This window comes from Gymnogyps californianus, chromosome 8 (assembly GCF_018139145.2).
Source record: "Gymnogyps californianus isolate 813 chromosome 8, ASM1813914v2, whole genome shotgun sequence".
Lineage (NCBI taxonomy): Eukaryota > Metazoa > Chordata > Aves > Accipitriformes > Cathartidae > Gymnogyps > Gymnogyps californianus.
In genome coordinates this window covers 33,420,897-33,534,288 of record NC_059478.1, presented here as the reverse complement: position 1 = coordinate 33,534,288, position 113,392 = coordinate 33,420,897, and the positions used below count along the sequence as shown (strand labels likewise).

General features: G+C 42.6%; 2 protein-coding genes across 2 annotated transcripts; one reads left to right on the top strand and one right to left on the bottom strand.

The window, feature by feature from the left end:
- Positions 1 to 5,095: 5,095 nt before the first annotated feature.
- On the top strand, positions 5,096 to 113,147 carry DOCK7 (dedicator of cytokinesis 7). Its single transcript, XM_050901073.1, has 51 exons — positions 5,096 to 5,133; positions 15,208 to 15,313; positions 29,958 to 30,133; positions 30,330 to 30,398; positions 33,088 to 33,217; positions 33,324 to 33,536; positions 33,933 to 34,018; positions 36,255 to 36,321; positions 37,565 to 37,714; positions 39,681 to 39,761; positions 42,038 to 42,203; positions 42,871 to 43,013; positions 45,271 to 45,364; positions 46,937 to 47,099; positions 66,289 to 66,406; positions 66,999 to 67,069; positions 67,873 to 68,011; positions 68,211 to 68,312; positions 68,595 to 68,681; positions 69,429 to 69,660; positions 70,965 to 71,129; positions 72,066 to 72,235; positions 76,121 to 76,213; positions 77,417 to 77,506; positions 78,526 to 78,621; positions 78,725 to 78,865; positions 79,018 to 79,131; positions 80,156 to 80,326; positions 81,103 to 81,242; positions 84,850 to 85,019; positions 85,843 to 85,997; positions 86,908 to 87,090; positions 87,574 to 87,709; positions 88,902 to 88,998; positions 89,444 to 89,461; positions 91,408 to 91,504; positions 92,407 to 92,541; positions 93,247 to 93,399; positions 94,596 to 94,754; positions 95,028 to 95,128; positions 96,090 to 96,282; positions 96,860 to 97,003; positions 97,984 to 98,115; positions 99,138 to 99,152; positions 104,560 to 104,694; positions 106,095 to 106,184; positions 106,723 to 106,959; positions 108,533 to 108,676; positions 109,555 to 109,661; positions 110,707 to 110,874; positions 112,502 to 113,147. Exons 1-51 carry the CDS (start codon positions 5,096 to 5,098, stop codon positions 112,542 to 112,544), a joined length of 6,423 nt encoding a protein of 2,140 aa, XP_050757030.1. The 3' UTR covers positions 112,545 to 113,147.
- On the bottom strand, positions 49,269 to 58,118 carry ANGPTL3 (angiopoietin like 3). Its single transcript, XM_050900566.1, has 7 exons — positions 57,621 to 58,118; positions 56,481 to 56,591; positions 55,516 to 55,633; positions 54,626 to 54,739; positions 52,973 to 53,068; positions 50,813 to 51,085; positions 49,269 to 49,450 (listed from the first exon to the last, which is right to left on the bottom strand). The coding sequence occupies exons 1-7, from the start codon at positions 58,116 to 58,118 to the stop codon at positions 49,269 to 49,271; spliced, it is 1,392 nt and encodes a 463-aa protein (XP_050756523.1).
- Positions 113,148 to 113,392: the final 245 nt, after the last annotated feature.

Genomic DNA, 113,392 nt, shown 5'->3' with positions numbered 1-113,392 from the left:
AACAAGACACAGGATTGGTTCACGTTTTGCAAAATGTTTTATGGCTACAATCCAAAAGATTTTTCTTGTGCAGAACCTAATCTTATGATTATCAGGCTCAACGAGTTACATCTGTGTTCGCAGGGTGCATTTACCAAATTTGATTATAACCGAGTAAAATTCATTCTCAATAAAAGAAGCATTTTAGTCACGTGGTTTAAAGGATGCATGTGGTTTATGGACAGGTACCCTAGTGAATGGATTGAAATGCTTCTTCGTTCACACCCCTTCAGTGTGGGAGATGTTGTTTCACGGATACATGTGTGTAAATAGAGCACTGTGTCTAGGCCATGAACTTTAGATAGGTGCTTAGCCCAAATACAGCTTGCAGATGTAGACTCAGCTGTTCATTCCTCACCTTTTTGTTACATGGTTTATCAGAGAAGACTAAAAGGTGACTTTCAACATGATGGTCCATGTTTTGATAAATTGCTGGGCTTTTCTCCCAGCCCCCAAATTAGCAAGGTAACTAGAAGGGAAATGCAGCAGCTGCGGTGGAGACCCATCACCTTTCACAGCGTCCCTCAACTCCCAAGGTAGTATGTGCAGAGTCTTTGTCCTGGTGGAGTACTGATGCACCCAGGACAAGTGAAGATCACCCCCCAGCTTCTCAGAGACCACTTAACCCGGAGCAGCAGATTCTTATTGATGATGGCTGCATAAATGGACTAACTCCTTTTTGGAGGTAGTGATGTCTTTCAAAGGCTGATGCATTCTACCATGGGAATCCGATGTAGAATAAGCTAGGTTCCTTCTTTGCTTTCTAAAACATGATGAAGAATTACAATGTGTTAAGGCAGAGTAACTATTCAGTATCTTCATAATGCTGATAAAATTCCAGGTTGTGAATTGGTTACTAGAAATATGTAGCCTCTATCCAAACATTAATTTAATTAAGTTGAGCTGTATAGAGGTATTAATTGCAATGTACACAGGCCCTCCACTGACGTTAGCCTTGATTTGTCTTCACCCTCATTCTGAGATACCAGTCACCCTTGAGGACAATACATAGGCGCGAACAACTTTATGAAAAATAAGCAGCCTAACACTCCAAATATATCATCAATTGCATACAATTTCACCCTAATTTAAAAGAAAATAGTTCCATTTTCTACTGCAGGTAAAATTTGCCACACAACAGTTGGTTTTAAATCAGAGGAAGCTGCTAGTTCCTAAAGAGATGCCTGGAGAAATTTTTTTTGCAGACTGAAATTCCATGTAACAGGTCTCTGTGTCCAATTGGTCACATTCTCCTCTTTGCAAAGCATGAGTTTGTTTCTTCAGACAAAACGTTTCCTTCAACTAATTCACTTTTAAGACGAGAAAACAAGAGGCAGAAAGGTTATGTGACTCACAGTGCCTGTCAGTGGCAGCACTCACCTTAGTACTTGAAATACCACAGCGACGCCACAACATCAATCATACTGACTTGCCAGCGATATGGAGGCAGGATTTGTTGATACCATGAATTTTAGTGTTTGGCGTTACTGGATTTATAATGGTAAAAGACTGCATTTTTTTCCCCTTGTATTTCTTCACTTTTTCCTTGACTTCTTTTGGTTAATGCTCCACGCATTGCAAAATTTAGAGTCCATCTACAGAAGCTCTTGGTTCTTTTTACAAGGTCATGTGTACATTTCTACCCACCTCAGTGATCTCTTACTATTTAAAGTCATTGGCACCAACTTTGTAGACTTTGCTGGGCTGTTACTACCTGAAAAGTAATGAGGAATCTTTGTTATTTTTCTGAAATGCACTTGTTGATGTTGACTCTTAAATGAATTGAGGGATTTTGTTCATATTTAGACCAACTATATGGAAAAAGCCTATTTATCTGCAAAGCAATACCCTCCCATTGAGAGCACATAATATATAGTGTATTTGATAGAGATCTATTTTATATCCATTTTGTATCTTTGAATTGAAAATACATGTATTTTTAATTTTTGTGCATAGGCGTTCCACATTAGATAGGGTGGAGTTACGGGTTTTTTTCATCTCTGTTGATACTTCTGTACATTTATATGCTTCAACAAGATGAATAACAAATCATTCATAAAGAGGTGGGCTCCTGTCCCCTGCTCCATTTTACCTTTGTAGCCTACTGCAGTGATGATCTGCAATTAGTGCAAAGGCCCTTCACTGTCAAGGAGAGACTATTGCATTAGTTTAAAGCTTGATTGCTCCCAGTTATTGTCCTGCTCTTCCAGAGAGGCTGTGGCCTCTCTGGCGAGGGTGGCAGAGCAGGATGCGTGTCCCCACCTCAGCTAGCAGTTTCAAACTCCGGTATCCATGCATTTCCTTGCAGTTTCAGATGTCAGAGCACATCTGTCAGGCGCGGCTGAGGTGCAGGCATGTCTCATCCGACTGCCCTTCCGTCAGTCGCCTCCAGCACAGAGGTGGGTGGACGGCTCAAATCAAGTCTGCCAGAGCTCATCTGGCCAAGCTCTAAGCTGCAGAAAAAGTCAGTGAAGAGCAGGGCACTGACAGATGAGCAAAGGTGACATCAAAACTCAGCAACTGGTTACCTCAAGCCCTTGTGCTATAGACTTTGGAGATGTAGGAAGCAGCTGACATACGGCTCAGACGCCTGTTGCAGGGTGAGGCAGGCAGTATGGGTGGTGGGTGGCTGTTTCAAGCTAAGCCATTCCTGCTCATCAGAGACCTAAAGTCACCCGTGTCATTACTGCATTTTGAAGTGTACCCTTGGTCTTTAAAGAGCCCACGCTAACAAATCAGTTGTAGAAGGCTATTAAATAAGCTATACAAAGATTTTGGGGATGATACCGAGCTGACTTTATGTGTCCCGCAGCTTAATCAAGTTCTTCTGTCTGTGGTAGTAACTGACAGGAGGGGAAAATGAAACCTAAAATCCAAGCGGTCTCTTCATCGACCTTGGATACTCTGTGCTCTGTACCTCAGCGCTTCTGGGGCTGGACTGCTCTTTGCACCTTCTGGCAGCGATAAGAATTTCCCTTTTCAGAAATGCAGGATTCCCAGTTTCAGTATAAAAGAGTTAGGCAGTGATGTTTTCCCTTAAGGCAGGACTAAACTAGCCTTCCTGCATCTCAGACTGATGCCATTTTGGAAAGGAAGTTCCATACGGGATGGGGGATGGGAAAGAGGAAACATTTCTGGTGGTCCCTCATGCTTAGGTCTGTTCTTGTAAGCACACACACCACGTACGAGAATTTATTCATAGAATCATAGAACGGTTTGGGTTGGAAGGGACCTTTTAAAGATTATCTAGTCCAATTCCCTGCCAGGGGCAGCGACATCTATCACTAGGTCAGGTTGCTCAAAGCCCCATCCAACCTGACCTCGAACACTTCCAGTGATGGGGCATCCACAACTGATGTGGATGTATGAAGGTGAATATCTCATTGGCTTATCCTGTCCACTCTGTGTGATGGACTTATGCTGTGTGCAATTCTACATGCAGGCAGTAATTCAAGAGCAAAAGTCTTTGTCTTGGCAGACGTTTGTGGGATATTTTCTCCCCTCCCCCTTGGAGAAGAGCAGCCCTTTCTCAGTGGCATACAATAGGTCTTTGCTTTGCAGTGTCTCCATCTGTGTGCACGTGTGTGCGTGCATCTGTGTAACGCATGACAGCACATTTCTGTAGCGGGCCACAATCTTATCCACATGGGATTCGCTTTATATACGCACAGTGTCTGATTAACTCCAGTGGGATTACTCACATATGTATGTATTTGCAGATTTCGGGGCCTGACATTCCCTGTGTAAACACATACAAACAGAAAAGCAGAAAAATTATATGCAGCTGGAAATCAGTGGCTTCTGCTAGTGGAAAAATTGGTATACTCAGATTGCAGGCGCAATGTGCTAGAAACATTCACACAATGCAAACAGATGGAATCGGATGAATTAACACTCGCTACTTTTGGACACTTCCTGGATTACTATTAATAGTTCTCTGGTTTAGATTAATGCACAGCATATGTCGTGTAACATTGACTTTGAATTATCTGCTAGAATGTGTCCTAGGCTCAATCTTTTTTTGAAGTCCCAAAATAGTTTTTTTTTTAGCTCCCCACCCTCTACCTCCTTTTCCCGTTAGGGTGACCTCAAATACAACACATTTATGGAGAGACTGGTAGTAATGACCTGTTTGGATGGAAAGGTGGTTGTTACGCTATTCCAGCCATCTTCTAAATCACCGTTAGGGAGAATTTTTAGCCTTTCTGAAGGAAAAGTTGGTACCATACAGGATGTGATAGACCGAGAGCCCAGTCTTGTCCCTGCAGGCACATAGAGCATAGGGGAGCATGGTAATCGATGGCGTCCCTCGGTGCCGTGCTGGGTGGGGATATGGGTGGCCAAGGGACCCGGCCATGCCATGCAGACCCGTGACAGCCTGGAGCTGTGGAGCAGCCCCGGCGAGGTGCTTCCAAGGGTGAGCACACATGAGACCCCAGCAGCGGCTCTGAGCCCAGGCCGCCGCTGCCCACACCCTCCGGTTGAACTCCGCAGGTCTCGCTCGACACCGGGGTGAGATGTTGGGTGGTGTGAGCCGGGTGAAGAGCCATCTTCCCTAACCACGAGTGGATCTTCATTACTGCACGTAATAACCCCAACCCACTCCGTTTTTAAATGGGAATAAAGCGGCAGTGAGGGCGAGCTGAACCGAAGGCGCGCTCAGTCTGCACCACGGCAGTGACAGGACGCGCTGGGTTAAGCCTGTCCGAGCCCTGGGGGATGGAGGCCGGATCGCTGCCGGCTGCTGGTGCGGGTCCCGGACCGGCTGCCCCGGCCCGCCTCAAGGGCCGAGGGCCCGGCACCGGGGATGGGCAGGGGAACGGCGACGGTCACTCCTCGCCGCGCCGCGGCCGCCCGCCCCGCCGTATGTCTGTGAGGAGCGGCCCCTGCCCGGGAAGGGGGAGGAGGCGGGCGGGCGCGGCGAGCGCTGAGGGTGGGAGCTGGGCCGGCTGCGCCGCGCGGGTGCGCGCCTCCGCGGAGCATTACGGCGCCCATTCCCGGCTCCCCGGCTCCGCCAGCGCTGAGGAGCGGCCGCGCGGAGCCCCGCAGCGCGGCCATGGCCGAGCGCCGCGCCTTCGCCCAGAAGATCAGCAGGTAGCGCGGCCGCGGAGCGCAGCGGTGCGGGTGCGCCCGGTCCCGGCCCCCGGCGTGGGGAGGGGCGGGCTGCCGGGCCCGGCCGGCGGGGAGGGAGAGGGGGGGGACGCTGCCGCGCCCCTGGGGGGGCGAACGGGCCCGGCGCGGCCCGCCGCCGCCGCCGCCCTCCCGGCCTTCGAGCTGCTGGCAGGGCGCCCGCGCGGCGGCGGGCCGGGCCGAGCCGGAGCCGGGGCCGGGGCCGGGCCGTTGGGCCTGCCGTGAGCAGCCCCCGGCCGGGCCGCCGGGCAGGGTCCGCCCAGGCCGGCGCCGCGGGGCTGCGGTTCCCCTCGTCTGCAACAAAGGGGTGGGGGATGCGGCCGTGTGCGTGCGCGGTGTCCGCCTCGCGCGGTGCCGCTTCCCTGGGGAAGGCGGAGGGGGGTGGTGGGGGGGGAGAGAGAGAAAAAAAAAAAAAGGAGGAAAAGAGCTGTTTAATTCAGCTCCCTGTGAACAAAGGCCGGCCGGGCGCATTGTGCAGCCCCCTCTCGCCGCACAATGGGCGGCCCAGCGCTGCCGGCAGCGCGGCGAGTGTTTTCCTGCCGGTGCCGGGGTGCCGGACCCTGCCCCCCGGCCCTGCTCCCGGCCCCCGCTGCCCGCGGCGGCCTCGGCTGCTGGGCGCCGAGTTCGCCTTCCCTCCTCTACCTGCGGCGGGGAGCGCCGGGGACGGGCGGCCAGAGCCCTGTCCGGCCGCTGCACCCCGTACCTGGGAGCACCAAACCTGCCTGCTTGCTTCCTTGCTGCCTGCAAAATGGAGAAAATAGGTCCCTTCCTTTTGTGTGTGATAAGCAGCTGGTTCATGTTAGCACAGCTCCTTGGACGTGCAAAGCTATTTGAGAGTTGCAGTGTTAAACATCCTTGTATTTTACAAAGTTTTGTGGTTTTTTGGTTTTTTTGTTTGGGGTTTGTTTTTTTTTTTAATAGAGGAATATTTGTAGGAAATTGCCTCCTAATGCCAGGTTTCTGTAGATCTGTATTCCAAGTTAGGCATGTGGTTCCAGGTAGGAACCACAGTTTTTCTGTTTGCTGGTCTGACCAGATAGCCTTTTGTGATGGTGGTACCTCTCCTAGCTGTAACTAGCAGCAGACTGAAAGTGGGAACCATCAGTTTTGCTGGTGCTATTCAGGAGGCTGTGGACAGTAGTGAAAGGAGTATCGTTTTCATGCCATTGAACAAGAAAACTGTAGGTACAAATAGTTTCAGTTACAGAAGCTGTGATGGCGAAGGGTCGCGGACAAAGAAAAAGGAGGTCAAAGGAAAAAGCTAGGTAGGAGGTAGAGGAGTTGCATCAATCCCACCCTGCTCAGGATCTGAAGGCAGGGGTGAAAACATTGCTCCTCTCTCGTGGTTCTCTGCAAACTTTCACGTGCACCAGCCAGGGGTTAATGTGACAGATCAAGCTCTCGGGAATGGAGGGAGATGGATTTGCTGACAGACCATTTTTCCTGGTTCTTGATTGTAGTCATAGAAATAGTCACATGAGAGACAAGTACTAGAAGTAAGAGCGTAAGAGTTCTGCAGCCCCGGCAGGAAGTTAAATAAAATGGCCCTGGGGTGACCACAGTGGGTGCTCGCTGCCTGTGTCGGGCACTAGCTCGGTGCAGTAAGTTCATGAGGCAGTAGCACAGATGTGCCACCTTTGTGTACCTTTTGATCTAATCCGCTTGATGTGTTTTCAAACCAACCAAACGGCAGCATGCATGTGTGCAGGCAGAGGTGGGCTTTTCGACACGTCAGATTCATCTGTGGAGTTTACTGTTCGTGCAGGCCGTGCCTGCAGAAGGACCCAGGTAGTCTGCAATGAGGTCAGCTCCTCCTGGAGCAGGGCTGTTGCATCTCCAACTCTTTCTTTTACGCTTATTTATAAGACTGCTATATTTCTCTCTGGGATTTCCCATATTGTAGGGTTGTCTAAAGTTCCTGGTTCATGGGCTGCACATCCAGTGCACGTGAAGGCAAAAACTTGTGGGCAGAAGAGATGATGTACCCAGAGGTGCCCAGACTGGGCTGTAGCCCTTCTCGTGCTGACACAGAATATGCTGCTGTGAATGTTACTCTTTCAGAAGATGAGAGATTCAAGCAAACAGCATACGGAAGTTCCAAGAGCTGTGATGGTGGCTGCTGGAAGCCCTCCCCAGTTCCATTGTTTAAAGAAGAATAGATCCATCACATTTTCACACTCTGCCCTCCAGTTTGGCTTACTCATCGAGGTAGACATAGCATTTGTCTTATTCACAGGAAATAGCCATGCTGCTCTTGGTTTGTCTGATAGCGCGTAATTCAAATGGGATGTAATTCAGATCCACGAAGGTAAATTACTTTAAGACCTACCTACCAAACAGATGCAAGCCTCTAGGCTGGTTATTACAGTAGTGGTAGAAAAAGAAATATGGGATCGTCTGTTCTGTTTCTTAGAAAGACCACAGATGTGGTCTTCACAGCCCTGATTTACTGCCTGTGCTTTCTTCAACCAGTGCGGTGCACCTCAAGGGTATATACAGAACTCCAGTGCCATGCGGTGTCTGTTTATTACTACTAGATTCTTTAAATATTGGGCATAGCAGCTATCAGTGACTGCTGCAGCAGTTTCAAAATACCGTTTTAAGACTGTCTGTTACAAGGTATCTTTCTGACAAGGTCGTGCTGCATTTTTGTTGGAAGGCTTTAAACTAGAACAGATTTTTAGCCTGAACTTTGGCCATCACATGTACTTACTAATTCTTCTTGACTCCATCAGAAGAAACTCTTGAGTTAAACTTACTATAGTGGGTTAATAATACCTGAAATCTTGCCTGAAATTGTTAATTTTTAATTGGAAATATATTGGTAATAAATTTTTTATTAAACTGTATTGGAACATGTCCTTCTGCAGCATCATAATACTTCTGTAGCTGCATGTGCGCTATTAGTTTCTATCTCAGTGTAAGAACAGATGTACTTCTATTTAGTACCCCTGTTAGCTCATATGGTGTTTAGGGGACTAGAGGAGAGTTAATGGAAGGCAGGTTCCACACCGGCAGAGATAAAAGTTCACTCATTAAGATGTCTCAATAAAAAACAGTCAATAAGTTATTCTTGAGGAACCAGCTAAGCTGCCTGTTCACTCTCAGCAGGGCTGGGTGTTCAGTACCGACCAAGCCGAGTGCCATGTCTGGCCCCTCTGGGGTTGTGCTGCGCTGTCCCCACCGAGCACTCACCCCTTCACCTGTGTGCGCTTCAGATTCCCAGTTGCATTATCCCAGTACATTTTCTGGGTATGGGGCTGCTTGGCAGAGAAATGGGACGTGAAGCTCCCCCCCCCCCCCAAAGGTCAGTGCTGAGTTCCTGAATGTCCCAGTAATCGAACCGTGTTGTACCCCAGCACTCCAGTCTTTCCAGGGGCAGGCAGAGGAAAAGGTGTGCAAGTTTTTTAGAGTTCAAATACAGAAAAAGAAAAAATCACCCTTTAAACGTCACGCAACGTACACAGTTCAGGCAAACTCATGCAGCCTTTCACATGAACCCCTGTCTCAGTGCCTTGTCATTGCTCTTGGACCATCCTGAGATCGGGTTATCTAGGGAATCCAGAACTGCTTCTTTGGTCAGACCATCACCATTTTGAAAGTGTCTTTCCTTGGAAAGAGTTTTGCTCTTCCTTTACTGCTCCCACAGTTAAAGAGGATCCCTCTGACTTGGAATAACATACCTGCCTTACCCTCCATTTTGCTCTGCATTTCAGCCTCACACAAAGCTCAGAGTGTGATTTTTACCACTGGTCTTTATTCTCTTGCTGAGAATTTTCAGTTTTCCTGTCCCCAGCTCTCAATGGAGTCTGGAGAAAATTGTTTTCACCCTTGTGGGTCCAGTCTCTTCCGAGGTGCTTCCGTGTGAACGGGAACCTCACAGTGCCATGAGGCGCTGCTGTCTGGGGCTGGGGGGGATCTTCAGCAGAGCCCTGGCTGAAAGGGGGTGACCCTGCTCTCAGACATTCAGAGATTTGGAAATTCCCCGTCATCCAGGGCTCTTTCGTTGTATATGGACAGATTTCTGGAGTAATCACAGCTTGTTGTCTTTATGGTTTTGAATTGAGGGGAAAACACTTCTGTTCACTACATTCAGAGCTAGCATCTTATTTCTGCTGAAGCTCCCTTTACACTGATGGGGTACTATAAAAGGTGACTTGGGAAGACTAAATTTACATTTGTGTTCATTTAGAGCCCTTTTACATTGCCTGAATGATGTGTCAGGGAGACTGACAGCCGCCTTTGCCCTGCCTCAGGGTAAACAGGGATGATGTGAAACCTGCACTCACTGAAACCAATAGCAGAGCTGTCACTGGCTTCCACGAGCACTGAATCAGGCCAGAAATGTAGTGGTTGCAGCAGGATATTCATCGCAGTTTATTCTCTTCCCACATCCAGATGCCATTTGCATTGTCAAAACACTATCACAGATAATTGAAAGTATTTTTAACAGAAACTTCAGAGCAGCTTTTTCCCGTTCTCCAAAAGTCACATTGTCTTCCCCTGTTCAGCCGTTGTGGATGTCTCGTGTGGGAGCCAGCAGTGCTCTGGGAAGCCTAAGAAAATCTCTGACTGCTTAAAGCAAGTGAGAAGGCAGGGAGAACAGTTTATCTCTAGGGCTCCGCTACAAAGCTGCTTCTTTGTACAAGGCTTCCTTGTTTGGTTGGGTTTTTTTAACATGAGATGTGACTTTGATCTCTCCTGAAGAATCCAGTCCTGTGGTGATTTTCACAGTAAGGTATCTTGGGAGCTCATTCCCTTCGCTGCAGCCTAGGGGTGATGCTTTCAGCCTTAATAGTCAAATATTATCAGAAGAGCACCACAGGCAGTGCTGTATGGTGTTTTCTGTTTTAGGCAATGGTAAGGAAAAAGGGAACATGTTGTTGCTCATCTTCTCTGTTAATTTAAGAACCCACACTTACCCGCAGCAGTCAGGATCAGGCTGGGTGTTTCCTCAGCTTTGGGTTGTAAATCAAACCGATTTCACTCAAAGGGGAAGGAGTTCACTCCAAAGGAAACAGGACCTCGGATTTAGGAGGAAGGCTGCATCCAGGGCACAGCTGAACTGGCAGGGTAGCTCAAGGCCAGAGCTCTCCCTCAAGCAGGTTCCCTCATCCACTGCAACGCATACCTGGTGACTCGCACCATGGTTCAAGCCTGGATGGAGCAGGCCTGCAGGCAGGAGAGCCCAGACGGAGCACGTAGGGACAGAGGGACAGGTCATCTCAACTGCAGCGGCAAGACGGGTGCAACCGGCGAGTGCCATTTGGCTTTGGGGATTCAGACCCAAGTGTAGCGAGTATAGTAAGATAGATGCCTCCAGCCATGTGCAGAGTTGTACACAAGTGAGCTGGCTGAACAAAGGGGGATGCTTTTACTTTAAAAAGTAAACTATGTAAATACAGTTTTCTCTGCTGCTGAGAGAACAAGCAGCTTTGCTATCGATTGACGCTGATGCCTCACTGTACCAGGCTGTCTTTCTCGAGGCAAAGGCTCGCTGAGAGTAGAGTCACTGCACGTGACACACAAGATGAAGAACAGGCAGGAGTAACAGTTTTGCAATTAGCGGGATGGGGAGAAACAAACAATTTGCATTGCTCTTTCAAAATGGGGAGGGCTATGGAAAAGAGAGACTTCCTCAAATCACTGCAGCATATGATCTAGATGACTGTATTCTGACCCACCTTTTCTGTGAAAGGGAAGAGTTCTTAACCTTGCTTGGCTTAGCTGGACAGGTCTTGGTGAGCCTTTTCTTGGGAAGGCAAAATGGAAGAACTGATACTTCCAGTATGCTGCTTAAGGTTAAAAAAAAAAAAAAAAGGAACAATTTTTGGTTTTGACCGGGTAGGCTGCATAGAAACAGAAATGATTTTTGTGTGTAGTAAAGAAACATGGAAGTGCAAACAAATGGTTTCATTTTGTTATTTGCAGCTCAGAGTACTTTGAGAATGACCAGTCTTGTTTTGCTTTAGAAGCCAGTTCCAAGGGGAATTTTTTTCCTCTCCTTTGTCTTTTTTTTTTTTCTGTGTGAACCACATGCACACACAATAATTAACCAGTGAAGAAGGTCAGAAAGGAAGTGACTAGGGAAGATGTGCTTTAAACATAGACATTCATGAGGCTGTGGGCTGTGATTAACTGGAATGTTTGCCTAAGGATCCCAGGTTACATGTTGAATATAAGATAGTTATTAAAGAGGCAGTTTTTTATTTGTCCTTTTAATTATCAAGAGCTTTAATGGCTCTTCTGTTCTGCCAAATGGATTTTTTTTTTTTTTTTTCCATTTGGAGACTATTTTGAGATTTATTTCTCTTTTCTGGTTGGATTTGGTGTAATACACTTTTTAACCTAAGTTGGTTTAGGAAGCATAGCTTCTAGATAGAAACAGTGTTCAGGGTTATAATATAACATGAACTTAGTACTTAGTAGATGGCATTTGTCATGGACAAACCACTGTTGGAAATGGAGGAGGAGAAGGCAAGTGTATTATCAGTTTTAGGGAAACTGTGAACCTCTGTGATGAAGCAGTGAGAAAGCAGTCCTGAAAGTAGTCAGCTGAGGTGTTTTCTCAATAGGAAAATACTCATTTGGTTCTGCAAAGCCCTGATCAGGCCTTATCTGGAGTGAGTGATCAGGATGAAACACAGTGTGTTAAAAGGCGTGATTGCCAACTGGAAGAAAAGCGGAGAAGAGCCATCAGGGTGATCAAGGGAGCAGAAAGCCTGTTGCAGGATCTGACCTTGCTTAGCCTTGCAGAAGGAAGGCTGGGAGGGGATATGACTAATTTTTGTGAATACCTTGCAAGTAGGAAGGAGTGGGAGGAGGGCTATTGAACCTAACTGATGATGTTGGCACAAAACCACGTGGGTATAGATTACCCATAAATACACTTGGTGATCAGATTACATTAGAAGATGGTTTCTAAATGTCAGAATCATGATGCTTTCCAGTAGGGGAAATGGTGTTGAATACATTTGTGAATGCAGTGATACAAAAAGGTAGCCAACAAGAGCTGTGGATTAGACTGCAGGCTTGGAGTAAGTAGTAGTCAATCCTACAGTCTCCACTCAGGAATTTCGAGGTTTAGGCAGTAGCCAGTTTCTTCATGTGGGGAGAGGTTTGATTGGTAATTGCGAAAGCTAGAGAGGTAGGACCACTTAAGACATGAAAGTAATGATGATATCTTGGTCAAACCGATTGGAGGTTGTTCAGTTCTGACTTTCTGTGACCATGCTTCAGGGGAATTTTTAATATCCAGTGAGGTTATTAATGGGGCAGCAACATGGAGCAGCCTCTGATGTACAGCACATGGTCAGAAGCTGTGCTGATGAGTGCCACCCTTTTGTTTTACCATGTTTCTTCCCCTGTTGCATCAAATGACCTTTTCAGCGGGAATGATGTCGGGCAGTGTAATAGAATCCGTGCAAACTCACAGTGCCCCTAAGCAACGCTATAATTGCAGCTGAGCTTGCTTCTGCTTTAAGTTGGGGTGAAGCACAATTGTAGCTGGAGTTAAGGGTGTATTGACAGGCTGTGCTCCAAATACAGCACAGCTCCCAGCCCCTGCAGAGCCGCCCAGCTGAGGTCAACACGCAGAAGAAGAAAGGACTGAGAATCCCTCTGGAGTCTATCACAAAGCATGTCTCAGGTTCATAAGGAGCCGCCGCACGCAGGAGGAGCAGCGCTGAGTAACGTGGCTAGGCATCGGCTGTGGTTTCACAGCTGAGGACAGGTTTCCTCCTCTGGCTATACTTTCCATTGGAAACAATGTATATCTCTTGAAAATGGGGAAAGATTTTTAGTTTTTCCTGTGTTGTGCTGCACGGCGAAATGTGGGTTCTGGTTTTTCCTGCCAGCCATTTGGTGAAGGGCTCTCTTCTGTGTGTTGTCAGGAATTACACAAAACATGCACCGAGTAAGAGATCAGGTTTAAAGCAGAGATCGTCTGCAACCCGGGGGCAAGCTTTTAAATCTTGTCAGCCACAGATGCGTAGTGTTTTCCATGCCAAGCAGCCATTTTAATACATTCCAAATTTTCCTATAAATGCTAGCAGCATGTGTGGTTTGTTCTCATGTGTGCGTGTCTGTGAGTGTATGCGTGCACATGGTGGGAGCAGGGAAGATGGTTTTTCTGAGGGCAATCAGACAGCCTGAATGTTGTCCGTCCCCAGCAGGAGCTGTTTGGTCTGCTTTCAGAAGCCACCTTCCAGAAGTGAAAACATAGTCTCCTGTGGATAAAGGCAAACATGAAAGAAATGACTTCTTGCAGCCAGAATACGTAAAACTTTTTTTTTCCCTTCTGCAGTCCACTTTTTTAAAAGACAAAATAATGCTTCCTCTAGCTAATCTTACTCCCATCCTCTGGCCTGAGGAAACATCTGCTCTCCATGGTAGGCTCGGTTGTCCCAGCTAGTTCCCTTTTAGAGTTCCCTTCTCTTCCATTGACATCAGTTGCCTCCACCTGCACCCATTCCTGCCCACCAGCGTTCACTGCAACAGCAGTCCCGAAGCTGGGAGCCCACCCTGATGTCAAGGTTTTGCTCAGGGGAGGTTTAACCATCTTTACCTGACAGGATTTTAGCAGCTCATGCACCATGCTGATACACAGCACGTTCCCTTGAGTGAGATCAGGAGCGAGTCTGTTAGCCATGACGCCGTTCCCACAAAGATCGCTGATACAGCAGAAAAAAAATCACCCGTGTCCTTGCAGCCTCTTCATCTGTCTTATGCACTGGTTAGTGTCTTTTTGGAGCTGGGACTTTGTTCTGGGAGACAGAGCGGACTGCAGTGCTGCAATACGGTGAATGGCAGTTGGGAGCGGGTTTGTCACTAATAACTTGGTCATTGACTCCTAGAGAAGAGCACTGTTGTGTTGGTGAGGTCCTGTAGACCAGGGGTAGTCAGCAGCTTTTCAGCAAAACATTTTTTCGTGGAAAGAATCTGGGCTTTTGGTTTTCTTTTGAAACAAAACCATTTCCACCATACTCAAAAACTTGGCTGTCCCAGTTCTACTGCCGAGGTGAGCTGCAGCTTACTGCCAGGTTACGAGATGGAGCACTAGATGGTTGTGTTAGGGCTTGACCCATGGCTCTTTGTTAAGACAGTCTTTGACTATCGGCATTTCCCTCTCTGATGTGCTCTTCCTTTGCTGAGATGTTCTCTTTGGGGGTTTACCTAACTGTTGTGTTTTCAGGCTTACCAGTGACAATATGGCTTATTGGGGAAAAAAGAAAACCCCAGAGGGGCACGGTGTGGATTTTACCCTCCAGGCGTGGAAGGGTTGATCTGTGGTTTTCCTTCCTGGTGAGAAAAGTTGCCCAGTGGTGGGATTTCTCTCTGGCAGAGACCGTAAGGCATTGTGCCCTGCTAGCCAGTGCATTGTGTGTCCCCTCTGCTAGTCACCGTAGTCCCACTGCTACCTTTCCTATGCGAAAGGGGAAACAGTTTTTTGTTCTGACCCGGTTGGTTGTTTCTCGTGTGTTGTTCCCTAGACATTTCAACTCGCCCTGTGAGGGACTGCTTTTCTGCCCTGGGTGTTGAAGGGGTTGGATATTGGGTGGAAAGTGGCTGCCCGTCCTCATCTCTGTGACTGCAAAAACCAAAAATAGGCAAGGGATGAAAATGAGAGAGCAGAGCACAGGAGCAGATGTATGACCAGGCTTGGAACTGCTGAGGGGTGCGGAGAGCGCTGGAGGAGAGCTTTCCTTGGTAGGAACTGGAAAGAGCCTGCTGGGAACAAGTTTATTTGTGCTCAGTGTCACATGCATTTTATTGCCACAGATGTGCACAAAAGAGCAGTTCACAAAAGGAAAAAAAATGTAATTGCTGTTAAGAACGTGTATGTGCAGTCTTGCGAGAATTTTGTGATTCTCCGGGAATTTAATATACAAGGTCTGTTCTCACTGGCCGGTGACACTCTTATTCCAACCAGCGCCCTAAGTATTTGGTTTCCTTCCAACAGCGGTGTAAAGCGTGTTTGATATATCATCTTTGTTGTAATTCTTTTACAGAGATAATGTTGTCCCTGTCTCATTTCAGAACGGTAGCTGCTGAAGTCAGGAAGCAGATCTCAGGGCAGTATGGAGGGTCTCCCCAGCTTCTCAAAAACCTCAATATTGGAGGCAGCGTCTCTCATCATACAACTGTAAGTAATGCTTGGAACACGGAAGACTGAAGAAGGTGTGCATAGTTATTTTGTTTACCATTTGGAAAGAAATTGCAGTGCTGACAGTTGTTGACCTAAGCGGCCCTGATAACACTGAGGAAAATAATTCCATGCAAAACCCTCTAATTTTGGAGGTCTGTATCTTGCAAATCAGTTGGTGTGGCTGGGAATTTGTGTTTCTGGAGAATCTTTGTAGGACAGGGGGCTCCCTTGACCAGATGTTAGTTGTTTTATCCCAGAACAGCCTGGACTGGGCATTAAATTCCACGTGCATGTGTGGCTCTCTTCATGAAGAGCTCTTTGCAAGCTCATGCACTTCAGGTACCTATTTTCTTGTGTTTCTTGTCACTCTTGAGAGTGGGACCACTCTGCTCATCTACTCTTCAGAAGTATTTTAAATGTTAATGTGAAAGTTGAATGTGCTTAATTCCTCAGGAATGTATATTTATTTACAACAGTCCAGTTTCAGGAGCGGCTGAAATGTAGGCCACGTTGTCAGAATCACCGTTTCTGAAGTCAGATTTTCTTGCATGGCCTACCAGTAACCTTCAAAATTTATTCAGCATGATGGTAAAAATTTCAAGAGTTCAGCAAACTTTTTCAGGCTGGAACTGTATTTTTGGAAGTGTTCCTTTGATTTGGGTTGTTGCTTCGGGTCATAGCACTTTCTTTTGCAGCAGTCAACTTAGAAAACAAATATTATAGCATCTTGTTTTCTTCAAAGAGGGTAGATTAGGTCAGGCAGTACTGGAAATGTGCCCTGAATTTGATAGTCTGTACAAGTGTTCTGAGTTCACAAGAGTTCTTCTCTTGTTTTGGAGCAGGGTCCTGTAGAGTTTCCTCAGTTCATGTACTGCTCTGTGTCCAACATAATGCGTTAAAGCTTTCTCATACAGAGCACAAATGCGTCCTTGGAGCTAGTATCATCTCAAAAGGGATCTCCAAGACTAAGTTGACCCCTAGCTTAGAAGAATGACTTTGCTGCAGGCTGAAAGTTCATCTTTCAGGAGATCCAGCTACACCAGAGTCACTGGGGATTGAAGAGGGCTGGAATTCCTGTCTTTTCCCTCTGCATCAGCTGTGTGAGTACAAGGAGACCAGAAGGCTGGCTTTGTCAGCTGTGTGCCCAGCCTTAATGGTGAGTGAGCACGAAGGAGGAGGGGTTAATGAGAGCGGTGTGTCCAGGGCTAATGCTTTATCACAGCAATCTCTGTAGGAGTGTGGAATGATAATGCAAAGCCCTGAGTTGGCAGTTCTGTATGGTCTTTTGCATAATCCAGTATTAGGCAATAGGGAGGGACCCCTGCTATTAGCGGCGTATACTGGATGGAGCACTCAGGGTCATTGAATCCACTTCCCTGCAGCAATGGTTAGCTGAGGAATAGACACCTACTTTTGAAGGACCCGTTGGATGTCCATCCCACAAGATTCTGTGCCTCACTTGTGTCACATGTGGTTTCATCTTGGAACAAGTTGGCTTAATTGCCTTTCTACTCTCCATTGCTTTCATAAAGCAAGATCTCTTCTGTGTACCTCTCCAAGCTGTTCCTCAGCCAGCCATAGTTTTGATAACTGTTTTTCCTTCTATCACCTCCTTTTGCTCTGAATTGTCTCTTCCACTTTTTCTTCCTATTTCTAAGGTTTTTCCATTCTGCCATCATCAAAGTATGCAGGTTTAAAGCTTCAGTCCTGTTGGTCTTCACATGTAATTCTTAATGCAGGATCAGATTTGTTGGTCACAGTTTTGTCAGCCCTGTCTTCAGTTCTGGTGTCTCTAATTATCCTGTTGCTGTTCTGTTTTCTAGTAAATGTATGCAAGAATCTATAAAAATCCTGGAAAAGGTCATGCTAACTGAAGCAGGCTCTGAGCCTTTCCTATCAAACTGCATTGCGTGATGGTCGATGCGATAAGCTCCTAGTTTGTCATATTAAATTCTGTGCTGAGCAGAGATGCTCTTTAGAAGCATGACTAACATGGAGCGATAGTTTGTAGGAGATAGTCTGTAGGAAAAGTGTATTTGGTTAAGTCATGAGTCTGTATCCTGAGGCTGCATAATATGACAGAGGTTCGCTTGTACTGAATTTTGGGTTAATTTCTCTCCCTTAGGCATCTGTCAGAATCTACTGTGCCTGCCTCTCCTGGTTTGATAACAGACGTTATGCAGAGAGAAAGCATTACTGCTGTGAAGCTGAAATAGCTATTTGCTCTGGAAAAGTTCAGAAGTTTGTGTGTTGTTACACTTCTACAGAGAAGAAATAGAAGGCCCTGAATCTGCATGGCAGTTTTGTGTAGCCATACTGGTTTGAAAGCCTAGAGTAGGGTGCGTGGTATGGGTTTAAATAGGAAATTTATGCTAAAATGTATGGATATTTTAATAATGCCGTGTGATTGTGTTTCATGTGACTATCTCCACAATGGCAGGAAGTTGCACTGTTGACTGTGCAGCATGGAACTGGAGGACTTTTAATGGTAATGCAGATTTGGTCTCCTATCCAGCGCATCTTGCTCATCGTGTTGAGCACTTCCATAGATAGTTATGATCCAGATAAGGCCACAGCACTGATTCTCTGTTGGCAGTTGCCAACAGTAGCTGCTTATGGTAATTTGTCTGAGAGTCTTATCACACGCAGTCCAATGGAGACATTTTTATGGAGAAACGTATGCTTTTGTGAATGAAGGGCCCTCAGCACTGTGCTTGGTTGGGCCTTTTGTTTCTTATTGACTGAAGCCAGTGCAGGGACTCTTCACACTCAACAGACTCGCATGTGGTTGAACCTAGGATAAATGCAAAAACCTGACAGCTGAATTTTAGCAAGTCTCTTCGCTTTTGCTTCATGAGCAGCAGACAAAATGCTGCCAGAACTGTTTCTAATTTAGTATCTGGTAGAGATGGGGAGAAGACACTGCTTTCAAATGACTGTACAGGAGCTTGTGGTTTATTATTGTCAGCCTTCACCCTTCTGCCACTTTAGGAGCAGTTGATTTTAATTGCACATTCCTCAAACCACAGATACAGGTCCAAAGCCTTCAGAAGCTTTTCCTGTATAACCTAACGTGCTGAATTGGGACTCTTCGCAAGATGCAGTCCTTGCAGCACTGAGCTTTTATTTTTGAAATCCAGAACAGAAGGCACTGACAGTTTGTTACTGAGAAATAGGAGCTGGTAAGGTCTTAGAGTCAGATGAAGGAGATTTTATTTTTTGAAGTTACTTTTGCAAGTCTCTCTAAATCCACTGGTAAATCGAGTGTGTGTTTGCACCTTGCTGTTTGCGTTCTGGGTTGTAAGCCACGTGCTGTGCTCATCTTCAGTGCATCGAGAGGTTCTGTATTCCCTCGTGGGAGCTGGGGCTTCTCACCACCAAACTCACTGATTGAATGCACTGAAAGTGGAGAGCTTGCACTTCCTTTCAAAGAATTCCCCAGCATCTTGCAGGATAGAGTATTTGCTTTGTTTATTTGATGAACCGGACTGCTTACTATGGGCTATTATAATCTCTCGTGACTAACCACTTTCTTTTCTTTCCAAGTTTATTTTTTCTGTTGAGCAACTCCTTGTGCTATGGTGCTTGTTAACTGTCTGCTCACCCTCTGTTGCACCGGTCATTTCTGCTCATTGCTGCATGCTACAGTGTGTCAGAGGCCTGATTCTTCTTTCCAGATTTCTGCAGTAGTTTTACCTGGATGAAGCTGGATTGTGGATTATCAGAGATTAGCATGAGTTACTGTTGAAGCGACCCAAAGCTTTCTCTGAATCTTGGCGTGCATGCCTCGGCTTGCTGGTTAATGGCTGCTTGTTATGCTGCTTTGCTGTAGGAAGAGCAGAGTTTTGGTTTGTATCTGCAAATGGACTGTAGTCTGTTTTTTTTCCCTGTGTGTGCTGTCCTTTTTATGAGGGCAGATGATGTTGTCAAAGGACAGAAAATAATCACTCGGTATCTGGACCTCTCTTCAATTGTAGCCCAGCTGTCTGTGTCTTAGTCTACATTCAGCAACTTTTGTTGCTTAATGATATTTATATTTTTCAAATTAGATAAAGACTTATAAAATCTTCGATTTCTGAATACTTCATTTTTGAGTGCCAAAGATAGTCATTGAAATGTTTTTGGTTGTTGTCCAAAACTTGGGGTTTTTTTCCTAAAAAAAGAAAATTTTCTTCAATTTTTTTTTTTTAATCTTTAGAGGTATATTTTAATTAGAAGAGCAGCATTTTACAAAATTTGCAAGTAAGCAGAGTGAATGTATAATCAGTTGTTTTATAGAAAAATGACAGTTGTTTCCAAAGGATTAAGGGTAATATTTCCTGTCTGTTGGTGTATGTTACTGCATAGTTGAACGTTCGTATGAGGAGGAACACTGTTACAAGAGATGCTAATTAGTCTGGGAATAAAGGGGTCTGGATTCTTGGACATGATGTGATTTGACCACGTCTGCTCTCAGCGCTCCATTTTCTCCATGTAAAATAAAGATGCTGACATTTACATACCTTTGTAAAGCACTGCCGGGTTTATGGGCATTATCTGGGCTAATTGAAGCTTTGTCTTGGATTTATTGGATGTGTATTCAAAGATAGTATCTAATTATTCAATAAGAGAATATAGGTTCCTTTGTATATTTTCTTTGTTTATTTTAGCATCATTTAAGAGAAGAAGAAAAGATAATTTGTGCAAATGAATGGAAAACACTGCAAGGGAAAACATGACAGTATCCTATGTGGCATAGAAAAGGGCGTTTTGAAGCGTTCAGAGCCAAGTAGTTTTATCACCAAAATCACTAAAACGAAAAGGAAAACGAGCCAAGTCTTAATGCTCTCTCAAAGCTGATTAAGGCTTAATAGTGACTCCCATTATATGTGTTTCCTGGAGGTTTTGCCCTGCCTTGCTGAATGGTCTATCCTCATCAGACAGGGGAGGATGGGAGAGGCATCCACATCCTCTTCCCTGCCTCCTCCCATTAGGGATTACTCACAGTTAACTCTGCTCCGGTGCAGGCCCTTTCTTTAGTAAATGACAACTCCTACATACTATTTCTAAAGTCAGTAATGAGTCCTGTTGCAGAGGTCAGGAGATTTTATATGTTAAGTTGGCGAGTCTGGTATCCCTTGAAAGGTTGCTGAGTCTCATTTATCTGCAGTAACTTAAACAGTTTATATGTTAGCAGAGATAACTAATCTTAACTAAATGTTATTATACAAAGTAAATTCAGTTACTTAAACGAAGCATTCGTGACAGGCCTGTTAATAAATACTCAGAATCTAAAAATGCCATTAAATCCTACTCTTTGTTTATTAAAGTTAGTTGTGACACATCTTTTTCAGGAATAAAATGCAGAAACAAACTGATGGTCAGTGGAAATGCTGCTAATATCCTAAACTGCAAAAATTCTTAATATTGGATTCAAATTGCAATGGAAGAATTTTCAGTCTAAGTCCCTGTTGGTCTGCTTGTAGAGTCTGTCATGCTAATGCTGCCATGGCCCCAGCAAGCAGCAGTGGATTGGAAGGCCGCTGCTTCACGATGCTGAATTACAGCTGCTTTCTCCTCCTTGGCTGTCTCGCTGCCGCTTGCCGGTGAAGGCTCAGGAGAGCAGGTGGAGCGTGCTTTAGTACCGGCTGTGAGAGTGCATGAAGGAGTAAGCCTGTGTCACAGGACACATGAGCACGTAAGGTGTAGATGCACTGCTGCAACAGTTCCTTTGTATGTATGCACTCAAGGCAGCTTGAGTGCACTGTTAGCCTTTTTAGCGCTAAGGTAATTTGAATGAGACCCACGTCTCTGTTATCTGGGCTAACAGGGTTGGGTGGATGTGCCTAGGTTTTGCACCAGCGGCCAGTGCTGTCACTGTGCGGGGGCACTCAGGTGGCTCTGCGGAGCCAGCTCTGAACAGCAGGCAAGGAGACTCAAGGCTGGAGGTCCGCTGTGGTCCCCAGAGCTTCGGTCGACGGGCAGAGCCTTACTTCGTGATGGCTGTGCCGCTGCAGGGGTTAGCTGGGTGCTGAGGCTCGTTGCTGGCGTCTCCAGGCAGGGCTGCTCAGGTGCACAGAGGTGAGACATCGGGACTGTCTGTGCCCGAAGCTGGCTCGTACTTGCGTGGTTTCTTAGGTGAAGCTTTGCTCGCCGTGAATGTGGCAGATGCAGTAATTTCTTCACCTGGGCACATACCTAAACCACTTCAGCTGTCCTCTAGTGCTGCTCCTGAGCTAATAGCATAGGCAGCTCCATGCGACGCCAGCTCTGGCGTCTTCGTGTGTCTGGTGGTTAATCCATACCCTGGATAAATTGTCCACTGATAATTGAGATGTGACTGTGCCAAGTGTTTTCCACTCAGAAGAGCATGCACGTTCGTGGTTGCCACGGTTCAGCTTGCACAGTTCAGAGCCACCATGGTTTGCCTGTGTGAACCCTAAGGGTCTGGAGGGATCCATCTCTGCTGATCTGATGTAGTGTTTCTGCCAAAAGTGGGAAGTCTGTGATTTTTCTGCAGTCTCTGGTCAAACTGTTTGGCTTTTTCGTTTCTTTAATAATGGAGCTTTGATGTTTTCTTTGTCTCAGTCTCTGCGCTCTCAGTTTTGGCGCAGTTTATCAGAGGGTGGCTCTTTCAGATCAGTCTCAGCACTTGCGTTTTCTATATCAAAGTCTTTGTGTTCTTGAAATACTCTCTTGGTGAAATTACATGATTCTTAGTCATCAAAGAAGATATTGTCTGTCTTCTTACCCATCCTTGGAGGCATAACTCGTGTCTTTCTGGGTTTGGTAAGAAATTGCTTTAGTATTCCCAGATAACTAATTAATCTCTGATTAATATTAATATTTCTATACCCAAATGGCTTCTTACATTAGCAACCAGTTATAATAGCAAATAACCTAGCAATATTTGTACATAAAACATCTCACTGGTTTTGTGACTGGCTGTTACTTGTTATATGTAGGATCCTGCTTTAGGTAGGTATGTTTACAAATATCTCCTTTCATTAGAGGCTTTTTCCATTTCATGCATTGTGATATTACATGAATTTGACACACATTACAGATCATTGGGCTTGTCTGTAAAAAGAATCCAGAACTTAATACTAAATATTCTCAGATCTTAAAAATGGAGGCTTCAGACTATTTCTAAAACAATTTTTGTCTTAACAGAGAATGCTTACAGAAATTTTTAAGGCACGTTTACAATTTGAAATAAAGGACTTTTAGCAGCTATTCTCTATAGTAATTATGTCTTTCAAAACACCACGCAAAAGAATTAATAAGAGCCAGAGCAAAGCAGGAGATACGGAACTGCATTCCAGAGGCAGTACGCATGTATGTGGAGGTAATGACTGCACTTTATGGCTGGGGAGGTGTCATCTTTGTTGAAGGTTGGTAGCTGTCTGTGGTTGATGAAAAGCAGAGATTGCCTAGGAATCTCCTTGGTTTGTGTATTTCCATGTATTATAAATGCAGCCAAAAAATTAAATGCAGGAGTTCTCTGTGCTCACCAGTCATCAGGCTTATGAAATTAGGGGTATGGGTTTTCTGAAATGCAGTAATGGCAGTAGACCAATATGTGATTCTTAGGATTTGGATCCAGTGATTACCATTTTTGGAGTAAGTGTTTAGGTGAAAGAAAACGTAATTTATGCAGGTAGAACTTATTTTTTAATTACATGAGCAGTCAGTGGTTAATATTGCACTGCTCATGTTTCAAAACCTCTTAGAGTGACTATGGCCTGTAGTTTACACTTAAAAATGAATCTGATGCCTCTGTTTAGCAAATATATTTCTTTAAACCGTTACCTTCTTTAACTTGCCTGCAAATTTTATTTTTTTTTAAGTGTGTTACATTTCCTATATTCTCAGATGTACGTTGAGTCCTTCCTATGGTACATCAGATTTGACTCCTGTTGCAGTTCCCTGAGACACCAGTATCCCTTTAAGGGTGACGGGATTTTGCCACAGCAAGAACAGGCCATCTGCATTCCTGAATGCTCAACAAGGGAAGTGACTGTTTGCCCTGGAGACCTAGCAATAGCTAAGAGAAGGCTGGGGCTCAGCTTTGAAATGTTAATCATCATCATCTGTCCTTCCAATTTTGCCCAGGGAGGCGGTGGGTGGGAAGTTGATATTAATTTAGAATTCGAAGCTTTGGCGCAATCTATTACAGTTTTAGCACATAATAAATTGTTTAATATTTAAGGAGGTATTGAAGTTAAGATGGAACTTTGTCCTACTTTCAAAATTGGCAAGAAATATCCCCGTGATTTTTGAAGAAGTACCTAGCCGCCAAGTAAAAACAGTAGTCAGGATCCTCCCTGTGATGAGGAGCTCTGTAAGGTTAATTTTTCAATGTCCCTTATCATACCCTTGCAGGGAATTTTACTCCCGCACAGGAGGCAGGAGGTATAACCTTCCAGTCTTTGCCATTGTCATTTTTACAGGGCCCCAAATTGTACTGTGATCCTCACAGCGACTGGGTCTCTGCCCTTGGGAATTATGCATCTCATTTTAGATTAAAGGAAAATTGGTCTTGGATTGGGCCACGAGCAACTTGGGTTCAAATCCTTGTTCTGCCAGATGCATCCTGCCAAGCCAACACGTCATAACCATTTAAAATGCCATTGTGGCTCCCCGTGAGAACAAGCATCTTGGGAGGGCAGAGGTGAGGGAGGGAGAAGGCAATGCGAGGGACGCGGTGCTTTTCATGGCTGCACTGACATACGCTAGCTGGAAGAGCCTGCAAAATCATAGCTGGGATCAGTGTGTTGCTTAGAGCGTGTCCCACAAGACTACTCGTGATGCTCAGAACAACTCATGTGAGTTAGGCAACAAAATTCTGGAACAGGATCTAGAAATATGCCCTCTGCCCAGCTGTTTGTGTAGGGAAAGGATAGGTTAAAGTCCTTCAGGCAAAAATCTGAATGCCTGTGGACATCAGGGCACACAGCAATGATCTACACAGAACTTCTTCTGTGCTTCAGTCAGTATCTGTGAGATGGAGATGATAATTGTCCCTTTTTCTGCCCTAGTTGCTACTGTGATCCCTTACTGAGCTTCTGTACAGTGCCCAGGAGAGCAGACCTTTAGTCTTTAGGTACTAGCGTGGGTGTAATTGGTTCAGTAAGGCAGCAAACTGGAGAGGGATGCTGTTCAGGCAAGGGCATGTAATGATGGCTAATTAAATGGCATGCTAATTAAATACTTCCTTTGGTCATTTCTTGAGCGTGATGGAAAAGTGCATCTATGGCAAGTATCCCCATTGCCTTTGTTGGTGAGGCATCCCTGCTGCCTTTTGAATCACCTTGCCCTGCACACTTCTGCTTGCTGAGCTCCCTCTCAGCATGGCTGCTGCTGCCTTCCCTGTCAGTTGTACACAGCCAGCGCTGCCGCTCGGCAAACCCCTGGTCGCTGGGACACGTGGGAGGTCCTGCTTGTCAGAGGGGTCTGCTCTGTGCACGAGGGAGCTGGTTGCGGTCATCTGTTCTCAGGAACGCCACAACAGAGCAGGTCTAATACAGATCTGCCCTTTGCATTTTATTTTTTGCTTCCTTGGTGGAGTGGAATAAGCCATGGGCTTTGCATTGTGGTGCCCCGGGTGTAGCTTTTCCTCCGTGTTAGCCCTTTGCTCCTGTAGTCCTTGGGTGAGATGCTCGGCTAAAGTAAATGGGGGTTTGTGTTACCCTCCATGGAGTTATGCCATGTTCCCTAGCAGAGGCTTCTGCCCCTGTCGCCAGATTTGTGCAGCTGCTTCTTCTGTAAGTGATGATGATGATACAGGTAGGTGATCAAAAGAAGGACATAAATAGGACAGAGACATGTTTTGGCTAGCAGTGCACTAAAACTACAGGAAAATACAATGTTTGCTGTCTAGAGAAGGACAAAGTCGATAGGAAACGAAATTTTATTTTCAAGCTTTTAAGGGGATATAACAGTGAAGAATAACACAGCCTTAAAGAAGAAAGCTTGAGTGTCCCTGTTGCAGGAGAGTTGTAAACCTTTGAAATAGGGTTTCGAAATGCAACTTCTGAGAGCCATAACTGCAACAACGCAGATGCACCTATGGAACGTGTGCGTTAAATAGTTTATATAAGCCAAATCAATCAGACTGGTGTCTTAGTTAAGCTGACAGAGCGTGTGTCTACGGTCAGGTTAAGGACATACGCAGAATTGTTATTTGCAAGCGATGTGTTTCATCTGGGGTAATTGGGCTGTTTAAGTCTGAAAAAGAGAGAGTGCTGTTTGATTTCTTCTGTACTTTCAGTTTATCAGTATGTTGTATTTGGTGTTTACATTGGCAGGGAGCAGGTTATGCCCCTCTTACTCATACCGAGCAGCCCCTTTCTCCCTGCGTAGTCCTATTCATTTTAATAGCACCAGAATAGCACTTGCCCTGAGTGAGGTGGCAGTGTCTGATCCTGGGATAAAGACTGAGTGAAAACTGTGTTAAAGAATTGTCTGAAAGGTTGTCCAAAATTTGATCTGTAATTACAGCTCGCACAAAATCAAAGAGTATTTTTGAAAAGAGCAGCAATCATGATTGTGGGAGCATGCTTTCCTTTGCATATTTTTAGCGTGTATTTGCCATTAATTTAGACTATTCCATAGTCCTGGTTGGGAAGATGGTCAGAGATCCTGTACAGCTTCGGTTTCTGAAGGGCCTTAATAAACTCTGCTTGGAAGAAACGGACACCCTGTCAATGATTTCCTACAGTAATGCTCCAGTATTCCTCCATTAGGTTTATTAGTCAGTTGGTAGGTGGACTGCACGTTTGCAAATACTTGACTGAAATTGTCCCTCTGCCTTTGGAAGTCTGATGAAGAAAAACCAGCTGCATTTCATGGAGGAGGTGCCGACTGTTGCTTCCTAGGAGCTGTCAGGAGGAATTGAAAAGGCTTTTCCTGGAAGCGGGATGAACATTGCTTTGAACATTGCTGTCTGCAGCCTGCCAGCAAGCAGAGCTGTGGGAGAGGACAAATTTATAGCCCCTCAGCTGTTCCCCCATTTCTGCTGCAGCAGATTTCAAAACCTTTTAATATGCAGCTGAAAGCGGGACTTGCTATTCTTGTGATAATCCGGAGATCAGCTGTACATCAGAGTGGTGCACAAGGATAAGGGCAAAACGTTTGTGAACTAAGAAAGTATCACAATCCTAGTGGGCCAGGGGAGTTGGCTGTTGGGTGCCTCGCTATTTTTCCTGGGTGCCACAAGGAGGTAAGCTGGGCCTGGAGACTCAGAGGTGAGATGATAGAGCAGGTTCTGCTCCTTAGTCAGCGGTGAGGCTGGGATGATGAGGGTGGATAACTTGGTCTTTATCTGAACTCGTCTGACTCTTCCATTGTGCGCATTCGATCTGATGGGTTCGTATGACGATTTCAGGCGACTTTGGCCAGGTTGCAGATGACACAGGAATAGCCCCTTGTGTACTGTGTCTGTTCTTGGTCTCATCCACAACGACAGTGGGATGCGGGACAGAGGAAAGGTTAAGGCATCAGCAGTGAGAGCCATGAGAGGAGCTGCCATGGTTCGGTTCAGACACTGGGACACCATTTGAGTTCATTTTCCTTTTGGTGCATTTGTTCATCCTTATTTCCTCCTCCTCTTTCATCACTTCTTCCCCCACAAATACCTAAAGCTTAAAATAATGTGCTTGCCTTTTATCTGCCAATAGTCTGACACGAAGTAGTTCCTCTTCATAACCATGAATTTATGTTTGGCCTGTTTACTCAGGTGCTAGACAGTATTTCTGGCTGCACAGATGGTGAGTCTAATACTGGCTTCTGGGTTTGACTTTTATGTTTGTTTACATCTTCATGGTGCAATAGTTACCCGAAGAGACAAACTGGAAAATTGTGAAGTGCAACCTTGGGCCTAATCCTGAGACGTACGAAGGGCTTGGAAACCCCCGGAGCGCAGAGCCGGTACCTGGTGTTGGATAGCCCCCTAAGCACTGGCCGCTTTTCCAGATCAGGTGTTTTTTAACTAGCATAGCCATTTCATTCATCTTTTGTCCAATACATTACAATGCTCTTGTTGGACATGTGAAATTTGAGATGTAAAATGCCAGGAATGGGGAAACGTGGTGCATTTGGGGCAGTAGCAGTCTCTGCCCTGAGTCTGCTCGGTCCTGCACGTCCCCATCAACTCTGCGTTAATACAGAGTTTTTTCCTCATCTGTTTGTAATTTTCTTCTGTTTATCGGGATGAGTGGATTAGAGAGATCGGAGGGAATGAGGAAAAGGTCCCTCTTTGTTAGCCTGAGGAGATGCACAGGTAAATGAGTTTGTGGAGATTGAAACACAACACTTGCATGGTCAGCTCAGTTTTGCTGAGCAAGTGCACTGGAAGGTGCCTCAGCTTTGAAGGTGCCAGGGAGGTCAGCAGGAGGAGTACAAGTAAGTCTTAATGTGTTAGGGCTTAAAAATAGGGTCAGTTAGGCAGCTTTAAGTCACCCTCCGAGGCTACCTTAACCCTCTGGCCTTCTTCCAGTGAGGGTGCTTTCAGTGTGCAGCACAGAGCTGCGTCGCTGTGTGGATGGGGCTTTGGACTGGCAACGAGAGGACCTGAGGGAGGGCCTTTTCCCAGCACCTCTGCTACCCAGTGCTTCTGTGGTTTTTGCCCAGTGATTTTGTTATTTTTATCTTCATTTGCAAGGAGCCTCCGTTTCTGGGTTCTTACTCTTCTTTGGGCTTGAAGTTTATCAGTGGAAAGCATTATATGCACGCAAAGTAACAGTAGTATTATGCAGCAGCTCTTCTGAAAAAACATACACTTTTAGCAATTCCTCAACAATAAACTGTCACACTTCACTGCTGTATGTTTTGTCAGTTATCTAGTGCCAAATGGAGCTGGTCTATCTGTATGTAAGAAACAGATAGTGTGAGGTGATGACACGTTAACTGTAATGTGGGAAAGAGCAATGACAAGTTCTGCTCATTGTGAGTTTTGCAGTGAGGAAAACAGTTAAAAGTATCTGGTTTGTATTTTCAAAAATTCTCCAGATCACATACTTTAAGTTCATTTCCAGAGTTCAGGATTAGAAGGGGATAAAAGGTTGTGGGGTCAGAGATAAATAGATGATGATGATGGTGCATGTCTTTACACAGAAATTAATTTGTGTCTTTTACCTAAATTGTAGAACTTAATACTGAGTTTCTAGACATCATATTTTTTTATGGACCCAATTCTTATCCGGCATAAAGTCATCTAGTCCAACTCACCTGACTTTATTCGAGTCACGCCATTTTTCTGCTGAAGGGTTTGCCTTCTGTATTTTAAGAAAATTGCAGTATTCATTGAAGTTGGCTGTGGTAGGAGAGATTCTTTCAATACCCTCTGTGTTAGCCAATTTTTTTTTTTCTTGAATAAGACGTTGCTTCATTTCACAACTTTTTGGCAATAGAAGTCTAGAAACTGGAATTTGAGATTGGTATAGCAATTTTTTGAGAAGCATATTTAAAACTTAAGTACTAAATGTTCTTTTTAGAGTTATTGCCAACAGAAGACAAGCTACAGGATAGTTCCCTGTCCCACAGAAATCATGACAGGAAAGAAGAAGTAGTAGAGAAAAATTGCTGAATTTTGATGTGTTTTTTTGACTCATATTAAACCGCTCAGCCTCGCTGGGATGTGCCAGGGAATTCTAGGAAATCTTTCAGTTGCTGTAGAAACAGGTTCCTCAAAACTTGTTTTTAGTGTTTTGTTTTCTTAATGTCTATGTTTATGTGCAGCCTCATAGGATAATGATCTCATATCAGAAATATATATATGTATTTATATAATATACATATGTAAAACTACACAGCTATGCAATGTATGTATCCAGTTTATGCAATTTTTTTTTTATGTGCCTAAAAAAAGCTCACTTTTTTTCCACTATGGTGAGATCAGTACTGCCAGTGAAATCTCCTGTTTTCCTGCATGTGTTTGTTCAGTCATTCCTTGTGCTTTGGGTGCAAGCTTTGTGCCCAGTAAAGATGTTTTTTAAGCATCCATTTTATTTAGAGCAGTGTCCTGGTGTGGGCAGAGTCATCATGGGACTGAAGGTCCTAATACCAGGGAGAAGAGGTGGTTAAACTTGTACCTGTGGTGGATGAACATTGTGTTTTGTGTTCCCCAGAGAAGTGATTTAATTTGAAATAATGTTAGTCTTTAGAGTTCTGTGGCATTGTGAGTTCCTGGTAAATCAGCCTGTGCTCTGGATTCCTGTCTGGGGGCCGTGCCTGAGGGTGAAAGGGTTCTTGCATCTTGCATCAGGGTGAAGGTTCCCTTTGTGATCAGAGCAGCAGCATGGTAAAAAGAAATCCAAAGTCATATACATGGCAAATAAAGTGTAATGTTTTCTTTTGATGCAAACTAATGAATTTCTTGAAAATAGATGAATTTTTTTTTGAGATGGTGATGGTATGCATCATAGAAATATCCAGAGAAATATCAAGTAAAAGATAAGACATGAAAAATAACTATGTGATGTGTGTTAGCTAAGATTAACACCACTAGGGTTAATTGTCATCTGATGTTAGATCAAGTTTCCTCAACAAGGCAGAAGAGCTGGTTTAAAAACCAAAGTAGAATATGTGCATGTGATTTTTTTTTTTTTTTTTCTTTCTTTCTCTCTGTTTTAAGACCCTTCCGTTGCTTGTTTTTTCCCAGGTACCACTTACAGAAGCAGTGGACCCAGTTGAGTTGGAGGACTACCTTATTACACACCCGATTGCAGTGGAGTCCGGACCCCTGAGAGACTTGCTTGAGTTTCCTCCCGATGACATCGAGGTTGTGTACACTCCCCGAGAATGTCGAACGCTTGTGTCGGCTGTGCCTGAAGAGAGGTAGGAGGTGACAGGGTGACACCTCGCTCAAGGGAATTAGTTGTTCTGCGTTTGAGTACCTGCAAGGCTGAAGCGTGGAATTTTTGGCTGTAAATGCCTGGAAGAGTAAATACAAACCTAAGTGAAAGTATGTATGTTTAAGAAGTCATTATCATGTCTGTGATTTTGAAGGTGTTTGTTTTTATTCTTTTAACAGTGAGATGGACCCTCATGTGAGGGACTGTGTAAGAAGTTACACGGAAGACTGGGCGATCGTGAACAGAAAGTGAGTTCCCCTGTGGTACTTGTCAGCTTGGTTTCATATTTAAATTTTTGCAGGTTGGCTAGCTGGTACGAGGAGGCTCAAAAATTATTGTCCTGGCTACTGATTCCATGTGCCCTGGCTTTTAGTTGCCCAGCTCAGCTGAAATGATGCTTTGTGTTTAGCTGAAATGATGCTTTGTGTTTTGAAAATTAGATCTCAGATGTCAAAACCCCTTGAGGCATTTTTGAAAATCTAGGCCATTTTAGTCAGCAGTTGCTCCTTTAGAATGGTAGAGAAATTAGGGAACGCGAACAAGTAAAATTACTTTCAGCATTTGTTTCTTTTTTTGTTCCGTATGTTTTTAGCTCTTTTTAGAGAGAAGTTGCATTAATTTTGTAACGATGTAACATTTATGTGCAGTCACAACCACCTACTAGATAAGGTGCCCTCCGCAGCTTTCATTTGTTCCCAAAGAGACTTTGAGAAAGTACGTAATTTAAACAAATAATTGTTAATGTTTGAACTATCACAATGTTTACCTAATGAGTTAACACTTTAGAGAATGTGCATGCATTGATTAATTTATGGAGGTTAGCAGGAAGGTTTCCGAGTAGCTTTACTTGGAACATACACTTTCTTGGATGATTGAAAGTCTGATGACTCCAAGAGCTACTGTCAAGGAGTAAGTGATCCATGTGATGTGCATCACCTGCAAATGACTTGACTACAGCTACAGCTCTGCCCTTGTGGCAGTTGCTACAATTCACTGGTTTAATGTTGTCCTGAGAACCACTTCAGGGGATGCTGAAGATATGGTTTGCAGTGCTAAGATGACCTAATAAAAATGAGTTTTGTAATCTCATACCAAAAAAAAAAACCCACCCAGAAAGAAACCCAAGAGAGAGAGAGAGATGCTTTATTAACTCCCAGAGTTTGTGGGCTGAGTCTAGAATGCACAGTAGACTTGGACAATGTGACCCACCCAGCCAGCACACCTCTTGGTTTCTCAGTGACTTTCACTGATATCTGGAATACCTGGCTGTGATTCCTGCACTGAGGAGGTTTAGCTGGAGGCAGTAGAGCTTTCTGTCCTGTGCAGATCAGCTGCAGGTTGCGTTCTGTGTCAGGGAAGGCATGAAGTTAAAGACATCCAAGTTGCGTGAGTGGGTTGAAGGTGTGGTGAGTGATTGTTGAACTACAGTCAAAGGTTGTCTTGCTCCTTCAGAGGAGGAGAGGCAATTCCATAAACATTCACAGCAGTTTTTACTTGGATAAAATCGTGGCGGTGGACTGGGTAGAAACAGAAGGGTTACTGCTGCAGCAGGGGAAGAACCCAAAAGCCTGGCTGGGAAGGATTGAATTATTTTTCAAGTAAGGATGCTAACAGGTTTCTCTTAATCCATCCTATTGGATGGTTACAAGTGCTTTGGCTAGCTGTTGGGGGCACAAAGTCCAGCTCTTCTAGCTTTAGAAGAACATGACTTCTCATGTGCCATCCTTCTCTCTCCCCCACCCCCGGGGAAATAATCTTTATGTCAATCTCTGTCTACAGTTCTTTGTAACCAGAATGTTTTTGCGGGCAGGCAAATCCATCCATTCAGTGATTACTTTAATGGTATTGGAAAAGGTAATTAAGTTTTCTTCACTGGCCTGAAAAAAACAATAGCATATTCTTATTTCAACCTTATGGCATTATTTCTGTATGCTAGACTGATGGCAGCAATGATCACAAACACCTCTGAAGTTAGGTCTGATTTAGAATTAATTTACACTTCTTGGTGGAGCTGTGATTGAAATGCAGACATCCAGGTGAGGATTATACAGATCGTATTGCCCAGCTCTCAGGAATTATAACCTAGTGATGAAAATGCTTTCCTCCTTTTTCTCTTCCCTTTTGTTATTCACTGCTAGCACGTCCATGATTTTCACATGTCTGTGCATCCTTCTGTGGTAACTTAGTAACGGGGCAGGATAAGAACAATTAATTCTAGACATGACCCCAGCACTACTTTGGGAACTGACTTACAGTGTGTATTGTAAGGAGGCCGTGGCTCTGGCCATATGTGTGTGTAAATATAGATGTAGTGCCATTTGGTATCCAAAAATTTGTTAGTCAAAGAGATGCGATCTTGTCAGCAACAGTAGACAGACTGTTTACTAGCAAGCGCTCTTACACCCTGGAAAGCTCTGAAGGACCCGATTCTGCTTATAAAGATGTTATGGGAAGATGCTCATTTTAGTTGGGGTTGGAAAGTCATATGTTTTCCAGAGGTGCTCAGGACTTCTGCACTTCATGCAGTCTTACCTGAAGTTGGTGTTTCGGTTTTCAAGTTACTAATATTGTCTGCTCCAAGTCAGTTCTTGCTCCAGCAGAACCACTGGCCTTCAGTCCTCGTGTTCTTGGCATGTTTTAAGCTTGGCATCACAATCGCACATTTTATGATGACCTTAATTGGCCATTGATAATACTTCTTTTGACATCACTCAGGGTTGCTTTATAGTTGAACAGAGTCACATTGTAGTAGTGGAATACTGGTTGTTGGATTATTACCCAGCTACGGTGGAGGGTGACTGGAAATACTGTTTGCAGAGAGCAGTTTATGCTTTGAGAGGACCCACACTGATAATACTGGGTTTGTTCTGTAGTTCTGCTTCTGGGTTTGGGGTCAAAAAGGATGCTAAGAATGCATTTGAAATACTTTGTTTTCAGGTATCACAAGCTGGGAACTGGATTTAATCCCAACACCTTAGACAAACAGAAGGAGAGGCAAAAAGGGCTCCCCAAACAGATCTTTGAGTCTGACGAAGCTCCAGATGGCAACAGTTACCAGGATGAACAAGTAATGTACCTTTAAAACCTTGCTACATAAAATCTAATTTATAGTCGCATTTTAAAAGTGCAGTCCCTTTCCCATTATAAGTTGCTTTTAATTTGTTGAATCTCAGGATGACCTTAAACGACGTTCAATGTCGATTGACGATACTCCCCGGGGCAGCTGGGCATGCAGTATTTTTGATCTGAAGAACTCCCTTCCAGATGCCCTTCTCCCAAACCTACTAGACCGAACCCCAAATGAAGAGATTGACCACCACAATGAAGATCAGAGGAAGTCCAGTAGGCATAAGGAGCTTTTTGCACTGCATCCAGCACCAGATGAGGTATTTTTATATACATGTGGGTGAGACTAAAGAAGTGAAGGATATAGGGAATGTGAAAATTCTCAGTCTGCCACGAATTTAAAGGAGTAAAGATCACCTATGTTTAATATCCATGAGAACCTTAGTTATTTTGTGGGTCACATGTTTTTTAGCATATTGTCTTGCCATAGATATTACTTTCTGAAGATTGGTTTTCCTTCATGGTTATGCAATCCCCTATAATGTAGAAACATTAAAGGGATTTAATTTCACATATTTATAGCTGCTGATGAATGCAACATGCTGGTAAGCCTCGGATTAAATTGGTGCTAGTGTCTTAGAAGAAAAAAGTGATACATATGTTTGCTTCATAACGCTGTTAGTGGCTTGTACAAGTGTCGTCGTCTCTAATTTCAGGAGGAGCCTATAGAACGACTTAGTGTCCCTGAAGTACCCAAAGAACACTTTGGCCAAAGACTCCTGGTGAAGTGTTTGTCCCTTAAGTAAGTATCGCTCCAACAGACAGCTGTGTTACAGAAACTGAGAATTTAAATCTGCTGTTGTATCCATGTGCACCTGGAATAACTCTGCTGCCTTGTTTATTACCGTTGAAGGGATGTAACATTGTTTGGTTTGGTCATAGGCTTAAAGGTTAGTTCTATAATGGATAAGTTACACAGTACTGTGCATCAGACAGTTTTATCTTCAAGACTTTCTTCATATTGTGTGACATAGGAAATATTCACCTTCCTTGGCTTTTCTCTGTGTTGCTTTCCAGCCAGTCTGTAGCTATACCTGTTCCATGTTACTAGCATGCATGCTTCACTGCACTCGTTCAGGGCTCTGAAGCTGGCCAGTCATTGGTGTTCAGCTCTGTAACAGGGATGTTTAAGCAGGACAAATAAAAAAAAAAAGATTAAAAATGCTTAAGCCTTAAAACATAAGACAACCAAAGATTTGCCGAAGTTTAGGCTCAACAACCTTGACTGTGTCCCTTTAAGAGTGAAGACTTTATGTACTTAGCAAGCATTAACTGGAGGAATAGAAACCTGTTAAACAAGTTTAATGAAGTGGAGCTCCTGAATATAGGGTTACCTGCAGCTGGTTCATTGCCTATAACTCTTCTCTAATAACACAAGGTAAAATTTTACTGTTATTCCCTTGGAGAAATAAAGTACAAAACTGATTTTCCACACTGCTGTATTCATCTTCTGTGTCCTCAGTTAGGTCAACCCTTCTTATTAGAGAGCTCCAGTTAGACTACATTGCAGCTCATAACTGAGATATATATGTGGGACATATCTTCTGCTTGTAGAGTGCTCCAGGACCTAATATAGCCATAGAGATGAACTGATTTTGCAGCCTTTTATGAACTGGAACAACATAATATGCAGTAGCAGTGGAACTTCCTCTCGAAAGGATGGTGTCTTTAGCATAAATAAGTTAAATGCTAGATATTAATGATTTCTGCTATTTAAGCATCTCTTGCTGACTGTAAATTTATAGCAAATCTGGCCAAGTACATACTTGTTTGTGTACCACAGTAATGTCTGAAACTGGACTTACAGTTGTAATAGCTAGCATCCAAGATCATGCTATCCTAGTGACACAAGAAGTACATAGTCTCTTCCCCAGGAAGCTTTTCAGTCCAAGGAGAAATGCGGGTAAACCAGAAAGGTTACTATAGTGCTAAGATGACCTAAGCAGGTTCATCTTCAGGTTAATCTCACCTTTGTTGTAAAACTAAAGAAAATACCTGTTTGATGATGCAGTCCTGTACGTTGTTGTTCTCCTCGTTAGCAGAAAGAGTTCCAGGCTGAAAAGCTGAGAGCTCTGTGGGAGGCCTGGGTTCTGGGAGATCCCACCGTGGATTGGGCATTAATTGTGTGGGGAGGCTGTGCAGACAGGAGAATGGTGTTTCAGTCCGCTCTCACTTTGGTGTAGGGACAGGTTTTGAATGTTTTTTTCTTGACTTCCCAGGTGAGTTAACAATGAGTTTAGCTCTATTTGGTAGGTTAGTGTTTTCATTGGAAGTGCTTCAGTTAGCATGAGTACTTGATAACGGTTGCTCTGAAAAACTGACACCTTTTTGAGGGAGTTTTTGAGATATTGGTATTTTCTGACAGAAGTGAAATGTTGAAAAATGCCAGAATAGCTGTCCCCAGCTCTCCACAGCAAGGAGCTTTCTGGTCAGTAATGCTGAGAGGAGCAGTTGGCCATTTAGCCACATCAACAGGTTAGCATAGTAAATTAGCACACAGGACAACTTCTCAAGGTCATCAGAGGAGCTAAGTGGTCCAGCTACCCCAATTAATAATTCCTCTCCCTTTAAGGAAGCTATTAGGTTGCTTTGCTTAGCTTTCAAATGACACTTGAAGAAGATAAAAGCATTTCTAGAAGTATGCTTTATGTCCTGTGACCCTAATCCCAACCTTTCTGTTGGGTCAATGCGTTGAAATGGCTTTTAGAAGGTCCAGGGAGCACCAGTGTGCATCCTGGTGGAAGGGAGCAGAGGGATGCAGAGGAAGCAGGACAGGAGAGGAGTGTGGGGAGGGAAACTGGGGAGCAAGACCTCCCTTTTCAGCAGGAGCAAGCCCTTAGGTTAGCTCAGCTGTTCCTGACACCTTGGCTTAACAGTGGTCAGCCGTCACCTTACCGAGGAAGGATTTGGGGAGGGGGTAGGTTAGTCTTTTATACAAAATGCAAGTTAACTGATTTTATGTTTTTCTTTCTTTCAAGGTTTGAAATAGAAATTGAGCCCATTTTTGCAAGTTTGGCTTTGTATGATGTTAAAGAAAAGAAAAAGGTGGGTTTTTAATTACTTGAGTGATGACATTTCCACTGAAGCATTACAAACCTGTATTGAAAAAGAAAAGGGAGGAATTAATTCTGGAAACAAACCTTTATGAAGACAGTGACATACTAGTGGTGGGAAGAATGATGAAGGCATTTCATGAACCATCTTGTGTGTTCTTCTTGCTTGGTAAAACAGTTGAAGTATAACCACTTTTCTAAAAATATTATCTAATATGTGAGTGCCTGAAATCAGAATATGTATATTGTCCAATCTTGGCTTTCAAAAGTCTCTTCCCCAGAGAGAACTTAAGTAACCGAAACCTTTTATTTAGATTAAGTTTTTATGACTTTCTTAATCTCTTTTTCGTGATTCAGCATGGTATGTGTCCAAGTAACATTTTAATAATGCACAAGAAAGTCATACATGCTAAAATTGCTAGAATCAAAACAAAACTGAGGAGTCTTTTCACGATCTAAGTTGTAGGAAATGCAAAATACATTTATACCCCTATTTATGTTCTGTATTTAATATTTGAAGAGTCTCTTAGTTTTCCTAATTCAAGATATTAGCAGTAGTAGAGAGAAAAATGTTAAAAATATGCATTTTGACATTTATCTCTTTAAGACTTGAATTTAATGCATTGAGTTTTAAGTTATGTAGATGAGAGTATGTGGAATATTATGTGAACTTTGTTTAATATTTAAATCACATTTCATAAGCCAATTTTATCATCTCATTACTCCATTTTTTTTCTCTAACGTAGTAAGTTCTTTAGTGACCTCTGGTGTTGATAACCAGCTCACATTCGTTTTGGCTTTGAAGCCTTGATACAGTTGAGGATTTGGTGTTTCAGCGTAGAAAGCTCACTGTCTGTCTTTCAAGATGTGTTGTTTTTTCTTTTTCTGTGAATGATCTTAAAGATCATTTTCTATTTTGATACTTGGATATTTTCAATTCAGATAGCAATTGTAATTCCTGGTCCTGTGATGGAACTACATACCTTACAGGAGCTGGAGGAAATTTTATAGGTAGTGTGTATTGTTTGCTCCATTTCCTTTCTCCTTTCCCACTGTCCTGCCTTGATTTCTTAATGAAAAGGCCTTTTTGTTTTTCTTTTTATACATGGTTTGAAAGGAGGCACTGTTGTTAGTTTTTTTTACTTGTGTTTTGAAATTGTGTGTTGTGTTTATGAAGAGTTTACCAAAAATAAAAAGTATAACTAATACTTGAAGCTACCCGACTTCTTCCTTAGATTTCAGAAAATTTCTACTTTGATTTAAACTCTGAACAAATGAAGGGAATGCTTCGTCCGCATGTCCCTCCTGCTGCTATATCCACGCTGGCCAGATCTGCCATCTTTTCTATCACTTATCCCTCTCAAGATGTCTTTCTGGTAATAAAGGTAAGAAATGCCAGAGAAATTTAAATTATTATTGTCTCTTGTTTTCTATTTAAAATAAAATATAAACAAGTCTGGCTGACTAGTTGACTTCTTATTTATATTTGGAGAGCAGAATTCTATTCTCAAAAGCGTAAACACCAGCACCACAGAATTCTGTTTCATTTCAGATATTCTAACTTAGTACGTTAAGTTCCTTTGTAACAGAAACAGTTTGGTGGAGATATGCATTGTTGTATTATTGAAAAACTGAAAAGAGCACAAAGGTTTGCTTGATCTAGAGCAGCTTTCTAGGGCTTGACCTTGGTTTTCATATGAAACAATGTGCTGACAGATAAGTGAGTGATTTAAAAATATATATTGATCTGAATCTCATTTCAAAAATGATATATGCCCTTAAGCCAGATTTTCAAATGTCTTTAAGAACTGAAATTGTTATGACAGTGAGATCCATAACTGAAATAAAATGCCACATTGGTCACTCCTGGAATAAAGTATACAAAGATAAAAGTTATATTCTCTTATTTCATTTGATTCAATGAGCGCACAAATGTTACTAGTTCAGATTGGCATTTGAATCAGGTTTTTTGGCTGGTCTCTGCATGAAAATCATCCTGTTGTAAAAGGGGGAGTTCAATACACGCTTTCAGTTCACAGGCAGTGGTTACATTGCCTGCTAGCTAAGTGCTGTGTTTTGAGAACCCTGTTGACTGAGGTTTGTGCAAGTTCTTCATGAACTGCTTCTTACATGAGGAATAAGCTTTTGAAAATGAATTAAGGCTTTGTGGCATGACAAAACAGTCCCAGGTGAGAATAAGGCTTTCAGTAGTGTTGGAGCATATTCTGATCTCCAATTTTTGGTGCGATTCTCTGAGTTCCTTCTAAAAATCACGTTCTGGCTGTGCACACATAGTCACTCTTCTGAGTTTTACAAGATATGAGGAAGAGAGAACCCTGTATTTATGAGATGGGGATCTGTCCGAAAGAGCTTGTGACTGTACGTTAGTGCTTGTAAAACCAGTGATCCAAGAGGAGCTGGTGGCTTAGGTGATTTTTTGATTTGATGATGAAAAGGATATAGTCAGGGATAAATAAGACAGATGCATAGCGTGCCTTATCGCGTGAATTTTCACATGGGTCTTACTGGGAAACCACTTTTCAGACAGCTGATATTGCTAGCGTAAACTCACCAGGGAGTGCAAGATTTGATGGAAGGTAGTTTTGTTCTTTATATTGTGGTAGCCTCTTGCAGTTCCACTAATAGACAAGTATGAACGGTACTTTATAAACATGGGAGAAGTTTAAAGATACTCTAATCTAGTAACAGCGTGTGCACAGTAGCGGGCGTGGGAGGGAGGGCCAGGATGCTTCTGAAAGAAACAATCTTCATGCACGTGATAGGGAAGATATTTCCATCAGAAACTGAGTGTTAAGCAGTTTTGTGTTCAAGAGGCGTTGACTTACTTGGAGACTTCAGAAGCAAACATCTACTTTTTGACTAATTTTAATTATTTGATTATTTCATTATTTGATTTGAAAACACACTGATTTAAAATAGTGCTTTTTTTAGCTGAGTGCATCTGAGTCACCCTTTTGTGCTGCTGCAATAGGTCCTTAATATGGAGAACAGAAATAAGAACAGAATTCTGAAAATGATGTTGCTGAAGACAGTGTAAGCTGTCTTTAAGACCTTAAAAACGAGCTGAAAGTGGCTCTAGAACAGATCAAACCAAAGTGAAGTGGTATATGTTCCCTTTGAACCTATATTTTACACTTGTGATTCAGTTATAGCTTGAGATCTGGGAACTTAATGGTTCTAACGACTTGAGTGAAGTGCTTGTTCCCTGACTCGCAAAGGGAAGTCAAACTTTAACTCTTTTGAAAGAATGTTTTTGCTTCCTAGTGTTTGTTTAATTTAACAATCCTTGCTGGATACATGTCCTTACAATGGTTCATTTTTCCTTCTCAGCTGGAAAAAGTATTACAGCAGGGAGATATTGGGGAGTGTGCAGAGCCTTATATGATTTTTAAAGAATCTGATGCAGCAAAGGTAAGAATTTTTTTGATGTTTTGATTAAATTTGGCTACAAGCGCTTTAAGGCATTTTGTTACTAACAAATTAAACATACATTTATTTTCTTTCACCTTGGACTTAACAGCCATTGATACTGTTCCTGTCGTTAAAAGGATCCATTTTTAATTTAGAATCTAGTCAAATTCTAAAGGCCAAAAAAGAGTCAAAGACCCTTGAATCTTGATGCCTTATTGGGGTAGAGTAGTTAAAGGTCATCAGTTTTTGTAGCTGACAGGGGAGATGTGTGGTTACCATCAAGCTCAGTCATCTGTGATTCCCTGTCCCAAAGGATCAGCTGTGTGCTTATAGCTGGGTCAAGTGAAGGCAGCCTTTGATGTGAATTTGCAGTAAAATTTCAACTTTTCCATTGCTTCTGCAGCTTAACCCCATCACAGTACCTCTACCTTCCTCTAGAAGGGTTATCAAGCGGGTGAAGTACATTAACAGGAGATTCTTCATCAGGCCTGGTTTTGAATCGCAATGCATTTCTGGTTCTTTTCTTCTGCTATTTTCTGCTGATTTTTCTTTTTCCTAATATTGTAAAGAAGGGCCACACTCAACAGCAGGATGAAGCTGTCCTTTTTGCATATAGTGAGGGTGATTTTAAATTTTTACACTTTAGTGTTTGTTTCGTTTTTTTCATTAACAGTGTTCCTTTAAGTCCTGCCTTCAACAGTTTGGGCATTGTCCTGGGCATTTTAAAGTGCAGTGGATGGCATGGACCTGCCCCAATTTGACTGATTCTTTGTCTTTCCTTCACATGTTTAAATGCAGCCTGCCTCCTTGCAGGACTAAAAACAGAGGTTTCCCCACAGAGAAGAATGCCATCTTATTCCCTGCAGTTGGCAGCTGGTTGCTCATTGTAGTGTATTGGAGTCTGGGTGGGAATTGCAGGTTTGGTAGGTTCAGGAGCAAACAGGAATGCTGGTAGCACCTGCAGAATTCAGTGGCACCTGGACTATGGCCTTTCCTCGATCTTTTCACCCACAGGCTACTATTTGTTTTTCTGAAGTGCTTTCTTCAATACAACCGTGGTTATAGCATAGCGAATCTCTGATTTTACTAGCGGTCAGAAGGAGAAATCTCTAACTTGAGCTCAGCATGTTATTTTACTACTCCAGTTTGTAAGATGTGCAAGCGAGCTTGGAAAGGAAACCTTGGGTATGTAGAATGTGAAGCAGTGCTTACGAGTCTCTGAAATGGTTCCTAATTTCTTGTACAATTGGGTTGAGCCAAGTGAAGATCAAAGGGTAATAGTGAGGACTGGATGAAGAGCAGAACAGAGATGCTAGCCCTTCTTGTGATCAGAGGCTTTCCATTATGCTTTTTTCAAAGGAGCTGGGATGTTCATTCATTAGTTTCAATCAAACTCTACCAAAGTTTTGCCTTCCTCACGTTCTAATATATTTTTAGCTGAAGAAGTTCACATTTTTTGTCTATCTGTCTTTATATCACTACACGACAATATGAGAAATGGACGTTTTTCACCTCAGCTATATAGATAACAAAAGTAAAAAACTACATTTCCTGTGATCAATAAGTTGACATATGCCTAAGTGAAATTCTGGAATTGGATTTGCAGGATGCTTAGGCATGTAGGTGAAAAGGTGATTTTTCAAGATCTCCTTCCCAGCAAGGTGCATAAGCATGTCCTGAACTAGAAGAATGTGAGCAACAGTTGTTATCCAGCCCCCAGTCTGGAGACTTCTTAAAGGCCTGTAGGTAACAACCTTTCTAAAGCAAAAAATTGCTCTTTAATATGCAGAATTATGGAAAAATCCTCTCTTATTCCTTTTTTTCCTCAACAAAATGAGTATGATACTGCTTACTGTTTACTTTTTAAACCGAATGTTTTCGGTTTCCCATGCAACTCCAGATGATCTGAGCACCTGCTGCGTAAAATCACATTAAGAAAGGCCATTTCAGACTTCATAGAGTAAAATTCAGCTTTTCTTGAAAGGGCAGTGGGCATATGAGCTTACTGGGATTTGCCAGGCTATTCAGGAGGCTCAAGAGCATGAAGGCAGCTGCTCTGACTATCAGGCTGTCCTGTGTCTGGTACAGTTGGCCTGATGGCAATTTTGTGAAGCAGAAGTCCGTTTGCATAGCGCTTAGTGATCCTCCTCTAGAAGGTGCTATTGAAGCACAAAATCATTGCAAGTTAGAAAAGATACCGTTGTAACTTACTGATTTTGCTAAATGAACCTTTGTTCCTATTCCTTTATCTCTTGGATTGAATATTTTCTTCACAGAATAAGGAAAAGTTGGAAAAACTGAAATGCCAGGCAGAACAGTTTTGCCAAAGACTAGGCAAGTATCGAATGCCTTTTGCCTGGACAGCCATTCATTTAATGAACATTGTGAGCAGCGCTGGAAGTTTGGAAAGAGATTCCACAGAAGTAGAAGTTGGCACAGGAGGTACGGTATCTGACATCTGCATGAGGGAATGTGGACAAATCCACAGTTTACTGAAGTCTTGATTCATACCCTGTAGCTGCCATTGCTCCTTTTATCGCTTTCCTCCCCCTGCCCTAGGCCTTCTGATAGTCTTGGGTCATGGTTGAAATAAAACAGAAAAGTCCATGATAACAAATGGATTTATCTTTCAAGGATTTTACAAGCAAACCATCTGTTATATTATTTAAAACCAGGCTTCTAAGACTGAGAGAGCGTTACAGGCTGATGAACATTTTCCAAAGGAGTGGATTAATCTTTGTGAACCACATAGCTCATCTGAAACTGCTCTTCAGCATCCCCAAAACTGCCAACTTCATCATCTTTCAGAGCAAGAGAAATACATAAATCTCCACACGATAAAGACTTTTATAATAGCAGTAAGGCACTGGGGTGAGGTTGCTGTGAGAAGAGCAGAAGTAGTCAGCTGTGCTTCATAGCCTCCTGATGCCTCAGGAGTGTGATTGTCTTAGCATAACCACCTCTTCTATCACACTTATTGCATAATTTCCAAACGCAGCACCTATCTTCTTGTGTAGAAAATCCTGGTTGGAACAAAAGTAGGCTCTTGGACTATTGTTTTTCTTCTGTTTTTTTAATTCCTCCCCCCTTTGTTTTTTATTTTTTGAAGAACGTAAGGGATCGTGGTCGGAGAGGCGGAATTCCAGTATTGTCGGGAGGCGTTCATTAGAGAGAACCACAAGTGGGGATGAGGCTTGCAATTTGACCAGTTTTAGACCAGCTACTCTGACAGTGACAAACTTCTTTAAACAGGTATTGTATGAAGCTATCTAATTAAGGAGTTGTTCCTTGGACAAAGTAATTTGATCATGTGAAGTCAGTTTAGACCTGAATGAATAATTACATGCTTTCAATGCATGTAATGTCTGCTCCCTGATCACAGGATATCTTTGAAGAGCATGCAGTGGGTTTATTATATCATGTGCTTAATTCTGGCAGCAGTGGGTTCACAGTCGATTGGTGGATTCTTTCAGTAAGTTTACTGTGAATAGTTACGTTACAGAATTTGAAATTATTAGCTGGTTTTGACTTGAATGCTAAAGCATCATTATGGCATAGTGACTTAACCACTCCAGCTAATAGAACTGGGTCTCCCCAGAAGAACACCAGTTTATCTTGCTCCACATTTTTCCAACATGCATTGGAAAAATCACTGCCTGGCCTTTTGCTAAACGTATTTGGGAAAATGCTTATAGAAGCAAGTTCACAAAAAGTGAGGATAACTTCTTTGGGTTAGTATGTGCCAAAAAATATTCCAGATATTTGTCCTAGTCTAGGAGTTGCGTAGCCTTTATCGTGATGGTCAGTTGACTCCTTTGGTTTCGTTGGGTGATAGACAATCCCATTGAAACATCAGCAGGCTCAGAACCAGGTTCATCAATGTGATTTGAGGTTGGCATCAGTTCCCTGGACACATCCAGGGATGCCTGAGAAAACAAAGCATTTCACTTCTGATGTTGCTTTGCTGAGTGGCAGCTCTTCTTAGCCAGAGCTTGGGATTTTCCTGAGAAGCAGTAGAAAACATGATTAAACGGAATAAAATTTTTAGTTAAGCTTAGGAAATGGTTTCAGTTCATTAATTTTTGCTAAGATTTGCTTAATGCCACATCTGGTTAAGGAAAATTGTTATTTCAATGTCACCTTTGTGTATAAAAAAGGATTTAATATTGTACAGCCAGATATTTTTTGGACTGATTTCTCGATCTTTGGGAATACAAAGATTTAGATTCTATATATTGAAAGTTGGTTAAGCTCTTTTTTTTCTTCTGATTGTTTTGGTTACATGCCACTTTCACTGTGGGTAGCCATCCAAAGTCTGCTCTTAAATACAGTAGTGTAAATAAAGAGAAATGTCATCAAGGGCATCAAGTTATACTGGTGCAAACCATGTAAGTGGAGGGTGACTCATGCCTCTGGTGCTCTGTGCTTTCATGAAACTCAGTATGACTGAAACTGGGCTCTCTGAATGGTATCTCTGGGGTCTCAGTGACACAGAGCAGCACGGGAAGTTCCTTTTACTTGGGGTGTTAATAAAATCCAGTTCTGTAATGTATTCACCCAAAACATAGAAAGTCAGAAAAAAAAAAAGTATTACAGCATTGCTAATGCAGCCATTCCACTGACCGTGTTCTGCAGCCCTCTTTGTAATATACACCAGTTCAAACCTGGTCACTAAGTTAGTAATGATTTACAAAAGCATATATTTATTTACTTTGTCGAGGTTGTTTTCACTTGACAACTTTGAAACAGCTTGTTTTATTAATTTGTCATTTAAAAATTGCTGAACGTTGATTTAAGATTTTAAGTTTCTGATTCTTCTGTATCTTTTATTTTTTATCTTCCCTTCTTTTTCTCCTGTTGAGTACAATTAATTGAATACTACCCAGCATTTTTCTCCTTCCATTTGCTTCTTTTTTCATATTGTGATTTATTACCTTTATTATCAGGTATCTTCTGCTTTTGGATAGTTAGAGGGTGGCAGAGTCACATTTTCTATAATGTTTCCAAAATTAACAAAATTCTGAGCTACTAGAATGTGGCACAAGGAAGACTGACAGCAAACTACTTCTACTTCCCACCGTTTCTTAACACTTCTCCTGAAAAGTAAGGCCCTTTTAGACTCCTACCAAAGAAAAGGCAGAGGAGAAGGAATGAGGATCACTACCTGAATGACGGATACTTTTTCAAACTATTATACTTGCTAAAAATTGGATATTTTGGGGAAATCTTCTAACAGCCATTTTCAGTTTTGAAAAAGATAATATTGATGGGGAGAGAAAAGGTTTTCAATGAGAAGTTCCTGCAGCTGTCATGATGATTAATAAGGAAAAAAGGAAGGAAAAAGGATGGAGAAATGAACTGTAATTTAGCATGTTAATGTTAACACCTTGTTCTGGGAAGGTACATTTTGATATCAGAGGAAAGAGACTATAGTATTAGAGGGTTTATTCATTCTCTCGCAATCCTGAAGGGTTGTGTAGGTAACCATTTTCTTCCCAACATCCAACAGGAGGGTGATCGCCTGAGTGATGAAGATTTGTACAAGTTCCTTGCTGACATGAGACGGCCATCATCAGTGTTACGGAGATTGAGACCTATCACAGGTATTGAACGAGATCTTTTTGGCTCACATGTGTTAAGGTGTTTGGTTAGTCCTTCCCAATTGCCACCCAGTTCTTACAAGTGAGCGCATGAAAAAAACCCTAAGAAGTGATTGACAGCAATCCCTGGTAGACCATGAGCGCTAAAGATGGCATTTTGGTAGGTTTTTCATTGGTATATGTGCACATGCAGCTCCTGTCACACTGAGAGTAGTATCTGTGAGAAGAGGATGCAAACCCCAAAGCCCTAAACCCAGCAGGGGCAGAGGACCCTCTGTTTTCCTGAGTAAAATACCATTCTCTAGCTGAGAGGAGATCTCTCTGCTGGCTCCCACTTGGTTAATAGGATCAGACTCCACCTCTGTTTGAGAAAGGGAAAGAAAAACGCTGGCACACCAGCAGTGAAACATCACTGGTCCCTGACCTGTGCTATTCCTGACAATATTTACTTAACCTGGTCTTAAAAATCTCCAGTGACAGCAATCCTACCGCTTCCTTAGATCATGTCTCCCAGCACTCAGCTGTCCTTGTAGTGAGGTTAGGTATTAAGAAAACTTTGCAAAATTATCTTGCTGCAAATTAATCTGATTATGGTCTGTCATGCCCTCAGGGCGGTTATCACAACCTTTCAAGTACTTGAATACTATTATTAGTTCACTCTTATTCGCCTCTGTTTTGTAGCCTACCAATCTCGGGTTTTTTTCAACCCTTCCTCCAAGGTTGTGATTTTAAAATTGCCTGCTACTCTCTGCTAGAGTTTCTTTAATCTGCCCATGCTTGTCTTCAAGCACGATGCTCTAAACTGGTTATGCTGCTCTTCCTAAGACCTCATGCCAAGCAAAGCAGACAAATTTATCTCCAGTGTCTTACACATGACACTGCACTAATGTATCTTAGAATGGTTGTAGCTTTCTTCTGGACATTGGCTTATTGTCACTGCTGTCACCCGGCCCTTTTCTACAGAGTTGATCCATGCCAATTTTTTTTTTTTTTAATGTTTGTATGTTTGGCTTCTCCTTCTTAATGCAAGTCGTTCGCTCTTTCTTATGTCATTTGATGCCATTTTTCCAACTCTCCTGTCTTCCAAATTTTTACGATCATTCCAGCCTCAGTGCCATCCACCAACAGTAAGTGAGCTGTCAGTACTGTCAGCTGACTTGCTAAGGAAAATATTCAATAATCTTGGTGCAGATTAGCTTTCAGCAACTCCTGATGTATCCTTCCAGTTTGATAGGCAAGATTCCTGATGAGACTTTTGAGTATTGTTTTTAACAATAGTTGGGCCTCACAGTAGCATTATCTAGACTGTAGTTCCCCAACTTGCCTATGAGAACAGCATTTGGGACTTGTTAAGATACATCTTTTCTGTTGGTTCTTATTATCTGGTACCCCAATTGCCCTAGATATCAGTTTGATTCACTGTTATTTGTCAATTTGTGAATTTGCTGTAATTTATCATTTGTTTATTTATGAAATTAATATATAGAATATTAACCTGAAGAAACAAAGCATGAATATGCTTTTTGATTTAAATTAACTTCTATTTATTGTGATAAAATAATTTTCTTCTTACAGCTCAATTAAAGATAGATATATCTCCAGCTCCAGAGAATCCCCATTACTGTCTAACTCCAGAGTTGCTGCAAGTCAAACTTTACCCAGACAGCAGAGTTAGACCTACAAGAGAAATCCTGGAGTTTCCTGCCAGGGATGTCTACGTTCCAAATACCACATACAGGTTAGAGTTTTGAAATATGTTTCACATTTCAGGGCCTGAGACTGGCAAGTCTAGAAATTCCTACCTTATCATCTGGTTCGTTGCAAAACTTGCCGTATCAGTAGATCTGCTGTGCCAGAGGCACAAAAAGGGTCCAGACTGACACAGCAGAAAATACACGGTCGTGAAGGGACAAAGATATTTGCATAAAACTTGGCTGTGAACAAGAACATGAGAGAGGTTTCTCCATTTCCCAAAATTCACAGTGAAATTTAGTTGAATTCTTTTCAGTTTTATGTAGGTTTTTTTCTTTGTCTGTCTGATAAAGTCATCATTCTCGTACTGTTTTTATTACTTTCTGACACTTGCAGTGACATACTTTTTTTCTTTGAAGTGGGGGATAAAAATGAAGAAAATGCATAATCCCTTCGTTCATGTTTCCATTTTGATTTAAAAGCAATTTCTTTGTTTACAATGCTTGAAAAAAAATCTTCTGAAGATCTGGAACATAAGAAATTTTTCTAAAGTATCCTGGAAAACAATAACCTTTCTGTAACTAAGCCTAGGCAGGGAGCAGATTTCTTTTCCTTATGTACCACTATTCATTTAAAGCCTTTTCACGGTATCTTTGACAACATTACATGTCTGAGTGGAATTGTCGTTTTCAGCTGAGTAATTTCACCAACTTACTCCCCAAATCCGTTACTTCTTGCTGTAAAAGTTAGATAAATACAAACCAGTTTTTTATAAACCAAAGCTTACAAGAAGGAGTTTAGTCAAGTTCCATAGCTCATGTCTTTTCAAAAGTTTTATTTTATTTATTTATTTATTTATTTATTTATTTACTGAGGTTGGCCAGGTAATTAAACATTACAGTACACCAGTACAAATAAGCAGCACTGTGTGATCTCTTCTTTGTAATAAATCCATGAGAAGTAAAAGTATTTTTGCAGTTTTTCTGTAATTAGCACATTCCGTTCACAGTTGTTTCACTCTGACAAATTACAATTTAGAACCGATTTCTGTATGGTTGCAAATGTTGACATAAAAAATCCGTACTGTACAAGGGTTAGGTAAGATACACAAGTCAATATGACTCAATGTAACTGCAGAATTGGGGTCTTTGTCAGTCAACACTTCCACGGCCGGCCATCCACAAGCATGTCAATAGTCCTTCTGCCTTGTAGTATTCTGCAGCTGAAGTTAAACAAATGTGAATGTGTTCTCAGGAGCAGGACCAACACTGTCACGTAGGTTGTGCCTACAGGGTTTGTTGGTTGGTACCATTGACTCCATTGGAGTTGCCCCACAGGCAACTGTTCTCTATTTGAAAGGTGGTTTGTTTTGTGCTCACTTGGTCTTTCATTTAATTTCTCAGTTAGGTGTACTAAAAGGTCGCAAAGGGATGGCTCTGATTCCATGTCAAATGAGAAGAAAAGATCTCATTCATTTCAGTAAGCTTTGATGCTTAGCTCTTAACTTTCAATAAGGAAGCGTAGTTCTTAAGTTATTCTTCAAAGTGTGGTATCTGAAAGATTAGGCCTGTGCTCTGGCTTACTTGATGTGTGTTTAGACATCTATAGCTGTGTGAGTACAGTGCTTCAGTGAAGATTGTCCTGAGCTACACTGCTGAAAATTTGTCTGGAAATACACAGAACCCTAAAATGGGGGATTACCCATCCTTCATTTGCTCATAGAAACTTTCCACAACAATAACATGAACCAAACATCAAATTAGAAACTTTATGAAACAAAATTTCCTTTTTTCCCTATAGATTAATACCTAAATGTCTTCCATAGCATTTTGCCAGCCGTTCGTTTACTGAAACACTTTTTGTGTTCCCTACTGCACAACCCAGAAACGAATGCAACAGCCTGAAAACCCATTCCCCCAAGCAATATTATCTAATACATGAATAGGTGGTTGATTCCTAGGCATTAGAGTTTAATCCTGGGGAGGTAAAAGCTCCATGAAGGTTACAGCACATTGACATCGGGGCTAGAGGGAATGAGAATACTCACCAAACATACTGTAAGACCATCACAAATGCCACAGGTTTATGTATTGGAGAATACACCATACAGTGTATGGATTTAGACATGCATCTGTTATTAAACATAACATGAACTTCTTTGATGTAGTAATGTTCAGTGTATATGTTCTGAATTAAAATGCATCACGTTGAGCATTCAGTCAAAGCTTTTTAAATCTGTTGGGTGTATCATTATTTTGGTTGACCTGAGCAAGTAGTATCTTCCTTTCTTAGGCTTCCAGTATAAGCCTTTTCTTCTGTCTAGTCTTCCTCTTGACCTTGGTGTGACGTATTTCCCATTAAGATTGGTTTCCTCACATTCACTGTGCCACCAGCCTCCTAAGGAAAAATAATGCAATGTCAGTTACTGTCAGTTGTACCCTGACATATTGCGCTCAGTTTCCAAGTAGACAGCTTCTGTTTGCAACGTAACTCTTCTTTAGACCAGTTCCAGCAAAAGTGACAATTACCCAGTATATCCAAATGAAATGGTGCTTGTGTGTATACCCACTTACACTTGCAAGTTGAGGGCCAGTACATAGATGTTGTGCTCCCCGTTATTGCCTGCTTCAGATAAAAGTAGTGGTGCATAGAAAACGGCACACACAAATGCTGCCACTGAATTGGGACAGTTACGAAGTTAGCTCCACACTTTCATGTTTTCCTCGACCCTCTACAACTGACTTTCTGATTTGCTGGTATTTTTCTCAGGTACAAATAGTTAAATCTCTGCATCTACAGGAGGCTGAAGAGCCTTTACTAAACAAGTTCTCTTTTTTAGTGGCTGGTGTCCTTAACCACGAGCTTAAATTGTAAGCCCAGTTCTGCTGGCAAAGGACTGGCAGTGGCTCTGTGCTAAAAAGGAAACTTTAGCACTTCGGAAGTCATTGGCCATCTGCTTTATGGTCACTAGAGCTGAGTAACGCTCTCGGCATTGTTTCAGACATCAACAATTTTCAAGCCTAGAATGACATACAAAATTTTTGTTGCATGAAGCAGGTGTCTGGAGGGCAATTCTGTATTCTGTGGTTTAATCATTAATTGCTTTTTCAGTTGTTTGCTTTTTGCTATAAACTGGCAAAACATAAAAGCTTCAGAAAATTGAAGAATTAGGAATCCTTTAACCAAATTATCTTTAAGGAGAAATGTCTTCAGCCTTGCATCTCTCTTGCTCTTTTGAGAGTGATTATATCATGTATAGTTGACAAACAGCTGAAATCTGCCTTTGAATGGAAACTCACCATCACTCTTAACTTTTGGTTTGTAGTCAAAATGGAGTTAAGAGTCAGTTTGTCTTCTGTTTTTTTTGCAAGGAGGGCTGAAACAATCTGACCTAGGGCTGCCACACCAGACCAGGCATCAGAGGAAGAACTGCCCTTCACTTCATAGCTCGGAATCTCATCCTGGGGTTTTATTTCAACCTGTGCTGCTAGTTCTGTTTCTGATGTTGCTCGTTTGCACAGCCTCACTGTGCTTTAGTTTTACCTATCTATAAAATAAAAAGGCGATGCCTCGTTGTAGGACCCTGCTATCTGCCAACAAAAAACATCTTCCGCCCTTCCCTGCAAGCAGAAAGATGCTGCTACCCTCTCTTTTCTGTATCTAAAACCAGGCTAATATCAGTAACTACCCACTAAAGCGTACTACCATCCTTCATGTAACAAAGAAACTCCCATGTTAATACACCCAGCATACTGATACCTAGGTAGTTTTCTGGACAGTTGAAGTCATTTATTGTGTCCACGTCATGGTCTGCAGTTGAGAACCGCAGTTCTGTCTGCTCCGGCAGGGCATTGGGGATGCTCCCGGAGATCCGTGAAAGCTGGAGAGTGTAGTCTGTTTCGGGGCCTCTCAAGCTGAATGCATACTCGATGTAACGTTTATTATCTTTCCAGTCCTGCAGCTCAATCCGTAAGATGTAGTCCCCTTGTTTAGTAATGGAATAGGTCTTGTTCAGGCCTAGCCAGAATTCCTCTGTAAAGATGTGGTAAATAGATGCTGTTAAAATGGAACTAGACATGAACACACTTACCATGTTTTTCAGATGTCTAACCCATACCTCAGATAGCTCATTCACCTTTAAAATATCAGTATTTGAAAATGTGTGTTCAAATAAGCTGCGCGATGTCAGAATCAAGAGATGTCAGAGGTGAGGATCAGGGGACAGACGTCACCGGGCAGAGAGTTAGTGGGGAAGGGGTTATGTGATAAACTTTCCCTAAAACCCCGTATTGCTCACACTGCTATTGAATTTGTTTTTACAGATAACCTGCGGGCAGTATGTGTGAAAATATAGTATTTAAAAGGATTTATTCATTGCTTTAATTAAATCAATAATATGAGTCTTGGGGACTGTTGATCTTTTCAGAGGTCTCCTGCTACATTCTTTTTGTTTACCTCTTCTTAATTGCACACCGGTGATCAATAAAAGCAAGAGATACAAATGAACTGGAGCTTCTCTCTTAACTTTCCCACCTCTTGTGAAACTCTGAGAGGGAGCTCAAGACATTTAAAAATGCATAATTGGAACTGTGTGACAAATGAAGCAAATGACATACATAAAACCTAATTGCAATTGTTGTATTTTTTAAGGAAAGAGCTGCAGAACTAAACTGAGGTTTCGATACCCTTGTGTACAAAGTGAATTTAACTTGAGCATTTTTCTCTTGCTAGAATTCTTGATAATGAGTTTAATTAGTTTCATAAATTATATTCATTAAGTAGCTTATTATCAGTGCTGCTGGTATCAGTGCGCAATAGGTAATTGCCACATGTAGAAATAGTGTAGCTGAATGTGAGTGCCATACATGCAGGTGGCATTTAAAGGAATAGAAGGCAAGATGGTTGAGTAAAATACTCCCACAATTTACAGGTAAGGAGCAGTAGCCTGTTATATTTTATCCCCTTAGAATATGCAGCACAGAACTGAGTAGGACACAGCTGAGAGTGATGCGATCCTCTGCAAAATCTTTCTGACGCTGAAAAGATGTGGCTTCATGTTGGTGTAGTGTATGGGAATTGGAGACCAGTCAAGGAGCAACTATAGCATTCAATACGATCAGACAATCTATACAGGTAAAAGTCTACCTCAGTTGTGAGCTACTGTCCCAAAATGTGGGAAAGGTTGAGATATAGCAGCTCTTTATTGTAAAAGAGGTGGATGTAAGTCAATATTGCTGCCCACATTGGTGAGGTTTTGATCTGTGCTGCGCCTAGAAAGTCAAAATATTTTCTAAACAAAAGTAGACTCATCTCATTGTATGAGAAAAATAGGGAAAAATCTTCTGGATGAGGAGGCTGTTGGGCAGCACTTGGTGCTACAGATTCTTTGGAGTTGATGATTAACAGGGGAACGTGGGTGTTTCCTCACCCTATCCAGCCATGGAGGGGATTGGCCACTGCACGGAGGAGCCGGAGGTATTTGTGCAGGGAAGCACACACAGCCTCGGGCTCTCTTGAGGTTGGAAAAATTGGTGTGGTGGTTTTAAGGGAAACAGGATTGCAGAAAGTTTGAGAGAAAATAGTGACAGCAACTTGGTGAGGTTTTGCATTTGTGTATATTTTTAAAGGCTTTGGGAGGTGCTTTTATATATAGTAAAATCTCAGTAATTAAAATAGCATTTAAAGCATTCTGGCCTTGATTCAGCAAAAGTTTCTAAACACACATTTGAAGGTGTGTCTCTGCGAATTTTACTGAGTTGCGTTTTCTGGTAAGCACTTTCTGGTGTTCTACTAATTAGGTAAGCTGTTCAGATTTGATTGCAGGTTTTGTCTGCTCTCGTGTGAACACCTTTCAGTAAGAAGATTCAGCTTCTCAAATCAACTGATACAAAGAAAAGACACTAAAAAAGGTATTTTTACCATTGAGGTCACCAAAACCGTTTGTATAGGCATCCCAGGTTTGGTTGAAATCTAGTGATCCATCCACTCTGTTCTGGATTACAGTCCAGGAACTGCCTGTGAATGCAAAGGGGAAATAAGTCACAAGCCTGGCTTAAGTGTTTAAAGCACTAGAGAGAAGATGGAAAATAACTGAGACCATCAGCTGCTGACCTACAGACTGCACTGCTGCGGCTGCTGTTATGCGAGCTCGCTCTCTACCACAGTGAAGGAGAAAATGGGTTTGCATTGAAGGTGGCTCCGTATGAATCCCACTTACTCTTCATTTTGCAACAGACCTGAGTGCATGTGTACTGAGCTACAAAGCCTCTCGGCTGTACAGAGAGCAGGTGCTTGACTCATCTTGGCCTTGGCCTTATTAGCTGTCCATGAGTGTGCTCTTGGGTGCTCCAATTTTGAGGTAGAATGAGTTAGCCTAAATCTTCATGGAAGAAATTCAAGTGAGCACAGCTGAACAGAACGCGGGGCCGTTCGAGTGTCCTCTGCCACGCTTGCGGTGGCTCGGCTCACTGGACTTATTTGGTTAAGCTGCCTTAACTGGGTTTCATTTGTTTATGAGGGCTGAGAAACACAAACATAGAGAAAATGATAAAAAAGAGATATGAAATGTTCCAGACATTTGATCAGATTGTCAGACTCCCTTTACTGATAGTGCTTGACTGCTGGGAATGCAACTCCACAGAAGGTATGAAGTGTTGGAGGTCGTGGCCACGCTAGGGCTGCAGTGGGGTCTTTTGCCTGACCAGGTCATGACACCCTCGTTTTACCAGTTTCAACAAATGTAAGCAAAGGAGCTTTTTGCATAGGGCAACCCCATGCCGTTCTGTTTACACATCCAAACAAATGACATGACCCCGCCACATTTGCATCAGCCTGTTCCCAGGCTCTCCGGGTAACCGTGTCAAAGGGACCGTGTGGGGAAGCTGGGCAGGGCACGCACAGAGCAGCGCTGCAGGATGCTGCATTGCAGGATGAAAAAAAGAGCGAACAGTGAACTGGCCAAATGATGTGTGATCTCTGGGTAGTGGCAAAAGGAACAGACAAATGGGTTTCTTACAAAGATAGAGCTTGGGTAGGTGCTATGCATTTTGGTCCATGACAATTCTGGACCTGTATGATACATAGGTACTGACTCACCCAAACATGATACAGGAATCCTGTCTCCAGGACTCACCTCTTTGGGTTACTTGCTATATCTAAGTCCCAAGCAATAACCCTTGTTAAAGAAACAAAATTTTACTAAAGTATTTACTATTTACTGTTTGCTTTTATTTGGAAAAGCTGTTCCTGCTTGCAACATGATGGCATTTATAATTGCCATTTTCATTATCTATGGCTAAAGGGGTTTGGATTTTTTAATATATGTAATTTATGTCACATGATTGAAAGACCTTTCCTTGGTACAAACAAGAGGTGAGTAAAGAATGAAAGCAGTGTTAAGGAGACTTCAGAATATGGGAAAGCTGAGTTCAGAGCACAGACGGGCCAGTAAGAGAAGTCAAGAGGGTACATAAATCATGGTAAGTTTTTGTGTACTTTGGAACGAGACAGTTTTTTGGCTTATAAGAAACTACCTATGTGGAAATTAGACTGTTGCTAGCACAGCTGTCTTACCAAATTTCATTTCACAGTAGACATCGAAAGCTTCTGAGCTGTTGGGCTTAATAGTGTAAACACCACTGGACCGCATGCCGCTGTTATAAAGAGCAGTGCAGTCAGGAGCGGCACCTAGGAAAGCAAACAGCAGACAATTACAAATCCTGTTTTGGATGTGGTAAGTTTTAATCCAGCTTTGTAACTTGAATTTCTATATGGGATAGAGCCAAAACAAAAACTAGAACAATCTTTTTGGTAATTTTATTTTACAATAAATGTCATGAAATGGACAAACTGCTTTGGGCTTGGTAGTACAGCTGCCAAGTTGTATGTAGGTTGGACCTCCTGTATTTTTTAAGTTAGGCAAGGTTTCAATTTAGATAATTTTGGAAAGCTTGTAAGGCCTAAGACTAGACTCTGGCAAAGGGACTTTCCTACCCCTTGTAAAGTTCCCAATAAATACCATTGCCATTGCTGCCGTTCGAAAATGCCTTTCAACTTTAAAGAAAGCTCTTCCAAATCTTATAATTAGCCAGTGTGAAGTAAATTAGTTGTCTGTTCATACCCTCCAAGACAGGCATCGGCAGTGCCAAAAGTGTCAGTAAAAGGATGGTCACAGCACGTGTTTACAAGAGGTGAATGGAGGGTGAAGGCTGAGGACAGGATTACTGCATTATTGGACGTTGTTCCTGTATGTCACCCCAGAGACAAGTACATGTGTAGTGTGGCTAAGCAGATGATGACATTTTTTCCAAAGCAGGAAATCTAGCTCCTTCCCACAGCGCTGTATATAACATGTGAGTCTTTTGGTTTTAGTCTTTGACTATTTAAAAACAACGCAAAACTTTCACAGACAATACTGTGAATGCAATGTATTGTGTAGTCACGTCTAAGAGATAAGGTCTCACCATCAGATTTGTTTGTTACAGCTGTGGCGTTGCGCACAGGGAAGGGGATGGCCTCTGGTTCTGTTTGCTCCCCCGTGAAGGAGTTCTCTGCGAGTTCCTGGAGCTCTATGTGGTTTAGCTGAAAGAACCGTAATTACAGGCTGTTAATTTCCCAAGGCTCTGAAATGATGAGATTCATGTATCGAGCTGAACAATGTCATGCAGAGAATAGTTTTTCTTGTGAATGTAATCCTTTAGAATACCCAATTTACAACATAAAAATAACTTTAGAACCGCACTGGTGGATTTCAGTTGCATGAATGTCAGCTGTGCCACTGCTCAAACAAGGTAGGATTCATGAGGCGAGTAAATGACCCGTTCTCACGAGGTGCACCTTAATGGGCAAACAGATTTAACTTATTTCCTCAGGTGACATCACTTAGACAAATAATACCAACATCTAAAGAGCACAGAACCCACAGTTCCTTAGGCTGAAATGCATTTTCCTTTTATAGCCTCCTCTTAGGAATAAATTAAATATGAGCATGTCAGTTATACTCAGCGTTACGGTGACACATGTTGAACTGCAGAACATGGTTCCCTGTTGGAGTGAATATTGGAAAAGAAGAAAGAGGTAGAAAGTAATGATACTTAGAAGACCAGGGGAAGAATGGTAATATGATACATAATAAGAGACAAAAAAGAAAATTAGCAGTCAGAAAATACAGCAGCCTGGTGTTGATAGTATTTCAAAGCTGTGTTCTTGGTCATTGTGTGCCCTGGCCATAGCCCCCTGCCTGGCAGCACAGCAGTCTCTCACCCAAAAAGGTACCTGTTTGCGGTCAAAATTGTCTATACCCTCCTCTACACCCCCAAACTGTGAAGAAGAGGGATGGCTGACCCGAATGAGTGGTTGGGCCATTGACTCCTTCAGTGTTACGAGAGATGACAAGTTCTGAGAAGAGAAATAGAGGTGGTTCCTGTACCTTGTCCTCCAGCTCCATTATTTGATTGTGCTGTCTGTCGAGTTGCACGTGCTGGTCTTCTACGATTTTGAGAAGTTGCTTGATGTGGTTGTCCTGCTGCTCCACAAAAGCCTGAGGACAGGAAGGGAGGGAGGAGAGTTGTGGTTAGAAGCAGCAGAAGACCTTCACAGTGGCACTGCATCCATACCTCTTGTCATGGGGCCAGTTTTGAGAGGCACAGACCATTAACATTGCCTGTCCTTTTCCAAAGGGTTGCCCGCTTTGCCTCTGAAGGGGCGAATTTCTTTGCCTCTGAAGTGAACACCCATTTTTTTTGAGAAACTACTGGCAGCTTTGTAGACCTTTTTTGTTGTTGCTATTTTGCTTCTGTTTTCATGTCCAGAACAATTATGTTCTGTGAAGTTGGCCCTTGATTCAAACTAGATGTATGCCACTGATCAAAAAAGGAAACAATTCCCAGCATTTAGGGTATTAGCTTGGGGTTTGGGAGATCTGGATTCATCTTTCATGTCAGCTTTGACACAAACATCCAGTATTTTCTCACACAAGTTGCTTAGCCTTTTTATGCTTCTGCAAAATACAGTTAATACTGCCTTTTCCATAGGAAACCTTATACCCACCTAAATACTTGCACGTATTGACATTAATTCTATTAACACTTGCAAGGTTCTTTGGTCCTGGAGGTCATATAGATACTATAGATGTCCCTCTTTAAAGGTTTAAACTTCCTGTTTTATGAGCAGACAGTTCCTAGTGCATTGATTTGTAATGAAATGATGACATACAAACCTATGGGCTTGGTTACCACATCATTTTCCTGATTGCAAAAATTTTTTATCATTGTTATTACAGAATTTCTTAAAACCGGTTTGCAAAAAAAATACAGAAAAAGATACAGAGCCTAATAATTTCACAATTTTCTCACTGATTTCACTGGGGAATTTTACTGCAAAATAAAGAATATATCAGATTAAGACACTGATTCTTTTAAGATTATCGCAGTGATTTATTTCTCAAAATACACAGTAGTACTACAGTGAAGAGGAAGGGAAAACATGAGCTTCTATTGCATAACTACCAATAATAGCATTACAGTTTACTTTGGCTTTGTGTGTCAGGAGCTTTCACAAGTCTACTTACTTTGAGTGAAGAAATTTCTTTTGTCTCTTGCATTGAAGGCTGGATAATGGCCAGTTTAGTGACTTTGTCTTCCAGTCCCCATACTTTCTCTTGCAGCTGGATTTTGTTTTGTATGAGGTCTTCAATCTTCGAATTCATCTCCTGTGAGAGATTCTTTATCTCTTCATTGTTGATTTGCAGTCTGGCTGTAGTTTGTCTGAGCTGTTCTTCTTCTTCTTTGATTTCACTAGTTTGCAGTGAGAGTTCATAAAAGGACCTATCAAAAATGTAAAGTTTTTGAAAGATGTCGTTCATCTGCCCCTTCGTCTTATGGACAAAGTCTTTAAGACCGTGCCCAAGCTGGAGGAGTCCATTGGCTAAGATTCGTACATCATCTAACATGGCAAATCTTGATTTAGTCTCGGGAGATAAAGCAGAATCAAAGGAGGAATAATCCTTCTCAGCTGTAGCTGAAAGAGCAAGTGGAACAATGAATAGAAAGACTAGAACGATTTTCATGTTTTCTGTTCCTGATACTCTTTGGTTGTTCAGGATGCAGAGACTTTTCCTACTAACAGTTTTTGCTGTGTGACTGTTCTGGGTTGAAGAATTTGATCTATTTATACTCCTCTTTATTTTAGAAGAGGCAGACCGACGAGTTGATCATTAAACTGTGTGTATTTGAACGAATGTAACCCCTCTTGAATGTAGGTTGATATCTGGGAAGATAAAACTGAGAGACGGGCACGTTGCTGATTAAACTGATTCTGAACTTTTCCGTCTGCCAGACCTTCTGTTATAAAATGTTATTGATGACATAGTGTTTTTCACACAACACTTTTTAATAGATTAATTTTGGGTCATAATCTTGATAAGGGCCTAAATTGCTTCTTGTTTGTGTTGTATGATTCCTTTTATTGCCTCAGGAGTATAAAAGGGTTTACCATACTTAAGAGCACTGGACGCTGTATTTCAGGTTGTGCAGCTCCTTGGTAAGCTATGGAAGGGCAAAATATTCCCAGATGATTCACACAACTTGATTCTCATCTTATACCATTTTCTGATGTAACTCATTGTGCTGCAGTGGATTTACTTGTCATCTAGTTCAGATTAAGTGAGAAAGAGGCAATTAGGTCCAAAGATTGCCTGGATGTGATTCTACTATGTTAAGGTTTGTGCAGTAACTTACACCATATAACATATATTTTTTAAGAGCTGCTTTCCAGAGGTGGGTGAGATAAATAATACCTCGCTTACATTTCTCACCTTACCATTCTTCTTACTGTTTAAGATTCACACTACATAAAGCAAGTCTACAAGTACTCTGAAATAAATGTCCTGTTCTGCAGTGGGTCTCTGCGTGGAAGCATGTGTGTTTTTCGAGTAGTATTGCAGTAGGAATGAAAGGTATTTTTCTTTCTGGAATCACTCATAGCAATGCAAGAAATCAAAATCAATCCATGCATAATGTAGTCTGTACTTTGGAGAGTTTTCAGGTTTTTGCTGGATTCTTGTATGTTTAGTAATTCTTCCCCTGGACTTTTTGTTGTTGTTGTTCATGTACACATGCACATATGATATGAAGCATCAATAGAAAAATTATTTTAAAAATGAAGTTGTTATACGTTGAACTTCCTGTGTGATGAAGGGTTGATAATATGCAGGTAACCTCCCCACCCATAATTAAATAACGTCAGAGTATTTTGGATCTCCAGGTAATTGGTGGAGAATATTTTGTACCAGTATGATTTGGATCAGACTCACTGGAGTATCTGCATGAAGTATAGAAAAACAGCAGGAGCATGTAGTTCATCAGGCCCAGCACTGGGAAGAATGGGGATTCATTCAAAGAGAATCTGCAGGCAGAGAGAGGAAGCAAAGTTAGGAATTACCCTTAAATACAAGCAATAATCACTATTCTATACCAGGAGGCAGCACTACATTTTCACAACCCAAAGGTGCAGTTCTGTCCCATAAAAAACGAACCCAGTAATTTCTCATCTTGCAAGGTGTCCCACTGCAGCAGACAGTCTTGAAGGTCCTCATCCTTGTACACTGCTGAGACCAAGCACTGAGAATTGTCTCATAGGGAGCAAACCTGTGAAGGCAAAGGATAAGTAAGATTTTCCTTTTTCTGCTCTATTTCAGATATTTGTGAATTCACAGCATCGTAAAGGCTGTGACCAATCAGAAATTGTCTCTCAAGCATAATTTTAAAACACTTGAGCAAAAGATGCAAAGGAGTGATTTAAAAATCTCTGAAGAGTTCTGAGGATTCTGGCCTGAGGTCTCAGCTCTGGCTGCACTGTGCAAAGAGTCGGGGAACGGGAGGGCAAGGACAGCCCTGTGCCCTGGCGCGTAGTGCTGCCAAGGACCAGAGCAGCCTTTGCTTCACTTGAATTGCAGCTTGTTGTAAGCCGGCTCTTCAGATCCTTTAGCTGGACAGTCCTTTTGCCTTTCAGGACAGACTGAAGAGCTGTGAAGAGGCCTGAGATATGTGCAGGCCCATGCAGATACCACAATGCTCACCTAGTTCTGTTCAGTTCTCTGCCGCTTGCATTAGAGCAGGTCAGAAATGTGCACGTGTAAGAGGCAGAAAGAATGGCTCTTACCAACTAAATGCCTGTCTGGTTCTCTGTTGATGACTCTTGTAAAGCCGCAGTTAGCTGAGCCTGGCCAGCTGAGACTGGGCTGTATCTGCTCACTGTTGGCAGATGTAACACATGGTGGAGATGGGTTATTTGCTTAATTACTCATTTGAGCCTGGAAGGCTATAGGCAAGCGAGGAATTTGGTTATGGGCTGCTCATTATTGCTCCTGTATGTCCATTCACTTGCTGATCGTTTATTTTGCACATAGAGACACAGCATTGAGCAGGGACTTTTGCTAAAATGAAACACCGTTTAATCTTTCTGCTTCTGCCTTTTTATCAGCACTTTATTTTAAAGTCTGGTAAGTAGGGCTCAAATGGTAATCATTATATTAATTCTTAATTTTATTGTGATAATGAGTGTTTATCGTGATTATTTCTCTGATCTGCATGGCACAGGGCTTTATTCCAGAGATCTAGCTTTGACAAAGTTGATTGCTTTCACAAGGGATGTCCATGAGGTTCTAGTCTATGAGAAGCTGTTCAGTGGAAGGCTCTCATGCCCTATTAAAATCTGCAGTTTTTTCAGATTAGTTTCTAAAGAAACTCATCAAATCAGTATTTCTTCAACCCAACTAAAAATCTGTTAGAAAAAGTGTTAGAACAATTAGGGTTATTCATGGGACAGTGATCATCCTGGAGGGTTTGCATTGAGTCATCATTCCTGCAGCATTTTCTCATTTGGTAATATTGATGGAAATGTGTGAAGAGCTGTTCAAATGAGTGAAAAAAAAAGGCATGTGCAGGATCTGGATGGCACTTACGGCACTTATATTGTACCTTTGTGGGAAGTTGTTAGGGTTCTTAACACTTTAACTCTGAAAGGTTTGATAGTTTTTGCTTTGAATGGTAGACCAAGATACATAACACCTGATATCCCTATTAAACACTTCCAATGTTTAAAAAAGTAAGATAAGCATGTGCTTTTCAAGGATTTGTATTTTCTGTAGGGAAACTCATTGGAGTTTCACTTGTGTAGATAAAGTTTAGGTATGGTTTTTATCTGGGCCTGACACTGCTCTGTAATAGGGAACAAAATCCAGCCTCTGGCATCTGACACAGGGATTTTGGGCTGCAAAACTTAAAAAAACTGGTTGCAAAATTAAAAAAAAAAAAAAGTATAGACTTTCTGCAATCCACTTCAAAGTACTTGAGTGGCTTTGGTTTTACAGGGTTTCAGATGAATAATTTTCTGTTGTTTTAGCTATTTCTTATAACAAGTCTTTCTCAGTTTTGTTTTAAACAGTTTTGAGTTCTTCCTCACCCCCCAAAATCTTTATTCTTGGCTTAGCCTTCAGAAAAATATAGCAAGTTACTCAAGAAATAGCAGTGACCAAGCAACTGGCAGTCAGACACTTTACCAGGTTTCTACAGCTTGAGAAGCTCCTGCGTGTCACCGTGCACTGCCCGTTCCTGTGCCGCAGTTGTCGCAACCCAGCCGACGCATGGCAACTCAGCAAGCTACGGGAGCTTGCTTGTGCCGGGGCGCTGCTCAGACGTGACACTACCCTTTAGAAAGGTTTGTTTTCCAAAGGGGAAAGGCAGTCAAAATGCTCTGATGTCGAATATTAAAAAAGCACAAGTAGCTGCCAAGCACATTTCCATATTAATGCCAGTGCCAATAAAGTCAGGCAGTGATGTGCTCACTACAAAATACCACCCTTAGATGTCACAACAGTCACAGAGTCCATAAGCAAAGCAGGACACAGGAAAGCAGAGGGGAGAAAACCTTCTGGTATGATTAAACCGTAAGATAAGATTCAGGGGCTGTAGAAACCCTAAGGGGGAATCCTGCCTCTGAGAGCTGTTAGCCCAGTCAAGAAAAGATGTATATAACAAACATGATCCTGAAGATCTTTCCATGCACCTGGGTGACCCTAATTAAATGGGCTTTAAATGATTTTTATAGTAGGAATAAAGCAAAGAAAAAGGTCTCTGGGTTTTACTGAAAAGGGAAATTTTCAGAATAGTTAGACATTCCCTCTAGGAGTTAGGTTCAGCTCTTAATGTTTTAATACCTTTATGAAGGATTTTGCAAAATGGCTGCAATCACATTATATAAATATTTAGAGGAGTGCCTGGTGCCATTATTTCCATGGCTTGGGAAGCCTTTGCACTTTAGCAATTCATTTTATGGAAGTAAAAGTACTTTTGAGATCTGTTTGAGATAATAATATAAGCTTTGCATACATTTTGCATAGCATTTTAATAAAAGCTCCAGACACAAGTCCTTGGGTTTAAAGCTTCTGGCTGAAACTTTTATTGGTAGAAATCTGTGAATATTATCATCATCATCATCAATAGAAGCATAAGGACTAGTGGTCCTTTTGTTTAATCAGTGTGTGCCTACCCTGGTTGTTGGTGTTGCAGTGTTATTTTCACGGTCAATCCCTTCTCTCCTTCTGTGGAGAATTGACCGCTGTGATAGGAGACCTCACCACGATGTCTGGCCCACCAGAAAGTTGCTCTCTCCTCTTGCTTCCCACTGTTTGTGTATAATACAGGACTGGGGCTGTCCTCTCTTGATTTCTGAAGACTACATTCAGTGCCGTGCCACTTGCTTTGCCTTTAAAAGCCCAGCAACTTCGATGCCTATCAATCATCTCGCCCATGCAGTGAGGCAGCTTCTGCCATCACTTTGCACAGAAGTCTTGTTTCACTTTTTTCAGAGGATGGTGATTACAGCTCTGGTGTCCTACGAAGTCTACTGAGCCCAGGTATTTGTGCACACAAATAATAAGATGAGAACTTGAGATATAATGAATCAAAGGAAAGAGGGTAATGGAGGAGAAACTGAGAAGTCAGCCTCCCAGGGTGGCTATTAGACAGGGGCATCGGTTCCTTCAAGAGATTTCTAATGTTCCTATCAGTTTTTCAGTCATCAGTCTCTTTCCATGGCTTCTGTAGCTGTGCTTATGGCAGACGGGAAGATCTGCGGCTTTTACCTATGTAGGGTAAGGTGAAATAGGATTTTTCATTTGGGGTGACATTCTGATTTGCAAGCTGGGGAATTTTTTCCCCTCTCTTATATGTAAATTTTCCACAAAAGGAAGATGCCTGTAATAGGAAACCCTCTGGAGAGAAGCTGCCTGAACAGGAGCAAGCATCCGACTCTCCCCTCTCTTACAGCGGGATCTGTGCATCTGAACTTCCCATAAGCAACATGAACTTCTTCCTAATGAAATGCAGGATAACTGTCCGCTGAGCCTTTCACACGGCAAGGGCTTGAAAGGCAGTGTACGGGGGAGCAACCTGTACATTTCCTCCAGTGCTGCTTGTTAGGAATGCCGTGAAAGCCCTGCCAGACATGTAACGTCAGCTGTGATGTCTGCTTGTCGGTCTCTAGCACACTCTTTCTAGAGTGTCATCTAATCCGTGAAACGTCTCCTTTGCTCCCAGCAGGCCAAGCCCTAGCAGAAGAGGTGGTAGGAGAACTGCAAGCTTGGTTTAGGCTCATCTCTGCTATTCAGCGTAAATCAGTCCCAAGCATAAGACTGCTTTTAATATAGGGATCCTGTAGCCTGGCTTCACAAATACATTAAATCCTTCTCTTAAGCACTAATAATACTTAATAAAAGTTTTATGAGCAATGTACATTTTAGAGTAAATTTTCATATCCATTTTCATTTTAAAAAGAACATAAGGAGCAAATGTATTCATGCCAGAACAAAGTAATTTAGGAGAGTCACAAAAACGGCACAGGCCCCCTCTGAAATAGTAAGAGAGCGTTGATTAGGCAAAGCAACCAATGGGGATGGGATTCAAAAACTTAATTCACCATGAAGGACTTGAAAGGGAAGAAATTCCCATATGCCAGCTAAGCATATTCGTCTGCCTGGAGGGGTGAAAAAGAGCCTGGCTTCATAATGCTGCCCTGTATAACCTTCTGGAGCTATACAGCTGGACTACTCTGTATAGGTGCTGACCTGGAGGAGGTATCCTTTTCTCCAAAGACTCTTAGAGAATTCCTTAGGACCAGCATTAGCCCGTGTCTGTATAGGTGGGAGTACCCATGGGTGTTGGGGAGCAAATGGAGTTGCCGTCAGAACCAAGTCCTCGAGTGGGATTCATTTGCCAAAATGTTGTCATGTAGTGCAATTTCAGACAGCCTAGGGCAGCCCACCTTTCCAGCCACTCCTCCAGGAGAGTGACCCACTGCCCTCCTGACAATCAAAAAAAGAGTCTTTTTGTTTTCAATCTACTCTTGCCAGCACTCTGTAGGGGCTGCTTTATTATGCTTAAAATGTTGTCCTGCTGTGCTCCTCACTTCAGTTTTCTGTGCCCATCTGTCGTCTCTTGTCTCTCTGGGACAAGGAACAGTTGGAAACTACTTACAAATTGTGTTCAGATTCACTGAATAGTTCCCAGAGGGGGACAGAGGGGAAGGGAACCTCTTTTTCCTCTTCCCTTACAAGCCAGAGCTTGTTACGGAATTCGTTGCTTCAGTGTTTGGGCAAAATGCAACATGCCAGTCTTTTATCCCTAGCAGATGCAAGGCAGCAACATGAACCTCTCACCTAACCGTCGGGCTGCTGAGTAGCCTGTGGTGAGCATCCCTCTCGGTTCCTCTTGTTGGAGCCGTAGGAGCCAGGGTGTCCGAGGGGGAATGATGCTGGTCTGGTGGGCAGGGCTGTGTGGGAGATGGATAGGGGGTTTCAAGGCTGACTTTTTAAAGACGTATAAAGATTCGTACACTTTTACTTGTTTGAGGGCAAAAGAAGGTGTATTTGAATAATTGAGTCTGTTGAGTGGAATGGTTCAGGGGCTGTTGTCTTTTTTGTCTTTAAAAGAACATGCAAGGGACTTTCTGCAGGTATAAATTACTTGCTCATAGGGCAGGCGGGGGCTTGTAGTGGACAGTTGTGCTAACAATGTGTGAATCCAACTTGCACTTTGTTGGCAGGAACTCAACAGGGCTAAGAGGATGGAAAATATTGCAGAATTTTGCATCTTGTCACTGTTGTGTTTAAAGTAATTGTAGACTTGGAGAAATGGAGCTGGAAGGGGCCTCCAAAATGTGCCCCCCCCCCCCCAGTGAAGGTTGAGGTTGTCTGTAAACCGATCTGGACAGGTATCTGCCTCACCTGTCCTCAAAAGCTACCAGAAAATGGAGATTTCACACCCTCCCCAGGCAATTTGTTCTATTGCTTAACTAGCCTTGCAGTCAGAACACTTTCCCTTGTACTATATCTCCTGTGCTGCAAATTCAGCCCATTACATCCTGTCATATTCCCTGTGGATGTGATGATCACTTTATTACTTCCATCTTTGTAGCAGTTCTTTAGATACCTGGGAGTGTTGTCATTAGCTGTGGCCCCAGCCATTCCCTCAAAACTAAACTCTCCTGGTTCAGTCTGGCCATCCCCGCTGTTTTCCAGAGCTCCTGACTATTCTTGCTTCTCAGATGTGAGTTTTAGTTGATCCCCATCCTTCCCAAAGTGTGGTCTTCAGGTGTGGAATTGGAGACACCACTCCATCTGAGTCACTGCAAGGATTGCATATCTGCTGAAGCTACAGGTATCCATTTAGTTTAATCTGTTTTCAGAGGAGAGGTGTAACCTGAAGTCATCATGATGTAAGGAGATTTTAAAAAAAAGAAGGGGAAAAAAAAAAAGGACAGGTCACAACAAGGAAGGTATTTAACAGGAACCAGCCACGCTGTTTTGAACAAATAAACACTTCTCAGTGCTTTTCTATTCATATGTTTTCTTTCCATTTGAACTTCTTAGATTGTAGAATCACTGGTAAATTTTTAGATGTATTTTTCAAGTACCCTTATAAAAAGGAACTATTTCAAAATATGATGGCAGTTTAAAAAATTATGACTTTTGATGTCTAAAATAAGGAATCATTATCAAATTGCTTGTATGGGTGTGCACTTATGTTGAAGAGAAGACCATCTGGCTAATGGAAAACGTCAAACCCTTCACTTCGACTCTCTGAGTGTTTCCATAGACGTTCAAATAATAGCATTAATAAAGGTGTGAACCCTCTCATTCTCACATGGAGATGCTTACTTGATGCCTTTGTCTCTTGCAGGAATCTTCTTTATGTCTATCCTCAGAGCCTTAACTTCGCCAACCGCCAAGGATCTGCCAGGAATATCACTGTAAAAGTCCAGTTCATGTATGGAGAGGACCCAAGCAATGCTATGCCGGTGAGGGAAGTACTTTGTGCTCCGTGTGAATGCTGCATGCCGATAAGGCAGAGTACCCGTTGCAGTTGTAAAATCACCGTGTTAAAGAAAACCTCACTGAAATACATTTCAAAATAACAAGTTCAGAGGAATATAAAATTAAAATTTTTCAGAACAAAGAGTGCATTTGTATAGAGTTTGCAAAGTAACAATGTAGTAGCTAGTATTTTAACCTGAGATGTTTGCAGTGGACACCCTTGTGTTTGGAACAGCATCTTTGCTTCCATGCCAAAAAAATTAAAGGTGATAGTTATACTTGTGTTCAGGGCCAGAAGTGATCAGCACTTGGTGAAGATCTGCGTAGGGGTGGATACATTCATCAGTTCTTCAGCCATATCTGTGTGCATGTGTAACTGGGATTATTAAAATTGTGTCACTTCAGTGACTAAGTAAAACATTGCATATAAGTGAAGGGGCACGTAACAAGCAGATGTAACTGTACACAGCTGCACAGACTCGTGAATGGAGCTGTAAATGTCTCTGCAGGATTATGGAACAAATTCTTGGCACAGTTTTATAGGGGGATTTCTATGGTTTTTTTTCTTTTTTGCAGGTCATCTTTGGCAAATCTAGCTGTCCTGAATTTTCCAAAGAAGCATACACAGCTGTAGTATATCACAACAGGTAAAACACATGACAGCTTGTGAAAGGACATGGCCCCATGTGGATAGTATGATTCCACCCAAAGGAAGTTTTACCGGTGTGAAAGTGGAGTAACTCACCAGTGACTCTGTCTCAGTGTTAATTATTTAACAATGAGTGTCTGGATAGCACTCACAACAACTGCAGTGTCAGTTGATACTGTCGCCGGAGTCTTTGTTTGCTCTGGTACAAATCAGCATTGTGTGAGGGGCTGTGATCCTAAGCACGTAGCCCAGCTCAGCAGATGCTGTAAGTACAAGCTTCAAGTTAGTAGTCATGAAGATTTATGTTGCAAACTCATGTTAGCATGTGCTTCGTTATTTTGCTGGAGCCTTTTAGACTTTAGTTACAAATTGGAAGTACTTGGTCTTGAAAATAATTTCATTGCAGCTGGGGTAAGGAGTGCTGAATCTGGCCTTAACGTGTTGATTGTCTTTGTAGCTGTACCAGGGAGAGATGTACCGGGGAGAGAATCCTGTCCTGCAGGTTGGGGGTTGTGGCAGTCTCCACCTTGAGACAAGAGTTTATTGCTTATGGGGAGCGGCGGAGTTCAGAGTGCCTGTGTGAGGAGGGGGCTGCCGCTTCCAGTTTTTGTGGACTGTAAACGCATACGCAAAGTTTTTCCAGTCCTTGGTGATCAGGAAATGAGGCTTTAATCCTTTGGGATAGTCCATATACTTACTTCCCTCCAGACACTTTAACTCAAAGGATTCATTCTTGAGTATAAGATAGTAAACCACACTGTTTGTATTGATGACTCACTTGAAGGTCTGATCTCTGCACAGATCGCCTGATTTTCATGAGGAAATCAAGATTAAGCTTCCAGCCACTTTAACCGATCACCACCACCTGCTTTTTACTTTCTACCATGTCAGTTGCCAACAAAAACAAAACACTCCCCTGGAGACTCCAGTCGGATATACCGTGAGTGTCTTTCAGTCTTTATGTTTTTCAGCACAGGATATATTCATAATGCATTTGTTTGCGATTTGTTTAGCATCACTACCAACTCATAGGCCATTGTAGAATTTGAGAATTTGACAGTCAAGCCTGTAAAGTTCAAGAAAGCCTTAAGAAGTGTGTGGTTTTGTTTTTTTCTTTTGTTAATTCCTTCTCCTTAAAGTGGATACCGATGCTTCAAAATGGACGGTTAAAGACTGGTCAGTTCTGCCTACCTGTTTCATTGGAAAAACCACCACAGGCTTATTCGGTGCTTTCTCCAGAGGTGAGTTGTTCTTCGTGCTGAAAATCAGCAGGAGAATACTTCTGTTAAAAAGTGAAATACTGTATGTGTACGTATATGTATGTGATTGTGTGTGCATGTGTATTTTTAACTCTTAGGTTATTTATTTCTCAAATACTGTTAAGTTTAGACAGGTGTGTGTGTTTGTGTGTGGGCACATGTGTGTGATCTGACAATAAAATGAAAAGAAATGGCAATTGTAATTAGAAGTGCCTTAGCTCTGCTTTCTGTCACATCCTCATTCATCTTTCTGTTAACCTGCAGGTTCCGCTCCCTGGAATGAAGTGGGTGGATAACCACAAAGGGGTTTTCAACGTAGAAGTTGTTGCTGTATCATCCCTCCACACTCAGGTAAATGTTAAGAGCAGTGGTTGTAATAAAGAGAGTTTGATAGTCTTTTGACAGTGGAAACGCTGTCGAAGTTGGTACTGTGAAGAGTATAATAATTACTTGTAGTGAAATTACAATCTCATTTTCAGTTCTGAGCCAGCAGACCTGTTATTCCACATTCTGCTGTGAGTATATTTGAGAAGTTTTGCTTAAAAATATGAGCAGTTTGGCCTTTATTCACAGGAGGTGAATGGCCAACAGTGTTTTCAGACTTCAGACTGTTGTGTTTAATACAACAGATCTAACATACAGTCCAGGCATATGACGTTTTCTTGTTTTTCCCTTTCCCCTCTGCCTCTTTTGTTTCTTCATGTATTTTTCATCTGTCTTTGATCTGAAAAGAAAGATGACCATCATTTTGACTAATCATTTCAACTTTTGTTTTATTAATTCCCAGTATGTCATTTGATGGTTTTTGTGTATTTTATCTGTGTTATAAATAGTAACATGATTTTAGTGCATTTTTGTCTATTTTTCTAAGGATACACTGTCTGTGGGTCCTATATTTTTGCCCAACATTGGCTGATTTCAGTTGAATTAGACATATGGGCAGAGCTCTCAAAGATGTTGAGTTTCTGCTAATCTTGTGAGATTAAATGGTCAGATAGAAGAATGAAGGAGAGAATCCATCCATGTGGCTTCCATAGAAAGTGGAGTTACTTTTGGAGCTTCTTGCTGATTATTGGGATTTTTTTTGCTTGTGTGTAGGACCCTTATCTTGACAAGTTCTTTGCACTTGTCCATGCTCTGGATGAGCACATGTTCCCTGTGCGAATAGGAGACATGAGAATTATGGAAAACAACCTGGAAAATGAACTGAAGAGCAGCATTTCAGCTTTAAATTCCTCTCAACTGGAGCCGGTAGTGCGATTTCTTCATCTCCTGCTTGACAAACTGATTCTTCTGGTAGTAAGACCTCCTGTCATTGCAGGCCAAATAGGTATTCTATTTAAGTTTTATAGAGAATTACATAGCTGAAAGTTTGACACTTCCAATTTTATCATATTTATGTAGAAATGAAGAAGTCCATTTTTATGCTTTATTTTAGTGCCACCAATATACCATGTATCTTCAAAATAAAACATGCTGGCATCCCGATCAGTGGTGATATACACAGGAGCAATATTTAATACAAAGGTTTGCAAGAATGACTAGTAATTTGGCGTCCACATTGAGACACCAGAAAGGGGCCTGACTTTCATGAGTTGGATGCTCAGCATTTTCTTAGTACTGGAGCCTGTTAAGGTGTCTCCATACTGACATTCAGAAACTAAGAATTTTAATCTTACTAGTCACCTTGGAAAATCTTGAAGTAGGTAAGATAAGAAGATACAGATGCTGTATGTTCCTCTAGCTGTTGTGGATCTGACACTATCAGCATGAATAATCCCTCCTTTTGCTCCCTGTTATGGGCTATGCTCTGGCAGTACAAAAAATCTCAGGTGGAAATCAGGATTAGATCCTTAGTATTTAAAATAGCAGTTGGGATTTTTTGTAGGAAACTTGAGTTTGGACATGGTGGAATATAGATATCTAAGACTGCTTTAAAAATAGTAGTTGTATTTTAGAAAGGTTATCTTTCTGGGGAAGAATTTTGCTTGAATTTTTATTTTATATTTTAAAGCTCTTTCACTCTTTAAGTGTTCTGTATTGGTTTAGTTTATCTGTATGGAGCATTGAGGACATTAGTGTCTAGTTTTTAAAAAACTAAGATTTACAGTCTCCAGCTGCCATCTGCTTCATCGCTAATTTGTTTAGAATATCTACCTTGGTCCATGTGTAGATTTCTGTACGCGATTTTAGAACAGATTTTTTTCCAGAACAGAATGGAATTGTTCTTTTTGATACAGTTTATATTTTGGCTAAGGCTTAAATGGAGGAAGTAATTAACTGAGAAAAGTGTGATAAATATCCAAAGGATATTATCTGTCAATTAAACAAGGACTTGATCTTGTTACCATTGCAGTTGATGACCAAAGTTGGGCTGATTCCAGAAATCAGGCCTAAATTCATTAAACTTGTTATTAATAAAAGTGGAAGCTTATCACTGCAACACCTGTCTTTCTGTCAAGCTGTTTATTAGGCCCAGTTCAAATGCCAGGTTCAGTTTTTCATGAGAAATGCTTGCTATATTCTTAACAAGCTTCACCATTTGTCCTTTAGAAGGTGGACGAAATGCACATTTAGGATTTGCTCATGGGTACTGCTGCAGTCTAAAACAAACTCCTCGCTTATTACTTTCAGTTAACCTGGGCCAAGCATCTTTTGAAGCGATGGCATCAATCATAAACAGACTTCACAAGAACTTGGATGGAAACCAGGACCAGCATGGCAGAAACAGCCTTCTTGCTTCCTATATTTATTATGTTTTTCGCCTACCAAATACCTATCCCAACTCACCATCACCAGGTAGCTCTTTTTTCATTTTATTTCAAGTCACAGTTTGTTAAAAGCAAGCAGAAATTGCTTGCTGGCAGGTGCTCTTGAGCTCCAACTGCATGGCTGGTTCCCTGCCAAGCCCTGTTACTAACTTTCTGTATGATCCAGCGTAGCCATTTACAAGATGAATTTAATTACAGTTAGCCATGTCAGAGATTTAACTATTTGATGATCTTAAATAACAGTGTCACCGCCGAAAGACCATGAGGCTAAATTACGGCAAAATACTGGTTTTTTAGTTTTGTTTTCTGTGGCAAGTAGACAGATGTGGTACACTCTTGGCCTGTCCTGCTTCCCAGTCTCCCTTCACTAGGACTTCCGGACTTGCATTGAGTTCCAGCAAAAGTTGATACGCTGGCAAAGGAGTGAGAAATTCTTGAAAACACATGTCTGGGTAGTGGAGGGAAACAAGTTAATTCCAGCCCTGCTGAGAACAAGGGATATATCTGCATGGGGGAAGAGACAGTGTGAATGACAGCCACAGAAAACCAGGCTTTGGAAGGACTGTTGTGCACAGCACTTGCTTCTTGCATGGAGTGGAAGACCTCTGAGAGGTGTTGGGAAGGTTGTGTACTTAAAGTTGTGCCCAGTTCTTCAGTGGTTTTTGAGTCTGAGGTCTGGCAAATATCCCTTTAGCTAAAGACATGCCTCACACTGGCTGCCTAAATCCACAGGGAGCTTCCTGCTTCCCACAGATCAGTGGATAAAATACCTTTTTAATCCCATCCCTTTCTCCCTGCTGGTTGCCCTGGAGAACCAGGCAGGGGAAGGCATAGGGAAGATTTCCTTACAGGCCAGACCTACTGGTTATCCAAAGGGTTTGCTGCATCAGGCTGGTGTAAAGCAGCATGGGATCAAGGCTCTGATTGATGGTCTAACAGGACGTTCTTTCGTACACCACCATAGGTCCCGGTGGCTTAGGGGGATCAGTGCATTATGCCACCATGGCTCGATCTGCTGTCCGACCGGCAAGCCTTAACTTGAACCGCTCACGGAGCCTCAGCAACAGCAACCCAGATATATCTGGGACCCCCACCTCGCCGGACGATGAAGTTCGCTCGATCATTGGCAGTAAGGTACGCATGCACTGCTGAGGGTCTTACAGGAACTTCATCTTTTATTTAATCTTTAAAGAAATAACAAGGAAGTTTTTGTGATTTTTTTCCTATGAAAAGATGTCCTTACTAATGGCCCCTTCTCAGAGTTTTTCTGGCAGTTGCTGATAACACTACTGAAACTCCACTCCTTCAAAATAGTTGCTGATCTCTCTGACTTGTTGGAGGCCGTCCTGGCAGTGTTACTTCCACAGGTGTGGTGGCTAGGGCCAAGAGTCCTTCTGGACTTGTCTCCCCAAGACTAGTAGGACAAGAATGGTTTTACTACCTCACTTTTCACATGGCCAGCAGCCGTATCCTCTGACCAGCTCTGTTATGTCTCCCCAAACCTTGCACCCCCTACCTTGCCACCCTGTGATCCTGCTCTTACCTCCCAAACCAAAACTCTCTCTTCTCCTCTGCATTCAGCACTAATGGCTGCTCAGATGCTTTCTCTATGACTTATGTCCAGAGCAGGTATCTTGCACACAGCAGGAATATTCCTAGTCCCTGCATGGACCAGAGAGGATTTCAGATGGTTAGTGAGTGAGCCGTAGTCCGACTAGCTGAGCTGCAGTGTGAATTTATGGGGGGCTAACTCTGCACCCACACTGACTCCCCACACCTAAAAGTGACTTTCCACTGCGGGCACATTAGTGCAGAGCATCTGGCATGGTCTTACTTTGGCTTTTAAGGGCTCAGTATTTGCATCTCCTGTAGAAGGGCCTGTCCCTCTCTGGTGACTTCCCAGTACACAGGACTGCTACAGTCCCAATTTGAGCACTTCAGTTTTGTGCCTAAAATAGGTGGGATGAGCCAGGGCAAGTCTGCTGTGTTGGTAATTCCCTTCCCTGAGAGGGGTGCCTTAGCTTGTTTGGGGTTCTCTTTTTTAATCTTCAAACTGTGACAACTTACACCAAGATGAGACGCTTTCCCACCTGTGACCCTTCACTCTTCCAGCACAGATGAATTCCTGAGCCCTTTCAGACAGTTGTTACATTCAATCCTTTGGAAGATCAGTGAGAAAGTTTGTTAATAAAGCCATCAGCCTGACCAGACAGGCTTGACACTGGTTGGCCCTGGGTTTTATAAGAGCAAGAAAAACATAGTTTCAGGAAGAGGTTACCAATTTTAAATGAATAACAACATCATTTGCTGACCAACTAAGAGGCTGAAGAAGTGTGGGTAGGCAAATCATTATTTCTTACATCAAAGTTTGGACTTAGAAGTCCTAAAATATTTTAAAGACCACTTCAGTATCTTTCTAATTAAACAACCCTGACCTTTTGTGAAATGCCATAGGCACTAATGTGCATATGGAATTTACACAGGCTATCAGAAGTTTAACACGTGCTGGCTTAGTGAATAATGTCACAATACAAAATGAAGAGAGATTTTCTTCTAGAGATGTACTCCAGGCTTTAAAGAAAAACCTATTTTGTGAATAATTGTTGAGGGAAAAGTTTCCTTTAAGGTAGTCTGAGCATCAGAAATTAAGCTCAGTGTGACTATACAGACTTTTGGTTGAATATAATTATTTCTGCTTATTAATATCAATAGACAAAAAGAAGACACTTCTGGAGATGTTGAAATGCATAAAAGGGTGCAAAAATTCCTATTCTGTTTCTCCAAGTAATGGCTTAAGCATGCATACCCAAATAGGGAACCTGCACTTCAAATTAGAATCTATAATGGGAGGCTTTCTGCTTTAAAAAAAACCAAATAGTGTTTTGTTGTTTGATGGAAGTCTTCGGAGTCCAGTCCTGTATTGTTTTTTATTGTAATGTGAGATATTTATAGGTTTGGTAAATATGCTTTAAGTCTCCCCTTCATCAGCTTCTTACTTAATTTTGAATTCGGATAATCATCCATTTTACAGGATTTGGAAGATTTCTGTTTATTTTCATAACAGAGGAGATTTTAGGTCTGTCACTTACTTTGCCTTCATTTGTGAATTGAGGCCATGTCAATTTTATTCCCTACTTAAAGCAAATTTATTAAGTGTCTAAAAAGACCTATGGTGAGATTTTACACTTTAAGTGTTCCTGAAATGTTGGAGATGTGCTGGGAAAAAACAGAGAAGATTGTGGAGTTTCATTGCTCCGACAGTGGATTTTCACAAATGTGTGTTATTTTCCTGCACAGATCCAGCTGCAGGTTGAACCCCAGAGATAGAACAGAATTTAATAGCAGTTCTGTGAACTTTGGAGTGACTCTGCCAAGCAATAAGAAGCTCTTGTACTCTTATTTTCCAAAGAGGGAAGAATCTTTCCCTTTTCAGATTTTTAAAAAATGACTTCTGCTTCTGCAAACACAGTATATGTTTAACTTTATCCTCAGAACCAGAGTGACATGATTAGAACGCCTGTGAGCAGAAATGTGAGTGGGATAAAGGCATTTTCAAAATTAGACCTGATTTTACAAAACATGAGCTTAGTTCAGCATTCTGCAAAGTCCTTTCGACTTTAATTCACTGTGAGCAAAATAAAGCATGTTTATGGGTCTGAGCAGGGCAGAGAGCTTTGATTTATTTCTTCCAAAAAGGAATTGAGATTAAAATGCTCTCCTTATGTGTGTTCAGTATTTTTTTTTATTGGACATCTTAAGCAAAATTACAGCATTGCTGTACTCTGCATAGAGGATAGCTCAGTGGATTAATGGTTCGAATCCTAGGTTACAGCTCTCACGCTGGGTTCAACCTTGGAGTGGATTTTTCTTTGCTGAGAGAAATAGATTGTTAGGCTTGGTGGACTTTGCAGCTGATGATAATCACTGTGATGAAATGGGCTGCACCCTTGCTTTATGTATGGGGAAAAAGCCCTAAGTTGGCACAGAAACTAGGATGAAAGCTCTCACTCAGGTGAGGGTTGAAACCGATGTGTGGAATTTATAAGGAACTGCTATTTGGTTGTGGCACTGCAAAACTGCCTCCATTAGTGCTGGTTCCTGGGACCCAGGAAAGTCCACTGCATCCCACTGAATGTTCCTGACTTGGGAGCAGCCTGGGTGACAACACAAGTTTAAATTTTTCCTTTTCTTCTTTCTGAGTGTCTTGAGAGGAGAAGGGAGCGGCAAGAGAGGAGGGATCCACAGTAATTTTGCCCATATGATCCATTGCAGGAGTAGAATTTGGAGTACAAACTAGACTGAGCTTTTAAAAAGCAGGATGATTTTTTCAAATATTTTGCTTGGTAAAGCAAGTTGGTTCCAGAAAAGGTATGTGCTCTTTCCTCTCTTTGCCACACTGCCCAGAGAAAATACCCAAGTGTCCAGGTGAAATCCTGTTACACAGGGTTACTCTACCAGCAGTGCTGAATTTTTATTCCATGAGTAGGAAACCCTGTGAGAACTGACAGTCAGTCTCTTCACAATTTCTCAGCATTTCCATAAGAGCTGTAGAGCTTATAAACTGTGGGCTAACAAGCAGTCTACCCTGAAACTGCTGGAGACCTCAGAGAGCATCCTTTGTGGTTTTCACATCTGTGCACCAATTTTCCTCTGTCACACTGTAAATCTAGGCTGGCTCCATCAACTGAAGTGAATGGGTTTAAACTGATCAAAGTAAGAGTGGGATTTTTCAGGAGGAGGATAGTTTTTGAATGTCCAGCATTACAGGTAGGACAGGCTGGACCAGAGCTGTTGACAGTATTAATGTGGTGTATGTGTGTGATGAAATATAAAATAATCCCTGGACTAAAATGTCTCAACAGACACCTGGGAATTCAGGCTGCTTTAACAGTGCTAACTGATGATGTGTTTGCAGCGTACCCGGTTTTATTGCTTTTAAGGACTAAACTTTGACTACTGTATGGCATGCAACGTGTAATATTTCTTTCCTTTCCCAACTGCTTTCTATTACATGCCCAGGGTTTAGACCGCTCCAATTCCTGGGTAAACACTGGTGGTCCAAAAGCAGCCCCATGGGGATCCAACCCCAGCCCAAGTGCAGAGTCAACACAGGTGGTGTCTTCGGTAGAGGTTTTTCTGGCTTTGTTTTCCCTGATGTTTCCCTGTAGAATATCTTCCTTTCAGTGTATACTCCAATTTTGGTGGTTTCAGTTTTTTTAATTATTTATTTATTCCTTGAAAACTTTGTGAGTTTTATTTTCTAAATTAGCATCTTCTCCCCCACCACCTTACCACACTGCATGAAAAACCTCAAAATGCGTGAATGTGTCCCCTTCTTTCATTTCAGTGGTTGCTGGTCTGTGAAATGTAAATGCTGTGACTGCTTTTCTTTTCTTCTCTCTCTCTCTAACACTAGTTTCAGCTTCAGGTGGAGCACATTTCTAAGTGGGAACATTAATCACAGCTTCATAGTTTTGTCCATGTTTGCCATTTCTTTTGATGTTGTGAACCATTTTGCCATTTTCATCAAGCATTTAGTATTCATCGTCAAGTAATCCTTCATGACTGTTTGAGTGGAATATTGTTAAACCAAAATTGATTACTACATGTAAAATTCTCTCTTAAAACATGTAAATTTGAGTGCTGGAGCCAGTGACTTACGAGGGCCAATTGTATCTGTTCTGTGTTGCAAAGTATGAAAACTTTATAACAGCTTCAGTCAGAAAGAGTTAATTTATTTAGCCCCTCTTGCCTGCTGCTTTCCACTGCATGGTTGCCTTGAACGTACCTCTCAACTGTACCTCCTTTCAAGTTTATCAGTCTTCTGGAAATACTTAGTCTGAGTTCACTTGCACTCCTGGCAAATTATTTCCCTCAGAAACAGAACTTCAGTAATTTTCTCATTCCCTGTACCAGCAGCAGTTGTCGCTGTGGGGTACATCCCCACGTGCTTGGTCTCTGGTAGATTGAGAGGTATGGACTGAAATTACCAGTATTACCTCCTTGATGTATGCATGTTGATAAAATACAATGATGAAAAAGTTTCATGCTTTGCAGCATTAAGTGTCTTTGTGCATAAGAACATGCAGTTATTTAAGTAGCCTGTATGTCTTAAAACAATAAAAAGTACTGTCATTTTGTTTAAACCAAATCTGTAAATGAGTAAGAGTTTGAGAATGCATAAAAAGGTGTAAAGACAGTAAAAGCCTACAGTTGGAACAGTATTTTTGTAAACGTACATTGTCCTTGAGCTGCAAAACCCATCCACAGCAAACTTTAATGTCCTGTCATCATTCATTCATCTCCACTCCGTAGGCTACGGATCGAAGTTGTAATCGTATGTCTTCGCACACTGAGACGTCAAGTTTCTTACAAACATTAACAGGACGATTACCAACTAAAAAGGTAGATTTCAGTGAAGACAATTGATATTGTGGGGCAGGGAGGTCAAGTCATTCTGAAAACATGATGCAATCTATTCTTTTATTTATAGCCTGGTTTTTTCTGAGGTCATTAGGAACTGCTGTTGCTTAGCACCTCTGAATATCCAGGCTGTAGTGAATATGAAGTATTCCGACAGAGTTGAATTGGGAAGAATAAAATGATCAGGAGTAGCTTGTCTGATTTAATGTCCATAGTGTTTGGAGCCAGTTTATTACTGGCTTTCAAAAAATATGGATAGCACTGTCTAGACATGTAAATGGTACATTCTTGTGTGCAAAATTATAATGTGTTAGATGGCTAGCATTACGGATGTGTGCTGAACTCAGTTATGTAGGTGTTAATCCAAAGTGACTCCAGAAAGCGAATGGGAGTTACTTTGAAAGTGCACTCCCTTAGAGGAGATGAGATCCTACTAAACAATGTCAGAAAGACAAAATGCCTGACTTTTTGTATAATGAAAATGTGATCACTGACAATGGCCAGTCTGTGGGTTGGTCCTCCCGAGAAAAGAAATCAAAAAACTGTTTCTTAGCCCCACGTTTCTTTCTTACTGTTTTAAGTCCTTTCTCACAGTAAATATACATCTTTGTACAAATCGCTTTATATGTCCACTTTTTACTCCTTTTTCCTGCGAAAATCAGACCAGGCAGAAAGGTAGACTTTTAAACTAAACTAATTTGAGCACCAAACTTTTTTTTTTTTTTTTGGGTGGGTGGAAAATTCTTTTGACACTTGAAATTCAATTTTGGAGCAAGATGCTGTGAAACGTTTCTCACATCACACATCATAACATCATCCTTCATTGTTAGTCGGGGATTTCTTTAAGGGATGCCACCACTGCTGTCATGTTCCCAGTTATTTATTTTGCTTAACCTCGTTGTTTGCCATACTTTCCATGGACCGTGCTACCATTTCTCATGCGGACTGTTTTGTGAGCTGATCTTGAGGCTCGGGCTAACTCTGGATTTGAATCTGTGTAGCTTTTCCATGAAGAGCTGGCCTTACAGTGGGTTGTGTGCAGCGGGAGCGTGCGGGAGGCAGCCCTACAGCAGGCCTGGTTCTTCTTCGAGCTGATGGTGAGCAAACTGGAAACACCTTGCTTATTGTCTTACAGTTCATAGTTTAAAACACAAACAGCAACAACTGCAAGTGGCTTTATTGTAATTTATATTCCTGTAGGTGAAGAGCATGGTGCATCATTTGTATTTTGCTGACAAACTGGATGCGCCAAGAAAGAATCGTTTTCCTGAGCGTTTCATGGATGATGTAACTGCTTTGGTCAGCACAATTGCCGGTGATATAGTCTCTCGGTTTCAGAAGGTAACGGCAAACAATTAAACTGCACCCCAGTCAGAGCTCAGGCACCAGACCTCCTGCATGTTGTTTGCTGGTGCCTAGACCAGGAATTGTTTGAAAACATACAGTATACTCTTCTTCATTTTCTTTCCCATTTTTCTCTTCTTTGTCTTTAGGATACAGAAATGGTCGAAAGGCTCAACACCAGTCTTGCATTTTTCCTCAATGACCTGCTGTCTATCATGGACAGAGGATTTGTTTTTGCTCTTATTAAGACCTGCTACAAACAGGTGAATGCAGATAAATATTATGACTTAACTGTGAACTGTAGCATAGCCTATTACTCTAACTTTCTTTGGACAGACAGTAAAGTATGGACACAGAATTCTGCTATTCAGGTCTTTTTAGAGCAAGCAAGGCATTCTCAGTGGCGATTTAGAGTTTACACCTCTCTGATTACACTCTTAAATGTGAATTAGGAGTAACTCCCTTGAGTGAATGGACATGCAGCAGGAAGGAAGAATTATTCCCTCTGCTCACCACGTTCAGAGTAATTGAATCAAAAATTAGGAGGTTTTGTGAGGGAGCTCAGACTATCATGGTTTGTCAGCGGGTCTCTCAAGGACACAATGACCCTGTATGATCGTATTGATCACCAAGCTCCCCTTCCATCCTTCTGAGGATGCAAGGTCTCCGCCCCCATAAGGAGGGTTCCTACGTTATGCATTGGGAAGTTTATTTGCAATGTTGTGGCAGGGAAATCACCTCGAACCACAAAGTTTCATTTGACTACAAACATCCGTGCTGACACTGAGTACAAAGGAGATCATGAGGTATCAGGAGCTTAGGCTTAGACTCGTTTTTGCGGCAGAGTCTAAAACATTTTATATAAGGGGCAAGAACAGCAGTAGCATTTAAGCTTTGTGGCCTACTGTATATTAGCCAACCTGCATCTTTGACCTGTTAATGCATCACACTGTGTGGTCCCGCTTCTCACAACTCCCTACTGAAATCAAGAGGATGTGGATATCATATGTGACGTACATAGTTCTTCATTTGCTTATATAAATATGGCTGTTTTATACATCTTGTATTGATATATATATGCTGTCGTCTGGGATGTATGTGGCTCCTGCACATCAGAAGTTTAATCTGTAGCACAAAGTGATGTGGATGTGACCATTTAATGATAACAAGCTCTTCAGTTCTTGCTTTGGAAGTGTTTTTGGGGAGCAGTGGTGGGAGAGGGGGGCTCATGCTGCATTTATACTCTCTTCTGGTGCTAACTGCAATTTTATGGGCTAAACTTGCCAGGTGTCTTCAAAGCTGTATTCCTTAACAAATCCAAGTAACCTGGCATCTTTGAGGCTGGACTTCCTTCGCATCATTTGCAGCCACGAACACTACGTCACCTTGAATTTACCCTGCAGCTTGCTCACGCCACCTGCATCTCCATCACCATCTGTGTCTTCAGCAACTTCTCAGGTACGCTGTGACAAGGATCCTTTGTGGAAATGCAAGCTGAGCTTTGTTCTGAGACTTAAATCATACGAGGCAGTTGTATCACCTGTATTTTCAGTCTCTGCTTGCTAATATTTTTTGGAAGTGTTTATTTAGAAATTAGTTTTTCCTGCCACATAGGTTTTGACTTCTTTTGATCTTTTATTATTGAAAAAAGAATGCCCATATCCCTGTCCTCATAGTGACCACACACTGTCCTTAGGGACCTTGTCCCCTCCTATATTGGACAAACGCATGAACATAAGTGAGCCATTAAAGAAAACGCTTTGTCCAGTGTTACCCTTTTCTTACAAAACAAGGATCTTTCTAGCACACTGTAGCTTAGTCCTAGCCTGCTCAGAAAAAGTAATTTCATTTAGCAAGTGTGTCATTCAAGTGGATTAATTAGTTGCAAAATTACATAAACTAAATCAAATTAAAGCCTTCTTTAGCCTGAATAAGAGCATCCACACTTGAGTTAAAAGTTTAACTAATCCTCTTTTAAAGGTTATTTGGCTTAACTTCTCTAAGGCCTGCCCTGTGCGTGGGAAGGCAATAACAACAAACAGAATTAATAGAAGAGTTAGTGAGCTTGGATGTAATGTAAGTAGATGTGCCTAGATCCAAACAAAAAAGGGAGAAGGTAGTTCATGTGAGATTGTCTTTAATTCTGAGAACTGTTTCTAGTGTATTTCATAAGCTTTGACTCTGTGTTCCAAGGAGCCTCATTATGCAACTTCTGAAACTTGATTTTTTCACAGAGTTCTGGGTTCTCCACAAATGTCCAAGACCAGAAGATTGCAAATATGTTTGAATTGTCTGTGCCTTTCCGCCAACAGCATTACTTGGCCGGGCTTGTGTTAACAGAACTGGCTGTCATTTTAGATCCTGATGCAGAAGGGTAAATCTTTACAATTTTTTTTCCCAAGAGTTTTCTGTAATTCCAAGCAAATGGTGGATGCAAAGCAAGTTCTGGCATGGCCAGAACTAATTTAAATTTGTGAGCTGAGAAGATAAGAAACCAGTTCTTTAAGAATCCTCTTCTTTCTCCCTACCCCTCATACTTCTTACTTTCTTAGCCCTGACTCTGTAAACATGATTTCAATCACATTTTTCCAGCTGAGAAGAAGGGAAAGAGGTTCCTGCTGGAGCCCCCAGCTGCCACAGGGGCACTGCTGGAGCTCTAAGAGGAAAACAGCTTTTCTCAATTGTAACAAGAAAATAATTTTCAACATTTAGGAAGTCTCTGTTGCTGGTGGTTTTAAACGTTATAATGTATTTTGCCTGTGGTCCTCCCAGCTCTTTTTAAACATAAATTATGCATTGATGAGGCCCCTGCGGGTTACATAAATAGACAAATAGAGTCAAGCATGCAGAGTTTGTTGGTGACTTGCCTGGCTTGTGCAGCAAATAATTTTCTGAAGTAGGAGTGTAGCCTGTAGTCCTGACATCCAGTCTGTTACTTTTGTTATTTAGGGCTGTATTCTGCCTTGCCTCTTTAAAATGGGTTTCAATGGAAATTATTGATTGCTTCCACAGTCCTAAGTTCTCTCGCAGGCATTTTTCTCAAGGTGGACTCAGAAATATCAGCCGAGTCGACAAATGTTGATGATTCATGGTTAATTCTGCCCCTTTACCAAGAGGTCTCAGGAGTTAAACATTCATTCTCTTTCCTGTTGGAGAAGAAAGTGATGCCATAAATTAGAATATTTTCCTGTATATGTACATAACACACTGCAGTCCCATTTGTTTGGCCTGAAATGGAAAAAGCAGCAAATCTTTACCCATATACACTGTCTGCAGAAATCCTTTTCGTAGCATAGGAACGTCCTGCTCACTGGTTAGAAATCAGGTCCTGTCTCTGACCATATTTGCCCTTGTTCTTCACAAACTTTCTGTTCTCACCTACCTGCCTCTTGAGCTCTCTCACCTTGCTATTCTCAGCATTTCAGCTTGAACCAGGATGGTAATCTCTGCCCAGCTGCACAAAGGAGCTATCAGCATGGTCTTGCTGGTGTCCACTGGGGAGACGGCTCCTCTCTGAAACCTTGTCTAGACAGAAAAAGCCCCCTAATACCAGTTCAGCTCTGGAGATGCGTTTTGATCTAAAGGTCCTGAATTTTGGTGGAGATGTATACCAGTAACGCATTTGTTTTTTATTGTTTTCGAGAATGACTTGTAGTTTGCAGCTTATTAGCTGTTCTCAGGCTTCAACCTTCTGCATTTGCCCTGGTAGATCCACTGTATAAAGTAAACCAGTCTGTTCAGGTCTGCTCTTCCCTTGCCTGTGAAGACTTTTAACAGTCATCTAGTATCATCAGCAGGTTATTTATTAGTCGAGGGTTTAGACATGCCTGCCATTAAAATGTTTTGGTCACCATTGGAAAAAGCTCAGAATTGTTCCCAGTTGCATTATCCTGCAGCAGGAGTGGAGAGGGATGTCCATCTAGTTGCTTATTGTGTTAGAGCTTTGCTTTAGGTCTTGACAGGTGATACAGAGCTTTAAATGTGTTCTGTCCTTGCTCTTTTTGCTCCATTAGCAAAATATGTTAAATTTTACCTCACCCATTTTATAAGAACTCTTTGGATTGAGTTGGACAGAAAAGGCTGCAGTACCCCGGTGCCTGAAGGTGGTGTGTTAGATAGATCCCTCTGTGCTAGGTGCTGTACAGTAACACGGTACATTACAGTCCTCCGCCAGACCACTTGCAGTCTAAAAGACAATATAACATGCGGATGAAGGAAGCCAGCTGAATGTGACAGTTACAGAGAGTGAGTCCAAGCAGCTAGGCCCCGAACAGATTGTCTCTGCAAACAATGCTGTGGGGCTTTGGTTATGAACTCATATTGCTCGTTTTATAGCACCCATGTTGCCCATATTGACTGATGTTACAGGACAGAAGTGAGAAAATCGGAATTTGGTCCTCAGTATTCAGTGACAAAAGTCAGTTTCCCAAAAGTGTGCGGTGTTGACACAAATTCAGGCCAGGGCTGAGATAACAGAGGGGACGGTTGGAGGGCGGCAAGATAATTCATTGCATTATCAGCCAGAAAGATTAGTGGGCCATATTTTCCTCCTCTTCGCTATGGATCGATCCAACACAGTACCTGCTCTGTTCTGGAAAAGTGAAAAAGAAATCCATGTAGCCCTAGGTTTGAATTACGCTGCTTTGTTTGGATGTGTTTTCCCTATATGCAGTTCTATGGCCTGCAGGATAGTTTCCCTTGAACTGTTAGAAACACAACTTAGGTGCCACTCCTTCAAAATAATACAAAGACTCTTCATTAACCTTAATCTGAAGGAACCAGTCACTTAAATAAGCATTTCCTTCCTAGTTGTTAAGGGTCTCACTAATTACACAAACAAGCAATTGTAGGATCTCATTACGGCTTGATTAAAAAACACAGGAAAGACGTGTCGCTACAACTAGCTAATGTCCTCCTAACCTGTACTGGTGTTTTTTTAATCATTTTAAACCCCCAACAATCCAATCAAAGCCTCTCGTCTTTTTTAACCAGAACTCAACTCTACTTTTCAGGTAAAGTGGATACTGCCTGAAATTCAGCACTTGTTATAATACCTCAGGTCTGAACACTGAAGCTTATGTTTTGCTAATGCATAATGTATGAGCTTCCTTGGCTGCTTCATGCATGGGGTAAAGTTGTCTTCTTGGCCTGGTTTGCCTACAGAAGCAAATAGCTGCAGAGATACCTGCTATTTGCTCTGAGAGAGTTTTGCCTCTGTGTGGTGGCTGAGGGAATTGAAAGGAGCAGAGCGAGTTCTTGAGAGATTCAGGGGAGTTTGTGTTTTCAAGGCATGAGCACCGAGTAGGCTCACGCAGGGTGCCCTGCAAAAGGGGAAGGTGCTTGGGCCCTGCCATTGTTTGCATCTTAATAATGAGGAAGGCCATTTTTTGCTGTTTTTCCTTCTACCCCTCCATTTCTTTGACACTTTTTGTTCAGAATTATGGATCTGTAGTCTACTGTTTTGGTTGAATAATTGCATGGGGGGGTTGGGGAACTGAAGCAGAAACTTCCTGATCACCTGATAAAAGCAATGTTCTGTCTTAGGAGGGCTTTTCTCTTTGTAAATGGTGTTAAATAGAAAAAAAAAAAGAACACAACGAATAGTTTCACTAAACCCGCTGTCCTCTCAAGTTTCTCTCCCTGTTTTCCATATTCCCTAAGTTCTCCTAACAGTCTTTAGTAGACTCGATACTTCAGCATAGCAGTAGTTGGGGCTTTGTTTTTGTACGGAAAATATGAGAGTGTTCACATTATATTGGGTGTGCACCTCTGCAAGATGTTTTTGTACATTTTATATGGCATAGTGAAAAGCCAGCCATTTGTAAAATACATGGGAGATCAAAAAATACACGTAATGGCAGTTTATGTGAGGTTAAAAATAAAAACCAGGATTTTTTTCTTTTTTGAAGCCCCTTAGTTACAAAGTATAGTTTGCTTTGAAGATATTAACTAATCTACATGACCCAACTCTCTTTTAACAGTTTATTTGGATTGCATAAGAAGGTCATCAATATGGTACACAATTTACTGTCCAGTCACGACTCAGATCCGCGGTACGCTGACCCACAGGTAAAGGCCCGGGTGGCAATGCTGTATCTACCTCTGATTGGCGTGATCATGGAAACCGTGCCTCAGCTTTATGACTTCACAGGTATTTTATATTCTGTGGTTTGAATATATGTTCATCGGCTCACAAGACTTGAGTGTTTGGGTTCTAAAATTGAACTACAAAACCCTTTACTGTTGGACGAGATTGTTTCTATTTCTGAATTTTCACATGTTTTCACATCCATTTCCTAAACTGCGCTTGCAAAATGTGTCTTCAATGACTGTTAACACTGAAAAACTGCATTTGCCCACTTGTTTGCGTGAAGCGAAAAACTAGCAATGCATTTTAGTTTACATCTGGCTGGCTACTGTATATGTGTAACCAGCCTCCCTCTACATCTCTGACCTGCTTAAAAAGTCACCCCACATACTGTACAATTCTCATAACAACTCCAAAGGATAAGCAGAGTTCCTCCTCTTCCCCTTAGTATGTGCTCTGTCAGCAGTTCATTTCAGGGGTGCTTTGCAAAGTGTCCTGAAGAGCAGCAGAGGTGGGTTATTTCAAATCAGGGCAGGGAGTCCAATCTGGAATAGTTTGGAATTTGGAGTTGTCTTCTACATCCTTTGAGTTTAAGGACACAATAAAGCTGCAAGTAAGGATTTGGAGTGAAGTATTCAAAGGGACAAAAGGTCTGTTTTCAGAAGGGTTCTAGATACTGAGGTTGTGTAGGTTGCATTTGAAAATTGTTGTTTTCTTTGCTTTGCGTGACCTCAGATAATAGTCCTGTTTACTTGCAGGACCCCATGAGTGTGATGATTTTCAGTTCGCGTTCCCAGACAGTTCAGTGAAACTAGCATTGTGGAGGGAGGCTGGGGAGAGAAACTTTGAATTTGGGGATTGACTAGATGCACGTGTTTCTCGGCAGAGAGTCACAATCAGCGAGGGAGGCCAAGCTGCGTCGCTGTTGATGATTACGAAAGCGAGGGTGGAAGCATGATAAGCCAGACAGTTGCCATGGCCATCGCAGGAACATCGGTCCCTCAGCTTACCCGGCCCAGCAGTTTTCTACTCACCTCATCGGTACAAAGCCATCTCTCCCTATTTCTTGACCCTCAATCTGTGTCAACAAGCAAATATTTACGCATGCAGGTCCTGTGGGGCTGATCAGTGAGTGGTAGGGACTCATTCAGTTTGCAGCTGGGTGTTACACAGGGAGGCAGAGGGTGAAAGACAAGGAGAAGCAAATCACATTTGCATGTTGTTGTGCCTGTCTCAGAGAGGGTATAAGAAAATGCCAAGCAGGGATGAAAATCAACAAACCTCAGAAAATGGAAGAATTCTCTTTTCTGATAAAGATTCTCTTTTTCTGAAACAGTCTGATAAAAGCTCTGTGAAGTGCAGTGGTCGTTATGAGCTCTAAGCCCTAAGCAAAAATTCCTACCACGTCTAAATCCCACCTAGCTGAAGACATAAATGGGCCATTTCCCCTGCTCTCTGCACAGGGAGGCAATCCTCCTGATTCTGGTAGCAGGCAGGCCCTTCTGTTTCTCCCTCCTCCCCGCTTTACTCCTGCATCAGGACCTCATTCTGCTGGGTTTTGTGCACTCAAATTGAGACACTGATACATACACGAGATAATGAATGGAGCCCCTCTGCTTAACTGTTAACCTGCTGGAGGTTATTAAAGGCATCTTGAGGGAAGTGGGTATTTGCTGCCTGAACAGAAACTCATTCGTATAATGTGATTATTTTTGTTCAAACTGCTGCTTCACTCTTGTGGCTTCACTCTCTGTGGGCTCCACTGAGCTGTTGGGTTGAGAAAGAGAAGTGTGTATCTCCTGGTTGTTAGTAAAAAATGTCTATTCACCTTCTGTTCCTATTTGGTAATTATTTAGGCTGGGGTGGTAGCTGGTGCAGATCCTTTTAGTGATGATTGAAGTGTTTGGATGTGAAATACAGTGTGGCCAATGTCTTGACCTGTGTATTTTAGAGTGGCAGGCAGCACTCCACCTTCTCAACAGAATCCAGCCGCAGCCTTCTGATCTGTCTCTTGTGGGTGCTCAAGAACGCGGATGAAAGTGTCTTGCAGAAATGGTTCACAGACCTGTCAGTGTTGCAGCTCAATCGCCTGCTGGATTTGCTTTATCTTTGCGTATCCTGCTTTGAATACAAGGTACTGCTATGTTTTTTAAACCTCCTCAAGTTCCTTCTAGGGCTTGCCGAGAAACTTTACAGTCCCATCCTTTACATGACTGCAGAAAGGCATTTCCTGCTCTCTCCTAAGTATTTCCTGCATTCAGAATCCCAAGGCTAAGCACGTCTTTGTGCAACCTCTAGCCCTTTTCCATGTTTACTTTTCAGCCATGCAAGTGTCTGTGCCTTGTTTCACTACTTAAGCAGTTTGTGCTACTTGCCACTCATCTGGGAACTGCTGCAGGGAAAGGGGATAGCTCTTGGTCATTTTGCTTACTATCAACAAGAAGAGAGTTTTCTGTAGCAATGCTGGAGTCTGGGTAGATTATCTAGCTAGCAGCTAAACCTGTATTCCTTTCTTGCTGTAGGTCTTTAGACAGGAAAGATATTTTGAGTTGTTAATGCTTAGAAACTATCCCACATTGAAAGAATCTTCCCTCATGGTCTCATTTGAAACTTGCAGGGCAAGAAAGTATTTGAAAGAATGAACAGTCTGACATTCAAGAAGTCGAAAGACATGAGAGCCAAACTTGAAGAAGCTATTTTGGGAAGCATAGGGGCAAGGCAGGAAATGGTCCGAAGAAGCAGAGGACAGCTAGGTAAGTAACGAAGTCTTCGGTGCTGTCCCCTTTTTCCAAAAACTGCTACTCCCATCCCCAACAATTACTTGCACCCATCTGTGGTGTGGGATACTACCCATCAAGATCTTCACACAAAGAGGCCCCTCGAAAAAGCTGTTTGCAGTTTGCAGCATGCTTCACTGGGTCTGCAAAATCTCTACACTTTTCCTAGGTTCCATCTACAGGCAGTTTATTTGTTACTCGATTGCTTTTGTGTACGTGTGATCACATCTCACTTATGGGGTGTTCTTGCCTGAACTTCTTCCAATGTAGCATCTTTCAGAGCCACCTTCTAGTATGTCCTGTGCAAGGATCAGGGTGGAAAACAAACTGCCTGATCTTGTTTTGATAGCTCTGAAAATGCCTGGATATTTCTGCTAACTTAACGAGGCTTGAAATAGCCAGTAGTTGGGGTAACAAGCACCTTCTGATGATTTTTGCTGTTTATGTTGTTTGGGAGGAAGGATGGCCCGGGGGTTAGGACAAGAATCAGAACTGTGGTTTTGTCTCCTACTCTGCCACAGGCGTCCTGGTACGTGTGAGCCAGTCGTTGTAGGCTAAGTTGAATAAATATTTCAGAGCCATGATTAATTAATCACTTCAGAGAGATGGGGACCTTTGTATTTTTTTTCTTAATCTGGCCTGATTGCCTTTATTACTTGAAATTCCCCTGCCCTCCCAGCAGTGAGAATAAAGACATAAAAGACTGTGAGGTAGGAAAGAGGGTCTCGGCACCACCCTGAGAACATTACTGTGTGCCAGTTGAGGACAGCAATATCAGACTGCTGAGGATTGCCGCACCCAGGCTCCTTATGTAGTCCAAGGAAGGTGCTTCTTTTACCAGCCCTGATAGCTACCTCCCTCATTTGAGTATCTCAGCTGCCTGTCTCCGTTAGCTCTATAGTGAGCTGGTGTGCAGCAGCGCACAAAGTGGTCTGCGTTGCTCATTGCTCTCTTGCGTACAAAACCGCTGCACGTGAAGTTGCCTCTTATGCCACTCAGCAGTGACAGAATTAGGGGCCATGTAAACATCTTGGGTAAGTGCCACAGCCTTGGGCCCTAAGAAGCCATAGTTTGCTGTCACCTATCACTTGTGAACAAATCTAGACTTGCTACCCATGCAAAAAAATTAGCATTAGATGACTGCTATTGTTTTGATATTATCCTGCAGAGAGAAGTCCTTCTGGGAGCGCGTTTGGAAGTCAAGAGAATTTGAGATGGAGAAAGGATATGACTCACTGGCGTCAAAACACAGAAAAGCTTGACAAGTAACTCTGCCTTATCCTTCTACGTTAACAATGTGACAGTGCCTGTGAGAACGCAGGGTCTCTCTCCCCGTAGGTCAATGGCAGCAGTCCACTTAGCTCTCGTGTGAGCAGGTTTGGGCCTTCAGTTGGGACAGGGCTGGCAGTGTGCAAATAGCTTTTAGTCCAACACTGCCCTGTCTAACTCTTTGCTTTTCCACTGTCCCTTGGTTTCTTAGATTTTAAAATGAGATTTAAAGAGACTGATACAATCCATTACCTTCTTAAAACCCTGTAGTAAGCTGTAATTTAGAGAGAAGATCCATTAATAGTTTTCACAGATAGCATATATATCTCATGTCATATTTCCTTTATTCCATAAGAGCATTCTGGAGTTGTCAAAGCTCGCTTTCCTTTCCTGTCCTAATCCATCACTTTGATTGTTTTTCCACATGTGCTGTGCTTTTAGAAGCCACAAACCAGCCAGGTACTGTAGCATTGGTGTGCAGTTCTTATAAATTACCATTTTGTACATCTGCAGACTCAATCATCACAGCGTTGTTTGTGATGCTTGGCAGAAGTTTTCAGTGTGTGTGTGCAACTGATTGGAATGAGCTCTTTTTGCTTATTACACCCATTTCCTTTAAAATTCTCTCTCTTGGTGTGGTTTAATCTGGAGGGCTCAGGAGTGGTGTTTGAGCTTTGCTGTGCACGTTTTCTGTTTCCTCAAATTGCAACCTGCAGTCTCCATCCTCCTGGCAAAAGAATTGTTCCTAATCCTAGGAAAGCAATCTCAGCCCGAGTGAATCTCTGAAGAAACTCAGGAATGGGGTCCTCAGAGCCCAGATGGAGATCAGGCCAAATTTTACCCTTGAAGACATTGATGCTTCCTGAAGTAGAAAGTATATCTTCACAGCTTCTAATTGCGTTGTCCGACACAAGAATGTAATCTCCCGTTATGTCAAATAGTGGCTTTTTGTCCAAGACTCCAGTCCTGTTGAGGCATTGGGACAGCCAAATGACCACTGTGTTTCAACTTGCTAACGAAGTGATGTAGATATAAATTTCACCATGGCACAACTCCAGAGCTGTGGACGGAGTTACACCAGATTAAAATTTGGCCTGAAGAACTCATTGGTTCACTACCGGCACTGGATCTGAGCCCTCTCCTTCCCAGAAGGACCTCACATACATGTTAAACAGCTGTGGAATGCCTTGCTGATCAAAGGATGGTATCTCACCCCACAAAATAATCTGCTTAGATAACTCTACAAACCTACTTTTTAACCCATACTTGCTCACTGTCACCTGGGTCCATCGCACTCCACTCCTATGGCACTGCAAGTGTGTCCTGCGTGCGTAGGTAGAGTCTGGCCCTTTGAAACCTAATAAGCAAGACTTTTCACACTGAGAATTGTACACAGCTAATTGCAGGTGGTATTATTTTATGCAGATGGTATTATTTTATATAGGGCCAGGCCCCAAGCCTTCATATTCTGGAGCCTGAAGAGTAGATAATGAGTGTATGACCCAGCTCCCAGAGGAAGCCGAGTGTGGCCGGGAAGGGTTGCTGCAATACAGGTCCAAGAGCCGAGTCAACTCCTGTCCGCTTTGTTGTGTATTTTGCTTGGATTTTGTCAGTTCCCGTGGGTCACACTCCTACTGCGATTTGGCCTGGCATGAGCCTGTCAGAGATGGCACCTGTGGCAGGGCAGGCCATAGTTGGGCTCTTCAAATATACTGCTGGATCTTTGCCAAATGCAGCTCGTGCCACTGAAATTAGGTGGTTGCTGCTGAATTCCTGGGGCCACCGGTGTGAGTGGGTGTATGAACCTTGTAAGACTTTCCAGGAAAGTGAGTGCCTGGCATATAACAGCAAAATCTTGTCATTTCTCTCGGAGAGGAAGATAGTCTTCAAGAACTGTGATGTAATGTAGCTCGAACGGACAAAAATTGCACCCTCACAGTATGCGCTCTGTGCTACAGCCAGTCTAGCTGCCACGATCAACAGTGCAGATATACTAGCTCGTGTAGCACCACCTTGTGTCCATAGCCTATAACATAAAGCCATATGTTCTGTTCCTGGTTGTGCTGTTGCATGCCTAACGATGCTACTAAACCAGTTTTGAGTTGGACTTTGATTCTAAGCTGTTGTTGTGTTCCTGGGAGAGTAACGAAGTGTCAGAAAGTAGTGTGATCTCTCCTAGCATGATGAACGTAAATCCTGTGTAAGTTTGTATATGTAAAAAACCAAGTCTTTCTTCCTGTCCTCTTAATGGATACATTGAGATATCCTTGTAGTGTTGTCCAGTAATAAATATACGAATTGTAACTGGGAGTTCCCTGCTAATGAGAAAATATTTTTAAGTGGAAAATACGTAGGTCTACTTCTTAAACAGAAAATAATTTTATTGCTTTCTTTTCTCTGATTAGGTCAAGGGCAGAGATAGAACATGAGGCACTTATCGATGGAAATCTTGCAACGGAAGCCAATCTGATTATTCTGGATACGCTAGAGATAGTTGTACAGGTAAGGATGATAAGAAAATAGAGATGCAATAGCATTACGATCACCTGGCCAGGCAGCAGTTTGTTAAACAAAACCTTCCTGCTGCTCTTAACTGCCTGAATGCTGTCAGAACTGTTCAGCTCCCCTGCTGCAGCGGGAAGGGTGGTAATGCCTGTCCTAATCCTCAGCCCATAACAATCTGGTTTTACATTGCAACAGCTTCCTTCGGTCTTTTTGAAAGTTGTTCCCTTTTTGTAGTATAAGAAGCGGTTGTTCAAAAACTCAGTAATGAACTGTAAAAATTTCCAAGTCCTGCCCTGTTCTAACCGATTCCTCCAGTTCTTCCCAAATCTGCCTCAAGTCATTAGGTTCTAGGTCAGCCTCCTGTATCTGTACTTACTTTGCACAGTGCAGGAAAGCTTCCAGGCTCCTTGGTCTCTGTGTCCACAGCCCAGCTATTTCCTCACTCTCCACAGGTGAGCGAGGACATATGGCAGTTTTGTCCCCTGCTTTCTGTACCAATGAAACCTGGGCACGGGCTGGAAGCAGGCAGTAGCAGGCTTACCAGATCTGCCTCTGACTGCAGAGAGACCCAGGAATCCCAAGGGTTGCACCTTGCACCTGAATAATCCACCCAGAGGCCAGCTACAGACTTTCCCTCCAGTAGAACAAGGTCCCCAAAGGTCAGAGCCTCATCGGGTAGGAAGCGTCATCATTCCACCGGCATTAGCGCATGGGTCAGGTTTTCATTACCTGAGGGTTGATTCAGTAATGTGACTATTTTGCAGGCCCAGCTAAGCGGGTAATTTCTCCATGCCAAAGGGCTTTTCAGTAGTTATTCTCTCTCTGTCTCACACACAACACAAATACATATGGGAGGTTAATTTTTGTTCATGCAACTCTTGGTTTACTTTTGACTGCAGACTGTTTCTGTGACGGAGTCCAAAGAGAGTATCCTCGGTGGGGTGCTGAAAGTGCTTCTGCACAGCATGGCCTGCAACCAAAGTGCACTTTATCTCCAACACTGCTTCGCCACACAGAGGGCTTTGGTTTCAAAGGTGAATTCTCTGTGGATACTATACTATATCCTGAGCAGCACTGATGGAGGATGGGACTGTTTTCTTCCTTTGCGTTGGGGTCACTTCACCAAGCATTTATTAATTTGTGCAGTATTGATTTTCAAGAAGCGTGGTCTGGGGGTTGATAAAACCTGACCGGTTTTCGTGATCAGTACCTGTATTTATGCAGTTTGGGTTTGACAGCTGCACGCAAAGGTACAGTTCACACAGCCTGAGTGTGGTGTGGGTTCCTGCTGGCCAGTGGTAAGTGGACAGAGGCACCTAGCCAGTAGGGAGCACAAAGCACAGGTGGAATTTAAGCTGTACGATCTCACTTAAAATGGATTTGTTTTACTGGGCCCATAATTTAAACAATTTCCCAGTTTCTGTAGATGTACTGGGGAAAGCTTAAAGTTTTAAGCCTGAGTTTTTGGAACTGATGTAAATTGATGTACGGGTGTAGATGTAGGAGCGAGTTGTGGGGGTAGGTAAAATGAGTTGCCTTCCAGTGCTGCCAGTGAGTCTGCTTTGCCTTACTGTAAAAGTGAAGTGATTCAAATTAGCATCAGTCCTCGCAAAACAGAGGGGATTGGACTTCTTCTAATGACAGTGTATGCTCATTGCTGAGGATTGCCCTGACCTTTTTGTCTGAGTGCTTGTTCCTGTCTGTCCAAGCACTAATTTTCTCGTGTGCTCTTTTTCTAGTTCCCTGAGCTGCTGTTTGAAGAAGAGACTGAGCAGTGTGCAGATCTGTGCCTGAGGCTCCTGAGACACTGTAGCAGCAGTATCAGCACAATACGGTCGCATGCGAGTGCCTCTCTTTACCTTCTGATGAGGCAAAACTTTGAGATTGGGAACGTGAGTATCCTGCTGCACTTCATCAGGTTATTACATGTAAACTGGTTGGGGACTGCTGGATGGAGCTCCATGTATTCCTGTGGGAGAAAGGCTGTTGGACGGCTTACCATCAAAACGAGTGTGACATGCAAAGGGAAGAGAGGCACACAGCAGTGACATGACTTTGCCTAGCTCCTGGTCTTGCAGTACCTCACACTGTCGGTCAGTGCATAGCAGGAGTGTCCAGTCTCCAGTGTCAGAGTCCAAGCTGTATGCCCAGAATCTCTTTGCAGGCAAGCTGCCTTTTGTGTCGGTTTATAGAGAGATGCAGAGCTATGCCTGGAACATCCACTGCAAGAGTTTCCAGACCTGTCAGTTTGGAAGGTCTGCATACTCTTCAGATTGGACAGTTTGCACTCGAGGGGCTGTTTGGAGGAACTCCCCTCTGCCTTGCTTTCGCACACCTCTAGGTGAGAGCAGAAACAGCCACACAGCCCTTTCTGTTGTGACACAGCTAGAGTGTGTGTCCTTTCTGAAAGGGCTGTGTTGGTGGAGGTGAGTTAGCAATGCTGGGATTTTGTTTTCATTCAGATCTTACCTCTAATTACATCTTAGGTTGACTCACGCATGTGCACTTTAAATTGTCAAGAAAATTCCCCATCTTAACTCTTCCAGTTGGTATTTTGTAGGCATACATGTAGCTATGTATCACAAAACGCTCCTCCAGACATCTTTGTTTACATGCTTTGGTTACAGTCCCCCACGGTGAGTAGCAGAACTGGAGGGACCCACTGGTTCTGGGCCCAAGGACTGTTAGTGGATCGATAGCAGAGAGTTAACAGTGACTCCAGTTCTTAGGCTAGACCAAACCAAAAGCAGCTGTCTGGAATGAAGGCTGTATCACGAGGGGGAGTTGAGCATCATCTTCTTCAGGGTACATGAGAGGAGAGGATACTGAAGGAGAGAAAAATAAAACTTTTGCAGGAGAACCATCACCTGGAACTAAATAGTGCTGTCATCAGATTATGAAGTTCGGCAGCACCAGAAGTTTATTGTAATCACTGCTCTGAGACAGCCCTTTTCGCAAAACTTGAGTTTTCTTTTTTATATCAGGTATCTGTCAGGAGGAGGGTACAATGACCAGAGCACTAATGTTGCACCAGGCCATTGCAGTATCTCCAGGTTGTTGAAATACCATAACAATATCTCTGTTGCAGAACTTTGCCAGAGTGAAAATGCAGGTGACCATGTCTCTCTCATCCCTGGTGGGGACATCCCAGAACTTCAACGAAGAATTTTTGCGACGTTCCCTGAAGACTATTTTGACATATGCTGAAGAAGATCTGGAACTTAGGGAGACAACGTTTCCTGATCAGGTAAAAGAAATACCACAAGAGAAGTAATGTGTAGTTCATTAACAAGCTGTGCTTAAACCTCCATCTAGACCTGGAATTTGCATGCGTTCCCTGAAGAAGGTACTTTTTTTTTTTTTTTTTTTTAAACCACCTAAGTACATAAAACCCAGGTCCTTGATTAATTCTGACAACAAGGTGCAAACACAAAGGTTCAGAGTGACTGCGGTCCTAACATAGCAGTGTGTAGCTCGATTCCCATTGCCAGTTCATTACAGCAGTATATTTTTTTTATAGGTCCAGGATCTAGTGTTCAACCTCCATATGATCCTCTCTGACACAGTTAAAATGAAGGAGCACCAGGAAGATCCAGAAATGCTGATTGACCTGATGTACAGGTAGAGTTTATAACCATTGCACCGTAGGGACAGTAGATGTCAGTGCTCCGCACGGTGTTTGAACAAAGCTTAGTACCTACTGCACTTCCTGTATTTAGAGCGTGAGGTATTGTATTGCTGTGAACTTTCATTACTTGTTTTTTATTAGCAATTATTTTACTTTGAACTTAATCCTGTTTTAAACTGCTTGCCATGATTCACACTTCACCTGAAAGCAACACAGCTACTCGCTGTTTGGTTTTGGACTCAGATGTTGCACGTTTGAGCCCTTATAGAGCTTGGTTTTGGAGCAGTTCCGGGGCTCAGTGCTCATGGACCAATATATACCTGTCTGTTGTGTTTGCATGTGGTGTTGATAGGTTTTGTTTGGCGTTTATTTAGCTTATCTTGGATAAAAGTAGCTTCCATTTGCCAGCAGGCTCTGACAATCTCATCCTCCACCTGAGTAAAGACAATTCTCCCTGCTTGCCTCAGGGAAAACTTAAGGATCTTCCAGGACCTGCTTGCACAAAAGCCTTTTTGGTGGTGGTACCTATGATGGTCTCCATATGCAAAGGATATTCCAGAGCCATGTTAAGATCCCAGCTACCAAATTGCATGGTGTTGTCTGCAAAAATGGTCCTGAAGGCTTCTTAGAAGGCAGCAGAGATTTTGTCATAAGCAACCAGGCAGGTCTGCTCTGATTGTCCCACACCTTTGGCTTACTACCAGTCTCCAAGTGAAATACGAGCTTTGGTCAAGAGCTTCAGCAGTCACCCATAAAAGCATTCTGCCATCAGGGGGTAGCTGCAGTTTCTTGCCCGCCACTAACTGGCTCAGAAATCTATAAAGTAATTTAGGGTAGCTTTCCATCTATATAGCTTCTTATCTCATGTATTTCTAGATAGCCTAGCACTGAGGGTGGTTGTTATTTAAGCAGAAGTAACTAAATACTAATCACAGAAGTTTTCTTTTCAATTAGGATTGCAAAGGGCTATCAGAATTCCCCTGACCTGCGCCTGACATGGCTGCAGAACATGGCTGGAAAGCACTCCGAGAGGAGCAATCATGCTGAATCAGCGCAGTGCCTGGTCCACTCTGCAGCCTTGGTGGCTGAATATCTAAGCATGCTGGAAGACCGAAAATACCTCCCTGTAGGGTGTGTTACATTTCAGGTGGGAATTATCCTCCGTAAGGTATTCTTGGGTTTTGTCATCTGCTGCTGAGGTACAGAGTATCTCCGTGTGCCAGGTGTTACTGTGCCTACATACTCATACTGCACTTCCTCAGTTTGTTTTGGGGAGAATGCATTACAGCAACTTCTGAAAATTTTTATTATGCTTGAAGGCTGTCTTAGTTCCCCTAAGTCTTTACATCCATAGGCTGAGTGAATCCAGTTCTTATTTCTCCATTTAAGTCATGGGTTTTTAACCTCTTTGATCTAGCCAGTGTGTAGTGGGTGCAGTTGATGAAAGTGGTTCCTGTGACTAGTAATGTTAAGCAGGGCAATTCTGAGCAGAGCAAACAAGCACATACTTTGCTTTGAATGTGTAGGTGGTCCAGTCCAGTTAGCTTAAGCACATGCTAAAGTACCATGCTGGTTCAGAAGGAAATTAAATAAAATGCATGTGAAAGCTGCCTCTTCAGAAATTTTAGGATTTGCTTGAAAATCAGCTGGCTTTCAAAGTAGTGAAAGTGTTGAATGTTGTTTAAATTGAGTAAAAATATTTTATCTGCATTATATCTCCTTAGAACATATCTTCCAATGTTTTGGAAGAGTCAGCAGTTTCTGATGATGTTGTATCACCAGATGAAGAAGGTATCTGTTCTGGAAAGTATTTTACAGAAGCTGGTCTTGTGGGATTGCTGGAACAGGCTGCAGCGTCTTTCTCCATGGTAGAAGACTTTAATTTCTTTACCTATCTTCTTCAGCAATCTTACACTGCTGGGCAATATGAAGGAAACTGTTTTCTCTATGAGACTGTATAATTCTATTGTAACCGCTTAATTTGCACGGACCATTTGGAGTTTTAGTTGTTCAAGAGAGCCCAGTTTGCCCTCTGGAGTAAACTGTGCGAAGAACGGGATCTGGGACCAAGAGGCCTTTGTGTGTTTCCAGTGTCTTTCACTTCAACACTGCACATTTGGGAGTTCACAATAGTAAAGAAAGGCCGTAGTGTTTTTCCTCCTCTTCAAAAGAAGTGGGCTGAGAGCTTTGTGTGAGCAATGTTAATGCGCTGGTAGTAGTGTATCCATCAGAAACCAAGGAAAGCAAGTGAAGTATTTCCCACAACACAATATGAAATAGCACTCAGTGGGTTTAAGTACAAGCAGCAATAACTCCAGGCAAAGACCTAGAACCCCTGCTGTGGGCTGGCTAAGCCATGCGATGCAGTGTCTCTGCCTGCGGTGGGCTGGATCCCCTCCATTAGAGACATCCTAAGGAAACTTCACAAAGCCCATCTCATGGAGTGCCAAAAGTGGATGCAGAAGTCACTTAGGTTGAAGATGCGCTAAATAGAATGAGCTGTACTATGCACTTAAGCTTCTATATTTAATTCCCATAGATTTGGTTAGGATCCTATGTAGCTTGTTGTGCTTCTGTGCATATATCCATCCAAAATATCCCAGTTTTGATTCTGTTAATAATCTATTTACTAGTAGCAATGTGTAATGCAGTAGGCTCTTGATTTCAAGGGTAACTGAGGATTTTATTCCATTCGTGTATGGGTATGTTTTAAGAAAAGACGCTGATTACATCACAGTGGTATCTAAGCCACCTTTTAATTTTGCAGTTTTATAATTTAAATGCTGGTAGTATGTATTATTCTTGCCGTTGAATTGATGGAGCCATCTGATGGACCTTATTTTTGTAGGCTGGCATGTATGAAGCGGTTAATGAGGTTTACAAAGTCCTTATTCCTATTCATGAAGCTAATAGAGATGCCAAGAAGCTATCTACTATTCATGGTAAACTCCAAGAAGCATTCAGCAAGATTGTTCACCAGGTAATGATTTGAATTTTCAGCTGCAATGTGAATTGTGAAGAAACTTCACATGCTCAGTGAAAACAAAAACTACCTATTAAGGAAAAAACGTTTTAATCAGATTACAGGAGAATTGTCAAACGGTGATCCACAGTAAATGCAAGGATTGGTAACAGGATTTTTTCTCTCTGGACATTTAACATGAGAAACATGAGAGAACATCACATACCAAGTTTCATTGTAACTTCAGAAATATCCAAGAGCTAAAAATTCCAATCACCTGTCAGTTTATCCTTTCAGATGTTATTTTAAACTGTGTTTTGCATGCTGGGAAAAACCACTGTATCTTGCCTTTAGCCTGGTAGGTAACATTCAGAAATGTTGGGGTTTTATTTGTCTGTTCATATGGTGGATAAATTATTGAAGGAACCTTTCTAAACTTAGATGGTGCAAAACCCACCAGCTTAGGTGCTGAGCGTTTGATGAGAGACATCAGAAGTTATCAACCCTCACAAAGCTCAACAGACCTCAGCTAAGCAGGAGACGAGAGCACTTGGCACCTCTCAAGAAGCACACGTTATCTTCTAGGAGAGGTCTGTTGGGTGCATGCCTTTCTGTCAGGGCAGGCAAGGACTCGGCAGACCCTGCTCCAGTACATGCCAGTGCTACTCCGAGCCCCCCACCCCAATCAGCTTTCTGGTCACGGGCTGCTGGATACATCGTTTGTCTGTTGGTGTAGTTACCCTTATGCTGCCATCAGCTCCTCAGTAGATGTGGATTAGTGCATCGATTTCATAGGATCCAGCTGAGGGTCTGGTGGTTTTCTCCATGTTCTGGCATTGCCAGATTCCTGAGGTTAAGTGAACCAATAGAGGACAATCATCGAGTGTCCTGGGCCAGAGAAGGCCGTTTTGGATGCATGATGACTTACAATCATTGAAACCATTTCAGGTTTATGATACCTTACGTTGATGGTCGTGTTTTGGCCTTTGAAACTTTTTTTTGGTTTCTGTGACATGCGCTTTTTACTTTTTATTACACAGAGTACTGGCTGGGAGGTAGGTAACTCCATTTTAGTTAGTAAAGAACACTAATAGATTTTTCAGATGACTCACGCCAACGCTTGCCCACATGTGCTAGTTGTGGGTATTTCTGTTGCTGTCTGCTGTTAAAACAATTCATTAACCAAAGAAATACCAATAAACCGATTGTGGTTGTAGTAGGAAATTCTTCATAAGAAGCTGTAGGTAGTGCATGGATGCTGATGTGTTCCACTAATGAGGTTCTTTGGTGAATGAGCCACTGTATCATCACTAGTTTGTTTTTATAATTTGTTTATATTTCTTTTCATCAGCATTGACACAGAATATCATCCCTTCATACCATATTTTCACCCCACCCACAGGGGTCGATTTAAGCAATAATGCTCAGAGGTACTGAAACACAAAACTGGTTTACTGCATGTGCAGATCATATCTCAGAGAATAGGCTGCTTCATTCTGTTCATTTAAGAACAATCAGTTTGTTATGTAGCTGTTTATCTGGCAGTAAAATAGCTCAGTTGTGTTAACTGGAGTCAGTTTTGCTGCTTTCATTTTTGTAGAGGCTGTTTCCTCACATTTCTACAACATACACCGTGAGAACCACACATTTGGATTAAAAATAGACAAAGCAGTCGGCTTCATCTGCAGTCGCACACAGCAGAGCGAGTTTGATAACTCAGGCCCTAGTCCAGGCGACACAGTGGGTACATGAGCGTCGAGAAGTCTCAGAAGACATTTTAAATGTTTTGTGAATATGATGTTACATTATTTGCTTAGACTTCAGCTGTCCAGTTTATCTCTGCTTTTCTGTGAATCAGGCAACGTAGTATGGGCCATCTCACTCCAGGTTTCCACCACAGGAGAGCCTTTAAGCCCACACTTATTGAACCGGGGCCAAGACCAAAGTTCTTTTGCATTGTGTGATATAAATAATTTGGGCTGATGATGTCTGAATGTCAGTTTTAATTCCGGCCTAGCAAGAAATAAAATTCAGTAGCTTAAAAGTAAACCCTGACACTTAAGGGGCTGGCCCTGCAAATCGTTTACTTGTTCCTGTGAAAAGTCCCAGCAGATGAGGCGGCACAGCAATCCAGAGTACATGTTGTAGCAGTGTAAATGATACGTGTTCAATAGCCAACAAATGTGAAGGCCTGTGAGCATCTATTTTGATTAGTCTGCCCCTAAATCGACCCCTGAAGAAAATCCTGTCATCGGTTATGATTCTAACATCACTCAGTCATGTTTTACTGCATGGTAAAAGACACCCATGGTTTCAGTTCTCGCCTGTCATCGTGCTCCTTCATTGCCACACTTTTTCTGATCTTTGTGCTTTGTAGCTTTCAGATTTGTTGCATGTTTTGCCTTTTTTCCTTATTTTAAATACTTTAATTGATGCTCACCCTTTTTTATTTTAAAGTTTATTTGCTGCCAATTTGCTGCTTGTTTGTTTTTTGGAATTTCCCTAATTAAATACTTTCTGTTTTCTCCTCTGTCGCCCTGGTTGCTGACCCTCCTCCCCACTCTTACTATTGTCTGTTGTGGTAAGTTCCTACTTGTGGAATTTTTTTTTTTTCCCCTTTCTCTTATTTCCCCCCTCCCCCCCTTTTTGTTTTTTATTTTATACTGTGGAAACCCCAATTTCATTTTACCAAAGAGCTATGCCAACAGCAGGACCCCCCCTCACGTCACAAGGAAAGTAGTATTGCCAACTACAAGCACTGAAGTATCCTGAGTCTGGCACCAATATCTGCTTAAACATACCAAGTGGTGGGTTTTTCTGCTTGTGTGTTTGTTCATTGAATAAATGTTGAATTAATTCTTTTTGTTTACATTCCAGTTAGGAAAGTTGTTAGGAAGAATCTTTTCATGCTATGCCATGAGAATTCAAAAATGCTTTTTCAAGTATGCAGGGTGAGGTTGCCATCGAATAGCAGGACTCCAGGAGCTGGTACTTTCCAAAAATCGATATTGGAAGACTTGTAATAGTTGGCAACACTGCAAAGGACCTTGGGTTAAAATTGAGCAAGAAAATAACAGTGCTCAGTTTGGTAAAGATGGTTGGATTTTGCATTCTGCACAGTGTGTATGAAGGGAGTTACTTCCATTCCTACATACTTGAGGCTGACTCTGCCTTCAGGCAGCTGCTGCTGTGTTGGTCTTGGTGAAGAAAGCAGATGATCACTCTTGCGTCTGATTTTTTTCAAATCTTGTTGGCAAAGCTTTTTGTGTGCGTGCAAGAGATAACTCTAAAACTTTATTCCCAGCAATTTTGAAAGGTATTTACCATGCATAATAACAAATCATGAACCTTCATAAATCATGGTGGCTGTTATCTGCTCTGCCAGTTCTGTAATGGCTATTCAGTGTTCACCTTCATTCTCTTCTCCTCCCAAAGACCTATTATTTTTCATAAAATAATAGGAGATAAAATGCTTTTAATAATTTCTCCCTCATATCTGCATTTTTAGCTCTTTTCAGAAACAAGACCATGGAGTATTTTTAAGTTATTTGTTTTGTTTTCAGTACTGTGATTAGATAGACTTTGGTATTGGCTAAATTTCAAAGGTCCTAGTACAGAGCCATCCCGTATTCTTAATGCCAGGCATGAAACTGAGCTCTCCTAATCTCAGGGGACTGGCAGCTACTGTGTATGTGAGGTATGGAATGGCCCATAGGTGTTTGCTCTCCTGAAGGAGTTTGTTTCCATCCCCTTGCTTCCAGGTACAGATCCCCCAACATGAGTCACATACATTTCATGGCTGATGGATCCAGGGCTTTGTGGAGAGGTGCTTCTGTCGCATTAGGGGCTAACGAGTGCTCCTCACTGCCGGCACTTCTCCCTGGGATCCTTATGATAACTGAGTTTCAGCAACTGGATTTATCAGGAAAAGCCAGTGCAGCTGGTCTTCATGACAAGGAAACAAGTACATAAGTTGGGAGCTGCCTTCACACGAGGGCACTGAATCTCACCAGGCTTCCCTGCTGCTACCACTCCTGGGACTTCCCAATGCCCCATTACTCTTACTTTATGCATTTAGTAAATGCCACCAGAACTCCTTGTTAATTTATGCTGATCAACAGACAGCATTTTCTTCCTCCCTCGTTGTTATTTTTACAGCAACATAAACGAACACTGCCTGTAACAAATAGCTGTCTGGGCAGATGTCCACGCGGCAGATACTCACCTTGTAGGGACCAGGTTCTGCAAGTGCTTCATACCCTGAAAGTCGCTCGACAAGTAGGTAGGAAAAAGCACATGAATTAGAAGAGCAGCATGTTGTCCTCCATTGCTGGGGCCTGCCCCGTGCCCCTGGGTTGGTGCAGGATCACACCATCTTCCACGTGGAGCATTCCCAGGCCCCGTGTAAGGTTTGGGGAACTGTTTTGTGTGGCAGTTCCCTTAGGCAGGCATGATGCTACCTTGGGAAGTGCTTTGAGAAAGGAGCCCTGGAATCACAGTCTTCTGCCTATAACATTGAGATTGAATTGAAAAAAATAGCACAGGAAGCTGGAAATGCTGGGCATTGAGGGATTTTAGCATGGGTAATATTGTCCAAAACTGCGGCTTTGAAAAGGTAGTGATGAGTAACTTAAGGCTTCTGTAGACTGCTCATTCCTGTATGGGTCCAGAGGGACGGGCACTGGAGAAAGACAGGGAGTCCAGGGAAATAACAACCAGATGTTGCCAGATGGAACTTCCAATAAAACAGTAATAGCTTTGCGGCTGGGGGTCACACCCTGGGAGGTGCTGCTGGGGATGGCTGTGGTGTGACAAAACCCTGTAGTCCACGCTGGCAGGTGGAGCTGGATAAAAGCCCCTCTCTGGAGGAGGGATGCTCGGAGGGACGGGCTAGAGCAGGGGTCCAAGGAGCTGCCCACGCCACGTTAAGCATATGAGCAACTCTTGGTGTGACTCCTTGTTTTCTTAAATTGGAGCATGTATCTGCACTCTTGCCAGAGCAGAGCTGATGAATTTGTGTCTGTCGATGTCCCATAGTAAAGCCAAGACGTGGCCTGCGTGTATTAAGCAAGGCTGCTGCTGGCTCTGGTCACTTCAGGCTTCACTGCCACTTCAGAGGTGGGCATCGGTGAGCTTTGCCTTCCTGAAGGCGCTTGGGGCGAGCAGCAGCCCTCGCCCCAAAAAGGCAACGCCACGTCCTCCTGGCTGTGCCTCGGGCGAGAGGAGCCGAGCCGTGCCTGGGCAGCTCCGGCACGACACCCCAGAGCTTCCTCCAGGCCAGGAGAAGGCGGTGGCTTGCCATGACAGTGCTTTTTCCAGTCTCTGGACTTTGCCTGAGGTTTTTTTTTTATTTTAGTTTGGCTTATTTATCCTCTTTGCCTTCCATAGATCATGTTCACCATCACCACAAGAGATCAGTTTTGCCATAGCAAAATACTAAAAAAAAAATCGTACACGGCAGCCAGGACATCTGTAAGTGCTCTTTGAAACCAAACACTAGCCCAGATTCAGAAACATTGAGCATTATATACTACATCACACTTTCTCACGAGAGTAAAGGTGAACATTTTAGAGTTTCTTGCTGAAAGGCATTTCTGGTTTGTGCATGCAGCGTGAGTTTTTTTTAACAAAATCAAAGGTGTGATTTATTTTTAAAGCGTTTTTCTTCTCTCTCTCTTAATCAGATTTTCTTCGTTACTTTTCCAGCAAAAATCTTTCTTGTTTCTCTACTTTTGTTGCATTTCGGGGCCAAATTCACCACTGGGTCAAATGGAAGCAGGTACATGATACAGTGGATTGCATCTGCTTTCACCAGGAGTGACTTTGGCCCTCTTTACTAGACATTAGTTACTAGAAGAGAATGTAACACCTTCCAGTTGACATGCTATTTAAAAAGCACTTGCGTGTGTGTGTGAGTGAACTGGCCATTGACTTCGGCCCAATCCTGCAATTACTTGCGAGTGGATTATGGGGGCTCTGGTGTGGGTAATTTTCAGGGGTGTCTGCGTGCAGTATCCTCCCTGCGTGCTGCAGGCTGTCAGCAACTGGACTTCCCTGCGCCTGTGCCTACAGGCTACGGACCAGGCTAAGGGGTGTCTGCACAGGATTTGGAGAGCCTGAAATAATTACCCAAATGAAGGGACTTGCCTTTGACTGTTCCTCAGAGACATCCAACACCCCCAGACTCCTCCTGGGGTGGGAAAAGTCATTGCAGGGTTGGGCTAATGGTCGTAACTGATCCATATAATTTCATGTTAGTTTATAATTTCATTGCCGTGTTTGCTGCTAAATGCATTCATGCTGAGTACCAGGTGTGTTTTTCTTTCCCTTCTTCCTTTCTACTTTTTTCCTTGTTTTTTAATTTCTTTTTTATTTTGCATAAATTCAGGAGTCTGCCTGCAGCTGTGCTCGGGGGTATGCATGTCTCCACACTGAAATAACCTTTTGTTTCTCCAAACCTAGGATGGAAAGAGGATGTTTGGCACCTACTTCCGGGTTGGTTTTTATGGAACTAAATTTGGAGACCTGGATGAGCAAGAGTTTGTTTACAAGGAACCCGCGATAACAAAGTTAGCTGAAATTTCCCATAGGCTCGAGGTGAGATGATTGTGGCTGACCTCAAATTCTGTCTGTGAGTTGCAGTTTAACTATTTTGCATCAGTTACTTAAGAGCTGCGTTGCCAAATTACAGGAAGTGGTGGAAATGAAAATCGTTGGGCAAAACCGGCACTGTGCCTCTTGAAGACTGATGCAAGGCTGAGCTTAGAGAAACAGTCCCTTGGCAAAACCGTTTGCAGAGCCCCATGCAGTGACCCAGAGCTGGGCCTGATGTCTCCTGTCCTCTTGCCGGTGCCACCTCTGCAGGAGGCGGGAGGAATGCAGGGAGAGGAGTCTCACAGGTTTTCCCTGATCTTGCAGCAAGAGCTGCAGACCTGCTATGATCATTCGAGAGTTTGTGGCGTATCATACTGTGTTTGCATTTCTCTTCAGCCGCCTGGTGTAAAAGGGATGACCTGGGCTTGAAAAAAGGCTGAGATGCCTTTCAGGATCTGACTTTCACAAAGTACTGCATTTTGCTGTCATTTTGTTGCCTTCACATCGTGTTCCTCTACTCTCGTAGAGATTGGGCCCTCTAAAGTGGCTGAATTTCAGAGCCCCCGAGGTGGGACATCACAGGTCTGAAGCTTGTTTCAGGTGTGAAGAAGCAAAGGCAACTCTGATTAATCTAACTGGGGCTTGGGTGCAGCTCCGGGTACCACCCAGCGATCATCTGCACTGTGTAACTGTTAGTCTGGCCTGATGAGTTGTGCCAACTAACCTGTGTCTAGGCAATGTCCTGGCACAGTCTGGGGGACATCGTGGGTCAGAGACTGTTCCCAGTAAGCACAGTGCACAGATGAGGCCTTCCCCAGGGGGAGAGGAAGAGCGTTTAGCAGCATGGCTCTGGGTAGTGCCATGCTACTTGTTCGTAGGGCCAGAGGGCGGACCTGGCCCTATTTTATTTGCTAGAACAGATCTGATGTCACGTTGTTGCTCACAACAATTCAGCTGCTGTCACGTTGCGCTGAAAGCAGCAGCGTTGTTTAGGGTTTAAGCACATGAAACTGAGTTCAGAATCTGGCCATTCACCCAGCCCAGCAAAGCTATCCTCTGATGCGGCACCTGATTTCCAGGCAGATCCCATATTGACCTCAGTTTTCAGTTGAGCTCACAGACACAGCGAGCTCAAATGGCTTGTTCAGAACCGTGCAGCGTGTGTGCGTGCAGTTGGAAGGCTCCCGAGTTCTCCTGCCTTCCAGGGCATTAGGCTTGTTTTTTCCTGTTGCCCCTGGAATGCAACTGATTTAATTCTCCTAGGTTCAGCAGATCACATTCAGCCCCGGCACAGCTACTGTAGAAGGCATGTGGAGCTTCACCTCCCCTGAATATGCCTTTGTCTCTTCAACCCCCATCTCTCATTTGATGTTTTCTTTCAATGCATTTACTCTTGATTGTAGGGATTTTACGGAGAACGGTTTGGTGAAGATGTGCTTGAAGTGATTAAGGACTCAAACCCTGTGGACAAGTGTAAACTAGATCCTAACAAGGTAAGAACACAAGTACAGGTTTAGAAGTAGAACAGGTCCTGAATGTATGCAAACGTAATGGGACAAATCCTGCCCTGAATTTCACCAAGTAGGCGGTGAAATCCACGTGCAAGGGTCTTGTGACTGCTTGGGATGAGAGTTGGGGAAAATCATCCCAGCAAAGGAATGCAGAATTAGCCATTTCGTTCCCTGCCCCAAGCCCTGCCCTTGTAGTGGTTGGTGGGAAGGGAGGAGATGAAAGGGCAGCAGAGGCCCAGGTACTTTGCACATGCCATCATGCCAAGAGCGTGAGAGGAGAGGGGCAGTGAGCTGTATTTTATCCAGTCCAGAAACTGCTGAGCAGCTACCAGCACCCATAGTCAATGTGAGTGTGATTTTTCTGACTAAAGGCAAAAAACAGTCCTAGTTCTCCCAGAGGTGGCTTCAAGAGGAAAGAGAGCAAGCTGGGTTATTGCACTGCTAAAAAGCAGGGCACAGGAGTCAGCTCTTCTCCTCTGGCCCTGTACCTCACCGTGCACACCTGGGTTCCTTCCTGCAGGCCTACATTCAGATAACCTACGTGGAGCCGTACTTTGACACGTACGAGATGAAGGACAGGATAACTTACTTCGACAAAAACTACAACTTGCGGCGTTTCATGTACTGCACGCCCTTCACGCTGGATGGCCGAGCTCACGGCGAGCTGCACGAGCAGTTCAAGCGCAAAACAATCCTGACGACGTCCCACGCTTTCCCTTACATTAAAACCAGGATAAACGTCATTCACAAAGAGGAGGTGAGGCCTGTGCTGTCAGGGGCTTCCTGTGTTGGAAGGGAAATATTATACAAGACTAAGGGAAGTGGATGTTGCTGAAACCCATGCATAATGTACTATTGCACGTGTAGTTCAACACCACGGCCGTGTCGCTTCACGCTGTGTCGTGGTTTAACCCCAGCCGGCAGCTAAGCACCACGCAGCCGCTCGCTCACTGCCCCCCCACCCCTGGGATGGGGGAGAGAATCAGGAAAAAAAAACTCGTGAGTTGAGATAAAGACAGTTTAATAGGACAGAAAGGAATGAAAAACAATGATAATGATAATAATAATAATATGACAATAGCAATACTAAAAGACTTAAACTATACAAAGCAAGTGGTGCACAATGCAATTGCTCACCACTCGTTGACCGATGCCCAGTTAGTTCCCGAGCCGCGATCCCCCCTCCCAGTTAACTCCCCCAGTTTATATACTGGGCATGATGTCATATGGTATGGAATAGCTCTTTGGCCAATTTGGGTCAGCTGTCCTGATGGTGTCCACTCCCAGCTTCTTGTGCCCCTCCAGCCTTCTTGCTGGCTGGGCATGAGAAGCTGAAAAATCCTTGACTTGGTACAAACACTACTTAGCAACAACTAAAAACATCAGTGTGTTATCAACATTCTTTTCCTACTAAATCCAAAACACAGCACTATACCAGCTACTAGGAAGAAAATTAACTCTGTCCTAGCCAAAACCAGGACACGCTGTCACATTAACACAGATGCACCTTCCTGGCCATCACTAGCCTACCTTTCCCCTCTCTGTTAAAGATGCAGAAATTCGGCAGAGAGCAAGAGCAGACAGCACCATCGTGAGCTGCTCTGGCTGTTCACTGCAGGGACTGTGCATGAGACTCCTTCATTTTGAGTTTAAGAATGTCTCATTTCTATTGAGCTTTTCCCTATTCCTATTGAACCTAAACCAAAACCAGACCAATTTAGTAATGCAGTATGTCCTGCCACCTCTTTCACCGGTGTATCCAGATCACAGCAGCTGGTATATGCAGGAGGCCTTGGTGAGCTTTGTAGTAATGCAAGTTGCTCCCTTCCATTCTGCTTGACCAGCGTGTCCTTTGCTCCGTGTTGCAGCTCACTTGCATGGCCTCAACGGCCCTAGGCTGGTGGGGTTCTGGGGCTTTATAGAGAGATTTATCCTATAGCTATGTTAGTTTTTCAAGGGTAGGTAGGAACTGATGTGATCACTGGGACACAACGAAAAATGCTTAGGCACTGACATAGTGCTGTCACCCTGGGCAGTTGGTTGCAGTGACCAGAAAGGGACACGAGTCTGCCCGCTCAGAAGCAATCTCGGAAAGCTCTTGAGTGCCTAGATATAGAAACACATTTAAAAATCAAACTTTTTCTTGATGTTCCTAAACCAAGACTGAGACGATGCGTTTCTGAAGTGCTTCTGTCCAGACTGTCAGTCTTATTGGTGTCCTCCACCACTTCAGTGTGCCACCCCAAAGCGACCTTGGTGTTTCTGAAAGTCTGTGTCTGGTTGGCAACCTCAGCCATAACAAGCATCCTCTATTCTGGCTACTTGCTTAGATCATTTTGACGCCCATTGAAGTTGCCATAGAGGACATGCAGAAGAAAACACAGGAATTAGCTTTTGCAACCCACCAAGACCCTGCGGACCCAAAGATGCTGCAGATGGTGCTGCAAGGATCAGTAGGTACCACAGTAAATCAGGTGAGGATCGCTGTCTGAGTTGGAGACACTGGGGTAGTACATATCACTCAGTGCAGTGGATGCTCAGCGTTGGGCCTTATTTCTAAATTACCTTGTATTTTTTTTTCCCATTCAGTCTATGGGATGTGTTTAAGGTCACTGGTAGGTCTAGACCAGCTGCTCTCAGTGACTTTGCCATTTGAGTAAGAGTCCTGAAAATGTTAGATCTGGAAAGTGGCTGAGACAGTCCTCCCTCAGTTACCTGCTCTTTCCTGGCATACACAGTTGTTTCTGCCTGCTTCTCCTTCTCACTTAAAAAAAAAAAAAAAAAAAAAAAAAAAGTTTTATTACTTTCCCTTTGGTTAGCCAGGCTCTGGTGGGTGGAAGTAGGATTGTGTTGTGGTTTTTGAACAAAATGGAAAGCAAAACTAGTGAATGGAGAAAAACTGAGGAAAAACTGAGAGAGTATGAGTAAAGCTCTACTAAGGCACAAGCTGGAAAAAAAACAGCTGGAGTTTCAAGTTCTGGGTTGAGTTTGCAGTGCTGGCAAACACTTCCTTGGTTCCATCTGCATTGTTTAAACTTTGTCTTAGTTGTGAGTTGAGAAAACTTTGTCAAGAGTCCTTATAAGAGAAAACAAATGTAGAATCTGTGCGTTTTCTCACACTGTTTTCCAAAAGCAGAGTTTTATTTTAAACAAAAAAAAGCCTAAAAGAGATTCAGTTGTCATGATGTTTGGTGATTTATGCCAGATTTACCAGCTGCAATTCTTCAAGATGCATTCTGTAAGGAAATGTTGCATTTTACGAATGTTTCTACGTGCAAGAAGTTTCTCCAGTGATTGGATATGACAGATGGTTCTGAGAAACTTACTTACTTTTTCTTTTCTGCTTCTAAAGGGACCATTAGAAGTTGCACAAGTTTTCTTGTCTGAAATACCCAATGATCCAAAGCTCTTCAGACATCATAACAAACTACGGCTCTGTTTCAAAGACTTCACGAAAAGGTATGGAGTATTGTCTTCAAACTGCCTGACAGATGCAGTTATTACTACCACACCAGACAGGAACATGTAAAATAACACAGGGGGTATCAGGAGAGAGGAGTACTCATGTTGTAACTCCATCTGTCCAGTTTCCATATGCAGCTGCCCAGTTGGTTCACTGTTTCTCTGGTGCTGCTGGTCCAAGACTTAAGGGGCTGAAGTCGTTTGGCTTTGCTGTTTATCAGGAATGAATTCGTGATCACAGTTCAGTTGTGAGCAAGTGTTCCTGTTTCAGAAAACACAACTAGCCACGCTGGCACAAATGAACTCACAGCTTGGCAGGGTCAGGAGAAACTGCTGAATTGGCCAGGAGATTTAATTTCCTTCTGAAGTGAATTTCTCCAAATGGAGTGGAAGCATGCTGGCAGAATTCTCTCAAGAAATGTGCTGGCTGCTCTGCTTTCCTCTTGAGTAATGCAAACTGCAGTCTCAGTCCAGCATCTTTTGCAAGCACCAAGGAATTAAAAAAATATATATAATCGAAATAAAAATGTTCCAAGCAAATAGATCCAGTGGCAACGTTGTTTTCCCATATGCAATAAATGGCATTGATGATACAGTTCTTTTCATACCCTTGCTTTAAATTACATCTTTGCAAGTAGAAGAGTTCCTGATGAACATCTCAGTCTTCTATTTATTAATCTTTCCTGAGGAGAGCAGTAGATCTATCCATCTTTAAATCCTCTTGGACTGGAAGTGGCTATGTGGAGATCAGCTTTTCATTTCTCTTGAAAGAGGATAAACGTAACTGGAGAGTAAATTAAAATAAAAAAGGAGTTGTCACCCTGGACGTGAAATGGAAATTGGAAATATGACACCCTCTCCTTTCCCCATGGACACCAAGCGGTTCAGCTGAGTCTTTATTACCCAAAAGACAAGATAGAGAAGGATGTTATGTGTCATCCCAGAGGAACAGAATTAATTTTTTTGTACTATCAGGTTAACAAATCTGTAGCAAGCAGGTCCTTTTTTATGTGCCCAAGTTTCACAGGCTTTTGTTTTCTAGATGCGAAGATGCTCTGCGCAAGAACAAGAGCCTGATCGGTCCAGACCAAAAAGAGTATCAGCGAGAACTTGAAAGGAATTATCACCGGTTAAAGGAAGCTCTCCAACCTTTGATAAATAGAAAGATCCCACAGTTGTATAAGGCAGTGCTGCCGGTCACTTGCCACAGGTGGATATTTGATTCTACTCTTTCAGCAGAGATAAGGAGGGTGTGAAACTAGGGACTGGGGTGTCTGATCTTCCTGGTGAACCTGTGACATCTGTTTGTTTTCAATTATGGCTCTTTTGGCTGAGTCCATCCCTTTCCCCTTCTGTCCTGACTTCAGAGCACATCCCCTTCCCAGCAGTTATGGTAGGTGGTGTTTGCAATGGTTCCTTTTGTTCCTGATCTATGACAAGTTTTTTTTTTCATCCTGCATCCCATTCTTTTTAGATTCAAAACCACCCTCAGTGTGGCAGGACTTTGACACTTGTTTGTTCCCAGTGAAACTGGGATGAGGAGCTCCAGGGGCAGACAGAGTGGAAAAATAGTTGGTGTCTTCCATGCTGGAAGACCGGTAAGCTGGAGTCTGGGCTTTTTGTTCGTCTGTGATGAGACTGAACATAAAAACCCCGCTGGGAATGTGTGAAGCAGGTCAGAGCCCATAGCACTGTAATCCCCTGGCACCAGCTGTGACTGAGCAGGGGGACTTTGGGTACGTAAAGCTTCTAACAAGGCTCTGGCTCCCAGAATCGGGGCAGAAGTGTTTCCCAGCAGGTACCCGCCACGTAATCTTTGGCTTGACACCCCCTGTTGTGTCCCCTGTCAGCGAGGCAGGCGAATGCAGTCCGGCAAGACTGTGCTGCCCTGGCGTCGTGGTCTCACACCAGTGAGTGGGGTGGGTTTTTTTTCTGGAAGGCGCTTTGTTAGCACTGAGCAGGACAGTGATGGTGCTTTTGACGACAGACCCTTTAGGAGATTTGTGTGAATGTGGACTTCAGCTCATGTCCATGCCGTTGGTGTAGGAGAATACAGCCCTGGTTTTGAACCTCTCCTCATGTAAGTGTTGGTCAGAGGTGAAGAGCAATGGGGAACATAAAAAATGTTGTGAAAAGAGAAACTTGGCAAAACTACGTTATAAAAAGAGCAAGACTTAGTGCTGGCTGAAGAAGGAAATGAGCGTTCCCAGCTCACGCAGCAGTGCTTAGCGATGTTTCTGTAGCTGAATTTGATGTATTTTTCTGTCTGCTGAATACTGCAGAAAGGTGGCCTTCCCTCATTACCCAGGTTCATGACGTTTTAAGCTCTCCCCAGATCATGTACTGTGTGCTGGCTGTTCTCTGCTGGAGTCAGTTTTCACTGGCTGGGGCTGGTGGGAGTACCAGTGCTTCCCTCCCCATCCAGGTGGGAACCTCACAAGCACTTTTGTCATGGTAATTATTTTCTAATCTTGTGAAATTCAGCCTGTGCGGGGAGTCTAATACAGGTATCCCAGGCAAATTCCACTTAGAGATTTATTTGAAAGACTTAAATAAGATTTCAGTAGTGCAGATGGTTTGTGCTGCTTCTCTACGTACATGTGAATTAAACTTTCTGTCAGCTTTCATGTCAGTAAACCTTGGGCAGTTGAATGATCCCAGATACAGACCCAAAACCAATTCATTTGAAAAGCAATGAGTTAATGTCAGTGGACTTAATTTTGGTAGTAGCCAGCTATAGAAAATACTGGAAATCAAGTACAGAATCATTCATCTGACGAGGCTTCTTATTTCATCATGGAAAATATGACCTCATCATTGTATTTTCTCTCCCTCAGAGACTCCTTCAGCAGGATGAGCCTTCGCAAAATGGATATCTAAACGAGTTAAAAAACAAAATAAAAAAGCACTTAAAATTAAGGTTTTGAAAAGAAAGAGCCTTGTTATCAGCGCTGGGAATCAAAGAAGTTTTATTGTGAAATAAAACTTGGACTTCATCCTGGACATCCCACACACCTCTTCCTCCATCAAAGTGTTCAGTGGCCAAAAATCATTCTGAATTGTCAAATGTAGACTTAATGTTTGAAAAAAATCATGACAGTGGTATCCAGAGTATTGGTGATAAGCTGTAAACTTACCTGGTTTTTAAGGCATTTTTATGACTCAAAGGTACACTAAACGCATTTACCTTTATTTATAGCATTACCTAATGTTAAATTTATTTACTTTTAGTTCATATATTTAATTTATATTAGGACCATACGCAAATGCATTTTTGAAGTTTTTAATGTAGTGATGATGGTTATTTTGATGGTACTATTAAATATGTGAATGTTTACACTTTAATTCCCTGTGCATTGGACTTCAGAGCTCGCCGTCCTTGGGGAAAAAGGTTCAGAGAAAGGTAAGTCTTACAGTAACACTTCTTAACCAAGTGGTGATTTTTTTATTATCCCTGTCCTTTTTCCTTTGTAACTCTACGAATTGCTGCAAAGAAAAATAATTCCATCTGTAGCCATCAGAAGAACGGAGGCACATCTTGTTACCACTTTACCTCCTTCAGTACCAGTGAAGCGGAGTTTCAGCGTGACTTCTGTGTGTACGTGGTCATTTCCACCAGTGAGGAAGTCCAAACAGCACAGTAATCTCCTCATAACTTTGAATGTGCAATTCAGCTTAGCAGTGTACATGCAACTAGGCTGCTTTTTGTGTCCCTTTTTCAATTTAAA

What these genes read in the sequence shown, in the direction of transcription:
- ANGPTL3 (XM_050900566.1), bottom strand. Translation starts at nt 58,118, where the DNA reads ATGAAAATCGTTCTAGTCTTTCTATTCATTGTTCCACTTGCTCTTTCA. An exon ending in AAGAAATTTCTTCACTCAAA is followed by an intron (nt 56,592 to 57,620) that starts GTAAGTAGACTT and finishes TCCTGTCCTCAG; the next exon opens with GCTTTTGTGGAGCAGCAGGA. An exon ending in CTGTCCAGAAAACTACCTAG is followed by an intron (nt 49,451 to 50,812) that starts GTATCAGTATGC and finishes ATTTTTCCTTAG; the next exon opens with GAGGCTGGTGGCACAGTGAA.
- DOCK7 (XM_050901073.1), top strand. Translation starts at nt 5,096, where the DNA reads ATGGCCGAGCGCCGCGCCTTCGCCCAGAAGATCAGCAG. An exon ending in GTTCCAAATACCACATACAG is followed by an intron (nt 47,100 to 66,288) that starts GTTAGAGTTTTG and finishes TGTCTCTTGCAG; the next exon opens with GAATCTTCTTTATGTCTATC. An exon ending in CTGCCGGTCACTTGCCACAG is followed by an intron (nt 110,875 to 112,501) that starts GTGGATATTTGA and finishes TCTCTCCCTCAG; the next exon opens with AGACTCCTTCAGCAGGATGA.